The 144,179-nt window shown below is 43.9% G+C and overlaps 1 protein-coding gene across 3 annotated transcripts; it reads left to right on the top strand.

The window, feature by feature from the left end:
* The first annotated feature begins 3,440 nt into the window (after positions 1 to 3,440).
* On the top strand, positions 3,441 to 69,523 carry ZC3H6 (zinc finger CCCH-type containing 6). Of its 3 annotated transcripts, XM_077467377.1 has the most exons (13): positions 3,441 to 3,735; positions 21,442 to 21,625; positions 22,681 to 22,782; positions 23,226 to 23,433; positions 27,167 to 27,297; positions 34,827 to 34,943; positions 48,753 to 48,864; positions 51,085 to 51,194; positions 52,388 to 52,461; positions 58,803 to 59,152; positions 61,022 to 61,120; positions 63,536 to 64,932; positions 65,984 to 69,523. In XM_077467377.1, exons 1-13 carry the CDS (start codon positions 3,647 to 3,649, stop codon positions 66,002 to 66,004), a joined length of 2,994 nt encoding a protein of 997 aa, XP_077323503.1. In that variant the 5' UTR covers positions 3,441 to 3,646; the 3' UTR covers positions 66,005 to 69,523. The 3 variants fall into 3 exon arrangements, with proteins under 3 accessions (XP_077323503.1, XP_077323502.1, XP_077323501.1); XM_077467376.1 differs by having other exon boundaries at positions 34,830 to 34,943; positions 63,536 to 69,523; XM_077467375.1 differs by having other exon boundaries at positions 3,442 to 3,735; positions 63,536 to 69,523.
* The last annotated feature ends 74,656 nt before the right edge of the window (positions 69,524 to 144,179 follow it).

Here is a 144,179-nt window from a genome sequence, read left to right on the forward strand (position 1 = left end):
TAGTAAAAAAAAAAATAAGTAAAAATTACATTAAAATATACCATAGTTTGTGGACGCTATAACTTTTGCACAAACCAATCAATATATGCTTATTGGGATTTTTTTTTACCAAAAACGTGTACCGGAATACACATTGGCCTAAACTGAAGAAGAAAATTTGTTTACAGTGCAAAATATAAAACATTTTCTTGTTTACAACGTCACATGAACGTGCAATTTTCAGTTAAAGTAACGCAGTGTCGTATCGCAAAAAATTGCCTGGTTGGGGGGGGGAACGGGACGGGTGAACCTTCTGGGGCTGAAGTGATTAAGTGCCGGTTCACACTAGTGCGATGCGAGAACCCTGCGAATCAACTGCGGGTTCCCGCATCGCACTCGACGCGCACGGCAGTTCACACTGCCATATGCAAACTGCTGGGGAGTGTCATTATATGTTAACGACACCCCCATTTCAGCTCGCATATCGCACTGCGAACTGACAGTTCGAACAACTTTGTCCGACCGTGTGTATGCAACACCAGTTTCGGACAAAATCCGTTGGAAAAAATCTGACGGATTTTGTGGTCGGAATGTCACCTCTGAGCATTTCCAGGTTCGCAGCTTCCAAACGCCTTGCTGAAAGCTGGGCACACAAGGAGTCAAGAAATGGATCAAGTCTGTGCTTGATAGGCTGGCACAAAAAGGTAGGAGAGACATTATAAAGAGAACCTCACCTGCCCAATGCTATCCCATAGGACAATGGCTCTCAATCTTAGGGAAACCAGGGTCTGGTAAATTGGGAGGAGAGCGGCAGGTGGTCAGGTGAGGGGAGGGGCAGGCATTGACCGGCGGTCGCTATGACTGCCGGCCACAAGCGATTTTGTGGGCAAGAGAGGAAGAACAGGGATGTGTGTGTGTGTGTGTGTGTGTGTGTGTAAATACACACGTCCCAGATCTGTGAGGAGATGAGAGAGAGATTGTGAGTTCCTACAAGCTGGGAACCACGATCTCTCATCTCCTATAGTCAGTCCCACCTCCCGCAGTTAGAACGCACACACAGGGAACATGGTTAACCCCTCGATCGTCCCCTAGTATTAACCCCTTCCCTGCCAGGGACATTTACACAGTAATCAGTGCGTTCTATAGCACTGATTGCTGTATAATTGCCAATCGTGTCAAACGTGTCCGATGTATCCGCCATAATGTTGCAGTCTCAATAAAAATCGCAGATCGCCACCATTACCAGTAAAAGCAAAATAATAATAAAAATGCCATATATCTATCCCCTATATTGTGGACACTATAACTTTTGTGCAAACCAATCAATATACGCGTTTTGCGATTTTTTATTACCAAAAATATGTAGAAGAATACAAATCAGCTCAAACTGAGGAAACAATGTTGTTTTAAAAAAAAAAAAAAAATTGGGGCTATTTATTACAGCAAAAAGTACAAAATATTGTATTTTTTTTCAAAATTGTCGCTCTTCTTTTGTTTATAGAGCAAAAAATAAAAACCGCAGAGATGATCAAATACCACCAAAACAAAGCTCTATTTGTGGGATAAAAAGGATGTCAATTTTGTTTGGGTACAGCGTTGCATGACCGCGCAATTGTCAGTTAAAGCGACGCAATGGCCTGGTCATTGATCAGCCAAATCTTTGGGGGATGAAGTGGTTAAAAAAAAAAAGTACAGCATGCTGCATTTTTCTGTACTGCGAATCCAGGTAATGGGCTACAAATGTGTTTCAAACGCACTGCGCCCCTTTAAGCCTAGAAAGCCCAAAAACATATAATAGATGCACTGCATAAGCAGTGCTAAACATTAAATGCATGCAAAACTCACTTATGTCGTGTACACACGACCAGACTTTTCGACAGCAAAGGTCTGACGGAACGAATCGGCCAGACAATTCTATCGTGTGTGGGCTTAATCGGACGGTTGCTGTCTAGAAATCAGATGGGCTTTAGAAATAGAACATGTTTCAAATTTTTCCTCCAGAACTCCGCAGGAACAAGTTCCTATTGAGAAATCTCTTAGTGGGTATGCTAATCCGACGGACAAAAACCGACGCTAGGGCAGCTATTGACTACTGGCTATGAACTTCCTTATTCTAGTCCGGTCGTACGTCATCGCGTTTGAATCCGTCAGACTTTGGTGTGATTGTGTGTGGCTGTTTGTTCAGAAAGTCTGTCAGAACTCCACTGGTCGGGAAGACCATCGGACCTAGTCTGCCGGAAAGTCCGGTCGTGTGTACGCGGCATAAGTGTATGTTAAACATGCTTCTAATGCATATACACATTATTATTATTTGAGGTACTTATATAGCGCCTTCATTTTACGCAGTGCTTTACATATACATTGTACATTCACATCGGTCTCTACCCTCAAGGAGCTTACAATCTAACGTCCCTAACTCACATTCATATAAACATGCAGACAAAAACACGCAGTTATGTGCAGTTTTTGGCGTGAATGTGCCTTTAGCACGCTAAAATAGAGTCGCTTTACTGCCAACGCCACTCCCGCGAGTGGCATTGGTGGTAAAGTGGCTCTATTTTAGCGCTACTTTAATTTCATTTTAGTGGCGGTATGCAGCCACTAGCGGGGCAAATTTAACCCCCGTTAATGGCCGAAAAAGGGTTAAAACCGCCCGCAAAGTGCCTCTGCGGCGGCGCTTTGCCAGCGGTATAGCCGCACTGCCCCATTGATCTCATCTTTGGAGCGGTGAAGGAGCGGTGTATTCGCCGCTCCAAAGATGCTGCTAGCAGGACTTTTTTCACCGTCCTGCAAGCGCATCATTCCAATGTGAAAGCCCTCCGGCCCACACTGGAGTGAAAGGGGCCGGTATTTTTCAGGCGCTATTTTTAGCGCTGTAGTGCCTGAAACCCGCCTCAGTGGGAAAGGGGCCTTACTTAATGTAATTTTGTCCGAGAAAATATAGATATATATATGTTTTATTTTTAACGTGTAAACAAAAATGTCTGTGGAGCTGAAGTGGTTAATGGGCCATGTATTATCACTTTGTTATTTTTTCTGGGAGTTTTACTTTTATATTTGTTACTTTTCTTAGAGCTCTGCTTTAATATAAACAAAGTGCAGGTTCCCTAGAAGTGTCATCCTTGTGGGGAATGCATTTTGCCCAATACAGACGCACTTCGCGCCCTTATTCTATTTTCCTCAGCACCGAAATGGAAATAAAAAAAACTACAACTCCCAGAGCTCTCTACGGCGAGGCGCGGCATAGCTAAAGAACCCAGCCAATCATCGCTCTCGTCACATCCTCCCCACGAGCCTCTAAAATTAGATCCGGTACAGAGGGAGGGACTGGTTCCTTTCGGAGTCACGCGGCTCTCCTAGCAACCACTCACGGCGCGTCTTTTCTCCACCCCGCGCTTATCAGAAAAGCCGCGCCGCTATTGGCCCATCGCTCACCTGTGCCTCGCCCGGAAGTAGTTGCTACGCTTCTCCCATACTGCTTCCGGGTCACCGTATTCACTCGTTTACTCGGTGGCGTTAGACGCTGCTCTCTCGGCTCCGGCCGCGCAGCTAGGATGTCTGCTGTACACGGTTCCCTCCTGGTTTCGGTGTAAAAAAAAAAAAAAAAAGAGAATAAGCTAAAACAGTCTAATAATAGAGAAACTGAGAGAGTGTGTGTAGTGCAGACATGGCCTTTGAGAGCCTGTTCTCCAGACCCCCCAACTCTGCCCTACTAGACACCCACATGACAGAGTGTCAGCATGCAGGGGACGAAAGGTCGAGTAATATTACCTTCTCTTCTCATTCTTCTGATTTCTGATGAATTGATGCTCATTCTGTGCTCATCATGTATTTATATGGGGGTGGGGGAGGGGGGAGAGAGGGCCTCATCCTGGGCCATTGTGATCCCACTGTCTTCTCATCTGTCTGATCACCAACTGGATGTATATATCTTATATATACATCGTATACACTGACCATTGCATTCTGTGTATTGCTGGGGCCTAGTCGCTGTGCCTGGTGATCGCATTCTGCTTTTCTACAGCAGAATATCGCAATATTTGCATGATATGGGCTGGACAATCGCTGGCATTGCCTGGAAATATATATATATTTTTTTTTACGACATACATTTTTAAATATCCACATTGCCGTATATAGGGAGGTGCTGGCGTTGTTTTATTATGATAACGAAATATACCAGCACTAGTTATATCAAAGTACCGGCACTATTTTATAATTCTATAGAAAAATACTGGAACCGTTTTAAATTCTTTTTTTTTTTTTGTATTATATTGTTTTTATATGAGCCCATGTACATACACGTAAACCTATAAATATACATATTTTTAAAAATATACATGCTCAGTAGAATGAGAATCTACAACAGTGATGGTGTAACTCCATTTGTTTTCTTATCTCGGCGTCATCCCGTTTCTCTTATCAGCGCTGTGATTGGTGGTGCAAATTTTGTTTTAATTTTTACATTATGCAAATATTTTCATGATTATATGGACTTTAATGTCGCTGGGATAGTTACAAGATTGTCTGAAAATATTTTTATTACCAATATCTTTTAATATCCACATTGGCAGTTATAGAAAGTTATTGGCACTATTTTTATATAAAAGTATCGGCATTGTTTTTAAATATATGTACCAGAACTATTTATAACTCAGTTAAAAAAAAAAACATATTGCATATTTTTGCATGCGCACATATGCACTTCGTAGAATGAGAATCTAACAGTATTAAAAGATTGTCTAAAAATAATTTTATTTCGTAATCATTTAAAATCCACATTGCCATTTATAGAAAGGTGCAGGCACTATTTTTTAATTTTATATAAAAGTACCTGCATATAATAAATATATATATATATATATATATATATATATATATATATATATATATATATATATATATATACACACGCACGAACACAGTGTAAGCGCTGTGAATAGTGGTGCAATTTTTGTTATATTTCTAGAGAACCATTATGCAATATTTGCATGATTATAGTCACATCACTGGGATAGTTACAAGATTGTCTGAAAATATTTTTATTACCGAAATCTTTTAATATCCACATTGGCAGTTATAGAAAGTTATTGGCACTATTTCTATATAAAAGTATCTGCATTGTTTTTAAATATAAGTACCAAAACTATTTATAAATAAGAAAAAAAATTACATATTTTTGCATGCGCACGTATGCACTTGGTAGAACGAGAATCTAACAGTATTAAAAGATTGTCTAAAAATAATTTTATTTCATAATCATTTATTATCCACATATCCATTTATAGAAAGGTGCAGGCACTATTTTTTTAATTTTCTATAAAAGTACCTGCATATATAATAAATAAAATAAATAAATATATATATATATATATATATACACATATACATATACACGAACACCGTGTATAAGCGCTGTGAATAGTGGTGGGATTTTTGTTATATTTCGAGAGAACCATTATGCAATATTTGCATGATTATATTCACATCACTGGGATAGTTACAAGATTGTCTGAAAATATTTTTTATTACCAAAATCTTTTAATATCCACATTGGCAGTTATAGAAAGGTGTTGGCATTATTTTTATATAAAAGTATTGGCACTGTTTTTTTTATATATATTTACCAAAACTATTTTTTGAATAAGTAAAAAAAAAAAAATTACATATTTTTGCATGCGTGCGTATATGCTTGGTAGAAGGAGAATCTACAACAGTATTAAAAGATTGTCTAAAAATAATTTATTTAGTAATAATTTAATATTCACATTGCCATTTATAGAAAGGCGCAGGCACTATTTTTAAATTTTATATAAATGTACAGACTATATAAATATATATATATATATATATATATATATATATATATATATATATATATATGCATGCACAGTGTATAAGTACCGGTACTATTTTTTAAAACTTTTTTTAAAATTAATATATTTTTGCGTGTGCACATAGATATATACACTCGGTAGCATGAGAATCAACTACAGCATTACAATATTGTTTTCTTATCTCGGCGTCATCCTGTTTCTCTTATCAGCGCTGTGAATAGTGGTGGAATCTTTGTTATATTTGTAGGGCACCATTATGCAATATTTGCATGATTATATTGACTTTGATATCACGGGGATAGTTACAAGATTGTCTGAAATATTTTTTATTGCTGATACCTTTTAAAAATCCACATTGGCAGCTATAGAAAATTATTGGCATTATTTTTATATAAAAATACCTGCATTGTTATATATAAAACGGTACCAATATTTTTTTTCTATTATTTTTACACACACACACACACACTAGATTAAAAGATTGTCTAAATCTTTTTTTTTTTTCCATAATTATTTAATATCCACTTGGCCATTTATAGGAAGGTGCTGGCACTATTTTATAATTTGATATAAAAGTGCCATTGTTTTTATATGTGTATATATATATATAATCCAATGGTTGCCACTGCACACCAATCAGAGATAAAGAAAATGGGCCCAGGTGCACAGCAAAGACTGAAAGTTTTATTTCAATGTTTCGACAAGGCACAAGCTCGTCTTCTTCAGGAAACATCAAAATAAAACTTTCATTCTGCGTTATGCTTTCACCTTTTAAGACACGTGAGTGCTGCTGTCTATTTTGGTATATATATATATATATATATATATATATATATATATATATATATATATATATACTATTTTTTAAAAATTATGTATTTTTTGTATGAGCACATGCTACATGCTCATTAGGTTGAGACTCTATAGCAGTGATTGCCCAATGCCATTTGTTTTTCCTTTGACATTTATAAAAAGGCTTTTTTTTACATTTATAGAACAATACAGGCATTATTTTATAATTTATATAGACAAATATTAGTACTGTTTTTTTTTATTACTTTGGCCACATAAATATACATGCTCGGTATGGTGAAAATCTACAACAGTGATGACGTAGTTCCATGTGTTTTCTTATCTCTGCGTCATCTCATTCCTCTTTACAGCACTGTGCCTAGTGATAGAATTTGTCTCTAGCTCTATTTTATATGGAAAAGTGCTGACACTATTTTTAAATTTTATATAAAGGTACCGGCATTGTTTTCTAATTATATAGAAACAATTTTTCAATACTTTTTTTTAAACATTATTTTTGCATGCTCCGTAGGATGATAATCTACAACAGAAATACCATCCCTATTTTTTTAAATAATTTTTATTATATATAGTCATTTTTTTTTTTTAACTGGTGCTAGTTTATGTATTGTTTATGTGGAAGTAGCATCACTTTTTTTTTTTTTTTTAAATACATTTTTCAATATGTTCTTCTGTGCACATAAATATACATGCTCAGTAGAATGCTATAGATACAATTTCTGTCTGTAATCAACAGTAACAGTAATACCATTAACTTTTTTAGGGCACGGTCTTGAAATATTTGCATGATTATTTGGACTTAAAATATTACTAGAAGCATTCAAGGGTTGTCTAAAAAATATTTTTATTTCTAAAATATTTTGACACCTACATTGCTTTTTATAGAAAATATTTTATAAATATATATAAAAGTGCCAGCACTATTTTTTTTTTCCCTAAAACACACCTGTATTATATTTGTGTGTACACATAAATATAAATACTTGGTATGATGCTCTAAATAGCAGCTATTTTAGTTTGAGAATCAACCATTTTTTATTTTTCCTCAGCATTTTTTTTTCTCTTTGCCGATTATAACCAATACTAAGAGATAGAAAATCCTACACTTGGAGTTGTCATTAGACCAGGAATAGCAATCTTCAATAGTTACACTTGGTAACTGGTGACAACTGTTTTTAAGAGCACATTGACCTGAGGGCCGGTTCACACCAGAATGCGGTCCTGGAAAGGCGCATTCCAAGCAGGTTTTATGCACTGTGTTCAAAACGGACTGCCTGTGCAGTCTGCTGCAGTGTCAATATATTCTTAACAACACTGCAAACACTGAAAACACAATCTATTTGCCTGCACCAGGTTGCATGGTACCATAGTACCATGTGATTTGGTGTGGTGCGATCCAGTGTGATTTCAGCCCATTAAAATGGATGGGTTGAAAATCGCACCGTGTTGAATAGCACAGGAACATGGATCACATACCTGTGCAGTTCAGGTGTAAACTGGCCCTTATGTTGGGATACAGTCGCCCCCCCCCCCCCCCCGAAAAAAAAATTACCGGAAGGGTTTTAACCCTTTGCTACTCTTTAAAAAATAGAAGAATACATTTTAACTTTCAATATATATATATATATATAATATTATATAGTCAAATATATTTATAAGTTGTGTTCATAATACATTGTTAATGTAGTAGAAATTAAATGAATTTAATAAAACTGTATTTTTAATATATTTTATACTTTATATTAGAGCTGCATGATCATTAAAAAAAATCCGCAATCTCGATTCAGCCCCCCTCACAATCTTAATCTGACATTTCCATGATTCATGTAACAAGTGAAGAGCAGTTTTCTGCTCACAGCTGTCAAAAAAAAAAAAAAAGAAGAGCAGCTTTCAAAGTTCGTGACAACATTGCTCAGATAAAAAGAAACATTGTATCATTTGGTTCTTTTAGATCAAAGGTATGAACTTTTCTCAGTAGATGAGGGCAGTTTAACCACTTAAAGACTAAGCCTTTTTCTGACGCTTGTTGCTTACAAGTTAAGATCAGTATTTTTGCTAGAAAATTTGTTGGAACCCCCAAACATTCTGTATATATTTTTTAGCAGAGACCCTGGAGAATAAAATGGCGGTCATTGCAATATTTTATGTTACACTGTATTTGTGCAATGGTCCTTCAAATACAATTTTTTGTGAAGAAATGCTCTTCAATTAATTAAAAACAAACAAAAAAAAGTTTAGTTAGCCCATTTTTATTGTATAATGTAAAGGATGTCACACCGAGAATCGTGATCTTTAGTCTAAGAAAAAAAAAATTGTGATTCTCATTTTATCCAAAATCATGCAGCTCTACTGTATATTGTAAAATAAAAAAAACTGTTTTATGATATATCATTCTATATTTCATAAAGTTAGAAGGCAAACCATTCTACATATTGAATAATAGAATTACAATTATATACTCGCAAGCCAATATTTACATTTGGTGTGATGTTGGAGTAGATGTGCCAGTATTTACAGGAAGCTGTACTTGCATCATTAGTAAATCTACTTAACGTTTAGCTGAAAAAGCAATTTACCTTTGAAAGCAAATGTAATGGCTGTGATTTCATGAATGTTAATTGTAATATTGGGTTAGAGGCCCATTTTTTTATTTATTTTTTTACACGGGCGGTCTGTCTGTCTCTGTTTTTCATCCATCTATTGATAGATCATCTGTTCACATTCACATCTGTCCAGGTTTTCTGTACGGAACATCCGACGTCCAGTTCCATTGAAAAGGAATGGAGGTAAACAGGACGTTTGTGTACGTCTGTTCTGTTTATGTCCGGTTTTGAGCAAGAAACATTTGTTTATGCAATTGTCATCTCTGCAACAATTAAATAAGAGATGCAAACAAGGATGACGATGGATGTAAACTGAATCCATTATTTTCTTGGTAAAAATGTGACTTAACAGATGACTCCCATGTGAAAAGGATTTTATATTTTGACTTATTGGAAGCTTGTTCATCATCAATTCATTTTCTGATTAGTGAAGCCAGGGCCAGGGTGTCATATTGACGAAGACTCTTTTAAAGGATAAGTTCACCTTTAAAAAAAAAAAGTAATGCACATTTTTTTTTCTGGCAAAAAAATTTGCATTTATTATTTTTATCAGCAGATCATTGATGCCACGCAGGTCTCCTGCAGACTGTGTGTAAGCTGTCTGCCCCCTATATTGTACCTCGTACGAGTAGGTAGTTTCACAATAACAGGAAGAATCACTGACCTACCACAGCGTTCAACAGCGCCATGGTAGTTTATTGAGATCTACAAGCCGACAGCCGCAAAGGATGTTGGTACTTGTAGTTCAGAACTCTGTGAGTGAATGATGTGGGCAGAGCCGCGCTCTTTTTAAAAAGTGACCACTGGTAGAGGGAACTTCTCCCCGTACTGCTGTCGCACAGAAACAGCGGATCGCTGAGTGGCTGCAGGAGCTGGAATATCTTATTCATTCCTCCTCAAAAATGGGTGGAACATGTAACATTTTCCTGAAGGTGAACTTATTCTTTAAAGCAAGTCGGTAATGGCAACTCCCATTTTTTTTTTCCTAACATATAACCCTGATATAGTTAGTTATGGACTGTAGTTTACTGACTTGTGGCAGATTCATGTGATTCTTAATAGCTCTACATTTACAAAGTGGTGGTGTTATAGCACCAAATTAAATAATTATCTTCACTTTGTAGATAAGGAAACGGGAGGTAATTAGGGCCTGCTGTAAGTTGGTTTATAAACACAGGCAGAGTGCCTTTCTCTGTACGCAGTGTACCAGAGCAGAATGTTTGCGACCGTTACCGTCTCCCTGTAGCTGGTTGTTAAAGGGTAAGTTCACTTTTACAGAAAAATTTGTAAGGTGAAGTTACACAGAACCCCCTCCTCAGCCTCCCCCCCGTCCCACCGACCTGGAACGCGGCGTCCTCCCGCTCTGAGCCGCCTTGTGGCCCTAGGGCTTAGAAATCCCCGAAGCGTAATCTCCTTAATGTACCCCTTCAGGAGGTATGTTTAGGAGCATTCTAATTAGGGATGCACCGATACCATTTTTTTTTTTTACAATGAGTATATTTTATTTAGTCCTCACCGATACCAATTACCGATACCTACCGCAACTGTTTTGTTTTCACTTACGCTGTCAGCAATGGTGCAAAGCATTGAAAAGTTATTTACGAATTAAGTGAATTGATTTTTTTTTTTAATTTAGCGCTTTTTCAATGTGAAATGTGTAAATATATGTTAATATATATGTGTAAAAATATTCACTAACAAAGTAAACAAAAAAAAAAGTTTTAACTGTTTATCGTTTCTAAAATAGATGTAAACAAAAGAAAAAAGCAGGAAAATAATAAAGTGGTGGAGAATAGGGAGTTAAGGCTGATTAGAGTAAATTAAGGGTTAATAAGGGGTTAAAAAGAGGAACATTTGTTCATCCCTTTTGATTTGAAGATGAAGAAACAGAAATATACAAAAAGAAACAATGTTTCTTTTTATTTTAATGTTTGGTGGCTGAGCAATGTTGGTAATAAACTTTGCCGGTTCCCCTTTTTTTTTTTGACAGCTCCAATTATCGGACTTCTTTCACACAGGGGAGACCCGCTGACAGCTCAAAGAGCCGAGCCTGAAAGTATCAGTGCGTTTATGCGAGTACCGATACTCGTGCAAATACTCGGTAACGGCAACCCTAATTCAAATTGGTCCGTGCCGTCACATGGTTTGCACCGACCAATCAGAACCTGTGTAGCCTATCCTCTCAGCAGGGAAGAGAGAAAACTGAGGGTAATTGTAAGCATCGAGGTGGTTATACCGGGGCTCAGAACGGGAGATCTGAGGGGGTCTTGTGTAAGTTCATCTCACAGATTTTTCTGTAAAGGTGAACTTACACTTTAAAGACGCTAGCCTGATGGGGAAGTGAAGACACTAGTTCCTCATTGACAGAAGGCAGTGTTGGGATTCTATAGCCAATAGCAGGCTGTCTTCTAAGTAACGATCCCCCCACTGCTTATCATCAGTCACAAGGGGAGTGGACTTGACGGGGCTCCGGTGTCTGTGAATCCCCATCAGGCTCTGCACCCCCTCCCCCACCCCAGTACAAATCTCCCCACCGCAGTGCTGTCTGTCAGGTGCAGCAGCAGGGAGGAAGTACAATTGTACTGAGGGAGACACTGTACTGTATGGACACTCCAGCCTCAGTGCGCCTCCTCATTCAGGGTGTACCCCATGAAACTTGCCTATGCCAACGTTTCTGGAGGCACGCTGGAATTCAAAAGCGTTTCTTAGACTCTCTTTATGAATTCCCCTGATAGAATTCAGTTTTCTCCAAACTCTGTTAACTAGCCGTACATAAATACGGAGTATAATTGTCACCATTGAAAAAGCATTATCTGCTTTATATGCATTTGGAAGTCCTATAAACGCAGGTTTGACACTGCAAGTGTGAGGCTGAAGTCTATAGGACTGCTTCTTTATAAAGACTAATGGAAGTTGTCAGATACATGCTGACATGTTGCGGCTCTTGTCTAAAGTGAATTGTAGGAAGTGTCTTTGGAGGCATAGCTCAGGTGCAGTGCAGATAAGGCCTTCTCCAGCAGCTTCTTCTAATTTCTTGGGACTCCTCAAGCGGAGCACGAGACCTCATTGTGATGGATGTGGCAGATGAATGCCACCTTCATTCCCCCCCCCTTCCATTAGACTGAGTGTAGCAGAAGTGATATAGGACTCCTTGATGGCAACTTTAGAATGAAGATCGATTGTAAGCTCTAACAATCAGTGCCCTCTGATTCCGCCTATATTGAATTGTATTGTAACTGTACTGTCTGCTGCACAAACTGTAGGTGCAATAGAAATCCTGTATAACGATAATCTCTATTGGAGAGATGTTACTACTGTCATTCCTGGGAGAGGCAAGAAGCCAGTGGAAAGTTCAGCCTGCCAGTGTTTGCTCCTAGTTCACTGAACCTATAAAATATTTGTTAGCTGTGTGTAAAGTGTGTACTCCATGAAAAGGTGTTGTATGTAACCTGCTCTGCGTTATCTGATTTTCCTGGTTTGATCAGGCAGGGAATTCATATCTGTAGCTATTAAAATCGCTGTGAGGATATGTCTTTTGTTCTGATGTGTAAAATATGCAGATTTGAGCAAATATGGGATAAATCATTATGATGTCAGCATTTTCAATTTCTAGAAGGCAGTGCATCTGAAAAATTACATTTGCAGTGAAAGCCTGTGTTCTCTGTTGAATTACGAAAGCAAGCTTTTAGTTATAATTGGATTTTCCTGTAATTTATGCATCTGTTTTAAATACAGTGTATTCCGTCTCGCTCATTCACACGGGACTTCAAGGTTTGCTTTATTTAAAATGCAGAAAAAAGTTGATTTAACCACTTCAATACAGGGCACTTTCACCCCCTTCCTTCCCAGCCCAATTTTCAGCTTTCATCGCTCTAGCGCTTTCAGTGACAATTGTGCGGTCATGCTACACTGTACCCAAATGAAATTTTTATCATTTTGTTCGCACAAATAGAGCTTTATTTTGGTGGTATTTATTCACAACTCAGTTTTTTAATTTTTTTGCGATATAAGCGCAAAAAAAGCGGAAATTTGAAAAAACAATATTTTCTTTTTTCTATTTTAAAAGAAAATCTAATTTTGTCATAAATTGAAGCCAAAATGTATTCTGCTACATGTTTTTGGTAAAAAATTCAGTTAAGTGTATAATAATTGGTTTGTGTGATCACGGACATATGTACGCAAATGATCATGTACATATGTGTGCAGGTGATCACGTATATATGTGTGCAGATAATCATTGGGACATGTGATTTTAGTGGGACATATGTGGGGGACATGTTTTTATTATTAGGGACATGTGTTTTTATTATTTGGGGACATTGTGTTTATACTGTGTGGTGTGTTGTGTGTCTACACTAGACTGGTGATCAGTGAGTAAAAAGCTGTAAAAAAGGCTCATACTCACTGATTATCAGCCGGCTGCAGCGATCTGCTCTCCTCTCAGCGATGACTTCTGTGTGAGGAGAGGAGGAGCCGATTGCCTAGCAACCGGCTGTTTGTTTACATCACATGACGGCCGTGATTGGACACGGCCATCATGTGATCAGGAGGGCCAATCACAGAGCCCTGCCGATCTGAGATGCGCCGTGTTAGGGTGACACGAGCACATCGGGATCGCGCCCCTGCGCGGACACGCGCGCACGCGATCCCGCTCCTTCTGAAGGACGTTCCTCAGAAGTAGATGGCTCCCGCCTGGCCGTATATGTGCATTGGCCGGGTGGGAAGTGGTTAAGAATTATAAAAAAAACTTAGAGGAGCTCCAGTCTCCCCCCAAAAAATACAGTAGCTGCTGACTTTTCATATAAGGGCACGCCCCTGCCCTGGATCCAGAGCTGTCCTCACCCAACCTGATTCTTCAATTGGCTTTGGGTCCAGGCGCCGGCATCTTGACTAAGGGAAACTGGCAGAGAAGCCTTGCAGCTTCACAACCGGCTTCCAACTGAACTTGTGCGTTGTGATTGGTCCCACAGTCTTCTGTGGTCTGTGATCCGACCGGATGTGGGGAAGCGGGTACCTGTCAAAATCAGGTCCTTGCTCCCACCCCCCCCCCCCCCCCCCCCCCCCCAAAAAAGTGGCAAATGTAAATGGGGGGGAGGAAGAGCCGAACTTCCCCTTTTATGTGAAGTTCCGCTTTAAACATCCCAGATCATGTTCTTCTCTTTTTAAGGCCTAATTTACGTGGGCATTATAGCAGAACTACTCTGCATCTGAGCACCACAAACCAAAAATACTATTTAAAGTGTAAGTTCACCTCTACAGAAAACCTGCAAGGTGACTTTACACTGTACCCCCTCCCCCCTCTCCCACTGTACTGTAGTCCCGCGATCCTGCTCTGTCAGGGACCAGAATGTCGCTTCACTGGCCTGGGGATTTGAAATCCTCCTGGCTTTCTCTCATCTCTTCTCTCCTTGCAATGCTAACAGGATGGGCTAGACAGATTCTGATTGGTCAGCGTTGTCCATGTGACAGTACTGACCACGTAGGGATGCCTCTTGTCTGTACACGCTGAGAGGTATGGAAAATTAAGCCGCAGGAATCTCAATTTCCCGGACCGGTAAAGCAGCATTCTGGTCCCTGGCAGAGCAGGATAAAGGTAAGCTTACACTTTAATACATTTTTAATATTCAGTGCAAACTCATCCATCCATGTCTCCATGCTTTATTTTGCTGAGAAATCACTTTGAAAAATGCCCCCCTTGCATTTCTAGCCATGATTTGTGTAGCATTTTCTTTCTGGAATCCATCTGCCCTTAGCTCAGGCGTGCATGTAGGAGGGTGTGCTTAGACCTACCAGCTCCAACCACATAAACAAATGGCCTATTCATGGTGTACGGGCCTCAGTGCCCATGTGAATGAGGCCTAAATGCATATACATTCACATGTGTATTGATGTGTTCACAGCATATAATCTGCCCCCTGGACACACAGATGTCTGTGTTTTCTAAATGCAGGTGAATGGAATGCACCTTAACATACATGCGCAGATTGATTTTGACCATTTAAAATCATTATATGCATTTAGAAATGTTCGATAAATGCATGTAAGTCATTGTCCGTGTGAATAAAGCCTTGAACTGTATTTTTATGTGGCCGTTTATAAACAAATAGTTGATGGGTAATGTTTTGGAAAAGGGTGTGTGAATCGGCATATAAAGAAGTAGTGCAACAGTAGCATTGCCAAGGAATGGTTTTAGTGTTTGTTAGCTAAGAACTTTTCTTTTCTTCCTCCTGCACTATTGGCTGCTCTCCACAAGGCTCCAGCACTATCTGTAGCCTCTTGTTATTATTCCAGCTGTCTCGGCTACCTGACTAGTGGAACCACTATAGCAGGAAATGATTTTGGTGATTGATAGGCACTGAGACCTTTGTCTGATTTTATGGACACTACTGGGGACCTTTTTCTTTTTCTTTTTTTACCAAGCTCAGTGAACAATCACATTGCTACAGTCTGTTCTCCTTTAGGAAATCAACCCCATTGCAAAGGGGTTTTTCATAGTCCTCACTATCAACCAGACCCCAGCCGTGATGAGCCGGAGCTCGTTCATGTACAGTCCTGGCCAAAATGTTTTGAGAATGAAACAAATATTCTTTTCAGAAAAATCTGCTGCTTCAGTTTTTATGATGGCAATTTGCATATCCTCCAGAATTGTATGAAGAGTGATCAGATTAATTGCCAAGTCTCTCTTTGCCATAAAAATCAAATTATCCCCCCCCCCCCCCCAAAAAAAAAAACACTGTATTTCAGCCCTACCACAAAAGGACTAGCTGACATGTCAGTGATTCTCTCGTTAAGACAGGTGTCAGTGTTGAGGAGGACAAGGCTGGAAATCACTCTGTAATGCTGATTGAGCTAGAATAACAGACTGGAAGATTTAAAGGGAGAGTGGTGCTTGAAATCATTCTTCTTCATCTGTTAACCATGGTTACCTGCAAGGAAACGTGAAGTCATCATTGCTTTGCACAAAAAGGGATTCACAGGCAAGGATATTGCTGCTACTAAGATTTCACCTAAATCAACTGTTAATCGGATCATCAAGAAGTTCAAGGAAAGAACTTCAATTATTGTGAAGAAGGCTTCAGGGTGCCCAAGAAAGTCCAGCAAGCAACAGGACCGTCTCCCACAGTTGATTCTGCTGTGGGAATGGGGCACCACCAGTGCAGAGCTTTCTCAGGAATGAAAGCAGGCGGTGTGAGTACATCGGCACGCACAGTGAGGAGAAGACTTTTGGCGGATGGTCTGGTGTCAAGACGGGCAGCAAAGAAGCCACTTCTCTCCAGGAAAAACATCAAGGACAGACGGATATTCTGCAAAAGGTACAGGAATTGGACTGCTGAGGATTGGGGTAAAGTCATTTTCTCTGATAAATCCCTTTTCCGATTGTTTGGGGCATCCGGCAAAAACATTGTCTGGAGAAGAAAAAGTGAGCTCTACCATCAGTCCTGTGTCATGCCAACAAAAAAGCATGACACAGGAGACCATTCATGTATGGGGTTGCTTCTCAGCCATGGGAGTGGGCTCACAGCCATGAATAAAGAATGATACAAAAACATCCCCTGAGAGCAACTTCTCCCAACCATTCAAGAGCAGTTTGGTGAGAATCAATGCCTTTTCCAGCATGATGGAGCACCTTGCCATAAGGAAAAAGTGATGGCTAAATGGTTTGGGGAAAAAAGCATTGAAATATTGGGTCCATGGCCAGGAAACTCCCCAGACCTTAATCCCATTGAGAACTTCAGGTCAATCCTCAAGAGGTGGGTGAACAAAAAAGACCCCACAAAGTCTGACAAGAATGGGGAGCCATAATTTAGGATGTGGCCCAGAAGTTGACTGACACCATGCCAGGGTGAATTGCCAAAGGTCTTGAAAAAGAACGGTCAACACCAGAAATATTGACTCGCTGCATAAACTTCATGTAATTATCAAAAGCCTTTATAATTATAAATGCTTGTAATTATACTTCAGTATACCATAGTAACATCTGACAAAAGATCTAAAAACACTGAAGCAGCAGACTTTGTGAAAATTAATATTTGTGTCATTCTCAATTTTTTGGCCATTGAATGACCGAAAAAGACTGGGAGAGATTTCATCAGCACTGAAGTTTAAAAAAAAAAGCATTTAATGAAAGAAAATCATTTGCTACACCGTGCTTTAGCAAACTATCATCTAGTTCAGCCTAGATCTCAGGTAACCCTACTACAAATGATTATAGCCACAGCTCACAGCATATTCACATGGATCTTGAATCTCTGTGTTGACTTCCCTCCTCTATAGCAATAGGGCAGTGTTTGTTTTTTTACTTTTTTTTTTTAAACAAATTGTGCCACCCTGTGTATATTGCTTGCTGGGCCACCTGGGATATGCTCATCACATATCCCAGGAGGCCTTTAGTCTTTCAGCTGGGGGGGGGGAGGGGGGACCTAGCAGCGTATCAATGCCCTGCCAACTGAACCTGGAAGGGCCGACGGGACTCTAAATTACTAAAAGTAAAATGTAAGTAGACTAAAAGTGCAAGTAAGATGACGGCACGTAGCAGAGCGATGTCTGTTAAGAGAATGATGTCAATAGGACAACGCTGGATCCGGTGGCTGGGTGAGAATCCAAATTGTGCAGAGATCGCCTCCCGGTAAGCTGGGTATAGAAAAAAAAAAGGGGGGGGGGTGGGGGCTGAGGCTGAAGGACCTCTTTAAGTTGTAGTATTTAAGAGAATAAAGAATGTTGTGTATCTAGAGCATTTTACACCCAGAGCAGATACGTTTTTAACACCTCCTGCCAGGGGAGGACTGACCATTCAGCCACTCGGGCACTGCCGGGGGCCCCATCAGGGTTGCCAGCCTCAGTAAAACCAGGGACAGTATGTAAAAATCTGTGTTTTTCTTTTTTTTTTTTTAACATCTGTCTCTGAAATGTCCCTTACTGATATCCTTTTCATCTAAAAATCCCAAGACTATAGCTGCCCCACCACTTCAGTACCTTCTCAGTGAATAGAAACATGTCTGTGCATACTGTGTGTACATGTATGTGTATACTGTGTGTGTGTTTTTGTATACTGTTTGGCCCCATATTCTCTATTTGCTTGGGGGCCCCATAATCTATTGCCCAGGAGCCCCATGAGTTGTCAGTCCGCCCCTGCCTCCTGCTATATATGACAACGTTATTTTCAGAAACAATCTTGGAATGAAACAAATGATAAAGTAATGCAGTGAAAACTGTTGTCCCCTAACATTAGTGGTCAGTGGAGATCAGTCCACCATAGCACATTGCCACAGCAACCTCAGAGGGAACCCTGGTTAAGAAAGGCAGCTTTAGGGTTTGTTTAAAGTGTAAGTAAACCCTCATATCGTTTTCAGCCAAGGAAGCTGCCATCTTTGCCTCTACAACTGCCATGATGCTGCACATGTGATCAGTTATGACACCAGCCATTGGATGGTTTCTCAGTTTGGTTGAGAGCACAACCAATGGGAGTGTTACAGTTTTTGAAACTGGTAAATGGATGGGGTTTACTTCTGCTTTAAGGGAAAATGCCTTGTCTCCTGTGTGCCCAGTTCACACCACCCGTTTATGGTGAAAAAAGAGGTACGGCAGGCAGTACTTTTTTCACTACAGCATTATGCAAAGCAGACCACCGGCTCACACTTCATGAATTGTTACTGTTTGACATTTCAAAAAAGTTGGTTAAAAATAAAATAAAGTGAACAATGCGATACACTGCGATCGGCACATCAACATTGCAGTGATCCTACTGTACAGCCCCACACACAAGCCCCTGTGTTGTAACTCAGTGGCTGGTGTGAATTATCCCTAAGTTAGATTAGAACTGCTTTAATTAGAATTTAATATTCTGGTTTGGCTTTTGAAGCATACATTTTCTGCCATTTTCTGTTGCAGCAAAGACAGAAAACAAGTGTGTTTTTTTTTTTTTTTGTTTAACTGAATGATAAAATGTGAGGGGACATGGAGAGATTTCCTTGATTGTTTAATTCAAATTTGAAATTTAGTGCTTTGTATGTTGGCACCAGATTTTGCTTTCCGTGAAAGAAATGTTTGGTGTCCGTGTATTACTGACAATTAGTTTTTCTGTGACAATGTATTCTGGAAAGTACTTTTTCTGTGAACATCAAAATGAACATATAATTACCATAGTATTATAGTTGGGGTTGGTACTCTAGCTGTGTTTTGTAGCTGATGGGTGTTTCTGGTAATGTTGAGGTTTTGCTTTAGCTCTATTCATAACTGTTTATGTAAACCGATCACTTAAAGTGGTTCTAAAGGCAGGATTTTTTTTATTTTTTTTATCATTATGCATTAAGATAAAAAAAAACTTTTGTGTGCAGCAGCCCCCCTAATACTTACCTGAGCCCATCTCGATCCAACAATGTTTCACAAGAGTCTCTCCCTCTTTATTGGCTGAGACAGCAGTGGGGTGCCATTGGCTCCCGCTGCTGTTAATGAAAGTCAGTGAGCCAGTGGGGGGCGGGGCCGAACTGTGGCTCCATGTCTGAATGGATACACCGAGCAGCAGATCGGCTTGGGTGCCCTAATAGCAAGCTGCTTGCTGTGGAGGTATTTGGCAGAAGGGCGGGGCCAGGAGTGCTGGCGAAGGATCCGAGAAAAAGAGGATCGGTGCTGCTCTGTGCTAATTCACTGCACAGAGCAGGTAATTATAACATGTTTGTTATTTTTCATTAAAAAATAAAATGAGACTTCAGTATCACTTTAACCACTTTCAGACTGGACCATTTTGCTGGTCAAAGACCAGACCACTTTTTGCGATTCGGCACTGCGGCCCTTTAACTGACAATTGCGCAGTCGTGCGACGTGGCTCCCAAACAAAATTGACGTCCTTTTTTTCCCACAAATAGAGCTTTCTTTTGGTGGTATTTGATCACCCCTGCGGTTTTTATTTTTTGCGCTATAAACAAAAATAGAGCGACAATTTTGAAAGAAACTCATTATTTTTTACTTTTTGTTATAATAAATATTCCCCAAAAATATATAAAAAAACATTTTTTTCCCTCAGTTTAGGCCGATACGTATTATTCTACATATTTTTTGTAAAAAAATTTGCAATAAGCGATTGATTGGTTTGCGCAAAAGTTATAGCGTTTACAAAATAGGGATAGTTTTATAGCATTTTTATTCATAATTTTTTATTATTTTTTTGTTTTTTACTAGTAATGGTGGCGATTAGCGATTTTTATTGTGACTGCGACATTGTGGGGGACCCATCGGACCTTTTTGACACATTTTTGGGACCATTGTCATTTATACAGTAATCACTGCTATACAAATGCAGTGATTCCTGTGTAAATGACACTGGCAGTGAAAGGGTTAACCAGTGGGTGGCAGTGTAGGGGTTAAGTGTTCCTAGGGGTGTGTTACTAACTGTGGGGGGGGTTGGGCTTTCATTTAGTGAACACTGATCTCTGCTCCAATCACATGGAGCAGAGATCAGCGTCACTAGTTGCTAGGCAGAATGGAGAAATGCTGTTTACACGGCATTTCCTCCATTCAGCCGTCCCGTGAGCCGATCGCGGGTATACCCGCGGCGATCGAGTCCGCGGGTCCCGTGACCGGACTCACGGGGGTCCTGACCAGCGCGGGAGCACGCCGGCGGCGGCGCGCTCCTGATGGCAGGGCAGCATTGAAGATTGGACGTACATGTACGCCAATATGCCTGCCCGTGCCCTTCTGTCGACATACATCGTCATGCGCTGGTCGGGAAGTGGTTAAAGTGGAACTAAACCCTCCTATCCTTTTCAGCCAAGAAAGCTGCTCTCTAAGCATCTGTTTGATCTGCAACTGCCATGGTGCTGCGTGTGTGATCAGTTATGATACCCTCTCTCTCTCTCTCCCTCCCTCCCTCTCCCCCCCCCCTCTCTCTCTCTCTCTCTCTCTCTCTCTCTCTCTCCCTCTCTCCCTCTCTCCCTCTCTCCCTCTCTCCCCTCACTGGACAGAGAGGCAGCAGTGGGAGCCATTGATATAACTGGACAAGTTATTTAAAGATGGCCTAAATAGATCAAAAAACCTCCACTAAACCACATTTGCATGGGTCCTACTATCCTAACAGGAGGGAGTCATCCCTTATTTTTTGAATTCGTGATATTTGAAATCTCTCATCACAAAAAAATAAAATTAATCTGTCATCACCAAAAAATATTTGTCTTGATGGGCTTTCTCCTAATGTGAAATTATTTTTCTTCCTACAGAAAGGAGGGAGAGCTGGAGGACGGTGAAATAGAAGATGGTGGATTTGAAGAGGAGCCTGAGCCAGAAGAAGTAAAGGAAGAACCCAAAGAAGAAGAAGAAAAGCCCCCTAGTGAGAAGACACACAAGAAGTCAAGAAAACGTAAGAGGGAGAAGAAGAAACGCAGGCGTAGAGAGAAGCACAAGGTGACCATGTTGTGTACTATTTAAAAATGAAAGGGTGATGGGAATCTATGCTAATACACTTGGTTATGTAAAATATATAGTAACTTGTATGCAGCAGCTTACACACCTATGTGGTTACACACCCATGCTAGGACATTCTAAGTACTCATTCAGTTGGGTGCTGTTACCCGCCCTCCATGCATGAGCCATATTTTTCATGTCTGCATCTGCCCTGAGCTGCGTTCAGGCAGCCTATAGAAGTGGATGCAGATGCAGTGGCTGTATGTCAAAATCTAGAACGTATCCTGGAGTGGGTGCATGAACCTGAATGCAGACCATGTGCACACAGGTCGGGTGCCAGCACCCATCTGAATAAGAACAGTTTTTGACACTTTCTGTTTGTGATAAAGATTGCCTGCTCTCTCCCACCCTTCGCTTATTTCTACTGGCCCATCACTATCATTGGCTACCTCAGCAGCCATCAGGAATATCCATTTCATACCTGAAAACAGTTTTATTTATTTCTTATGCCGTGTACACACGAGCGGAATGTCCGACAGAAAAAGTCAGACGGAAGCTTTTCATCGTGTATTCCGATCGTGTGTATGCCCCATCAGACTTTTTATGTCGAAATTCTGACTGCCCTAGAAATAGAACATGTTCTAAATATTTCTGATGGAACCAATTCCTATCAGGAAAACCGCTCGTCTGTATGCTGTTTTGACAGACCAAAAATGACGCATGCTCTGAAGCAAGTACGAGACGGAGGCTATTGGCTACTGGCTATTGAACGTCCGTTTTCTAGTCCCGTCGTACATGTTGTAAGTTAGCGCGTTCTTGACGGTTGGACCTTGGCCCTTCAGAGTTTATCCCAACGGGAAAACCAGTAGTGTGTACAGGGCATTAGATTTTATATAGGGTAGATTTTTTTTTATTGTTATGAGAAGACAAGATCTAAGCTGAGGTACCAAAGCCGATGCAAAATAGTTTGTGTTGATAAAATGTTGTTTACACTTTCTCAGCTATTTTGCCACTATTGCATTATGGTCTTTGATTTTTATGTTTTTGTGTTGCAGCATAGTGACAACAGTTCAGATTACAGCTATGATTCAGATGAACATTCAGAGAGGCCCCACAAACCTCCCATGTACAGAGACTATGATTCCCATTATTCGCAGGTAAGGCTTACGTTTAAACAACATGTCAAAGCAAAATATGTTTTGGATTTTCTTAGCACCCCAGAGAACACAACATATTAAAACCAGAAAAGTTTTTATTAATAAAATGAAGATCATGTCGATGCTAAAAGAGTAAAATTGACAAAACTTCTTTATGGTTTCCCTTTAATCCTTAATTGTCCATATAGAGTTTAGAAGAGTTCATATCTCAGCTTTTTATTGCTGCTTGTGTCCTCATTTGGAAGATATTCCTTCCAGTCTATTTGTTGGGTTTCAGGCAGAACAGGAAGCAAAGAGAAATCCTACCCTACAGAGGCGCAGGCTGCAATAACAAATGTCCTAATTTAAAACCTGACAGAGGTTCTAACTACTTATTATGTTGGGTATTTTAATTGGAAGAAACACAGATTTTATTAACATTGGTAATGTAAACTATCTTACAGCGCGGCCATGGACCCGGGAGTTACATAGGACCCCACAAGAAAAGTACCCCCAGTTATGATGACTACAGTAATTACAGTGATGGGAACTACAACGAAGAAGATGAGGAGGACTATGCAGAACAGCTGAAACACTACAGACAAGCAAAGGAAAGTCCGAACATGGGAGAACCCCCTTATAAGAAGATGGGTATGAAAGGGGGAGAACCAGGTAAACATTTTCAAATTATTAAATTAATTCACAAACAGGAACTGGTTACTTTTCTGCGTTACCAGCTCATTGACTTTGACTCTGTTACCTTTCTCTTCACATTCTAGTCTTTATAACTGAGTCATTTGCTGTTGCAGTTGTCTTCATCTAAAGAGGATTAGCCTTATATGGCTTGGGGTTCATTAGAATTCTTGGTGGCTACACACTCACAGCTGTGAATGATACTGCCCTTCCATTCTGCTCTATCTGATTGCTTACTGTCATTACACTGTAGTGTGTGCTTTGCATACAGTTTTCCTATTGAATAGTACAGCCTATCAAGTGGCAGATGATAGATGTTGGATACCTGAGCTGTAAAGCATTGTTTAATTCAGTTCCTCTACAAAACAACCTTTCCTGATTTCTCTATCATCTATAAACAACCAGTGCATTTTGAGGCTTCCAGCTCTAGATACTAGATCAGAATGCTTTGTAGCAATTTATTATCCTCCGTGTGAATGTTGGATTCTTCTTAGTAATACCGCCAGCACAACAGCTTTTATTGACCAGAGTGTTTGACCAGCTGTTAAAATAAATATACAGTGTGTGTGTGTGTGTGTGTGTGTGTGTGTGTATATATATATATATATATATATATATATATATATATAATATACACACACACAGTATCTCACAAAAGTGAGTACACCCCTCACATTTTTGTAAATATATAGCTTTCCATGTGACAACACTGAAGAAATTACACTTTGCTACAATGTTTGCTTGTAATTAGCGTGTTTGTAAAAAAAAAAAAAGGTCAGTGGGTTTCTGGACTCCTGAAAGACCCTTGCATCTTTCATCCAGTGCTGCACTGACGTTTCTGGATTCTGAGTCATGGGAAAGCAAAAGAATTGTCAAAGGATCTGTGGGAAAAGGTAATTGAACTGTATAAAACAGGAAAGGCATATAAAAAGATAGAGAATCAGTTGAGAATGCCAATCAGCAGTGTTCAAACTCTAATCAATAAGTGGAAAATGAGGGGTTCTGTTGAAACCAAACCAAGGTCAGGTAGACCAACTAAAATTTCACCCACAACGGCCAGGAAAATTGTTCAGGATGCAAAAAATAAACCCCACAAATAACTTCAGGTGAAATACATGACTCTCTGAAAACCTGTGGTGTGGCTGTTTCAAGATGCACAATAAGGAGGCACTTGAAGAAACATGGGCTGCATGGTCGAGTCGCCAGAAGAAAGCCATTACTACGCAAATGCCACAAAGTATCCGCTTACAATATGCCAAACAGCACAGAGACAAGCCTCAATCCTTCTGGCACAAAGTCATCTGGAGTGATGAGACCAAAATTTAGCTTTTTGGCCACAACTATAAACACTACATTTGGAGAGGAGTCAACAAAGCCTATGATGAAAGGTACACCATTCCTACTGTGAAACACGGAGGGGGGTCGCTGATGTTTTGGGGATGTGGGAGCTACAAAGGCACAGGAAATTTGTTCAAAACTGATGACAAGATGAATGCAGTATGTTATCAAAAAATACTGAAGGAACATTTGCATTCATCAACCAGGAAGCTGTGCATGGGACTTACTTAGACATTCCAACATGACAATGATCCAAAACTCAAGGCCAAGTCGACCTGTCATTGGCTACAGCAGAATAAAGTGAAGGTTCTGGAGTGGCCATCTCAGTCTCCTTACCTCAGTATCATTGAGCCACTCTGGGGAGATCTCAAACGTGCAGTTCATGCAAAACAGCCCAAAAATTTACAGGCACTGGAGGCTTTTTGCCAAGAGGAATGGGCAGCTTTACCATCTGAGAAGATAAAGAGCCTCATCCACAAATACCACAAAAGACTTCAAGTTGTCATTGATGTTAAAGGAGGCAATACGCGGTATTAAGAAATGGGGTAGGTAAACTTTTGATCAGGGCCATTTGGGTAGTTTCTGTTGTGGTTACGATTTAATAAGTGTAAACACAGTTGATAATAAAAGGCTTCAGCCAAACACTAACCATGAGAGAAAAAAGTTTTTGTGTTATTTATATTCTCTGAATAATGGTCAAGAAATCATAAATGCTGCCAGGGTATGTAAACTTATGAGCACAACTGTATATAATATTCACAAAATGTGAGGAGTCTATTCACTTTTGTGAGATATTGTGTGTGTGTATATATATATGTATATGTATGTATGTATGTGTATGTGTGTATATATATATATATATATATATATAATATAAAAATTTGCATGTATATATAATGTTGAGACAGGTTGTTTTTTAATTGTTTTTATAATTGCACTTATTTGCAGTGGTACAACAATAAAAAATAAAATAACATTAAAAGGACACACAATAAGAGAAGACCAAAAAACAAAAGCGTAAAAATGAGCAATATTTGGCCTATCATGTCCTATAGTCTTGCTGAACTAAATCTAAAGTAAAATAAAATTATAAATCCTCCAAACCCACCCCCTTTGTGTAATGTTATTTATATGAAAGATACCAAAATATGAAGCTGAAACATTTATTTTCCTGAATGAACCCATATGTACCATATCAGTCTGTATCTGCAGTAAAGCATGCTACCGTCCTTCCACTGTCCCCTGATAATTTCCTGATAAGACAGACTCTATGGATTCAGCTGCACATGCTCAGTTTGGTGTGTATTGCCAGAGAGGTTTTATGTTTTCTTGAAAGAGTGCATGTGATCAGCACAGGGCCATTCAGCACTGTCCAGACAGAGGGTCTAGACTAGAGTCTTGCAGTCTCATAGGACAGTCAGAAAACTCCTACAAGCTTTAATCAGTGCTTGGCTGGACACTGATAGAAATCACAAGACTTCTCTAACTGCTGATGGGAAAAGGTATTTAGCAGTTTATATTTAGTATAAAAAATTGCATTTCCATGTTCTGTGTACTGTGGGATACCAGATATGGTGAATGCAGGCTCCTGGGGTTAGTGACACTTCAAGAAAAAGTGCATGCTTATGTAAGAGGACCCAGGGGAGTACAATAGACATCAATGAGACTTCAGGACTTGTTGTTACTTGTCAGAGGTAGACTCTATATATTCAAAATTCTCAGGAGAGGATAAGAGGCCAGTATGCAGAATATTTTGCAGGGAGACCACCTGTTGCCATCTTCTTCTTTTTTTCCACATACATCAATGTCACCTACTGTATATCCATCATGTGTTTCTTAGGAATGGAGACTAAGTATATTTTTAAATAGTGTTGGGGAGACCATCAGGATTGGTGTTGTGGGGGCACCGATAGCTGGTCACTGCCTTTATTATAGAAATTTGTATTTCTCAACTGTTGGTTTGGAGAAGTACATTTTTGGATGGTGTCACCTATGCCACACAGGCGTACATCACAAACTCGCAACAGGCGAGTTCACTACACAAGAGTGACAGATGAGCTCTGCCACCACCATGCAATAATATCATCCAAAAATATGCCATCTTTGAGGCGTGAGCTGAGAAGCAAGAAGTTAATTAAAATAGGGATTTTATGGCAAGAAAAGACTGTATTTAGTAGGGAATAAAAAAATTAAAAGGTACATGCACATGAATTTCCTTATATTGACTTCAATTTATAATGTGTTGGTAGTCAATACAATTTTTTTTAGCTAGGTTCTTATACGTTAAATGTTTTTTGCATCAATATAGGTTTTATAAAACTTTTAAAATGTGCTCACTCTTGTGTATTTACAAATGCCTTTTATTGGTTTGTAGGGGAGCAGCAACAAAAAGGGTATTACTATAGTCGAGGAGGTGGTCCTCATAAGAAGATGATGATGCGTAAGGATAGAGGTCGAGGCCGAGGAGGACACAAAGGATCCTATTATCAAGATGGCTATCAAGAGGTAAGGCCCAGATAAATCTGAAGCTGATGTAACATGTCACTAACTTGTACTGGAGCATTTTAAATATATTATTACTTGGTGAGAACTATTTTTTTGAAAGGCAATCATATCCATGTATCCCCTGCTTCATTTGATAATGCCTAGTATGCAGCTTCTGCAAAATCCAAGGTAAGTAGGATAAAAACTGATCAAATAAAAAGCAAATGCAGGCTATTTTGCATTATGGTAAACAGGTTTTCTAGTTAAAATTGTGTAATTTAGGTAGAAAAAATATTTATGGGAATTGAGTGTATAGACTGCTAACATCCTTAAAACATGAAGAGAGGAAAAATGCAACAAGTGCAGCAGTGAACTTTAAGGGGAAAAATAGGAGTAGGTAAAGTGCAGCAAAGTGCCACTTTTTTTGGGTACACAATATGTAATGCATGTTAGACATTAACCGTGACATTAAAATATAAAAGGTATACCAATGAACCAGTTGATACATACAGTGCCTTGCGAAAGTATTCGGCCCCCTTGAACTTTTCAACCTTTTGCCACATTTCAGGCTTCAAACATAAAGATATCACATTTTTATTTTTTGTGAAGAATCACCAACAAGTGGGACACAATTGTGAAGTGGAATGAAATCTATTGGATTTTTGAAACTTTAACCAATAAAATAATGAAAAGTGGGGCGTGCAAAATTATTCGGCCCCCTTGCGTTAATACTTTGTAGAGCCACCTTTTGCTGCGATTACAGCTGCAAGTCGCTTGGGGTATGTCTCTATCAGTTTTGCACATCGAGAGACTGAAATTCTTGCCCATTCTTCCTTGCAAAACAGCTCAAACTCAGTGAGGTTGGTTGGAGAGCGTTTGTGAACAGCAGTTTTCAGCTCTTTCCACAGATTCTCGATTGGATTCAGGTCTGGACTTTGACTTGGCCATTCTAACACCTGGATATGTTTATTTGTGAACCATTCCTTTGTAGATTTTGCTGTATGTTTGGGATCATTGTCTTGTTGGAAGATAAATCTCCGTCCCAGTTTCAGGTCTTTTGCAGACTCCAACAGGTTTTCATCCAGAATGGTCCTGTATTTGGCTGCATCCATCTTCCCCTCAATTTTAACCATCTTCCCTGTCCCTGCTGAAGAAAAGCAGGCCCAAACCATGATGCTGTCACCACCATGTTTGACAGTGGGGATGGTGTGTTGAGGGTGATGAGCTGTGTTACTTTTATGCCAAACATATAGTTTTGCATTATGGGCAAAAAGTTCGATTTTGGTTTCATCTGACCAGAGCACCTTCTTCCACATGTTTGGTGTGTCTCCCAGGTGGCTTGTGGCAAACTTTAGATTAGACTTTTTATGGATATCTTTGAGAAATGGCTTTCTTCTTGCCACTCTTCCATAAAGGCCAGATTTGTGCAGTGTAAGACTGATTGTTGTCCTATGGACAGACTCTCCCACCTCAGCTGTAGTTCTCTGCAGTTCACCCAGAGTGATCATGGGCCTCTTGGCTGCATCTCTGATCAGTCTTCTCCTTGTCTGAGCTGAAAGTTTAGAGGGATGGCCAGGTCTTGGTAGATTTGCTGTGGTCTGATACTCCTTCCATTTCAAAATGATCACTTGCACAGTGCTCCTTGGGATGTTTAAAGCTTGGGAAATCTTTTTGTATCCAAATCTGGCTTTAAACTTCTCCACAACAGTATTATGGACCTGCCTGGTGTGTTCCTTGGTCTTCATGATGCTCTCTGTGCTTTCAACAGAACCCTGAGACTATCACAGAGCAGGTGCATTTATACAGAGACTTGATTACACACAGGTGGATTCTATTTATCACCATCAGTCATTTAGGACAACATTGGATCATTCAGAGATCCTCGCTGAACTTCTGGAGTGAGTTTGCTGCACTGAAAGTAAAGGGGCTGAATAATTTTGCACGCACCAATTTTCAGTTTTTTATTTGCTAAAAAAGTTTAAATTATCCAATAGATTTTGTTCCACTTCACAATTGTGTCCCACTTGTTGGTGATTCTTCACAAAAAATTAAAATTTTATATCTTTATGTTTGAAGCCTGAAATGTGGCAAAAGGTTGAAAAGTTCAAGGGGGCCGAATACTTTCGCAAGGCACTGTATATCAAAACCAAAGATAATAATCCAGGCACTGCCAGAGTCAAGCTGAGGTCAGTCCATGAAGATTTGTAGCATACATCCCGACATGTTTTGGAAATTTGTTGGTATGTATTTTTTCCTAAGGGGAGGCTTACATTTGTGTGACTTTATCTTTATCTGCAACATAGATACAGCTGCATAGTATTTGTATTGCAGTGCATAAAAAGCAAGTCCTTTTACATAGTGAGCTAAATGGTTTTTAAGGCTTAAAGGTACTTGCATACAGGGTTCATTGAAGGACATAGGGAAATGGTAAAAACAATTGTGAAAATTTCCCACGTTTGGCTAAGAGAGACCGCAAGAACAACATGGGTGGACAGACATGCAACCCTGGGACGGCCACTGATTCACATACTCAGGAGACACTCTGATGGCTACACCAGAAGAGAGGTAATACTGTCTAAAGAACCATAAAAGTGAAAAGAAGTCAATCATGGTTGTAGGAGTAGTACACAGACACAGCCAGTGTGCATGTGGCAGCAAAGCAGGGGCATATATTGCCCAGAATTGCCTGTAATTGAATAGTACATTATTTTTCAATGTAATGGTGAAAGCGTAGACATCAGAGCGGCCGGGCTCAAACCGAGACATGCCAGCTGTGTGTGAGCGCTGACATATAGGAAATCACCTGCTAAGTTTTGCCAATCCTCACAGGGGGTAGTGTTTATTTTCCGGCCTCATTTGCTGTATAATAAACAGCTGAGGCCGGATTCAGAGCATCTCCCTGACGTGGAGACGCGCAGCATAGCCCCGCCCCTCAGGGCCTGATGACGTCACTCGTGGGCTCGTCACCGGTGAAAGGAAGTCTCCGTCAGGTAGGAGCTCCTCCCTGCACATCTGGCCTGTATGGAGACAGGAAAATCCCTGTCATCCACCAGCAATGCACAGGTGGAGCCTACCCGCCGGGTGGTATGAAAGAACAAGGCAGCCCAGAGAGTACCCAATGGACCGAACGGAAAATGACAGGAAAAGTGTTTACAATGCCAAAACATCATGAACACAAAAAAATAAATGAATGAAAATAATAAGATTTGAAAAGGAGGGATGAAAGGACGTGGCAGTTGAATTATCAAATGGACACAATTAGAAAAAATGATCCATCCATATTATATACATGCAATTATGAGGGCAATGGTACGATCACAGAATTGTATTGTGAGAGATGCATCTAAGTATAGGCAAACCATAGTGTCACTAATCACTATGTGTGTAGCCATCAGAGTGTCTCCTGTGGATGTGAATCAGTGGCTGGACCGGAGTTGCATGCCTGTCCACCCATGTTGTCTGTGCCGTCTCTCTCAGCCAACGTGGAATTTTCACAATTGTTTTTACCATTTCCCTATGTCCTTCAATGAAACCTATATGTAAGTACTTTTAAGCCTAAAAAACATTTAGCTCACTATGTAAAATTACTTGCCTTTTAAGCACTGCAGTACAAATACTATGTAACTGTATCTATGTTGTAGATAAAGTCACTCAAATGTAAACCTCCCCTGATGAAGGAAAAAATATATACCAATAAGTTTCAGAAACATGTCGGGATGTATGCTACAAATCTTCATGGACTGACCTCAGCTTGACTCTGGCAGTGCCTGGATTATTAGCTTTGGGTTTGATATATGTATCTATGTATTAACTGGTTCATTGGTATACCTTGTATATTTTAATGTCACTGTTAATGTCTATAAAATGTATTACATATTGTGTACCCAATAAAAGTGGCACTTTGCTGCCTTTTACCTACTCCATTTCTCCTATTTCTGCCTTAAAAGTCCAAGGGGCGGCCCCTGCTGCACCTGCTTGCATGTTTCCTCTCTCTTGTGTAATTTAGGTAATCCATCTGTATAGGGCTGCAACTAACGATTATTTTCATAATCGATTAATCGGCCAATTATTTTTTCGATTAATCAGATTTAAAAAAAAAGGGGGGGGGAGGGGGAGAAATATATATACGCGCGCACACACACATTCCTCCCCTCTCACATGGTGTCACTGCCCCACCTCCTCTCAGTGCTCCCCCCCCCCCCCTCCAGTGTCTCGGGTTTTCTCACCCCTTCATGGTGACAGCGGCTCCTCCTCGGTGTGCCGGGGTGGTGTGGGGCGGAGTCTCAGTCTGGACCCGCCACACGTGACTCGGCTGACTCCTCCAAATGGAGCGAAGGGCACCCCGAAGCCGGGAGATGGATGCACGCATGTGCAGAGCCCAACCTCCAATCACAGCAACGCTGGAAAGCGGGGATGTGCGGGGACAGAGGAAGAGGACAGGGGATGTGCGGGGACAGAGGAAGAGGATGGGGGATGTGCGGGGACAGAGGAAGAGGATGGGGGATGTGCGGGGACAGAGGAAGAGGACGGGGGATGTGCGGGGACAGAGGAAGAGGGGGATGTGCGGGGGCAGAGGAAGAGGACGGGGGATATGCGGGGACAGAAGAAGAGGACGGGGGATGTGCGGGGACAGAAGAAGAGGACGGGGGATGTGCGGGGACAGAAGAAGAGGACGGGGGATGTGCGGGGACAGAAGAAGAGGACGGGGGATGTGCGGGGACAGAAGAAGAGGACGGGGGATGTGCGGGGACAGAAGAAGAGGACGGGGGATGTGCGGGGACAGAAGAAGAGGACGGGGGATGTGCGGGGACAGAAGAAGAGGACGGGGGATGTGCGGGGGCAGAGGAAGAGGACGGGGGATGTGCGGGGACAGAAGAAGAGGACGGGGGATGTGCGGGGGCAGAGGAAGAGGACAGGGGATGTGCGGGGGCAGAGGAAGAGGACGGGGGATGTGCGGGGGCAGAGGAAGAGGACAGGGGATGTGCGGGGGCAGAGGAAGAGGACGGGGGATGTGCGGGGGCAGAGGAAGAGGACGGGGGATGTGCGGGGACAGAAGAAGAGGACGGGGGATGTGCGGGGACAGAAGAAGAGGACGGGGGATGTGCGGGGACAGAAGAAGAGGACGGGGGATGTGCGGGGACAGAAGAAGAGGACGGGGGATGTGCGGGGGCAGAGGAAGAGGACGGGGGATGTGCGGGGACAGAAGAAGAGGACGGGGGATGTGCGGGGGCAGAGGAAGAGGACAGGGGATGTGCGGGGGCAGAGGAAGAGGACGGGGGATGTGCGGGGGCAGAGGAAGAGGACGGGGGATGTGCGGGGGCAGAGGAAGAGGACGGGGGATGTGCGGGGGCAGAGGAAGAGGACGGGGGATGTGCGGGGACAGAAGAAGAGGACGGGGGATGTGCGGGGACAGAGGAAGAGGACGGGGGATGTGCGGGGACAGAGGAAGAGGACGGGGGATGTGCGGGGACAGAGGAAGAGGACGGGGGATGTGCGGGGGCAGAGGAAGAGGACAGGGGATGTGCGGGGGCAGAGGAAGAGGACGGGGGATGTGCGGGGACAGAATAAGAGGACGGGGGATGTGCGGGGACAGAATAAGAGGACGGGGGATGTGCGGGGACAGAAGAAGAGGACGGGGGATGTACGGGGACAAAAGAAGTCAGGACTTTTTAGGAAAGTTGGAGGGAAGATGTGAAGTCTCTGAGGGCTGAACTTTATTCAATCTGCTACTTGACAAGGCAGGCTGTATGGAAAGGGTTAATGTTAGAGTAATCAGCCTCCCCCCATACACAGACCCCAGCAATGTGAGGACTGAGGAACTCATCCTGCACTGTACAACAACACTGACAGACAGCAGGGAGAACTGACCGGTAGTCCAGCCACGGGGATGTGCAGGGACAGAAGAACTCCGTGACTCCTCCAGAATTCATTCACTTGGGCTGACAGGCTGAACGTCGGGCTGGGGGTGACGTCAGCACACAGCTCGCCGCCGCCGGGTGTACCAAGATGGCCGCCAGCTCCGAAGCTAGGCCGAAGCCGCGGTCTTTCCTAAGGCCGCGGCCCGCTCCGCGGGTCACATGGTGCGGACCAACTAATCGATAATGAAAATCGTTGACAACGATTTTCATTATCGAATATTATCGATAATATCGATTAATCGTTTCAGCCCTACATCTGTAGCCTTGTAATAAATCTGTTGAATAATCTGTCTCACTGCTCCTTTTTCATTTTAAATCATTAAAACTGGGTGACAAACAGGTTTTTGTTTTAAATCGGGCTGGCCAGTATGCATTCTGCTGCTTGATGGCCTAGCATCCTTTTTAGCGGAGACAGATCAAGGTATGCATGAGTTTGGTCCTTTTGGTTTGTTTGACCTTCAAAACGCATTTGCTAGTGTTGTGGGAGGCAGAGGGGAGTAGACCACATGCCAACTAATTAAACTGATAAGACCAATGTTCACTTCTTGCCAGAGCAAAACTCTGCTGTGCTTGTTGAGGGAGCAGGTGTTGTGACAAAATGACCAACCTGGCAGAATGTGCCAACCGCATCACGTGGAATCAGCTGTAGCTGCAAGCTGTGCACACACAACACGTTATACATCCCTTCACTAGCTGACATCGGTGCACAAAGGAATTTGCCTGACAAAATGCTCGACCGACTACTGCGCATGCGCACGTCCATCTTGCTGCACCTTACACTGAACCTCATCACCTACAGTAAGCAGGCAGGGCAGCGGACATGTTGCTACACCAAACGCCGTTTTGAATTAGCAAACTAATTTCAACAATCGAGTGAGCTTATCTACATAGATGTAGATAGGCTCACTCGATTGCTTAAATTAGCTTGCTATCTACATCTATGTAGATAAGCTCACTCCATTGCTGAAATTAGTTTGCTAATTCAAAACTGCGTTTGGTGTAACATGTCCGCTGCCCTGCCTGCTTACTGTAGATGTGATGAGGTTGAGTGTAAGGTGCAGCAAGATGGCCGTGCGCATTCGCAGTAGTTGGTCAAGCATTTTGTCAGGCAAATTCCTCCGTCCACTGACGTCAGCCAGTCAAGGGATGTATGACGCGTTGCGCCTGCGCAGTGAGCACGGTTTGGAGCTCCAGCTGATTCCACGTCAACAGGATGTGACGCGGGTTGTATATTCTGCCAGGTTGCTCATTGTGTCAGAACACAGGCCACCTTTTATCTGATTGTCAGGTTGCATAGGCTTTACCAGCCAGCCCAACTTCAGAAAGCATCATTTCCATCAGCGGATAAAACAGCCTTGCTGCAGCAAGGTATCATGATGGAGACACTCATACATGTGCACGTTTCTCTTGCCCCATATATAATACTTATAAGGGGAGAACTGCTTTAAATATTTCCTCTATATGTTATACACTGAATAAACTGTATACCATAACAAAATAAATTAAAAAGCATATAACCCTCTCTGTGAGAAAATAGAAAATGTGCATTTTGTTTTTTAATCAAATTGATTATGGGTCATTCCGAGGGTACTTTATCAGTTAACTGAAATTTGTGATGTACTCTTTCTCTAGCAGGAACATAAACCTAAGAAATGGGTGACCATGAGTCAGGAGTTCATTAATCAGCACACAGTGGAACGCAATGGAAAACAGATCTGCAAATATTTCCTAGAACGGCGATGTGTTAAGGTAAATGGGCATCATTTAAAAAAAAAAGGAAAGCAGGGGACACTTGGCAATCAGTCAGGTTCTATTAGCAATGCTTATAAACTTCTATGCTATTTTTTTAACAATAAATCAGCTGTAAAGTTCACCTTTCATAGCATGTTATATAAATTATGATATAGCGCTTTTAAAAAATGAATATAAAGTTCAAATTATTGATTTACGGATTCCAGGAAAGTGATCTGGTCGAAATGGTTGTCTTTGAATTCATATGAGGAACAAAAGGAACCACCACCAACACCCAAAATTACTGACTCTTAACGTCAGTCTGCAAACGCTTGTAGGATTGTATCAAAGAAGATCATATCTCCCGACCTCTCCTTAACACCACGTAATTGATCCACTTTAAAGGAAACCGTCCAAGGGCCAAAAGGGAAAATCCTCTTCCTGCTCGTTTTGAAACTCCGCTTCTCAAGAGTTCCTTAAAAAGCGTTTCTTTAGAAAGAATAATTCTCCCAATGGCCATATAAAAAATATAAAAAGGATGGTCTCATTGTGCAGACTTCATGATAAGTCAATACCTCTTTAATAGATAAAATTTTAAACTCACATTTCAGATGAGATAAAAACAGCATCAAATAGTATTTAGCAGCATACAGCAATGAGGATAGAAACCACTCCCGTGCTCCTTCTAGTGTCACAAGTCTCTCATTCGCCCGACGTTTCGTCACAAACGTGCGTCTTCAGGGGCATGACCGTGACAATAGAGAGAGAGCTATATATAAGAAACTTAGAGGCAAATAATCAATTACGGAAAATTAACCTTTTGCAGGTGTAGTCATCAAACTGTGAAGGAGACCGCCATTTCAAAGTATATATTCCCGCCATGTTTAGCGTGCGTTCCAACACATAAAGAATGAATAAAACAAGCCAAGTGCAAGACTTCCGGTCCGCCATGCGTTCCAACATCCGGAACTTCCGGTTTGCCATGCGTTTCAGCGGCCGGAAGTCACTTAAAATACGGAGAGCCATAAATTGTAATTCACCCTGATATTCAAATATCTAAATATCATCCACCGGAATACAAGCACTATCTCTGGATAAGGGGTCCATTCAGAAAGGCTTAGATCCTGAGACATCCACCGGAAATATCGGTACAGTCTCACCGGAAGTGACGTGTATTCACCTTGTGTGGGCCTTCCGGTTTCATCCTGCGTTCCAACGACCGGAACTCCCGTCCAGACCGTCAGCCGAGAACTTCTGGTCGGTCATGGACCTCCAATCCAGGGCAAAGTACAAGCCCCAAATCAGCCAATCCATCTACAGACATTCCCTAGATCCCTCCCCCCCAGGAAACAACACAAACAAAAGGGGAAGGTCTGGAACATCACACACACCGAATCCTCAGCAGTGCGGACTTCTCCCTATGAACATCACTCACAAAATGAATACCAGCTTCAATGCGTATAGGGAATCAAACCCAACGGTTCTCACCCCATCGCATAAGATAAGCAGTTGTGGGAAAAATATATATATTAATGATGGAACGAACCTGCGTTCCCACATCCACTAAAATAGCCCACATTGATTTTATCTCAAATAAAAAAATGTTTAACCCCAATTCAAAAGATCGGTGTAAAGCCTGAAAAATGCTGATAATCATGGTGAAGGGAGGTGGTGAAGGTGAAACACCCATTTTTTTTTTTCTTATTATATTATATAAAGATCACAAGAAAAAATTGAAAAAGAGACAATAGAAATAATGCGAAGGAAAAAAATGAGAAGGAAAAAATGAGGATAAATATAGAAATATAAATATTTTATACATCAAATGTGTGTTTAAAAAACTCTATAGATAAAATAGCCTTATAAGTCTATATACCAATTTCTTGATCAATACATTCGTCCACCCAAGGACCAAGTGTATTTAGATGGGAGGGAAGACCGTAATCACTAGTTGGAGTCGAGAGTGGCATCCATGAACAACAAACAACAATACTAATAAAAAATAAATAAAACAAAATAATAACTATCAAAAAAAATATAAAAATATATAAATGAACACCTTAATTGTTACTGATAAACGCGTTAACATCCCACTCGATGTTCATACCAAACGGTGCATAGCTTTGGGCCTGGTAGATCCATTTGGTTTCCAGACGTGAAATCTCACGTACCATATTGCTGCCCCTCCAATGTCCTTGAAATCTATCAATACCCATAAAGATAGTACCTTGAGGGTTTTTATCGTGCTTAAGGGTATAATGCTTTGATAAGCTGTGTTTCGGAAACCCCTTCCTAATATTGGCTATATGTTCCTCCAACCTAACATGTAACTGCCGTTTTGTCCTCCCAATATATTGTTTTGAACACGGACATTGTTTCAAATAAACTACATATTTCGAGGATATATTCAAGCCGTAACATGTTACTATTGCACTACACCCGCTCCGACCCCTTTCCACCTCCCTCGATGTTCCATTGTGACAGCAAGCACGGGATCTTCTCCCCTCATTCACTGTCGCAATTTAAACAAAACATTGTCGTGCAGGGCTCCGTCCACCCAGCCGTGTCAATCATTCAGAGTTCTGTGAATGTGAGAACTACAAGTACTGACAGCCATTACGGCTGTAGGCTTGTAGTTCTTAATGAACTAGCATTCGATATCTGCTGATCATGGGCGCAGTGCTTTGCAAGCTCCTAGTAAAAGAAATAATAAATGCACATTTCTCTTTCGTTAATTGACAAACACAGCATCTTCAATCTTGACCTTAGGGTTATATCGCCACCTTCAGGAGAGGACTAGGCAGGACATGTCAAAAACAGCAAAACTGCACAGTACCACCCAGGGGGCGGCCCTGCTGGCTATAACCCCTCACTTTGCTTCCAGCAGCTCAGTTTTTTTCTGCCTAGTGTAGGAGAAGAATCTGGCTCCCGGTGGGGACCATTGGTCCTGGGAATTTTTTCTTTTTTCTGTATTTTTGATTCCTGTGATCAATCAACAGCCAGGCTGGGTGACAGGCTGGATAATATAGATCCTGGTAGTCTCCCCAGCCTGGCCATCGAGCGTGAGCAGACCTTAGCTACGCGCTGGGTCGGCCACGTCATGCCCCGTCTGATCCAGGGGCAGCCGGTGAGCTATATGCTTCGGGGGAAACATATGACGGGCTACTGCTGTTCGTGTCACAGTGTGCCGACAGCCACCCAGTACTGCTCGGGTGATGGGTCTATCCGTGGAATGTGTCCAGCAGTCCCTGCAGGAGGGGTAAGTATGGTTCTACCAGTCTCGGCAGGATGGAGCAGCTGGGCATTCCCTTGGAGGTCGACTAGGGGGTCTCTCTCCCTCTCCCTTTCTTCTATCCCTGTCCTCCCCATGCTATGGGCTGCTGTGTGACTGGGCATAGGGGGTGCGGTGCACGTACCTGGCCAAGGGGCCCTGGGGGGGGGGGGGACTCTGAGTCCTGCAGGGGGCTGCACTGGGTGTTGGTGGTCCGTGCGTACTTTTCCCTGTTTTTTAGGCCATGTGGGATATTTAGTGTGTACGCCATGTAGGGAGGCTGCCGCGTGGACCGTGGACATTTTTCTGTAGCCACAGGCAGTTTTTTCTTCTTTGGCCATTTTCTAGTAGCCTCAGCTTGTTTTACTTCTAGCGCTGGGTGGCTGATTCTTTCTGGAACAGCACAAAACTTACACAGAACACCTTGTGGCTGACACAAGGGAGAGCGGATGGCAGCAGCACAGCGCAGTACCTGGGTCAGGGCGGTGAGTCCTGCGGGGGGCCTCCCTCAGTCTTTGGCAGGTAGGAGGGTGGGCTTTTTGTGTGACTTTCCTTAGGTCCCTAAATGGTGACAGGCGAGTGTGGGTCAGCATGGCTTCAGAAGTTGGCGCTTCTTCCCCAGACATCCCTGTTATTGCAACTGGTTCCCCTGCACCTGCGGTGCCTATGGACACTCTGTCGGCGGTCCTGGAGTCCTTTGTTGCCAGGGTGGAAGCGGCGTGCGGGCGCAAGGGGGTAAAAAACGTCCCCTCCCTCCACTATCTTTTGGGGAAAGCTCTTATTTAGACTCGGGTCCCACTGTGGCAGGCGACCCCTGTTTTGAAGTTTCAGAGGATGCGGACCAGGACCGTTCGGAGAGTGAGAATGACTCCGTGTCCAGGTCAGCGCAGGAAACACCACTTGTAGGATCATTTATCACAGCGGAGCGGGATGCCCTAAAGATGAAGGATACGGCAGGGGCATCTACAGAGGTGTCGTCCCTTTTGGGTCCCACAAGTCGGCCCACACGGCTAAGTGTTTCCCTATCTTACTTATTTTGATAAGTTTATTTACAGGGCGTGGAAAAGCCTGCAGCGGGCCTTTTCGGTCCCGAGACAGATGGCGGTCCGTTACCCCTTTGTGGAGAGTTTCCTGAGGAAATGGACATCTCCGATTGTTGACCCCCCGGTATCCAGGTTAAAAAAAGTAACCACAATTCCGGTGGAAGGAACTCCTGCTTTCAAGGACCCTGCCGACAGGAGGGCCGAGGTGGTTGCCCGGTCCATATTTACAGTGGTAGGGTCAGGATTGCGGCCAGTGTTAGCCACGGCCCTGGTGTCACAGAGGCTTAGTGAATGGTCTAAATTGTTGTACTGTGAGTTGGAGAAGCAACAGGCTTCTCCGGTCTGCGTGGAGCTGGTAGACCAGTTGGTGCAGTATCAGCTGTGGTGCTTCGTCGCCTGATTTGGCTAAAATGCTGGTCTGCGGACCAGGCATCTAAGAAAGCACTAGCGGATTTGCCCTTCCAGGGAGAGAGGCTATTTGGACCTTTGCTGGATGACATTGTTGAGAATGTTACTTGGGGAAAGAGTACATTGCTCCCACAGTCCAGGAAGGGTAAGGAGCCACGCTGTAGGCACGGACCCTCCAGACGCAGATTTTTCATCCGCCCGGGTCGGTGGTTAAGCATTCCCAGTCCGACAAGGTGCCCGCTGAGGGACAAAAACATCCCTGGTTTCGCAAGCCAAACAAACCTGTGAGCAAATCTGTTGCCGCATGAAGGTTTGCCCTCTACCCGAATATCGCGTGGGGGGTTCGCCTTCGGGAGTTTACAGCTCGGTGGACCTCCCTACTTTCCGACCAGTGGGTCTGTGAACTGGTTTCATCAGCATACAAGATCGAGTTTCTTCTTGTCCGCCAAACTGATTTTTTTCCCTCCAACCTTCATCTTCTTCCGGCTCTTCGGGAAGCCCTGTTCGGGAAAGTACAGGACCTGCTGCTGCGCGGGGTGATAGTACCTGTGCCGACGCCGGAAAGGTTTCAGGGATTCTACTCCAATCTGTTTGTAGTTCCAAAGAAAAAAGGGGTCTGTCCAGTTATGGAACTCAAGGCCCTCAACAGCTTTGTGAAAGTACAGAGGTTCAGGATGGAATCAGTTTGCTCCGTGGTCGCTGCACTCCATTTTGGGGATTTCCTGGCGTCCTTGGACATCAAGGACGCATAATTGCATGTCCCCATATGTGTCAGGCATCAGAGGTTTCTGCCATTTGCAGTCGGGGACAAGCACTATCAATTTGTAGCTCTCCCTTTTGGCCTAACGTTGACACCAAGGGTCTTCACCAAGGTGCTAGCCCCAATTCTGGCATTGCTAAGGCAACAAGGGATCGCAGTCGTGGGTTACCTGGAAGACCTCCTTCTGAGAGCAGCTTCCGCCTCAGAATTAAGGGTGGATGTGGCGATCACCATGCAGACCCTTCAGGAGTTTGGTTGGGTACTGAACCTCCAGAGGTCGGTGTTGGTGCCGACTCAACGCCTGGAGTACCTGGGCTTGCTTCTGGACTCCTCAGAGGTGAGAGTCTTTCTCCCTTCGGACAAGCTGCAGACTCTTCAAGCTGCGGTGAAGTTGTTGGTGTCCCACAGGTGGTCGTCGCGTTTTTGCATGTGAGTTCTGGGTCTCATGGTAGCCACTTTTGAGGTGGTACCGTATGTTCAATTCCACACTCGAGTCTTGCAGAAAGAGTTCCTGTCCAAATGGGACAAATCTCTGTTATTGTCAAATTCGGGTGAGCCAGCTAGTTAGGGGTTCCCTGTTCTGGTGGGTGAGGTCTCCAGCCCTTCGGTCTGGGAAGTCGTTCCTTCCTCTTCATTGGACGGTGATCACAACGGACGCCAGCCTGACCGGTTGGGGGGGAGTTTGGGGCGTACAGTCGGCCCAAGGTCACTGGATGCAAGAAGAATCCCACCTGCCAATCAGTGTGCTGGAGCTTCGGGGATCAGGTGGTGCCTCTCCTCATGGTCACAGAGGCTGCAGGTGCGTCCGGTCAGGATCCAGTCTGACAACGCCACGGTGGTGGCGTATGTCAACCAACAAGGAGGAACAAGGAGCTCGGCTGCAGCACTAGAGGTCGCTCACATCCTGCAGTGGGCAGAGTGGAGCGTGCCAGTTCTGTCAGCCGTGTACATTCCAGGTGTAGAAAACTGACAGGCGGACTACCTATGTCGCCAGATGCTGGACCAAGGGGAATGGTCGCTACATCCGGATGTATTCCTTTGCCTAAGGCGGGGCACACCAGATGTGGATCTCTTGGCTTCTCGACTCAATCGGAAGGTACAGAGGTTTGTGGCCAGGTCAAAAGATCCCTGGGCGGATGCAGCAGATGCGTTGGTGGCTCCATGGGGGCATTATCAGCCGATTTATGCCTTCCCCCCCACTCAAACTTCTACCATGTCTGCTTTGCAGAATGGAGGCCTGACTCTGATTACCCCAGATTGGCCTCGGCGTCCTTAGTACGCCGACATAGTATGAATGGTGGTGGATGTTCCTTGGCGGCTGCCAATGCGAGAAGACCTTCTGTCGCAAGGTCCGGTACTTTATCCTGCTTTACCATCGTTGGTTTTAACGGCATGGCTGTTGAAAGTCATGTGCTAAGGGACCGAGGTCTGTCTGATTCTGTAATCTCCACTATGCTGAGGGCACGGAAGTCATCTTCTCTGAAGTTTTATCATCGTACATGGAAGGCCTACATCTCCATGTGAGGAGATGGGGTGGCGTCTGCATACATATTCAGTTTCCAGGATCCTGCTGTTTTTGCAACGAGGAGTGGATCAGAAACTTGCATTAAGCACCATTAAGGGGCAGGTATCTGCTTTGGCTGTCTTTTTTCAGTGACCTTTGGCGACTCTTTCATTGGTGAGTACGTTTGCGCAGGGGGTTCGACATGTGGCCCCTCCGGTTCCACCATGGATGCCTCGTGGGATTTGAATCTGGTGCTTCAGAAACCACCGTTTGAAAACATTAGGGAGATCCTCTTATTGACACTCCCTCAGAAAATAGTCTTTCTGGTGGCTATTACATCTGCCAGGAGGGTTTCTGAGTTGGCAGCCTTGTCATGCAAGTCTCCCTACTTGGTCCTCCACAAGGATAAGGCAGTGCTGCGCCCGCAGCCTTCATTTCTTCCAAAGGTTGTTTCGGCCTTTTATCTAAATTAGGGCATTATGCTTCCGTCTTTATGTCCTCGGCCGCCACATCACAAAGAGGTTGCTTTGCATTCCTTGGACGTGGTCCAGGCTCTGCGGGTGTATCTGTCTGCTACGGCTCCTTTTCAGAGGTCGGACTCGCTGTTTGTATCAGTGGCTTGTCCGAAGAAGGGCCTGGCGGTCTCGTCAGGCACCATTCCTCAGTGGATCAGACAGATTGTGGTTCAGGCTTATGCCTTAAAGCGGGAGTCCACGGGGGTTTTTTTTTTTTTTTTTTTAAAAGCCAGCAGCTACAAATACTGCAGCTGCTGACTTTTAAAATAGTGACACTTACCTGTCCAGCGCGCCCGCGATGTCGGCACCCGAAGCCGATCTGTAGATCGTATCTCGGGTGCTGCCGCCGCCATCTTGGGTATGGGAATCAGGAAATGGAGCCTTTCGGCTTCATTTTCCGGTTCCCTACTGCGCATGCGCGAGCCGCGCTGCGCAATAAGGACGGTCCCCGCTGCCTCTGGGATCTGTGTGTTTTCCCAGCAGGCAGCGGGGCACTTGCGGGAAGGGGCGGGCACTTGCGGAAAGGGGCGTAATATACGCCCCTTTCCGCAGAGAGCTATCCCGGAAGTGAGTACAGATACCTGTACTGTACAGGTATCTGCACCCCCCTCCCCCCTGAAAGGTGCCAATTGTGGCGCCGGAGGGGGGGAGGGTTCCGATGAGCGGAGGTCCACTTTAGGGTGGACCTCCGCTTTAAGGGGGCGGGCGCCCCCCTTTCCTGTCACGGTGCGTTCGACCAGGGCAGTTGGTGCCTCCTGGGCTTTCCGACTTCAAGCGTCCGTTTCCCAGGTGTGTAAGGCGGCAACTTGGTCGTCCATTCACACTTTCACTAAATTTTACAAGGTTGATGTGAGCGCATCTTCGGATGCTGGCTTCGGCTACAAGGTTTTGCAGGCGGCTGCAAGAGCTCTGGTGGTTATGGGTGGAGTTATTTTCTTGCTGTTCCCACCCCTCGTTTTTTTATACTGTTTGGGGACGTCCCTAAAGTCAGGATTGAAGATGCTGTGTCCGTCAATGAACGAAAGAGAAAAGATTTTTGTACTCACCGTAAAATCCTTTTCTCTGAAGTTCTGTACTGCTTTTTGACGAGCTAAGCTGCTGAAAGCAGAGTGAGGGGTTATATCCAGTAGGACCGCCCCCTGGGCGGTACTGTGCAGTTTTGCTGTGTTTACATGTTCTGCCTAGTCCTTTCCTGAAGGAAGTGATATAACTAGGGATGCACCGAAATTTCGGCCGCCGAAACATATCGGCCGAAAATGCCCTTTTCGGCAATTTGCCGAAAGGAAAAAACGGCCGATAATTGAGCCGAAAATGGGGCGGAACTCCGCCCCCGCCCCTCCCCTGGTGCCTCCCATGATGGGGGTGAATAGCGCAGGACTGATGCAGCCAGCGATGCCCCTCTGCAGTGAAGAGAGCCGTCTGGTTGAACAGAGCGCCGGGAACATCACAGCTTTAATTTCAATAGCTGTGTGTTCCCCGTCGCGCGCCGCCACACACAGCCCCTCCCCCTTGTCCAGGGTTACTTTGATAGACAGATCACCTGTCCAGATTGGACGGGTGATCTGTCTATCAAAGTGCCTGGACAAGGGGGAGGGGCTGTGTGTGACACCGCGCAACGGGGAACACACAGCTATTGAAATTAAAGCTGTGATGTTCCCGGTGCTCTGTTCAACCAGACGGCTCTCTTCACTGCAGAGGGGCATAGCTGTCTGCATCACAGGGGGCAACACTGTCTGCATCACAGGGGGCAACACTGTCTGCATCACAGGGGGCAACACTGTCTGCATCACAGGGGGCAACACTGTCTGCATCACAGGGGGCAACACTGGCTGCATCACAGGGGGCAACACTGGCTGCATCACAGGGGGCAACACTGGCTGCATCACAGGGGGCAACACTGGCTGCATCACAGGGGGCAACACTGGCTGCATCACAGGGGGCAACACTGGCTGCATCACTGGGGGCAACACTGGCTGCATCACTGGGGGCAACACTGGCTACATCACTGGGGGCAACACTGGCTACACTTATCTCTTTTATCAGGTTGCCAGTCTCTGACCACCTCCTGTACCGTGTCGCCAGTCTCTGACCACCTCCTGTACCGTGTCGCCAGTCTCTGACCACCTCCTGTACCGTGTCGCCAGTCTCTGACCACCTCCTGTACCGTGTCGCCAGTCTCTGACCACCTCCTGTACCGTGTCGCCAGTCTCTGACCACCTCCTGTACCGTGTCGCCAGTCTCTGACCACCTCCTGTACCGTGTCGCCAGTCTCTGACCACCTCCTGTACCGTGTCGCCAGTCTCTGACCACCTCCTGTACCGTGTCCCCAGTCTCTGACCACCTCCTGTACCGTGTCCCCAGCCTCTGATCACCTCCTGTACCGTGTCCCCAGCCTCTGACCACCTCCTGTACCGTGTCCCCAGCCTCTGACCACCTCCTGTACCGTGTCCCCAGCCTCTGACCACCTCCTGTACCGTGTCCCCAGCCTCTGACCACCTCCTGTACCGTGTCCCCAGCCTCTGACCACCTCCTGTACCGTGTCCCCAGCCTCTGACCACCTCCTGTACCGTGTCCCCAGCCTCTGACCACCTCCTGTACCGTGTCCCCAGCCTCTGACCACCTCCTGTACCGTGTCCCCAGCCTCTGACCACCTCCTGTACCATGTCCCCAGCCTCTGACCACCTCCTGTACCATGTCCCCAGCCTCTGACCACCTCCTGTACCATGTCCCCAGCCTCTGACCACCTCCTGTACCATGTCCCCAGCCTCTGACCACCTCCTGTACCATGTCCCCAGCCTCTGACCACCTCCTGTACCATGTCCCCAGCCTCTGACCACCACCTGTACCAAGTCCCCAGCCTCTGACCACCTCCTGTACCATGTCCCCAGCCTCTGACCACCTCCTGTACCATGTCCCCAGCCTCTGACCACCTCCTGTACCATGTCCCCAGCCTCTGACCACCTCCTGTACCATGTCCCCAGCCTCTGACCACCTCTTGTACCATGTCCCCAGCCTCTGACCACCTCCTGTACCATGTCCCCAGCCTCTGACCACCTCCTGTACCATGTCCCCAGCCTCTGACCACCTCCTGTACCATGTCCCCAGCCTCTGACCACCGCCTGTATAAAAATATTTTTTGAAAACAGTCATTTTCGGTATTGGTGCTGTTTCGGTATCGGTTTCGGTTTTCGGCCTAGTGTATTTTTCATTTTCGGTATCGGTTTCGGCACCAAAAAACCCATTCGGTGCATCCCTAGATATAACCCTAAGGTCAAGATTCAAGATGCTGTGTCATCTAGTGAGCTCACCCCCCCTACAGTTAGATCATTCTGAGGGATGATCGTCCCCTGTTGTTTAACCCATTCCCTGCCAGTGACATTTACACAGTAATCCCTGCATTTTTATAGCACTGATCGCTGTATAAATGTCAGTGGTCGTAAAATAGTGTCAAGTGTCCGATCTGTCTGCTGAAATGTCGCAGTCACGATAAAAATCGCAGATCGCCGCCATTACTAATAATAAAATTATTAATAAAAATGCCATAAATCTATCCCCTTATTGTAGAAGCAATAACTTTTGCACAAACCAATCAATATATGCTTTTTGCGATTTTCTTTTACCAAAAATATGTAGAAGATTACATATTTTTTTATTTGTTTTTTTGGGGATATTTATTGTAGCAAAAAATAAATATTGCTTTTTTTCAAAATTGTTGCTCTTGTTTGTTTATAGCGCAAAAAATAAAAACCACAGTGGTGATCAAATACTTTGTTTGGGTACAGCGTTGCACGACTGCGCAATTGTGAGTTAAAGCGATGCAGTGTTGTATCGTAAAAAAGGCTTGGTCAGGAAGGGGGTAAATCCTTCTGGGGCTGAAGTGGTTAATGCTGGACAATTGGTAGTTGCTAAATATTGCAGACAGCATTGATGATGTGCTAAATGCAGCAGCTTATATGTCTCATGCAGAATGTGATCAGGAAAATGTAATTATTATGCTTGTTAAGCGTTACTGCATTTTGCACTTGACGATTAGCACATCTTTCCATGTTAATAAAACTTCTCAGTTATTTTATTAATAATGAAATCTTGCGAGCAACTATGTATGTTATATTAATCCTAAAACCAAACTGCAAACACTTTCACATTCCCATAAAATGTGTGCAATACTAAATCAAATCAATGTGCTGCGATAAAAATCTTTAACTGATAAAAAAACACAAAACCTAGTCTTAGTGTTTGCAAAAAATTTTATAAAATGATTAAAGAAAAAAATATAAATGTATGAAAATGTTGTGAAAATTAATAATTGTTCATTAAACGTACACATACATTTAAAGTGATATCCTAACCACAATTCATGCAACATCTGTGTAATCGCACAAAGGGAGAGATTTGCTAAAGCTGTTGCACTTAGAATCTGGTGGTAAACAACCCCCACAGTGTACATCATATATAACAGTGCAGTCCATGTGTTAAATCCAATGATGGTCATCAATATATTGCCATCCACCAAAATCCATATGCTGTTTGCAGTGCTCCAATGGTCTTAATAGTGTATCACCACACTCGTGCCCCCCCCCCCCCCCGCCTTTGTGGGTAAGCTCTTACCTTGCATGTTACCCCACACTTAAGTTTGGTCAAACAACCTTTTTAGCCTCTCCTGGGCTAGAGTAATAACTGCGGCTCTTTAATCCTCCCCCCTTTAGCGCTGCTTCACTCCATATCAATCTCTTCAAATGGCATCTGCAAAGGGGAAACTCCAATAGTGCTTATATCTTAAAAACAATCTGTCTTTATTAAAAGTATAAGGTAAAGTGCTCACATTTTCTAGGTGCTTCTAGCGCACCACTCTATATTCACTGAAAATGTCAAATATATTTGATAAATCCGTGACACTGCACTAGCCGCATGGGTCTCTCATTCCACATCAGATTCCAGGTGCCATACCGTCCTATTGCCCCTCCCCCTACAAGTTACGCCACAGGGTCACGTGACTTCCTTGGGAGGCTTTTTATTGGACTAAACGGCAAACACGCTATATTTTCTCTACGTACCACCACCAGTCTAATTGCTCTATTCACTGAATGAAGCTGGTTGACACCACAGCTTCAATATGGATATACAGAACTATGAGGAAACACTCAACACCCTTTAACTCTATACCGGACATACTTGATTTACATACATATCTCTGAGATGTATTTGGTCATACGGACCCAGAATATATCAGATATTTACAGCAATATTGATCTCATATATCATATAAAACACAATTAAAAATCATATAAATATTTACAACAATAATGACCTCAAAAACCATGAATGCAAAATATGCATGCGGGAGGGGCAGTAGGGCAGTACAGAGCCTTAAATCTGATGTGGAATGAGACCCATGTGGCTAGTGCGGTGTCACGGACTTATCAAATATATTTCAAGTTTTTAGCGTGTATAGAGTGGTGCGCTGGAAGCACCTCTAAAATGTGAGTACTTTACCTTATACTTTTAATAAAGACAGATCGTTTTAAAATATAAGCACTATTGCCGTCTTTCCTTTGCATATGCCATTTGAGGAGATTGATATGGAGTGAAGCAACGCTAAAGGGGAGAGGATTAAAGAGTCACAGTTATTATTCCAGCCCAGGAGAGGCTAAAAAGCTTTGTTTGATCAAACTTAAGTGTGGGGTCACACACAGCAAGGTGTGGTGATACACCATTAAGACCATTGGAGCACTATAAGCAGCTTATGGATTTTGGTGGATGGCAATATAATGATCACCATCATTGGATTTAACACATGGACTGCACTGTTATATATGATGTACGTTTTGTGTGATTGCACGGATGTTGCATGAATTGTGGTTAGGATATCACTTTAATGTATATGTAAATTTGAATGCACAATTATTTTCACAATATTTGCAAACATTTATATTTTTTCTTTAATCATTCTATACCAAACGCGAAGACTAGGTTTTGTGCTTTTTCATCAGTGTAAGCCTTTTAGCACAGCATGTTGATATGATTTCACAGTTATTTTAGTCAGGTTTACATTTTTTTTTTTTTTTTTGCTGGACAGTTTTTAACTGACTAAAGAAATTTAGAATGTGCTGATCATCATGTGCGCAGAGTATGTAAGATGGTCTGACTGCTGATTGTGCACTCTTGAGTTTTGAGAGACTGGCTTCTAGGATAAGCTTTTTTTTTTTTTTTTTTTTTTTTTTTTCCGGATCTGAGGTGATCATACACGCTAGTGGCAGGTAAATGCAGAAGTACTGTGTCTGCCTAACTTTGATCATATTTTTAGGCTTTGTTTTTTTTTCTTTTAGGGGGAGCAGTGTAAGTTTGATCACGATGCAGAGATAGAAAAGAAGAAAGAAATTTGTAAGTTTTATATACAAGGATATTGCACCAGAGGAGAGAACTGCATCTATATGCATGATATCCTTTCAAAACACAACTTCTTTATATTTATTTGCTTATTTTTGTTACATCTCATATTTGTGTGCCATTAGTACTGCACCGCCATGTATAAAAAGAGACAATTTCAGGGTTCACTGATAAAACTGATATATGGGCTCCTACTGATGGTGAAGTTTTGTTAGTGCTGCACCCAGTGTAGATGACGTGTGCCAAGGTTATGTAAACCTGAATGAAACAAGTGCCAGACGTATACTCTCAGTAGAGAGTACAGAAGATTGAAAACCTTCAGTGCTACTGTGGGGGTTGTCTGATACAGTGGGTAAATATAAAAAGAATGAGGATACCATTTAACTGCTTGCAGACCACTGACCCTACATATATTGGTGCGGGCAGTAGCTCTTCGCAGTATCGCATACCTAGTATATGATCCCCACACTGGGGTAGGGAGCACACACGTGTTCCCCCATGCGCTCCAGCTGTGCTGCGATTTGCTGCAGCATAAACCAATCAGCCGGTGCCGGTCACTGACACCCACTGATTGGCTCTGGCAATTATTGAAGAGAGCCATGTGTATGTGAACAAATACTGATCTGAAAAAAGAGCTGATCAAATACCACAAAAAAAGCTGTATTTGTCTATAAAAAGGGACATCAGTTTTATTTTGGTACAGCGTTGCATGACCGCACAATTGTCAGTTCTGTATTGTAAAAAATGGGCCTGGTCATGAAGGTAGTTAATCTTCTGGAGGGCAAGTGGTTAAATTATTGACCATATTATTTCTACACTGATACTTCAAACGGGACCTTCCATGGCAGATAGAAGGTGTGCTGTTTTGCCAGCCTCCTCCCCCAACACGAATGCTTTTATTAGGCTATTTGTATAAATTGCTCAGATTAAAAGAAAATACTTACCTAGGCCTCCAACATTTCAAGGAGAATAGGGTGTCACTGTGCCTCTCGGTAGATAGCATGAGGGTCTACTATGTTTTGTAACGACTGGAATGCATCCTTGAGGGAATTCAAGCTTATACAGTAAGTCTCTACTAGAAAGCATGATAACCTCACCTGTGCCTCTTGGTGTTTGTCTTTAGAGCCGTTTGTGTTTGGAGGGGGAGGAAGTTTTGAGGGGTGTCATGGGGCTTGAAAAAAAAAAAAGACCTAAACTCGTTCTTGTTTGTGCTTTTGAAATGCCTTCACCTGCATGAAATCCATATTTCCAAATGGGACAGAAGAGTGGCAGGGGTATGGAAATATAAGGTACAGTTGAAGCATATAAGAGTTGATTACTGGTGCCTATACCCTAATTACAAGTTGTGCTTGGATAAAATTGGGAAAACACGGGAAGGTTTTTTTTTTTCAACCCAGCAGGCTAAATTAAAAACACCTGACAGATCACTGTACTAAAACGAGCAACGTTAATGTGGCGATCTCCCCCGCTGTGCTATTGCGTTCTGACAGGGGGGACAGCCCCACCTCCCCTCCCACCTGCCAGAACACACTGATCACTGATGGCTATACCGTTCCACATAAGCTAGTCGCCTGACCAGCTTCTGTCAGACAGAGAGCTGGACACATGAGCCGAAAGTTGTCTGGTTCCTGGTGAACTGACCTTTTTCATACGATTTTTGGCCCATGTGTACCCAAGCTTATGGCTGCTTTCACACTGAGTCGCTTTACAGGCGCTACAGCGCTAAAAATAATGCCTGTAATGCGCCTCTCCTGTCTCTCCAGTGTGAAAGCCCCAGTGCTTTCACACTGGAACAGTGCGCTTGCAGGACGGTGTAAAAAGTCCTGCAAGCCACATATTTACAGTGCTGTAGGAGCGGTGTATTTACCACTCCTAAAGTGCCCCTTCCCATTGAAAACAATGGGGCAGAACCGGCGAGCTTTGCCGGCAGTTTTAACCCTTCTACGGTCGCTAGTGGGGTTTAAACCGCCCCACTAGTGGTTGAATAGCGGTGCTAACATGATGGTAAAGCGGCGCTAAAAATTGTGCCGCTTTACCACCGACACTCGCCCCAATGTGAAAGTAGCCTAAGGTTCATGACCAAATAAAGGTTGGTCATCAATATGGTAATATAAACAATTTTTAATAACCTAAAGATTGAAATGACCCTTTAATCCATATGCTGCAGTGGTTGGAAATGTTTAGGGAGATGATTGGTATACTGCGCAAATCGCACTGTAAATTGACAGATTTGTTCCTAAATGTATTTTACTTAACTTTTCTGCCTCGTACATGAATTTCCTTGCAAATTTTACCATACTGGAGCAAAATGCTACCAAGGAGACAACTGCAAATTTTCCCATGAGCCTCTTAATGATGACACCAGAGAGTTACTGAACAAGGTGAGTAAGCAACATATTAAACTATTACTGAGAAGCTGAAAAACTCGCTCATTGTGTGCTACTATAGAGCATGCATGGCAAACTTTTTTTATTTGCGGGGGGGGGGGGGGGGCTATATTGTTGCCCCTCTTGCTTTTGCAATTTTGCATCGGTATACTCATAAAAATCCAGACTTGCCAAACATTAGCTTCCCATAGATTTGTTTGGCAGTGTCAGCTGACATGAGGATTCATTCTGTTTACATAAATGATGATTGCCCACCCGTACCAACAGCTTGAGAGAATTATCAAACAGGAAATAATTTTTGTTTTACAAAAGATTTCAGCAACAATTCATATTCAAGTGTGTAAAAAGCCAAAATGATTTGTTACATCAATAGTAAACTCCACTTTTGAACTTGTGCCATTGCCTTTCAGGGGATTTTATTTATTTTTTTATTTTTATTTTTCTTTCTCTCTGTGTCCCTTGGAGAGATCTCCCTTCACTTCCTTTTCCAGATAGTAAGTAGGAAGTAAGACGAGATTTCTCCAAAACTAGTGGAAAGCTCTTAGATGGTTGTCAGTTGGACATCTGTCATTGGAAAATTTCCTTGCATCTCCTGTTCTTATTGGATGCTACATTTCCAATCACTTTCTGTATGGTGGACAAAGGTCCCCTGGAGGATGAGAATATCACACAGACAGAAATAAAACCTGATCTGTTCTTCTAACCCTTCTACATTGTATACAAAAAAAAGGTTGGCCTTTACATAAACTTTAAGGAATCATTTCAAGTGAGTTTGTTTATACATCCTAATACACCAATATGTTTCAATCACTTGGAAATGTATCAGGCCATGGTGTAGAGTACAGGAATCAACATTTAATTTGTCACATCATGTTTAGTGTATATATCTGCATATGCACTTGCTAAAGTGTCTTGGATGAAGCATAAAATAACCATGGCTGATATAGAGAAGTAACCGCTGCTAGAAACGGAACTAATAATTGAGGAATAATATAAAATAATGATGTAAATAACAGAGTTATTCCAAGAAAAATTAAATAATTCAATTGTTGGCTTTTACCCAGATTACTGTACATTATTTTTTTTGTAGAAACAGTTCAGATGTGTAGGTATATGTTTACTATATGGGGCCATCTAATGACATCTTTCTTAAAAATGTATTACACAAAACTGTGTTCTGGCTGTAGGTATTAAATGCAGAAGAGGAAAAACAGCTACAACTTGAGGAGGAGGAGGAAGAAGAGGAGATGCCACGACATGGGTTGGTATCATCAGCTTACCCTATGCTGTCTGTACATTGTCTACCTTGCTTTAAAGCGGGAGTAAACCCGCTGACTTTTTTTTTACACCTGTAAGGGAAAAGGCATAATGAGCTAGTATGCACCGCATACTAGCTCATTATGAAATACTTACCTTAGAACGAGGCGCCGGCATCTCACTCGGTCCACGCCGAGGGAGCTGACATGTTCCCTCGACGTGCCTTCTGGGTATCACGGCTCTGGTGCTGTGAGTGGCCGGAGCCACAACGTCGTCACTCCTGTGCATGCGGACGGGAGTTTTCTTCCCGGCAGGGTCCGGCGTCTGCCGGACTTTCAGCTGAGAATCCCCGGTGCGCATGCGAAGCTGAAGTCAGAAGCACGAGGGGAATATCTCCTAAACCGTACAGGTCTAGGAGATATTCTTTTTACCTACAGGTAAGCCTTATTATAGGCTTACCTGTAGGTCAAAGTTAAAAATTTGACTATACAACCACTTTAAGCTGCTACATAGGCTCTGACCCGAGGGGTGACACAAGCTCTTATCTAGGTAACCCAATAAGCAGATTAGGGTCCAGGTCAATGTGAGTATGAAAAGTACCATTAATTGTGTTCACCAAAGCACACCAATATCCAACCAATTTGGAGCACTTCCACAGCATATGAAGTAGATCTGCTGGAGATTGTTGGCATCGTGGGCACTCCGGGGTTTCCCACCTGCCACACTTAAATAGTTTTACCGGGGTCCTATTTATAATAAACAATTGGGACAGGCATTGTAAATATAAAGGGTACAGAGGGCACTCTGTCTAAGATAATTTGCCATACATCTGAAAAATCGCCCATGTCGTTCTCCCACCCTCTCCTACCCAGACTACCAGAGGCATCTTGATATTTTGCCATTGAGTAAAGAGGAGATGAGGCCCTTTTTCTCAATAACCGCTGCAAACAAGTCTAAAAGTGATATCTGGTCTAACTATTTTGGCACATTTAGACTGTCTGTAATGCATGCCGCAATAGTAGATACTTAAAGAAGCTACGATGGGCAGTTGGTAAGACTACTGGAAGGACAGCAAAATATTTTGAGAATAAAGCTGGGCAATATATTGGATCACCTGAGAGCGCCAGCGTTCAAACCCTGAAAATTTATAGTTCTCTTTGTATTTCCCCGTAACAATGAATATTCAGAACTCATTCATATTTTATTATATGTCTCATTTCCTGCCAAACTTTATTCATGAGTACCAATGTTGGACCATAATGGGCATGGGCAAAAACTCCAGACTCCAGCTTGGTCAAGAGGTGATCACGGGAATAATGACTCAAAAGCAGGGCCTGTAAAGTTTCTCGCCATTTTAGGCACTTCTGAGTTTGTAGAGGCCAATCTGCTGACCGGCCTAAAGAGGAATTAAACCCTCCTATCCTTTACAGCCAAAGAAGCTGCTTCTCTTTGATCTACAACATTAATAATGCTGAACATGTGATCAGTTATGACACCAGCCATTTGATGGTTTGACATTTTGGTTGAGGACAGAAAATGTGACCGTTATCATTCCCAGTGTTCCGACATATAGAGTCCGGCCATCTAAAAGTGTCCTCCCCGTACTGCACAGGCGCAGTACGGAGCAGAAGGAGATTTGGAAAATCTCCGAAGATGAATGGCGCCTGCACCGTGAGTGGAGGTGCAAGCCCCACTATCCCAGTGGACATAGGGCTGCACATATTGGAGGGCCCCTCGCGGGCTCGCTTCGCTCGCCGCACTTTGGGCACGGCCTCGCTGCGCTCGACTTTTTTTATTCTAACTATATGTCCACTTGGATGGTGGGGCTAGAACCTGGACTCGTGGCGCAGGCGCCGTTCATCTTCGGCTATTTTTGGAATGTGGAATGCGCAGTACACAGCGGGCACTATCCGACGGAGGACACTATCCGACAGGACACCGGCATTCCAGGGATGTACCGTATATACTCGAGTATAGGCCGACCCGAATATAAGCCGAGGCCCCCAATTTACCCCCAAAAAAACTGGCAAACTTATTGACTCGTGTATAAGCCGAGGGTGAGACATGCCTGTCCATCCCTGTGTGTGTGTCCGTCCATCCCTGTGTGTCCGTCCATCCCTGTGTGTCCGTCCATCCCTGTGTGTCCGTCCATCCATCCCTGTGTGTGTGTGTGTCCATCCATCCATCCATCCCTGTGTGTGTGTGTCTCCATCCATCCATCCATCCATCCCTGTGTGTGTGTGTCTCCATCCATCCATCCCTGTGTGTGTGGGTCTCCATCCATCCCTGTGTGTGTGTGTATCCATCCATCCCTGTGTGTGTGTGTGTGTCTCCATGTGTGTGTGTGTGTGTGTGTGTGTCCAGCCTACCTGTGTCCCGAGCCTTTGTCCCGAGCCTCCGTCCCGTGCCTTGCCTCCTTGCCTCCGTCCCGTGCCGTGCCTTGCCGCCGTGCCTTGCCTCCGTCCCGTGTCGTGCCTTGCCTTGCCTTGCCTCCGTCCCGTCCCGTCCCGTGCCGTGCCGTGCCTTGCCTTGCCTTGCCTTGCCTCCGTCCCGTGCCCTCTTCGTCGGCGCCTCGGCGGCCATTGTAAAATTCAAAAGCCTCCGCCTTCGCCTGTGATAGGCGGAACACTGAATTTCCCAGCAGCCTGTGTTCCGCCTATCACGGACATCGTATCATCCTCGTCCGTAGTACGAGGATGATACGATGTCCGTGATAGGCGGAACACAGGCTGCTGGGAAATTCAGTGTTCCGCCTATCACAGGCGAAGGCGGAGCCGGAGGCGCGGCTTTTGAATTATAGAATGGCCGCTGTCTGTCTGCTCGACACGCTGATCGAGCGGGCAGACAGCGATGACTCGAGTATAAGCCGAGGGGGGCACTTTCAGCCTCAAAAAAGAGGCTGAAAATCTCGGCTTATACTCGAGTATATACGGTAACTGTTTTTTTTTTAAACTGTTTAATTGATGGGTTTAGTTCCACTTAATGATTTACTGCTGTTCAGGGACTCTGGGCTTCAGCAAAATGGCAGCCTCCAGCAAAAAAAGTTCTGCTTTAAGTTTATTAGTAGGAAGTTAAATTATTCGGTATTCCTACATGTTTAGTTGGCATAAACTTAGGCTGTACAGAAACCAAATACAAAGATCCCTAACAAATTTTAGTATCAAGTATAGTATAAGGGCTTGTTCACACCATACGTGCGCATGAAAACTGATGAGAAATCTGCGCAGATTTCACTTTCAGTGACATGGGTTTACATCAGGTTTCAGTGAGTTTTAATGCCAGTTGACATCAGTTTTCATGCGGGTCAGTTATGTGCCCTGTTCATACCTATGTTGATGTCACGTCCGTTTTTATTCCCATGCAGAAAACTGCATACACGCTGCAGATTCCTGCACAGTAATAATCTACACATGATACCAGTGTTGTGGTATGAAGAGGGCACATATAGAACAATTGTTTTATGCCGTCTCTGCACCATGGTGTGAACAAGGCTTTATGTTCCCAGGCAACCATATAAATACACAATGAAGTTTTACTTTGATGACAGAATACATTTGTGTTTCGCTGGTTGATCAGAGAGAAATAGAAGAAGATCGTATTAGAAAGTGAAAGGGGGAAGAATAGGGAAAGATAGAATGAAGGGTGTGGAGGTCTGAAAGGGGGTTTCTTTCAGTTTTCTTGGTGGGATAGCAGTTCCTGAAATCATGGTGTAGTAAAGAAAAGCAGCCGGCGATCCCAAACGTCGGGAAATGTGTGTCTGCCGCATAGCTGCGCAGTCAGCTCCTCAACTGTTTTCAGAAAACCAATTCACTTGTGGAAGGTGGTGTAGCAGTTTTCCAATGTCTGGGGATGATTGATGTAGTAGCTATTTTAAAAGAACCAGAGTAAGCCCTTCTTGATGAAAGCTATAGAGCTGGGTAGAATGGAAAGGAGAGTAAGGTGGGGGGGTCTGACATGTCTTGATGACATTTGGTCATAAACATCAAAAATAAAAAGTGTACTTGTCTCTAAAGTCAGACCCACATCATGTCAGCTGTGTGATAAGCTGATTCCACCATGTCCTGAGTCACATGTAACGCTGTTAGTACTGTTGTCAGCTTTTTGACTGAAGGATGCTACAATCACTTGACCAGAAACTGAAAAGCCGTTGTACCCAATCAGTCAGTAGGCATGTATACTCTGACGCAAGGCAATGCACAGAAATGCAATGTACATTCACATCTGGGCATTGTGACGTTATGATGTGCTGTATGGCGGGTGCGTGTGTTTTTTACTGTATGTGTGCTTTGGGTTGCCATTCAGAATGAATGACAACACACACATTGCACATTAGATTACATTGCAATAACACACAATACAAGGCATAGATGTGAATACAGCTATAAAGTAGACCTAAAGTTAGAGTTGGACATCGTGGTCCACAACGACCACAACATACAGGGATATACAATGTAATACTGACATATAATCACACACACAGGTTGGATTTGATGGACTTGTCTTTTTTCAACCTCACCTACTATGTAACTATGTGGTTTGTAAACTTTAATTAGTCCACCCTTAGCTGACAGTCTGATTCATTGGTTTGTCATCTCTGTCATTACATCTATAGAAAGTGTGAAGAGTTTTGGATTGAATTTAGACATATATCTGTGGCAAAGATGCTGAAACAGAGTTAAAGAAGCATGCAAGCCTGTGGAGTGGATAAAATGCTGGTGTAATATGTTGTTTAAAGCCCAGTTGAACTTTCAGTTTAAGGGCTAAGTGCACCTTTTGCACCATGCTACACCAATATTTTTAGGATAATGGAACATGGTGCAAATGCCTGCCCATGACAGCATGCCAAGGGGTTTCCTCCTCCACAACCACTGTCACTTTTTTGTGTTTCTTGCATAAAAATTAGCTCAGGCGTGTTCGCACAGCCCACGTGCAGAGCCCGCCAGGAAGTCTGCACTGCGCTAATCACAGACAGTGAGACATTGTCCCGATGCGCGGCTGCAGAGATTGGGAAATGTCTCACTGCCTGTCATTAGCGCAGTGCAGTGCCAGCTTGCTGGCGGACTGCACATGGGCTGTGCCAACATGCTGGAGCTCATCCTTATTCTTGCATGGCTATGCGAGTCTTTACTCTCGCAGCCGTGTCATTCATTCACAGAGATCTGTGAATTAATGAATTACAAGTCCTATCTGACAACGTGGCAAATGGACTTGTATTTCTCAATGAACTAAGAATGCGGTAATCAGCGTACTCATGGTTAAGGATGAGCTCCGACGTGTTGGCACAGCCCACGTGCAGAGCCCGCCAGGAAGTCTGCGCTGCACTAATCACAGGCAGTTAGACATTGTCCCGATGCGCGGTTGCAGAGATCGGGAAATGTCTCGCTGCCTGTGATTAGCGCAGCGCTGTGCCGACTTCCTGGCGGACTCTGCACGTGGGCTGTGCCAACACGTCGGAGCTCATCCTTACTCGTGGTCCATTGACTCTTCCTGTGTTTTGCAGGAGCCCAACCTTACAGCTGCAATCCACTGATCAGGGCGCATTAATTTGCAGGCTCCTGTAAAGGAAAAAAATAATATATATATATATATATATATATATATATATATATATATATATATATATATATATATATATATATATTTATTATGTTGATTTTATTATCAAAGATTTAGTATTTGCCTTTAAACTAGCTAAATGCATTCCAAATGCATCAAAACAAAAGATGTACAAGGTCTTATAGCTTGTGTTTATATCCATCACAGCTTGAGTAGCAGAACCTGTCCCCTGCCAGCTTGGTGCAGTTTGGACACTTGCTTTCTGTGGGGAAGCAATGGTCTTATTGCAGAGATCACACACATACCCAATCTATCTTTAGCTCTGTAATCACTAGGGAAAAGAAGCTTTGTAGATTGCAGAGCTTTAGGTCTTATTAAGCAGGGGACATCAGACGTTTCTTCGAGAGACCGCTGCTTTCACTCCAAAAACAGGTGTCCTGCTTGGCACTGCTGACAGGGGACAGGCTTTTGTTCTCAGGTTGTGGCTACCTTTGAAAGAAAAGTGAACTGTAAGACATTAAACCCCTTGCTTAGTGATGCACCTTGAATGTATTTAGCCAATTTAAACTGGAGGGTCAATAAGGCTTTATTCATTTATTCATGAATTAACATCAAGTACTCATTGGTGAGGAACCCCTAATTTGAGATTATGCACATTGTACGGGAATTTTTCTTTATGCCTCATATTCTCCTTTTGCAGAAATGCAACTTGAATCTGAATACTAAGGTTTGCACTGGTCACATGACAGTAATGTTACATGACTAAATTGTGCCTTACTTTTACTGTAGAGGGAAGTATTACAACCAGCCATACATGCCATTTGTTGGAAACCACCCATCAATGTACAACTCGGAGCCCCTCCCAGAACCAGGACCTATGATATCACCACCACAGTCCATGCCAATGTATGGCAACCAGGGAATGAACATACCATTCAACCAGTCTTCAGCACAAGGCCACAGCCAAAACCACCAGAGGGATGGCAATGGTGTTCCTTTTCTCCAAACTGTAGAAGAGAAAACACACAGCATGCAACCACAAAACAGCTATCAGCACTCCCAGAGTGCTCCTGGATACTATGATAACTACTACTCCCAGCAGGCTGTTCACCATGTGCAATCTACAAACCTATCAGAATGTGAGTTACATATGTTTCTTGTCTTCTATGAAAGTTTCTTCTAACTTGTCTTGACATTCAGATCTACTTTGCTAAAAGAGGAACAGCGTTTTCGATTTTTAAATGTCTCATCTGCGCTAGAATCCCTTCCTTTTTATCTATGGTTTGGCCAAGAATAGGAGCTAAATTTCCAGATTCCACCCAAAGTGGTCTGCTGTATATCTAAGAATGCTATTCTGTTCTAATAATAAACATATGTTTCTCTTCCCATAAAGCTTTTAAAAATGTAGAACTTCACAGACTATTAATACCCTAAAATAGCAATCACAAATCTGTGAATTTTACTGTAAGGCACCCATGTTGCCCCTTCAAGTATCCACTATTCTTGAAGATGAAGTACAGGCGTTTATCCACTTTATAAAATGTGATGATATACTATTGGTTAAAGGAGAAGTTTGCCTTGTTCTCCCCCCCCCCCCCTTTAACATTTGGCACTTAATTTTTTTTTGGGGGGGGGGGGGGGGGGGAGTGAACACCTGGTTTTGACAGGTACCCGCTCCCACTTCCGCCTGGATTACCACAGCAATCAGAACGGAAGTTCACATCATGGGGAAGACTTCAGGACCATTCACAAAGTGCAGGGTGGGTCTTGCATGCGTAGTGTGAAGCCATAAGGCTTCACAGCCGGATTCCCTTAGTTAAGATGCCAGTGCTGGGGACCTGAAGCCCAGTGAAGAGTGGGCTTGCGTTGCCTGTACTGTATCTACTCCCACTACAGACAACCGTCTGCCCAGTCCTGTTATTCAGAGCGTCCCACATACACTTTTTTTTATAAGGAGCTACAGTATTTTTAGCTGCTCACTTTTTTTTTTTTTTGGGGGGGAGAAACTGGAACTCCTCTTTAGGTCCAGCAAGATGAATGTCACCTTGTAGATTTAACTACTGCCATAAAAATGTCTGATATAAAAGAGTTAAAGTGGAAGTCCTGCGAAAATTCATTTTTTTTAAAGTCAGCAGCTACAAATACTGCAGCTGCTGACTTATAAAATATGGACACTTATCTGTCCAGGGCGCCTATGATGTCGGCACCCGAAGCTGATCTATTGCTCGGATCTCAGGTGCTGCTGCCGCTGCCATCTTCGGTGCGGGAATCAGGAAGTTAAGCCTTGTAGCTTCACAGCCTGGCTCCCTACTGAGCATGCCTGAATGGTCCTTGCTGTCTCTGGGATCCATGTGTTTCCCAGAAGACAGTGGGGGGGGGGGGGGCGGGGGACAGGAAGAGGCGTAGACTCCCATGGGAGTCTATGCCCGGAAGTGGGTGCAAATACCTGTATTAGACAGGTATCTGCACCTCCCTCCCCCCTGAAAGGTGCCAAATGTGGCACCGGAGGGGAGAGGGTTCTGAAAAGCGGAGATTCCATTTTTGTGTGAACCTCCGCTTTAAAAACAGCAGGTCCAGCTTCGGAGTGCCAGAAATATAGCAATAACTGTGTTCCCAATGCTTAGTGAAAATACAAATTGTAAATTAAAGAGATAAGTCCATAAGGTGGCATGCATCTCTTTGGACTCAACCTCTAGCAATCCAGCACATTGTACAAAATGGCTGAAATCCCATGTATAAATAAATTGGTTGTTATTGGAAAAAAAATGATTTTACTTTATTTGCAATTGCACCATATTGGGTTAAACTGGCTTTTGAAACTTGCATGTGTTGTATTGGTGTTTTAATATACAGAAACAAGTCTATACTTTGGTTTGGGAAACGCTTAATTAGTAATGTTTATTTTACATTTTGTAACCTAAAGGGGTTTGACAGGAAATCTTTCATGGTTGTCTGAATACTTTGATGCCTGCTAAGTTGTTAATTGTTTTTTACATATTTATTTTCAGCTGTGTGTAAAGTTTTGTTCTCAAGGATTGGCAAAAATCTAGATGGTGCAGAAACCAGCCAGCCCCCTCCCCCGCAAAGATCAGTGAGCAGAGACGAAGGTATGTACGCAGTGCATTGTATAGGCTCAGACAGCATAATCTCCTGAAATGCCACATACAGAAATTGCAGTATGTCACATACAAAGACGACATTTCTTAAAGTAAATCTGTACTCTATTTTAAATGTTTAAAAAATCCTAAATCAGGCACAGCATGATGCCCACAGTTACATTTATTAGCAAGGAAGCCTTTTTGTGTCATGCTATAGTGTATTATTTTGTTACCTGGTTTTCCCTACTCTGTGGCTAAGTTGAAATCATGAATTCCCTCAACAACGGGTGAGTAATTAACGATTTCATACTTGACAGTGATTATCACTTTACAACAGCAGCTGCCTACAAGATTTCTATGTGATTGCAGCAAGGGTAATTAATGGTATTTAATTTTTTTGTGGCCAAGGCCCCTTTCATGACTTCAAAGTTGCGTGATATTGCTGCGATTCCAGGGCATGTCTGTGTAAACTTGAGGTCTATGAACCTCAATTTGCATCAAAGTGGACCAAAGTAGTACAGGGGCTACTTTGAAGTCGGTGCGACTTGAAGTCACACATATATGAATGGTTATCATTGGGAATCGTGGGGTACAACTTTTCATGCAACTCTGATGTCCAAAGTCGCACACATGTGAAAGGGGTCTAAGAGTCTATAACTATTTGCTTTTCAGTGATTAAAACCAGTTAAGGTCCCTTTCACACTGCTGCGACTTGGATGCGATTTCAGGGAATGCCTGTGTAAACTTGAGGTCCATGGTTCTCAACTCCCATCAAAGTCGGACCAAAGTAGTACTGTGGCTTCTTTTGAAGTCTATGCGACTCCAAGTCGCACAGATAGTAATGGTAGTCGTAGGGTATGACTTGTCATGCAATTCTGATGTCCAAAGTCACAGGAAAAGTCGCACAAGTGTGAAAGGGGCCTAGTCTCAGTGAAGTTATCTGGCTATGTAAGCAAAGTATTTGTTTGATCACCTGTGCCCAGACAGAGGTTGGCAGAGGGCCATGCATTTTCATTAGGTAAATAGGTTACTACCTGCTTTTTGTTTCTGCTCCTAGAACATTACAGGTTCTCTTTAAAGTAAATGTGTGATCAAAAAATATTACTGTGTACCCTTAAATACCAACAATTTTGAAAGATGGAGCAGAGACATGCCCCTAGAGTCCAGTAGCCCACCTAAGTTGGCAATTTAATGTCCCCCCCCCTTAAAAAAAAATACAGTACAGATGCCTCTGTGACCTAAAGAGAGGCACCTGTGTGTAAAAAGAAGAGTAGGCCTTTGCATACAAAATCCCTGGGTTCAGAGGTCATACTGGATTTTGAAAAACATGTTGATAACATAACTTTAAAACCCATTTTTGTAAATAGAAAAATGCATATTTAAACTTCATTGATTACCAACAGACTGCTTGGTTTGCTGAATTGCACTGCAATTGTCAAAAGGCTCCCGCTGGCAACCATAGTTGTGAAATATATCTTTCCTAAAGTGGTTATAAAGCCTAATCATCTTTTCCTTGATTTATTCCTCATAATAAGCCCTTATTCTCTCCAGCACTGTGCACATTTGCAGCTCTTCACCCCCCCCCCCCCCCCCCCCCCCACTTACTGGTCTCTCAAGCTTTGCTGAGGCACCCCGGGAGCCATTGGCTTCTGCTGCTGTCAATCAAAGCCAGTGACAAAAGAGCAAATGATGGGGTGGGGTCCTGCTGTCCATGTCAATAGATTCTGAAGCTCAGGAGCGAGCCTGCATAAGTTCCCCTTGTATGGGGGCACTTGATGGAGGGAGGGAGCCAGCGGTGGGACCCTAGAAGAGGTTTGGGACTGCTCTTTGCAATTCCATTGCAGAGAGCAGGTAAGAATAAACCTATTTTTATTTTTTATATTTTTTTAGAATCGCGTTTAAAAGGGAAAAGACCCCCACTATGTCAACATACAATAACTTTATAGAAAGATTGAGAATGATTCTCTAAGAAAAAGCAGACAAGCAAGCACTGAGGATTTGGTGGATTTTCTCTATAAAGATTAAATTATCTACAAGCATATATTTTAATGAATTTTTCATTAATATATGCAAAGATCTAGCCTTCATGCTTGTTATATTGGGTATCTGTCGACCTTGTTATAATAGTGTTTAAATGTTATTTATGTTTTTATTCATTTTTGTAATAAAGATATAATTTTTTTTTTTTAATACAAACACTGCCTCATGATGTGCCCACAAAGTCCACTTTTTCTTTGAGAATCATTCACCATGCTTCTATACACATTTAAACGGGGTTTTAAGATTTTTTTTTTCTCATATTTACAGTGGGACAAAAATTGAGGATTTTCGTTTCTTGAGCAATCTATTAGATATACTGTGCACATTCTAGTACTATATTCCTGATTATCTTATTACACTTTCCTCTTATTCTTTTATTTTTAGATGAGTTTGCAAACTGGTACAGCAGTGAAGAAGAGGATGGCAGCGGTGTGAGTTCAATCCTGAAAACACTTAGAAACCAAGCAAAGTTGGCACGGGTCAACTCCACAGAACAAAAGTCAGTTCCTCAAATTAATGACCCAAGGCTGACAAGAGACAGGGTGGGGTCAGGGCAGATATTTGATCCTCGAGTAAGACCCTCTCAGGGGCTAAGTCCAGGCCATCAGGGAGAGAATGTGTCTGCTGACCCAAGAGTGGCTCGTGACCCCAGAAAAATGAAACCGAGTGAGACTTCCACTGTCAGTCAACCTGTTCAACCTGTGGGTATTGCTAAGCAGCAGAAAGTGGTGGATGAAGACGATGAAGATGCTGAGAGGGAACTGAGAGAGAAGGCAGCGATTATTCCATTAGAAATGTTACCAGGTGTGACTCTGAGGGACCCCCGACGTAAACTGAGACAGTTCAGTCACATTAAAATGGACATTCTACTAGCCAAACCTCACTTTGCAAAACTAATTGTCTGGGCACCTGAGGATTTACTTCCTGTACCCCCTCCTAAACCTGACCCTGTATCTTCAATAAATTTGCCATTGCCTCCACTTATAGCTGATCAGAGACTTAACAGGTCAAGGAGTCTGACCGAAGTGCTGCATTCTGGCCCTGATCCAAGGTTGGAAAGGTTGGATCCAAGACTAGAATCAAAAGCAAAACAAGCCAATATGGCAGCCAGGAGTACCCTTACAGAACCAGCCGACCCAAATGCAATTAGCAAGCCGAGTGATCCTCGGCTTCAGAAAACCCTTCAATCGAGATTTCACCGGTCTCCGAGCTCCGATACCCAACCTGGAGCAATAAAAGATTTGGTGCCTCAAAAAGTTGACCCCCGCTTGGCAGCCAGGTCAGCTATGGGGTCATCACCAACATCGGTTAAACCGCCTCAAGATGTTCTTTCAACATACACTCCTAAATCATCCCCATCAAGTAGTAGATTGGGATCCCCAGGGTCAATACTGAAGAATATCAGTATGTTCAGTCCTCGTGACAGTGCAGCCACTTCTTCAGAGGCTTTGTCCACTGAGACAGGAGATAATGAAGACCATCAGAAGAAGCCTGCCAATACGAACATCCCATCTGCTGAGCCTGAAGCAATGGATAGTGTGCAGCAACCTGTGAGCTCAACAGAAGGACTGGCATTAGACAAAGATGCTCAGAGCTCTGAGGATATCGAGGACAAACCTGAGAACTCTGATGAGAAACTCGAAACAGAAAATCAACCTCCAGCAGTACAGTCAGCTACTGCACCAGCAGTTCATAACCTGCCAATCCAGGCCTTATCAGGACTTATCAGGCCCCAGTACAACGATCCAAGGCAAACCAAGTCAACAGGACCTGCCAGCCAGGTATCAGATGCTAACACTGAGGCTGAGACAGATGATGACAAGCCCTTGAAAGATGTTTTCAAAACCTTTGACCCCACAGCTTCTCCATTTTGCTAACTGCAACCTATACTGGAGGAGCCATGTTGTACATAGTTGTTCCCCTGCACCGTTTTCTAGCTGGCTTTATTCCACGCCCCTATTTATTTATAAATTATGACCGCATCTCTGATCTACTTCTGATTTATTTCAATGCGGGCATAAGCTACGCCAAGTGCATTTCCCGTGGTGTTGTATTTCAGACTCTCATGTAATGGTAAATTTTGTGATTATTCCTTACAAAATAGGTTTCAGTAACGCACTTTCACTGTACATAGGCCATAATGTGAAAATTACACGTGTACAATCTATTGGCACATTCGTATGACTGTATGGTATAAAGCAATATATTGTAAATTAGCTATATTGACTTTAAGACACAGAGTTAAAGAAATCTATAGGTCAGTACATTAAAACCAAACATGTTCATACAAGAGAGCATAAGAAATCATCACAGCTGTATACCGGAGACTGCCATGAGCCATTTAGTATGACCTACTAGAAATTCTACTGCAAAGGTTCTGTGGCAGACCGCAGGTCCTCAGATCCCCTTTGGTGTATGTACCTCCTGGCTTCAGTAAAATCAAGAGTTTACGACCATCCTTAGCACATCCCACAGTGTGATGATGGGTGTCTCTCCACTGAGAAGCTGGAAAAGTCCAAATACGAATACTGCAGGGCTCCAGGTTTTGAGGGCTCTTGAGGTGTCCTACCTTTCTAGTAGGTCATAAGCGCCTGGTAGTACATAGAATTCAACTCTGTATTTTTAGCTGTCACCTCTACTAATATATGAACTTTATAGTGAATCTTTCATCAGGTAGCTGACAGTATGAGGAAGAGGGTTAAGAAGGTTGATATGCCCTTCCCTTTTGGTGCATTCCATATTTAATCTGAGGTCCTGGATAATGAAATATTTTCTAAATACAAGAGGCATGTGTATTCTTCAGTTTAGATTTTTTTTTTTAATTTCTTCCAGATCTGTGCAGCAATCCATTGAGAAACTTTGCCACTATGCAGGAGCTTTCTGCATTCAGACCAGCCACTACAGCTCTGTCTCCTTGTTCAGGATGATTGGTCTTGTATCTGCCCCGCCTGTAGTTTTTTACAGGCAGCCTGTATTTAATGGTCCTGTTTGGTTCATCTCACAGCTCTGTGCAGCAAAGCAATAATGTCACCGTTATCTTTAGAAGGCGATACATGGATTTGCAAAGCCATTTGGTGCACAGAAAGTAAATTTATTTCCTTTGTGGGTATTGAGGAACATAATTAAAATATTTGTGCCTGCACTTCAGCTTTAAGTGACTTCTAGATTTCTCTGTGGTTTGAACTCCAGTTTCTTAAAAAACAAAACAAAAAAAACTGGTATCTGTTTTGTATGCAGGTTTCATTTAATATGTCAAATTTAATAGGTAAAATTGTGTTGAGTGGAATTCTTTCTAAAATACTGAAGGAAAGACAAAGGGAAAAAAGCAAGAGGATGCATTGAGGGAGATTTACTACAAAATGGTGCACACATAATCTGTTACAGCTGTGCATAGTAACCAATCAGCTCCCAGGTTTTATTGTTGAAACCTAATTAAGCTGAAGCTAAAAGCGGATTGGTTACTATGCACAAGTGCACCAGTTTTATTAAATATCCTCCATTGAGTCAGTTTCACTCAGCAGGTGAAGACTCCAGTGCCAGCAGTGTTGGTAATATGGTATATCAAGAAGATTTTGAGCACCAGTGTCTCCAGTGAGGAAGCACCGATTCCCTGATTTACAGCACACCTTTCATTTTTAGCATATTTAATGATTGTGCACATTCTAAAGAACAGAAAAGCAATTTTTGTGTTTAGTCTACTTTTTGTAAAAAAAAGGAGCGTGCCTTACAATTCTAGGCTTTGGGCAGCTGTGTGTTTCTGTTGATGCATAAGGTGTATGGAAACACAAAGTCCCACCCTGCGTGTAAAAGAAAAGGGTGGCTCCATAGGATGCTGCAAGAGAAAGGAGCCACCCTAAAACAGGTCACCTGGGGCACCAGCTTAAACTGGAACATAGGCAAGACTTAAAACGCACCTGCATACTCACTAATTTATCAAATCAGTTGTTGATGAGCTTAAAAACAGAGGCTTTAGTATCATTTTAAAGCTGAACTCCAGGCAGATAAAATGACAGAATGCAGTTCTGTATTTATTTATACACCTATAAATGTTTTTTTGTTTGTTTTTTTTGTTTTTTAAACATGCAAGCACTGGAAGTACCTGAATTCAGCTTACCCGCCTCTTGCAGTCTTTGTATGGCAGAGCTCAAGCTGAGGGAGGGAAAAGCAGTACAAGGAAACAAACACTTCTGCTACAGGGTTTGTGTGCTAACAAGGAACATACTGATAGGAGAGGAGTGCAGAGAGAAGAGTTTATCAGTCTGCTGTTTCTCTTTTCACTGTCCAGCAATAAGCTGGGAAGGGACAAGACCTGTAAGTGTTACTGAACAGCAGTAGAAAAAAATCATGTATTCTGCGCTGCCAGGTAGAGGTATGTGTTAATCCCATGGTTGGATGTACAGAAATACAAATCAATGCAGTTAATAGAGCACCCATATGTATGTATTTTATATGCGGATTTAGCATTTTGACCTGAGTTCAGCCTTAAGTATTAGGGACATTTATGAAGTACGAAAAACCATGGCACTGAATATGAACACACAATAGTATGATGAAGTATTCACTTTTAAGACCTTAAGGGCCCTTTTACATCAGGTCGGTCTGTCAGTTTTTCAGGCAGACCTCATCTGAAGCTCCATGCAGACCTATGTACGGTTGGATGTAAAGAGACGTAGGTGTCCATGCAGGTCTGGGGAAAAAAAAAACGAAAAGGACTGCGTCCTTTTCCATTTTTGAGAGTCTAAATGTGATGGACATCCATCCTGTTCAGCTTTGATTCATCAGGAGATTCGCTCTGCTTTGTGTGAAGCTGAAGTTTAGCCAATAAAAAAAAGAAACCTCTATAGCTATGGTGAGCTAACTAACTTGATGACTAAAAGCAAAATTATTATTTTTTTGGATAGAGTACAGAGGGATTAGATTGTCAGTTTTTATTGCTGTCTGTGCCCCCCGGTTAAGGAGATTCACCCACTCTATTTATCCTGTTTACCGTTCCAATTAAAAGTGAAAGAAAATCACAAATTTTGGGTTGTCCACAGAAAAGTAATAAAGGGGAAATCTTCCAATGGGAACACTGGTTCTGGTGACCTGAGGGTCCCCAAGGGATTCTCTTCATTTATAAGGATTTCGTCTCACTTCCTGTTTGTCTATTTGACAGGAAGTGAAAGGAAATCTCCCCAATGGGACACAGATGGCAGAATAAATCTGACAGGGTTTACTACCTTCACTTACTGTCTTCAAATGTAATGAAGTATATCTTATATCATGCACGCAGCTGGATCAAGTAGAAATTTGTGCATGGCTGCCCTGTCCTCTTCACGCTGCTGAACTTCCGGCGCTGCAAGAGCTTAATAGGTTTGGTTCCTCTGTGACGCTGCTGTGAACAAGTTCTCGACAAGCACCTGCTCCCTTCCTTCCCTATTAAGAAAGATTATTTCATTGCTTTCACTGCCTGTAACACCATTGGTGAATGAATGGAATGGGAGTCTGAGGAGTCAGTCACAGGATTCTCTCATCCATTCACAGATCATGTAACCGCACTTTTCACAGCAACTTCATAGAAGACCCAAAGCTATGATCCCCTTCAGTGCCAGAAGTTTAGAGACAGGAAGAGGACAGGGTATCCCTGCAGTGAAGATTTCTTCAGCAACCTGCACTGTGTGGGACATACTTCACTACAGGTAAATTAGCTTACTAAAACTAGAGAATTCTTTTAACCTAAACTTCAGCTTTAATACTACAAAAATGCTTTCGAATCTTCATTATAAAGAAACAAGCACGTTGTCTACCTTCTGTGCCCTCCTGCTTTGAAGCTTTGTCTGCTGCTTAATGACAGGTGTGCTTTAGCACAGCACAAAAAAACTTCTGTTGACCGCCGTTCCAACGTATAACACATTTTATTTCTGTTGATGAAATTTGAACTGTACAGTACGTAAAACCATGCTTTGTGTATAACATTACAATAACATATTTTAAACATTTTTATTATTTACTTGTAAAAAATGAAAAGTCTTAGGGCAGTACTGCAAAAATGGAGGATGGACTTTGTCCAAAGATTATTTTATTTTTATTTAGTTTTCACAGACACGGTCTTGTAATTGTACGTATGTAGTTTAGAGAATTGTGTTTATGTATTTTGCATGGAATTCTTTTGTATTTGCATTTTTGTTATTGCCTTTTCATTACTTGTTATTGATTGTTTATACCATTTTAACTAAATATTTAAACTCAAAAAAAAAAAAAATTAGTCCATTTTAGTGTACAGGGTTAAATTGTTATTTTGCTTGTAAAACTATTGGAAGTATATGTTATACTTTTATATTGTATGCGTTTTCGTTCACTTTTCCACAGAATACACCGGGAAAGTATATCAAAGACAGAAGGCTTTAGTTTTTTTTTTTTTCTTTCCTTCATTCAGAATAGTCTGCCCTTTTAACTTTATTACTGTTAGAGGTGCACTGAATGGAAATGTTGGTGCCGAAAACCAAGAGTTTAAAAAAAAAAAATGATATTTTTATACATAATTGTGTTATGTTAGACTTTTTAATAATATGAATTTAAATTAATTTGTCAGCCATTTTTAGTTCAAGAAAAATGCATCCTTTTAAATTCTATGCAGGTCTTCACACAAAATGCAGATAACACCATTTTCGGTCGATATGTTTCGGCCGCCTAAATTTCGATGCATCTCTAATTACTGTGATATATTGAGTACAGCAGCCTTTCTCACCCTTTTCAACACAGAGGAACACTTAAAATAACTTTAGTCTCGGAGAGCCCCTGCTAAAAATTTGTATAATTTAGGGTAATGGTCATTGGAAAGAATTATCTCCTTACAGATGTCTAAAAAGATCCATTGTGTCAGTGGGAAGGAATCTGAGAAGACATTGCTCAAGGAACATCGAGCAACCTCTGGAGGAACCATAATTGAGAAACCCTGGAGTACAGGAACAGAGAGAAGCTGTAGTGTTTTTACCCCTTATCTGTGCCGTCCAGTACTTCTTTAAGTGGCTCTTAATGGCGGAAGGTAGAAATAGGCTCCCAGGTCAGGTGATTGCTGCAGTTAGCTGTCATTGATTGAAAGCTCCTGAACATAAACAATGACCAGGAGCTGTGCATGACAGCTCAGTAAAAACCAGGGACAAAGCAGCACCTTCTAAGTGTAGCAGTTAAAACATTTAATGAATACAAAAAACCATAATGGAAACACTCACAAACAAGTGATTATAAATAGCATGGGCATTGGTATCATCCGCGCCTTCCCGGGAACTGCCTAGTGCCTGATGTCTTTGGCTGGAAAGTTCTTTTATCTGTCTTGTGACCAGTTACACTGGTGCAGCCCAGCGCCTCCCGGAAAGCTAGCATAGGGATCAGCGATGCGCAGGAACACAGCGATGTGTGATCACTTGCGGGTACGGGGTCAGCAGGGAGGTGCGCATGTTCGGAACATGCGTGCTCCTTTCTCGGGCTCTGCTGGGGACCATCTTTGAAGAGGGTCTCTCTCTCTCTCTCTCTCTCTCTCTTTCTCTCTCTCTATCTATCTATCTATATCTATACATACACACACGCACCTAGACTAAGTACTAATTAGCTGGCTAAAAACGGGTAACCATGGCAATATGTAAACACAATTCGATAAGCTGAACATACTACTTAGACACTCCTATGCAATGTCATATAACTAAAATTATATACTTTTTAAAAACAATAAGATTTCATTGCACTTATTTAAAATATTACACTTAAAAAAAAAAAAAAATTGGCTTGAGAATAGTTAACTAAAATACCCAAGGGAAGCGACCAATGAATCTTTAGATCTATAATTATCTATAAAGAAATATTGTCTTATGTATTTAGAATCGTGATATTAAGATTACTATATGAAATATATATTGGATCTATATTATATGCTCAAAAATCAGAGGATAAAAAAGTCATAATCATCTGATTACCAAAAATAGGATGGCCATGCATGAGAGATTCATTATACTATATGAAAATCGGTAGTTATTGATTATGGATACTATATATTATCACTTTTATTTTCTGTTTTTGATTGGTGGATGTACATGCTTATATATATATATATATATATATATATATATATATATATATATATATATGAAACATGCTAAATATAAGGGAATTGGAGAGATACACACATCTGTGCATATGTATGTACATATACACACAATATAGACCAATGAGGACTGATATGGTCATAATAGAATATTAATTTCAATGCCCTCATTAAGGTCTTCAGGGGGTAGACTATCTAAAGTGTAAATACAGTAATTTTCCCTCTCACATAGCCGTTTGTTGTGTTCTACCTTGGGAAAATATTTGGATATGGCCTCTATGACCCAAGCGCGGAGCCCTAAGGATGACTGCTTATGGAACTCTTTAAAGTACTTTGAGACACTATATTTATCCACACCCTTTTCAACAGAGTTACAGTGTTCACCAACCCCTTTGCAGAGAGCACAGATGGTGCAGCTTACATAGAGTAGGCCGCAAGGGCACGTCAAGCAGTATACAATATGCTCAGAGGAACATGAAAAGAAGTCTTGCATGGTCTACTGCTTTCCTTTATCATGTAAAGTGAGAAGCCTGTTTAGTGCCATCTGACCAGAATGAGCAAATCACAAGTTTGCTTTATGAATTGGAAGGTGAGGCTGGATTGCACTGTTTTTAGCATGCATTTGTATAGTCTGCTGCCAACAGATCTTATCTGTGTAGGACTGAACAAGAGATAAGAAAAGAGTCACCATGAGAGAGTGTTGTTTCCCCTACTCAACTCTGTCAGGCTGGTGCACAGGCTCGAAAAAAGTAACTGGAGATGGTACAACTTTAGAAAGGTATCCATAAAGCACCTTTTACCTTTCAATGGACCAAACACAGTTTGAAGCCTAACTACAGTGATGTATAAAAAGGAGTCTCCATGTAAGATTGAAAACCGGCTTCTGGGGCATCCCCTATAAACCTTCTCTCATTCCTAGGTAGCCTGAGTTTTTTGCTAGTGGCTTTAGGAAATTGACCTCGTCTCTATTGAGAGAAGCTTACCTTCTTACATGGAGGTTATTTTTTCTCTCTCTCTCTTTCTGGATGATCTTTTCCAATATGTTTCTTCTATCAATCAGGTGCACCAAAGCCACTGCTGTTCATTATACAGACGCCAGATCAGTTGATTTCTCGGAAGAACCTCAGAGGACCAGATACTGCTAGGTGTAAGTCTTTGGCCCCGCCTGTAATATTACTGACATGCACTGGATCCTGCTGTGGGCACTCCCATTGGCACATAATGCAAAGAGTAGAGTAGCAGCAGGGCCCTTTAGAGGTCCAGGGTCATGGTCTGCCTGGTGTAGAGCCTGGCCCCTAAGGACCTCTGCAGACCCCGCTGTGGAAGAGCAAAGCAAGGAAGAGGTTTACCCAAATTATTTCAACCACATAGATGGCAATAAAAAGCATTCAGTCCCCAGGGTTTCCTTATCCTCAAATTTTTTTAAAGTACGGGAGAGTCACCAACCAGTTGTCGGGTACTTGTGATTGAAACCAGTTTGATTTTTTTTTAAATTGGCAACATTTCTAACTGGTGTGCCTATGTGGTGCAGTGTCTCCTAATGTGCCTGATGGAACTGGTTGCCCAGAGCTCTCACTGCACCTGCCTTGCATAGTTTTCAAGGGATTTACTGCACCTGCCTGCACAGCTCCGCCTCTTCCTCTTTTTTGTGTTGGACCTCGAACTGGCAATATCTCCTAAGCCTTTCTACACTGCAGATACAGGGATTGCGATACCCAGGTGTTTCATGCTGAGGCATTCCCCTCCCTCCATTTCTGCTGCAGAGTTTGTGAATACTCTGCTGGAGGCAAACTCACAAGCAAGGCAGATAATAAAGGCAGGAAAAAATCAGATGGACTTAGCAGCTCAGGATCATCTTTTAGTCCCATTGTGGGTAGTGGTTTCTCTGTTCAGGGCCCAGTACCCTTTGCTCTGACTTTCTGCCTTCCTCTGGTCATTTGTTCACCTTCGGAGGCATCAGATCAAGGTGACACTCCTATTATACCGAGTTGTTTTCAAACTGTGACAGTGAGTGCAGGGAAACGGTCCCCCACCTGCTATCACGGGGATGTGGGGGGTCCATCAGGGTTGCGGGCACATTGTGACACAAGGATAAACTGAGGTAATTGTTCATTCACTCAGTAGATATATATATATATATATATATATATATATATATATATATATATATATATTTTTACAAAAGATTCACTCAGTATATTAAAGCAGAACTTAAAGTGGGGTTCCACCCTAAAGTGGAACTTCCGTTGATCGGAACCCTCCCCCCCTCCGGTGTCACAATTGGCACCTTACAGGGGGGAGGGGGGTGGAGATACCTGTCAAAGACAGGTATTTACACCCACTTCCGGGCATAGACTCCCATGGGAGTCTGTCATTTCCTGTCCTGCTGCGCTGTCTGCTGGGACACACACGGGTCCCAGTGACAGCGCAGATAATTCCTATTGCGCTGCGCAAATCGCGCATGCGCAGTAGGGAACCGGGAAGTGAAGCCGATTCGCTTCACTTCCTGATTCCCTCACCTAGAATGGTGACGGCAGCAGCCGAGAGCCGAGCGATCGATCGGCTGCCGGCATCGCTGGAACCCGGGACAGGTGAGTGTCCATTTATTAAAAGTCAGCAGCTGTAGTATTTATAGCTGCTGGCTTTTAATATTTTTTTTTTAGGTGGAATCCCTCTTTAAGTCCTCAATACTCACTTCTCCCTTTGTGATGCTATGTCCATGAGCTCCCATGCCGGCACTGACGGCATCTCCCGGTCTTCTTCTGGGATCGGCATCTTATGTCTCATCAGCCATAATAAAAAGAACCTGCCTGCAAGCCTTTTTTTTGTTCCACTTGCCGACCAGTCATGTACCTGGTGCATAATCTTCAAGTGGTTGTACTGGGATGATGCCTGCCTTCAGTGGCTTGCTGAGGCTCTCCCGTCCTACTGGGAGACCCAGGCTACCAGCCGGCTTTGATCGACTATCCACTATGGCACCCGGAAGCGATGACCAGACATTACTTCCGGTTTTTCCTAGATGTCGTCAGCTTCATTTTCAAAAAATCTAAAGCATTCAAAAACACTGATCTTGGTGCTTATTTCAGAAAAGGGTTTTAGGGTCTTATTTTCCTCCAAGATCTCTCCATGAAGGGTACCTTTCACGACTATTGCTGTCACAAGGATGTTAACATTCCTTGTGAGAGCAATAAAGGTGATCAAAAATAAAACAAATAGTGCCCCCACCCCCCATATGCTTGCACGCAAAGGCAATCGTATGCGTCGGCCCCACATATGTTGGATATCACTGCAAACATCAGATCATGGGCAGTAATTCCAGCACCAGACCTCTGTAAATCTAAAGTGGTAACCTATAAAGGCTTTTAAAGTGCTGCCTATGGATAGTAAAATTACATAGTTTGTTGCCGCTGTACGTGTGTGCGCAATTTTAAAGCGTGACATGTTTGGTATTTATTTACATGATGTAACATCATCTTTTATATACACCCACAAATGTAATTCTCTAGGGCCTCTGCTTTAAAAAAATATACAATGTTTGGGGGTTCTAAGTTATTTTCTAGCACAGAAAAAAATTGATACGTGTGAACAAACACAGAAAAAGCCTGGCCCTTTAGTGGTTAAAGTGCAACTAAAACTTTTTTTGTTTAGGATAGAATGAATGTCACAGAGACGGGAAGTACAAGATCTACCTGATGGGGTTTCTCTCAGGATTTATAGCCATTTTTGTCTAAACTTGAAGGATCTTTTTTTTTTTTCTGCCTTGTCGCTGTACATCAGGACTGTGACTGGAAACAAGAGAGCAGTGCTAGGAGCCAATCAAGTGTACTACAGTAGATGTGCCGACAATGAAAAAGCCCCTCAGTCTGCTGTGGCTTCTTTTTTTAATCATAGACCGGAGACAGGGAGGTGAAGTGAGAAAGGTCAGGACACCCACCTGGTCCCATTGCATGGCTGAGCTGCAGGGCTAAGCTGGGATGTAGACAGAAATGGTGGTCGCCTTGGGCACTTCAGGAGGGGGCACAAAGGGCAGTTACTGCGGGAAACAGTTCAGTTTATGAATTATGGTCTTGGACATTTCCAGCTTTCTGTACCATGCCATGAATTCCATGAAACAGTCATACTTGTGATGAACTTAGTTTTTGAGTCAGTAGATCTTACTTAAATTGTGCTCTTTGGTAATTTTTTGGCGCTCCCCAGTCAAACCATCTTCTTGTTGAGGACTCTGTTTTTGTTTGTGCCTGTTAAAAATCTGCCTCCAAAAACAGAAATCATATTTTTTTCTTTTTTTTGCAGTGAGGAAATTTGGAATTGGCTATTGCTAGCCACTATGGACGAAGTACAGGTTCACTATAAACTGGGTTAAAAATGTATCCTGTATACCCTACAACAACACATTGGCACTCAAGTGGACACAGAATTGAGACCAGACAATAAATATGGGGTGCTGCTCAAGGCTCCAGCCGGGTTCTCCCCTGTAGTACCCCGCTCGGAGTGCTGACAAGGACAGAGCTCACCCCAGCTCCAATGATACAACAGACACAAAAATCCCCATGATTAAGCTCTGGGGCAGAGGTAAACGTGTTGGGGGCGTGGCTTGGCTGGAGCCTGAGCTGAAGCTGCCTTCTCACATTTCCACAGGGTCTTGCCATGATGTGCGGCACATAGGACCTTTTTTGTCTGTTGGATACAAAATTGAGCCATAAGAGGAAATCAGATGGTTTTGTAGCTGTGTTGTTATGATTGTTTCGCATTTTCACCTCCATTGCTTACAATAACCACTTGCCCTCCAGAAGATTCGTAACCAGGCCATTTTTTGCAATACGGCACTGTGTTACTTTAACTGACAATTGCATGTATGTCCTTTTCTTTCCCACAAATTGAGCTTTCTTTTGGTGAAATTTTATTACCACTGCTCTATTGTGGAAGTGCAGAATCACGTATATATACATGATTCTGCTTAGAACGGCAGCCCTGTAGTGGACCTGTATTCCAATAATAACCCTTTCATGACTAAGCCTATTTTTGGAATTTGGTGTTTACAAGTTAAAATCCATATTTTTTGCTAGAAAATTACTTGGAACCCCCAAACATTATATATATATATTTTTTAGCAGAGGCTCTAGAGAATAAAACGGCGATTGTTGCAATATTTTATGTCACACGGTATTTGCGCAGTGGTGTTTTAAACGCAACTTTTTGGGAAAAGGGACACTTTCATGAATAAAAAAAAAACAAAACAGTAAAATTAGCCCAATTTTTTTGCGTAATGTGAAAGATAATGTTACGCCGAGTAAATAGATACCAAACATGTCACACTTTATAATTGCGCGCACTTGTAGATTGACGACAAAGTACGGTACCTAAAAATCTCAATAGGCGACGCTTTAAAATTTTTTTACGGTTACCAGGTTAGCGTTACAGAGGAGGTCTACTGCTAGAATTATTGCTCTCGCTCTGACGATCGCAGCGATACCTCACATGTGTGATTTGAACACCGTTTACATACGCGGGCGCGACTTCCGTATGCGTTTTCTTTGCTTCGCGAGCTCGCGGGGACGGCGGGCGCTTTGAAAAAATTTTTTTTATTTTTTTATTTATTTTATTTATTTTAAAATGACTAAATTGTTTTAAAAAAATAAATAAAAATTGATCACTTTTATTGCTGTCACAAGGAATGTAAACATCCCTTGTGACAGTAATAGGTGGTGACAGGTACTCTTTATGGAGGGATCGGGGGTCTAAAAGACCCCCCACCCCTCCTTTACACTTCAATGTATTCAGATCGTCGAAAACGGCGATTCTGAATACCGGATATTTTTTTAAAACCGGCGCCATTGGCAGCCGAGTAAACGGGAAGTGACGTCATGACGTCGCTTCCGTGTTTATGATGAGGAGACTGGAACGAAGCCGATTACGGCTTCGTTCCAGTTCCTCCCCAGCAGCCAGAGCCGACGGATCGCTAATCGGTGCTCCCGATCGAGCGGGAGCACCGGTAACAGCGGCGAGAGGCGGCGGGAGGGGGGGACGTCCCCTCCCGCTCCTCCGGCATAACAGCCGAGCGGCTTTTAGCCGCATCGGTTGTTATGGCTGGAAAGCCAATCGCCCGCTGTAAAAAACGGTACCGGGATGATGCCTGCAGGTGCGGGCATCATCCCGGTATACCCCCCGGAAGCCGAGTACGCAGATCTGCGTACGCTCGGCGGGAAGGGGAATAACATAACACTGTGATAACATGCCTGCTATAACGGATAAAGAAAAACAGGATGAATTTCACACCCGTCAGCCCTGTCTTTGCTTGACTGGACACAAACTTTGGCTTTATGTTGCCCACCAACCTGTCTAAAGTCCTTTATTCCACTTTAGCATGTCTAGCTGCCAGTGAGAGCAACCCTGGGAATGCCTACTGTTCCTATGGTGAAGATTAGGTACTTCCAGTACATGCATCCTTGGTCCTTACACTGAACAACAGAGTTCAATGTAGACACAAACCGCAAACAGAAACTCTACCTCTTCTCCACTCTATTACTACAACATTTGAATGCTGTACAGCAGCCATTCTAAGGGTTTCTTGGGGGGGGGGTGACTGATTGACTTCCCAATTGGTGGTGCCTGCATTGTTCCAGGGTCAACTGTTTGCCAAAGCCGGCAGCATGCAATTTTGTTTAATTGTCTGTAAGGCTGGCATTCTGACCACCACTGTAGGGTTCCAGTCTTCCTATTGACCACTAATTTAACCACTTCAGTGTTGGACACTTTCACTTTCTTACTGCCCAGGCCAATTTTCAGCTTTCAGCCCTGTTGAACTTTGACAATTGCTTGGTCATGTAATACTGTGCCCATATGAAATTGTTATCACTTTTTTGATATAGAGCTTTCTTTTGGTGGTATTTAATCACCACTGGGTTTTTTGTTTTTTTTTGCTTAACTACCAGAAAAAAAAAAATAATTCTTAGTTTCTGTAAAAAAAATTCAAATAAGTGACTTTTCTTCTTCACTTATGTGCACTGATGAGGCTGCACCGATCATCGGAGCACTCATCATCGGTTCGGTTCGCAGCAGAACATGCGAACAGGCAAAAAATTTGTTCAAACACGCGAACGCCATTAAAGTCTTTGGGACACGAACATGAAACATCAAAAGTGATCATTTTAAAGTCTTACATGCTAGTTATTGTCATAAAACATGTTTGGGGACCTGGGTCCTGCCCCAGGGTACATCTATCGATGCAAAAGAAGTTTTAAAAAGGACCGTTTTTTCAGGAGCAGTGATTTTAATAATGCTTAAAGTGAAAAAATAAAAGTGAAATATTCCTTTAAATTTCGTACCTGCGGGGTGTCTATAGTATGCCTGTAAAATGGCGCATGTTTCCTGTGTTTAGAACAGTCTGAGAACAAAATGGCATTGCTAAAGGAAAAAAAAGTAATTAAAAACTACTAGTGGCTATAATGAATTGTCGGTCCCGGCAATACACATAAAAGTCATTGAAAAAAAACGGCAAGGGATTCCCCCACAGGGGAACCCCGAACAAAAAAAAAAATGCATTAGGGTCCCCCCAAATTCTATATTAGACCCTTCAGGTCTGGTATGGATATTAAGGTGAACCCTGCGTAAGTTGAGCTATGGTATGTTCTGTCTTTGTTTTTCATGTGTCTACCCTTCCATGTGCTCCTTGCTGTGAAGGCCAGTTATAGGTGGGGGCAGGGACCTTTTGGTTGTTACTGGTGTATAATATGGTCCGGGAACGCACTGTACACCTTGACTGCCACTGTGCTCTTGCTGGGTGTGCAGTGTGCTCCTGGTCCTTTAAGGGGGATTGGGCTACTTCCATGATCCACCTGCCCCTCATCTATCCATTAATGCATGTGCTTCCATTGTGAAGATGCTTATAAACATAATTCATTAGCGTTAGGACTGCAAGCATACACAGGGTGCCGTGAAGAGGCCTTGCAGCTTATGCATGCGTTTGCAAATGTGTGCTAACTAAACCCCTGTTTTTAATGCAGAATGTTACACAGGTTAATTTGGTCAGTTAGCAGACTGGTTGGTAAGTTGAGCTATGGTATGTTCTGTATTTGTTTTTCATGTGTCTGCCCTTCCATGTGCTCATGGCTGTGAAAGGCCAGTTATAGGTGGGGGCAGGGACCTTTTGGTTGTTACTAGTCCTTCACATCACATAAACAAAGGTCCTGCCATACACGGAACAAATTTTTCTCTCGATTTCCCCATTAACACAGACAGTGATAATCGCAGGTAAAACCCAGCATGCTGGTTGTTCCCAAGTTGATCGATCAACTTGGTACATTCAGCCTGCCCATACATGGTTCAAATCTAGGGAGGTTCAGCAGGAAGTGGCTGAGATTTGAACTGTGTATGGCATGCCTAAGATTAACCCCACCCCGGCTTGCTGTAATCTCCAAGTAGATACAAACATTCTCTAACTAAACACCCTTTGATCGGTGCAAAGTTTTTAATTACCAAACACGGTAAAACCTTGAATGTACCCTCAATAAACCCCTTTGAGCAGATGTCAATGCCCAAGCACAATTTTGCACCTTTACATATCCTCACAACTACTTTGAGCATCCAGGTGCATTATACCTTGTTTTTTTTTTTTTCACGATAAATTTGACTTTCATTTAGAGTTAAATGGTAATGTATATCTCCTGATTTTTTTTCTTTATATTATCAAAGGAAAACTGCCCCAAAACAGTAAAAATGTATGTATATATATATATATATATATATATATATATGTGTGTGTGTGTGTGTGTATATATATATATATATTTTTTTTTTTTTAATTTAGCAGTATATTTTGCATTGTCGCAACAGTTTTCCTCTGCTTCCAAGATCGAGTTGGTTCCTGCTCCTGTGATACCTCCCGATTGTATTCTGGCCACTGTTCGTACTAGTTTTACTTCACCTTTGGGTGACAGAATTCTTTCCACTCGGATCCATTCTCCTCCGGAGAAACCTGGTGAGTGCTGCTTTGCTCCAGACATACCATTCTCCTAAGGCAGCTGGTCACCCAGGGAAGAATCAACTAATTTCTCAAATTTTTTCGCAACAATTCTGGTGGCCTAGTCTCTGCACTGATGTACCCGCCTTTGTAGCCGCTTTTTCTGTGTGCGCTCAGATTAAGTCACCACGACACCTTTCAGAGGGCATCCTACAGCCCATACCCAATGGAGAGAGGCCTTGGACCCACCCATAAATGGATTTTATTGTGGAGCTACCCAACTCCTAGGGCAACACAGTTAATCATATGGTAGTTGACCGGTTCTCAAAAATGTCACATTGTATTCCACTGAAGAAGTTGTCCACATCCAAAGAACTGGCATCCATTTTAGCTCGAGAGATCTTTTGGTTACATGGGTTACCCAAGGTAATCATCTGGGACAGGGGTAGTCAGCTTGTCTCCAGATTCTGGCGAGCCTTTTGTGCACATATAGGAATTCAGCTTTCCTTCTCTGCATATCACCTGCAGTCCAATGGTGCCGCAGAACGAGCTAACAAAGCCTTGGAACAGTTTCTGCTTGCTATATTTCTGACCACCATAACAACTAGTCAGACCTTTTACCTTGGGTGGAGTTTGCTCACAATAGTGCCGTCAATACCGTTTCCCAATTGTCTCTGTTTATGACGAATTAGGGTTTCCAACCATACATGTTGCATGTCTCATTTGTTCCTCAAAGAATATCTGCATTAAAGGAGCATCTCCATGATCTTCGTTCCACTTGGGTGCAGGTCCAAGACTCCTTGCTACATGCCAGTGATAGTTACACACTTAATGCTGACCGCAGATGCCTACCTGTGCCTTCCTACCAGGGTGGGAAGAGGGTCTGGCTGTCATCTTGTAATCTCTGACTCTGTGTTCCCTCACTCTAACTGGCACCACGGTTTATTGGGTCTTTCCAGGGGCTTACACATTAGACCTTCCTTCTAACGTGTATTTCGAATGTATTCAATGTCTCCTTATTAAAACTTTTGGTGTGCAATCACTTCACCACCTCGGTACCACGTTCCTCGGCCGGTTCAGGTAGAGAACCATGAAGAGTATGAGATTCACCTTTTTTACATTTTTGTGTATATTTTTTTTTCCCCGCCCTCTTTTCCGACTTGATAGAAAACAGCAGTGGTAAAAAGCCTATTTTATAACAAGTCAAAATACAGTTAAATAAAGATGTATTGTGTACATTCTGAAATGTTAAACTACTATGTACTTCTCATAAGTATGACTTTTTCAATTTTGTGGAGGTTACCTGGAAATATAATCTGGATAAAGCAGGAAGCCTAAAACCCCCCATGTCAGATTTACATTATGGAAATGTAGGAAACAGTTGTGGGTCGGAAACAATGGTGATCAAGTCCAAAGTGATATTTTATTGAATTATCAATGGAATAAAAGAACCAATGCATTTCTGGGGTCAAGCCCTGATGCTGCACTACCCACAGATATTAATAGTTGATGGGAGATCTATATCCATGTTTTTATTTTATTACAGGTACTTATATAGCGCCATCAACTATACACAGCTCTTTACATATATTTATACATCCACTTCATCTCCTGTCCTCAAGGAGTTTATGATCTAAGGTCCCTAACTCACATACTAGGGACTATTTAGAAAGGATCCAGTTGACCTACCAGCATGTCTTTGGAGGAAACTCACACTGACACAGGGATAACATGCAAACTCTACGCAGATAGTGTCATGGTTGGGATTTGAACCAATGACCCTAGTGCTACAAGGTGGAAGTGCTAACCACTTAGCCACTGTGCTGCCCTAACACTACCAAATCTCTATAGGCTAAAGCCTGGAAAAGTTATGAGTCAAGCCTTGGTGAAGGGAGAGTGTGTGAACCTAAAATGTGTTGGCTCTGCTTTCTATTATCATTGCTTTGTTACCTATACTGTCTTTCAGGACCCCATCTTATGAATTGGGTGCCATGGAGAACCTCACCACAGTGAATTAGCTCGATGGATAAGATCAATGCTAGCAATGGACATTCATCATTTCACATTTTGAGATTTGTTGCTTCTAATTCATGCACCCCAGGTTAGGTGTCAGGACCTAAACTTGAACCCGGGATCTCAGCTATATCTGGCAATGAATCTTTTCTCTGAGCTATCTGAGATGCTGGACAGTGCCTTGTCAGATCCTTTAGACAACCCTGCCTTGTACCTTGATTTCAGCTGAACCTTGAACTCTTTGCTCCTCCCATGAACTTCCTGATATAAGCCATGTCTCAGCCCAAAATTCTGGCAAGGAGGAAGTGCAATCTCCAGCCTGTATCTCGCTCCTGTCTTCCCTGCTGCTGTTTATAGTTTCTACTGCTCGTTATTGACCCTTGGCTTGTTCCACGACTATGCTTCTGCCTGATCCCAACCTGCAACAACTACGACCTTTTGGCTTGCTTACTGACCACACTTCAGTTTGATCCTTACCTGCTCATCCGCTACTGAACCCCGGCTTGCTCACCTCCTGGTGGGGCGATCCTGAGGACCGCGACCTGGTACTAACACGCAGCTAAATCCATCTCCACCATCTGTAGCTCTGGTGAAAACCTGTTAGTACTTAGACTCCGCACCTCGGGCGAGCCTGTGTCATCTGCCAGGGTGACTGCCTGTGTTCCTATCCTGCTGGTTAGTGGTAGTCCTGCAACTGCTATAGCAATTGTTCTTCGAGCCTGACCCTTGATCGTGACAGAATTTTCTGGCCCAAAACATGGAGGCCGCTATAGAAAATGCTGTGGCTCTGTTCAGGCAGCAAATTGCAGAGCTGCAGGAGTTCGGTGTCACTTACCAAGAAAAATTCTCTGTACTGGAAGGTTTGGTGAAGGAGCAGTATGAAGAGATCCGTGCTCTGACAAAACAATTGCTGGATCTACGTTCGCGAGATGATACTAACACACATATGCCTCACCCACCCAAGTTTAATGGCGACCGCCACCATTACAGAGGTTTTCTTAACCAGTGTCGCATCTATTTCCAAATGCGACCCACTGCATTCATTTCTGAAAGACAGAAGGTAATGTTTGTTATCAACCTCCTGACTGGGGAAGCTCTAGCCTGGGCCTCCCCCTATATCGAACAAGACAGTGCCATGCTGAATAATTTCCAGACTTTCGAGGATGCAATGAATCAAGTTTTTGATGATCCCAACCGCTGCGCTACGGCTGAAGCATACGTCAGGGTAAACGCTCTGTTGCTGAATTCAGGCGTTGAATGGCAGATACCACTTGGAACCCAGCAGCGCAAAAAAGTCAGTTCCGCCAAGGGCTTTCTGAACAGGTAAAATATGAGCTTGCCAGAGTAGAGACTCCTAATGATCTTGAAGCCTTCATCCAACTGTATCCGAGTTGATCAGAGGCTTACAGAAAGGAGGAAGGAGAGGCTGGAAATGTTTGGAAGTAATGGTGGCATGCGTTTCCCTGCTTGTCAATTTGTTCAGAAGGATCCAAGCATTTCTCCAGATTCTGACACAGCTGAACCTATGCAGGTTGATGCAATTAAGAGATCCATTTCTTTTCAGGAGAAAGAAAGAAGATGTTCGGAGAACCTCTGTCTATATTGTGGAGACTCTGGGCATTACGCAGTTAACTGTCCTAACAAGGTTAGAAGAACAATTGCGGCGACTGATGTGATCCTGCCTGAACAAATCAACTCTATTACCCAGTCTATCTCCCCATTGATTCTCGAAGAAAATAAAGTAAATTCTCCACTGTCTCATTTTGTCATCCCTATTACGCTCATTTCTGAGGGCCATGAAATCCCCTGCTCTGCTATGCTGGACTCTGGGGCTGGAGGAAACTTTATGGACATAGTTTGCCCACCGCAATAACATTCAAGCCAGAAATACATCTGCTCCTATTGAGATGGAGACGGTTGATGGTTCACCCTTATCCTCAGGACCTGTTACCCATAAAACAGTTCCTCTGGTAACCCAGTTTGAGGCTGACCATCGTGAGACCATCAGCTTTCAGTTGATCACACCACCCAAATTTCCCGTCTTTTTGGGCATTCCTTGGTTCTCCACTCACAATCCCTCTATCAACTGGGGAACATGGACCATAGATTTCACATCTTCCCACTGCAAGAAACACTGTAGGGAATCTTACCAAACAAGTTCTCCGCTGGTCAAGGAATTGCAAGTTGGTGTGGTAACTACCCAGTCATATCACAACTTGCCTCCCCAATACCATGCATTCTGGGATGTCTGTTATAAGAAAAATGCAGATAAATTACCTACTCATCGCCCATACGATTGCCCCATTGAGCTGCTCTCAGGGGCTCAAATACCTTTTGGCCGCCTTTTTAATCTGTTAGAACCTGAATTAAAAGTGCTCAGGGAGTGGCTTGATGAAAATTTAGAGAAGGTTTTTATTAGACACTCAACATCTCTTGCAGGAGCAGCCCTTTTCTTTGTTGAAAAGAAAGACTCCACCTTTCGTCCATGCATTGATTATAGGCACATAAATAAGGTCACTATTAAAAACCATCCACTCCCCTTGATCTCGGAAATGTTGGAAATACTTTGATCTGCCAAAGTGTTTACAAAACTTGACCTACGGGGGGGGGGGGGGCATATAACCTGGTCCGTATTCGTCCAGGAGACGAATGGAAAACCGCCTTTAGAACCAGATATGGACATTTTGAGTCCTTGGTCATGCCTTTTGGTCTCTGCAATGCCCCTGCGACCTTTCAACACTTCATAAATTATGTTTTTCGAGATCTGTTGGACCAATTTTTCATTGCTTATCTGGATGACATCCTTATCTTTTCCGATAACCTGGAAGAGCACCGCAGGCATGTTTGCACTGTCTTTGAAAGATTAAGGCAAAATCGACTTTACATCAAACTGGAGAAGTGTGAGTTTGAACAAGCCCAGATCCAGTTCTTAGGGTATATTATTTCTCCAGATGGCGTTAGCATGGATCCTGAGAAGATTAAAGCAGTGGTAGATTGGCCTGCCCCTGGAAACATTAAGGAAATCCAGCGATTTGTCGGGTTTGCCAACTTTTACAGAAAATTCATAAGGAACTTCTCTAAGGTGATAGCTCCATTTACCCAACTAACAAAGAAAGGGGTGCCCTTTGTGTGGTCATCTGAGGCACAGGCTGCTTTTGGAAAATTAAAAACTCTTTTTACTTCTTCACCAGTATTGGTACATCCCAATCCTGAATTACCTTTTATAGTGGAAGTGGATGCTTCGGACTCTGCCGTGGGAGCTATCCTCTCTCAACGATGTGGTGAAAAGATGCTGCTTCATCCTTGCGCTCACTTCTCTCGTTTAATGTCTTCAGCCGAAAGAAATTATGATATTGGGAATAAGGAGTTACTGGCAATTAAGGAAGCATTTTCTGAATGGAGGCATTTGCTGGAAGGCGCTAAGCATCCTGTGACCGTTCTTAAAGATCATAAGAATCTGGAATTCATTCGTTCTGCCAAGAGATTGTCTTCTAGACAAGCACGTTGGTCATTGTTCTTTTCCAGGTTCAATTTTATTATCTCATATCGACCTGGGTCAAGGAATGGTAAGGCTGATGCCTTATCACGAATGTTGTCTGGACCTCTCCAGGAAGACAACTCTGGATACACAATCCTGCCTCAAAAGAACTTTCTAGGTGCCACAAGTTCTAAAGCACTCTTGAGTCTCCTCAAGGAAGGGTATGAGAATGACCCACTCCTCAAAAATCCTCCTTGAGTACAAAAATGGCTTCTGGACTCAAGCACATCGCCTCTATGTACCTGAAGTTGCTCGGGTTGAAGTCCTCAAGTTGGTTCATGACTCCAAACTTGCTGCACATTTTGGAGTTTCTAAGACAGAGGAACATTTATCCCATTCCTTTTGGTGACCGGTGTACAAAAGAGATGTCAAAGGTTATGTAGCCTCGTGCCTGGTCTGTGCTCTCAATAAGACACCCCAAGCTTCTCCTTTGGGGTTGCTCCAGCCACTCCCTGTCCCATCAAGACCATGGGGATCAATCTCTATGGACTTTGAAGTCGATTTACCCCCCCTCTAAAGAAATTACCACCATCTTGGTTGTTATTGACCGCTTCACGAAGATGGCTCACTTTATACCAGTCAAGGGGGTACCCTCTGCAGAAAAAACTGCGGAGCTGATGGTTCGAGAAATCTTTAGACTACATGGAATTCCAAAAGATGTAGTTTCTGACAGAGGAGTACAGTTCACTTCTAAATTTTGGAAAAGCTTTTGCTCAGCTCTAGGAGTAACGATTAATCTATCTTCTGCTTTTCATCCTCAGTCTAATGGTCAGACCGAGCGGACCAATCAAACGTTAGAGCAGTACCTTCAATGTTTTGTTAATTATCTTCAGGATGACTGGGTGGACTATCTTCCTACAGCGGAGTTTGCTTATAACAATTCTAAACATAGCTCCACCTCTCAGACCCCTTTTTCCTAAATACCGGGCATCATCCAGCTTTTAACCCTGATCTCCCTATCTCAACTCCGATTCCTGCTGTTACTAACAGATTAACTGCTTTACAGGAGATCCAGGATAAATTGATCGAGACTTTGAGGGAAGCTCAGGAAAGTTACAAGAAGGCTGCAGATAGACATTGCAGAGCACTTCCTACCTTTCATGTGGGTGATCAAGTTTGGTTATCTACTAAAAATCTGAAGGTTCATGTTCCATTGGCAAAGTTGGGACAAAAGTTTGTGGGACCTTTCCAGATCTCGGCCCAGATCAACCCAGTCGCCTTTCGCCTAAAACTTCCAGCCAGTATGAAGATTCACCCTGTGTTTCACATATCGCTACTCAAACCTTTTCACGAAAATACTTTATCGGGAAGAATTCTTCCACCTCCTCCACCTGTTAAGGTACAGGGTGAAGAAGAATATGTGGTGGAGAAAATTCTTGATTCCAGGATCTATAGGAACAAATTGCAATATCTGGTTCAATGGGAAGGCTATGGTCCAGAAGAAAATTCTTGGGAGCCTGAGCAGAATGTTCATGCTCCTAGATTAACAAGAGAATTCCACCAGAGGTTCCCTCACAAACTGGGCCCTAAGAGGTCCAGTGGACGTCCTGGGAAGAGGGGAGTACTGTCAGGACCTAGACTTGAACCCGGGACCTCAGCTGTGTCTGGCAATAAATCTTCTCTCTGAGCCATCTGAGATGATGGTCAGTGCCCTGGCAGATCCTTTAGACAACCCTGCCTTGTATCTTGATTTCAGCTGAACCTTGAACTCTTTGCTCCTCTCATGAACTTCCTGATATAAGCCATGTCTCAGCACAATATTCTGGCAAGGAGAAAGTACAATCTCCAGCCTGTATCTCGCTCCTGTCTTCCATGCTGCTGTTTATATTTGCTACTGCTCGTTATCAACCCTTGGCTTGTTCCACGACTATGCTTCTACCTGATCCCAACCTGCAACAACTCGTTACCGACCTTTTGGCTTGCTTACTGACCATGCTTCTGTTTGATCTTTACCTGCTCATCCACTACTGAACCCCGGCTTGCTCACCTCCTGGTGGGGCGATCCTGAGGACCGCGACCTGGTACTAACACGCAGCTAAATTCATCTCCACCATCTGGAGCTCTGGTGAAAACCGGTTAGTACTTAGACTCCGCACCTCGGGTGAGCCTGTGTCATCTGCCAGGGTGACTGCCTGTGTTCCTATACTGCTGGTTAGTGGTAGTCCTGCAACTGCTATAGCAATTGGTCTTCAAGCCTGACCCTTGATCATGACATTAGGTTTATATTGCTGTCTGTGTCCCCAATGGGGTGATTTTGCCTGTATTTCTCCTGAGGACAATTGTCACCAAGAAAGAATGGAAAGGAAGATCCAAAACACTACAGGTGTCACCGGAACAGCCATAGAGAGGAAATGTTTTGTCTCTGGGACAGGAAGCAAAGGAAAATCTTTCTGACAAAAGACACAGCTAACAACGGGCTTTATCCTTCCCTATTCCATCCAAAACTGAAAGGAGAGGTTTTGGCTATACAGTATATACCAGCCATCTTCAACTTTTTCAACACAGAGGAATCCTTAAAATAACTTTCCAGTCTCAGGGAACCCCTGCTGAAAATGACAATATCTATAACTCATGATAAATTAGTGTGATGGTCTGTGGGCAGAATTCTCCTTACACCTTTGGTCATTTGGAATAATTTCTCCCTTGCAGATAGCTAAAGGATCAATGGTCTCAGTGGGAACTTATCCGAGAGGCACAAATTACTCATTGCTCAAGGAACCCCTAGTAACCTCTGTAGGAAGCCTTTTCTTCCATGGAACCCTGGTTGAGAAACCCTGATACCTGTGTATATACAGCTAAGAACATACTTGGTTGTGTGGCAACTTTCATGGCATCTAGTAAAACAATGTTGCCTTATTAAATTGAGCCTTATCCATACTACACAAGAGCATTCAAAGCCCTTTAACCAGTTACTGACAACCCCATAGCAGATTTACTGTCACAGGGCTCTCCTGTGCAGAATCACATATACATATGTGATTCTGCACTTCTGCCTGTGGGGGGCGCTGCTGTTATTATTCACGGCAGAAGCTGATCTCTGGGTGTCGGGCACTAGGTGTCCACCTGCACCCACCGATCACCGGGCAGAGACAGAGATCAGGGCTCTGCTTATGTAAACATGGGGGAGCTTGGCTCTGATGAGGTAAGGGATGGATTTTACAGTATGTCTCTGCAAAGCAGGGAATAAAATCCATCTCTTCCCCTAGTAACAGCACCACACTCGCACTGCACACAAAAACACTGGCTAGGCACACAGTTATCCCTTTGATCGCTCTACACTGCATCTAGAAAGTATTCACAGCGTTTCACTTTTTTCACATTTTGTTATTGTCATGGTTTTGCAATAGTTTGTCTGCTTACCTGTTTCCATGTGTTCATCTCTAGAGACCAGCCGACCCTCACCTGCCTGCTTTTGTATTCCATCCTCTGGCATGACTCCACCCTAGCTCCTATCAGAGAACTCTTGTGCACTGCAGGCTAACCCGGCTGATCAACCTTTGTGTGTTAGCTTCCTCTTATCTGCCGTGTGCTCTTCTGTTGTTCCGTTACAGACTTTGGCGTGTCCTTGACTATCCCTGTTTGCCTGTGATCCTGACCTTTTGGCGTGTCCCTGACTAGTCCTGTCTGCTTGTGGCCCCGACCTTGGCTTTGTCCCTCACCATCCCTGTCGTCCTGTTGCCTACTGTGGGTGTGAGCTGGGGGTCGCGACCTGGAGCCAGTTGCAGCCAAGTCCATCCTCACCACTAGAGGCTCTGGTGAACCCCTGCTGGCTCTTAGGTTCCGCGCCCCAGGGAATCTTACGCTCTAACCACGGTGGGATCCATCTCCCGTCCGCAGCAGTCAGCCGTAGGGTCCACAACCTTGCGGTGCACTCCTGATCCCTACGCTGTACATCTGTCACCTCGCCTCAAGGTGACCTGACAGTTATGTTACAGCAGTGGTTCTCAACTCCTGTCCTCAGGACCCACTTTGGGACTGACACTATGGTACTTAACCAATCAATGTGGGACTCCTCTATCACTCCCAACTCTAACATTTTCTTTAATTCATTTGAAACTGCTTCCCACCGAGCTTTGGGTATTCTATAGCAGTGGTCACCAACCCTGTCCTCAGGGCCCACTAACAGGCCAGATTCGCAAGAGAACTGAAATACATCACAGGTGATATAATTTGCTGCTCAATAATTGCAGTATTCTAGCCTGCATCTCCCCAAGGTAATACTTAAAATCCTAAATGGATTAAATTCATTATTTTCCTCAAAATTCTACAAGCAATACCCCATAATGACAAGGTAAAAGGTGTTTGAAATATTTGCTAATTTATTAAAAATTAAAAAGTAGTCACAGCCTTTTCTCAATACTTTGTTGAAGCCTCAAATCTTTTTGAGTATGATGCTACAAGCTTGGCACACCTATTTATGGGCAGTTTCTCCCATTCTTCTTTGCAGGATGTCTCAAGATCCATCAGGTTGGATGAGGGGCGTCAGTACACAGCCATTTTCAGATCTCGCCAGAGATGTTTAATCAGGTTAAAATCTGGGCTCTGGCTGGGCCACTCAAGGACATCCCCATCCCGGCCTTTATCTTGGCTGTGTGTTTAGGGTCTTTGTTCTGTTGGAAGACAAACCTTCACCCAAGTGTAATTTCCAGAGTGCTCTGGAGCAGGTTTTTATCAAGGATGTCTCTGTACATTGCTGCATTCATCTTTCTCTGCATCCTGACTATTCTCCCAGTTCTCCCAGTTCCTGCTGGTGAAAATATCCCTACAGCATGATGCTGCCACCACCAATCTTCACTGTAGGGATGGTATTGGCCAGGTGATGAGCGGTCCGTCCCTGGTTTCCTTCAGACATGATGCTTGTCATTCAGGCCAAAGAGGTCAATCTTTGTTTCATCAGACCAGAGAATTTTGTTTCTCATGGTCTGAGAGTCCTTCAGGTGTCTTTTGGCAAACTCCAGACGGGTTGCCTTGTGGCTTTTACTGAGGAGTGGCTTCCGTCTGGCCACTCTACCACACAGTGCTGCAGAGATGGCTGTTCTTCTGGAAGGTTCTCCTCTCTTCACACAGAAATGTAGCTCTGTCAGAGTGACCATTGTGTTCTTGGTCACCTTCCTGACTAAGGCCCCCCAATCGCTCAGTTTGGCCCGGTGGTGGGCGCTAGGAAGAGTTCTGGTGGTTCCAAACTAATTCAATTTATGAATGATAGAGCCAATGTGCTCATTGGAACCTTCAATGCTGCAGAAATTGTTATGTACCCTTTGTCAGAGAACTACTTACCGAGGTTGAGATGCTGAGAGGGGTTCACCCTTGCGACTAAGCGCAGTTCGCCCCCCTGGAGGTGGTACAGGGAGCAAATGGCACAAAGAGCCACAGGCTAGCCAGATGGCAGGAGGAGCCTTGCGTGAAAGTCCAGTAGAGGTGAGCACCTTGTGCAAAGACTGGCAGGGTGGTAGACATAGCAGACAGGAAACTAGGCTGGGGGTCAAGCACTGACAGTCTATGATGCAATCACAGGCAGAGGTGTAGTGTCTTTGAGAGATACAAACAAGTCCGGATCACAGCCTGAGGGTCAGGGCAGGAGACAAGAGGCAGGTCCAGGTCACAAGCAGAGGGTCAAACACTGGAGAGATGCAGAGTCCATATAACAAAGCCAAGGGTCAAGGTCCAGGAGATAAGCAGCAGCGTCAAGAACAATCCGGGTCACAATGGGTAATCAGATCCAAGGAACAGGTTTCAAGTAGCAGGAGCTGAAGACAAACCAGCAATAGATCTGTGCACCAGAGCAGCTTTTATAGGCCGCCAGGGGGACGCTAAACGTGCGCCAATGCACACAGATTGTGCCAGTGCGCATGTGCGTGCACCGGACCGCGAATGTGCATGCGCCATTCCGCCGCGCATGCGCGCAGGAACATGGCTGAAGCACCTGGACAGTCTAATCCCATGTCACCCTTCCCCAGATCTGTGCTCCGATACAATCCTGGCGAACTGGGAACTCACACAGAAATCGGATCGAATAGGTGAGAACACCCATGCGATACGATTCCAGTGCGGGACAAAAAAAGTCCCTGCGTTTTTTTCGTGCAAATCCAATGCATGTTTAGCCATACAACTGTATGGCTGAACTCGCATTGCACAGACATCGCATGAGATCAGCACCGTAGTGCGGGTGCGAATCACATGGGATGTCTGTGTTCGCACAAGTGTGAACCTGGGCTCAGTGTCTTTTCTTTAGATTAGCTGTGATTGGTCAAAGCTAATCATATGTTATAGATGGGTTGTGATTGGCCTGTCTGTACCATGTGTTCATTGTGACCAATCACGGTTAGCAACACAATTGTATACAATGGATGGAATGAAAGGAAGCCATCCATTGTTTACAACTGTTATATAAGCGGCTGTGACAGCGATCACATGACACTGGCAGGAGGCTGGTGCGGTGATCAGTCATCGGCTGTGTTCGGTGGACACAGCCAGTGACAGATCGAGCTTCTGTGTGGCACGTTCTCAGGAAGACATCATATGACGTCCTCCCAGAACTACAGGTGTTAAAGGCATAATTCACCTTTACCAAAAAACTGCCTTTGCAGGTGAAGGGGCCCCTGTAGATAAAAAACAATATTGCAGCTTTGACCAAAGTTGAATATTGCCATTGCTATAGGTGTAGTCTATTTATGTATCCCCTGAAGCCTGACTGAAAAAAAAAAAAGAGATGCCATCATCCTGTCCTGTCTTGTTGCTAGGTCATTGCTAGGAGAATCCAAACCCTTATGCCGCGTACACACGACCAGACTTTTCAACATCAAAAGTCTGACGGAACAATTCCGGCAGACCATTCGATCGTGTGTGGGCTGCAGCGGACTTTTGATTTGCAAAAGTCTGACAGACTTTAGAAATGGAACATGTTTCAAATTTTTCCGACAGAACTCTGCCGGACCCAGTTCCTACCGAGAAATCCGCTCGTGTGTATGCTAGTCCGACGGACAAAAACCGACGCGAGGGCAGCTATTGGCTACTGGCTATGAACTTCCTTATTCTAGTCCAGTCATACGTCATCACGTTCAAATCCGTTGGACTTTGGTGTGATTGTGTGTGGACAAGTCCGTTCATTCGGAAAGTCCGTCAGAACTCCGTCGAAAGTCTGTCGGACCTTGTCCCTCGAAAAGTCCGGTCGTGTGTACGTGGCATTAGCCCTTGTACACACGGTCGGACATTCTGAAGGCAAAATGTCCGGTCGGACCGTGTTGTCGGATAATCCGACCGTGTGTGGGCTACATCGGACTGTTTCCGTTGGAATATCCGACCGACAAAGTTTTAGAGCTGGGCTATAAAATTTTCCGACAACATGATCCGATCGGACTTTGTCTCCAGAAAAGGATGAACGTGAAGGAAATAGGCCTTGTTTTCACCTTTCTATAAGGAAGAAAGTCAGATCCCCATATCATTGTTCTGATAGGTTGATGGGGACACCTTAATAAAGCACAATAAATCCTTGAATTTTATTTTATTTAGGACTCTCTTGTCAACCCCATGTTTTTCCGTGCTTTTTAAATGCTATTTAGCACATCTTTATTATCTCCATATTTTGCCAAAGAGCATTATGCAATGCCGCAATAAACGTATATTGAAATTTATTTTATTTTTACCAACATTTACATAACAAATATTCAGATTAACAAAATCTTGAGTCTCGTTTCATGCTGGGGCAGCTTCAAAGTCACCCGACTCTGAAACTGCCCCATACAGCGCGGGTTGCAAACAACTTCTGTAATAGAAGTCAATGCAAGTCGCTCTGGAGTCACCCCCAAAATGTACAGGAACCTTTTTCTAAGAATAGCACAGTTCCATTGCACTGAATGGAGCGTGACTTGTCAGGTCACCTCAGTGTGAACCAAGCCTGACTCAATTTTATTTGGTCATTTTTAGTTTTCAATTATTGGTATGACTACTACTGGAAATTATTTTGACATATAGAGAAATTTGGGGTGTTAAAAAATAATCTATATGTCACCTATACTAGGTATGCCTCAGGGTCAGATTTGGGTGACTCCTGGAGACAAACAGAAAATTTTACATTTCTGTACCCAGTGCTGAACATTCGTCTAAATCTTACATTCAACCAAACTGACTCCACTTTACATTTTGGAGAGAATCAATTACAGAAATGCAGAGAAAAACTAATTTCTAAATCATTAATGAAAATTTCCTCCCACGGTCTTTAGGCTCCAAAGCAAAACATGGGTTCAGAAGATAACTACCTCCTTGGATCTGATTTCTTCAGAGTAGTTGTATGTCTTACCTGGTTTCCGCCACTAGAGGGAGTAAAGAGCAACCTGCTGTTTACTCACATGCCTTTCCAGGATACACACTCAGTGAAGCCAGTCTCCAGACCGCTTACTTCCTCCGCTGCAGGCTCTGCCACAGGTGATAATTATAAGGGGGTCCCACGTAAAACTGAGGGTCCAGTGGGCGCTCTAAGACGGTCCCCTTCCCCCCCTCGTCCTTGGCTGCTGCCATGACGATCCTACGTGCGTGTGCGCAGGGGTGTGCTATTACAGCCTCAGGCAGAGAATAGAATAGAAGGGGGTGTGGCTGCGGCACCTTGCACATGCGGCACCTTGCACATGCGGCATGCACAGTGCTCTAGTGCGCAGGCGCCAGGCGGCTAATTTGAAAAGCCCAGAGTGTCAGAGCTCTGTAAACAGGTGGACACAGAGTTGTGGGCAGTGAGCATCCTAAGTGGTTGGATCCAGGCTAACCTAAGACACCTACTCGGCATCAGGTTGTGCAGTATTAAGCATATTTGCATATTGTGAGACTTTTAGCACAACAGTGAGTGCATATGTACTAGTACCTCTGCTTTGTAGCTTGGGACTATGTCTCCTCGTAAGAGGGTCTCAGGGGGAAGTAACAAAGGCACAAAGAAATCACCGCCTAGGTCTAGGGATCTTAAAGATGCCTGTAGATTACCATCCCCTCCTGCAAGACTGAAGCCAGCCTGACGGGATGAGTCAGTGCCCCTATTAGGTTTTGCAGCCTCTCCCAATGTTGTAGCCCCAGCGTATGTCACAGAGGATTCCCCTAAGATTTTTGAGGGAAGCATTATAAATTTTATTTCAGCTTCCTTAAAAGATAGCAGGAAAAGGGGTAGATTCCCTCCCTCTGCTGCACTTTCTCTTTCAGATGATTCTTCTGACAATCAGGAGAGATCCCTATCCAGGGATAGGGATCAAGAGCAGTCGGATGTATCAGAGGAAGAGGAGAGAGTTTCCTCCTCTCGGGCACTCAAGAGGCAGGTCCAGTATTACACTGAGTTGGTGCGTACTACATTCAGGATGCCCTCTGCTGAGGCCGCCACCTCCTCTGTTTCTTCCTAGGGGGTCAGAAAGATCCTACAGACTGCCTTTTCCTTTGCAATTCATCTTTTAATTGATAAATTGTTGTATGAGGACTGGGGACATCCCAATAAACTTTTTTCTCCTCCTAAAAGGTTTTCTATGCTTTATCCTCTGGGGGAAAGCTTCACCGAGAAGTGGGAGATCCCATCTGTGGATGCAGCTGTCTCTTGTGTGAACAAAAACCTGACCTGTCCTCTGGACAATGCTCAGGTGTTTAAGGATCCAACTGATAAGAAGCTGGAAACTTTATTAAAAGCCTCCTTTTCCATGGCTGGCGCTGTAGTCCAACCTACAGTTGCAGCTGTTGGTTTGTGTCAATTCCTCAAGGAACAAGTTAAGCAGATGCTTAATCTCCTTCCCAGTGAGGAAGTGGAGAACTATGCAGACCTTCCTCAGATGATATGTTTTATGATTGATGCCATTCTGGATTCTGTCCAGCAGGCATCTCATTTGTCTCTCCCTTTGGGACACATGTGCAGGTCTCTTTGGCTCCAGCATTGGGCAGCGGAGCTTTCATGCAAGAAATGCTTAGTTGGATTCCCATTCAAAGGGGAGCGCTTATTTGGGGATGACCTAGATAAATTCACCCAAAGAATTACTGGTGGTAAATCGACACTACTACCAATCAAAAAGACTACTACCATCATTCAAACGTTCTATTTCTCCATCCCCTGGAGCATCAGGCTCTAAGCAGTGGCGACGGCCTTCCCAATCTACTTTCAGAGGAAAGTCCCAAGGTCATGCCCAAGGGCAGAAAAAGAATTGGGGGTGAAAGTCTGCCAAGCAGAGCCCCAAAGCATCCCTTGAGGGGGTGCCCCCACTCAGCCGAGTGGGGGGAAGGCTCATGCAGTTTGCAGGAGCCTGGCGGGAAGAGGTTCAAGACAGATGGGTAGTCTCCTCAGTATCTCTGGGCTATAAGCTAGAGTTCCAGGAGCTTCCACCAGCTTGTTTCCTAATGTCAAGGGTCTCCAAAGATCCAGTAAAGCGAAATCCACTACTTCTGGCCTTAAATCGCTTACTATCCCAGGGGGTGATAGTAGAAGTGGACTCAAAAGATCAGGGTTCTATTCGAATCTCTCCACCGTTCCAAAACCAAATGGGGATGTCAGACCCATTCTAGATCTAAAAGATCTGAATCAGTTTCTGCACATTCAATCCTTTCCGAGTGCAGTCAATCTGTTCTGTGGTCTCCACCCTCCAAGAGGGAGAATTTATGGCATCAATAGATATCAATGATGCATATCTTCATGTGCCGACATTTCTCACTCATCAAAAATATCTAAGGCTCGCGGTAGATCAGCGCCATTTTCAATTTGTGGCCCTTCCTTTCGGTCTCACTAAAGCTCCTTGAGTTTTTACAAAGATTTTTACAAAGATTCTAGACCTTCTCTAAGCGAATCTAAGAGCTTAGGGCATAACCGTGGTAGCTTATATAGACAATTTGCTACTCTTAGAGCAATCAGTAGCACACCTGAACCTGTTTTCAAGACAGTAAAACATCTGGAAAGCCTAGGTTGGATTATCAACCTAGAAAAGTCTTCCTGGCAACCTTCAAAAAGGTTGGAATATCTGGGCATGATCATAGGCACCGCTCAAGGCAGAGTATTTCTACCAGAGCCAAATGCCAAGGCCATAAAAGCTCTAGTCTGCCTAGTGTTAAGCAAAAGGAGTCCCTCCATTCAGCTATGTATGAGACTGTTAGGAAAGATGGTCGCCTCTTTCGAGGCTGTTCCATTTTCCCAGTTTCACTCAAGGCCTTTACAGAGAAGCATCCTCGCGGCTTGGAAGAAGCAGCCTCATGCCTAGGATCTTCCTATGTGCCTATTCCCAAGGATACGCAAAAGCCTCAATTGGTGGTTGAGAACCAAAAATCTTTTGAAAGGCAAGGCCTTTCTTCCACTACCATGGAAAACCGTAACCATGGATGCCAGCCTGACAGGTTGGGGAGCAGTTCTGGAAGAAGCATGCACGCAAGGAAGATCGTCCGTGACCGAAAGGCTCTTGCCCATCAATGCCCTGGAAATTCGGGCAATTTACTTGGCCCTCATAGACTGGTCTTACAGACTATAAGGTCATCCTATTCGGATACAGTCCGACAATGCCATGGCAGTGGCTTACATCAATCACCAAGGTGGCACCAGAAGTCTGGATGCCCAAAAGGAGGTGAATCACATTCTTGTATGTTCCCTGCCTATCTGCGGTCTTCATCCCAGAGGTGGAAAATTGGCAAGCGGATTTTTTAAGCCGCCAGCAACTGTGCTCAGGAGAATGGTCTCTACACCCTGACATATTTTAGATCATATATCAGTGGGGTACCCCGGATATAGATCTGTTTGTGTCCAGATTCAACAAGAAACTGGACAAATTTGTGTCAAGAACAAAGGATGTACTTGCTCAGGGGTCAGATGCTCTGACTATTCCATGGGATCAGTACAATCTAATCTATGCCTTCCCTCCAAATCTGCTTCTTCCTGGGGAGAGTCAAAAGGGAAGCAAAGTCGGTCCTTTTAGTAGCCCCGGCTTGGCTCAGATGACCTTGGTATGCAGAGATCGTAAAGATGGTGGTGGGCAGGCCTTGGATCCTCTGACTCCGGCCAGATCTACTCTCACAGGGTCAAATTTAACATCCTGCTTTATGAAGTCTAAATTTGACGGTTTGGCTGCTGAGACCCACATTCTAAAAGGCCGTGGGCTCTCGGATTCAGTCCTTTCCACTCTGGTCAATGCCAGAAAGCCGATGTCCAGGCTTATTTACTACAGAATCTGGAAGGCATATGTTTCCTGGTGTGAACCCAGGGGATGGCATCCTAGAAAGTATGTCATTAGCAGGATCTTGGCCTTTCTTCAGTCAGGCCTAGAGATGAAATTGGCATTGAGCACTATCAAAGTCCAAATTTCGGCTTTGTCAGTATTTTTTCATAAGCCACTTGCTTCACATTCCCTTGTCCAGGCCTTTGTTCAGGGGGTACTGCGTTTAAATCTGCCAGTCAAACCTCCAGTATGCCCATGGGATCTGAATTTGGTGTTGTCTGCATTACAAGGACAACCCTTTGAACCATTGCTCCATGCTCCCTTAGCGCTTTTGACTAAGAAATTCGTCTTCTTGCTAGCCATATCCTCTGCTAGGAGCAGGCCCAGACTGGCCATAGGGCAGACCGGGACCGCCGTTCCCCTACCGCCATGCGGCCATGCCTGTGTCATGCAGAACTGGCGGCTGCATGGGCTGAGCTGTGTGTCTCTCTCACACACAGCTCAGCCTCAGAGCCGCGCTGACAGTTCCGCTCTCCTCCTCCAGCCGTGGGCATCGGCACGGTGGGGAGAGCTGCAGGCTGCTGTCATGATATTCCCCCCTCGCTCCCCCTCCCCTTCTCATGTCGGCAGCAGGGGAAGAGAAGGCTTTCCTGTCTGTTCGTTTTCCCTCTGGCCAAAACAGAGGGCCAATCAGAAGCAACTAGAGGGGCATCATGGGAAATGTAGTCCCAGAGATAGGTGGCACCATTGGTCTCAGCAGGGAGCAGACTACAGTCCCCAGCATGCACTCTGCTGGGTGAAAGAGAAAACCCAGAAACAAGCTGAGGAGTGCTTGTAGCAGCTACTAATGGGGACATGGAAAACGAAAGAGAGGACTGTGCTGGGGGAACTAATAGCCCCAGCACCACCAGAGATAGAGCTACGCTGTACCCACACCACCAGAGATAGAGCTACGCTGTACCCGCACCACCAGAGAGAGAGCCACGCTGTACCCGCACCACCAGAGGGAGAACCCGCAACACCAGAGAGAGAGCCACGCTGTACCCACACCATTAAGAGAGCCACGCTGTACCCGCACCACTAGAGAGAGCCACGCTGTACCCGCACCACTAGAGAGAGCCATGCTGTACCCGCACCACCAGAGAGAGCCACGCTGTACCCGCACCACCAGAGAGAGCCACGCTGTACCCGCATCACCAGAGAGAGCCACGCTGTACCCGCATCACCAGAGAGAGCCACACTGTACCCGCACCACCAGAGAGAGCCACGCTGTACCCCCACCACCAGAGAGAGCCACGCTGAACCCCCACCACTAGAGAGAGCCACGCTGTACCCGTGCCACCAGAGAGAGCCACGCTGAACCCCCACCACTAGAGAGAGCCACGCTGTACCCGTGCCACCAGAGAGAGCCACGCTGAACCCCCACCACTAGAGAGAGCCACGCTGTACCCGTGCCACCAGAGAGAGCCACGCTGTTCCCGCACCACTAGAGAGAGCCACACTTACCCGCACCACTAGAGAGAGCCACGCTGTAACCGCACCACCAGAGAGAGCCACGCTGTACCCGCACCACCAGAGAGAGCCACGCTGTACCCGCACCACCAGAGAGAGCCACGCTGTACCCGCACCACTAGAGAGAGCCACGCTGTACCCGTGTCACCAGAGAGAGCCACGCTGTACCCTCACCACCAGAGAGAGAGCAACGTTGTACCCGCACCACCAGAGAGAGCTATGCTGTACCCGCACCACCAGAGAGAGCCATGCTGTACCCGCACAACCAGAGGGAGCCACCCTGTACCCACGCCACCAGAGGGAGCCACACTGTACCCACATCCCCAGAGAGAGAGCCACGCTGTACCCACACCACTAGAGAGAGAGCCACGCTGTACCCTCACCACCAGAGAGAGAGCCACGTTGTACCCGCACTACCAGAGAGAGCCATGCTGTACCCGCACCACCAGAGGGAGCCACCCTGTACCCATGCCACCAGAGGGAGCCACACTGTACCACATCACCAGAGAGAGAGCCACGCTGTAACTGCACAACCAGAGAGAGAGCCATGCTCTACCGCACCGCCAGAAAGAGAGCAGGTCAGTGTCACTGGGCCGGAGGCACAATAGGAGACAGACAATACTGGCATTGTATGGCCACAATAGGACTGGGACACTGTAATATAAATGGGACTGCCCTGTAAAGTGCCCCTTTTTAGTGCAGTTCCCTTTATATCACAGTGTCCCTGCACATTACAGTGTGGAGGACTGATACAAGCAACCCCTGCTAATGTCTACCTCCCCCCCTCCCCCCCGGTCCCTGGAAAGGTTGGCTGCTCAGTCTAAAATGCCCAGGCCTACTTTTTGTCCCAGTCCGGGCCTGCCTAGGAGAGTATCAGAGTTGGCAGCTCTTTATTGCAAAGAGCCGTATTTAATTATTCCCAAGGACAGAGTAGTAATGCATCCTCATCGATCCTTCCTACCTAAGGTGGTTTCAGGATTCCATTTGAATCAAGATGTGATCCTATCATCCTTTTTTCCACATCCACAGTCTGCGGAAGAAGAATCTTTGCACACTCTTGATGTGGTAAGAGCAATGAGTATCTATCTGCAGGCAACCGCTCAGATACGGAAAACTGATTGTTTATTCATCCTGCCAGAAGGCCCTAAGAATGGCCAGGCAGCGTCAAAATCTACTCTTTCTAGATGGATTAGACAGGTTATTTTTCAGGCTTATGGTATAAAGAGGAAGACTCCTCCTTTTCAAGTGAAAGCGCACTCAACTAGAGCTCTTAGTGCTTTTTGGGCAGTGCATCACCAGGCCTCCATGGCTCAGATCTGCAAGGCTGCGACTTGGTCTTCAGTCCATACCTTCATCAGATTCTATCAGGTGGATGTAAGAGGGCAAGAGGATGCCGCCTTCGGGCGCAGTGTACTGCAGGCTGCAGTTTAGTTTGTCTGGTTCGTTTGCGGTCTATAATTCTGATCTGTGTCTCCCTCCCCTCAAATTGAGCATTGCTTTGGGACATCCCACTATGTAATGAAGGCTCTGCGTCCCGTGATGTATGATCAAGAAAATAGGATTTTTGAATACAGCTTACCTGTAAAATCCCTTTCTTGAGAGTACATCATGGGACACAGAGCTCCCGCCCTTCTATGGGTTTTACGGGGTTACCTAATGCTTTGCTACAAAACTGAGGTGCTCCCCATATGGGAGAGGTTATATAGGGGAGGAATTCTCCTTAATTGGGTTTAACCAGTGTCCAATCACCGAAGGTGTCTATCTAGCCCTCTATGTAATGAAGGCTCTGTGTCCCGTGATGTATTCTAAAGAAAAGGATTTTATAGGTAAGCTGTATTCAAAAATCCTATTATATATATTTATATATATAGATATAGATATATAGATCTATATCTCTATCTATATCTATACACATACATGCATGTGTGTTTGTGCACACTCATGATGTGAATAAAAGTCCCAGGTGATACAGGTCCTAAAATCTAGGGAAACTAGAACTGTCATTATTAGTCTGCACAATTATTAAAGCCAACTCATTGATCAGATTGTGCCAGTAATGCCGCATACAAACGATCGGACTATCCGACGGACTTAGCCCGTCAGACAAACCGCCGGACTTTGAAGTGGAGGTCCACCGGACTTTCCGAATGAGCGAACCTGCCCACACACGACCAGACTTTTCCGGCGGACTAGGTGCGGCGGACAAACCGCCGGACTACGGCGGGAGTCCGCCGTAAGGACTTGCCCACACATGGAGGAAAGTCTGTTAATTTTGAACGTGGCTCCAAGTAGACGGGACTACTGAAGGTAGTCAATGTCACCGCCTTCGGCGGTGAGATTGACACCTCGCTAGCCCTGTCAACTGGTATGGACTTAAAGGGGAAGCCCTACGCCAAAAAAAACGCGTGGGGGCCCCCCCAAAGCCCATATCAGACCCTTATCCGAGCACGCAGCCCGGCCGGTCAGGAAACGGGTTGCGGATGAGAACGCGCCCCCCCCCCCCCCCCCTCCTGAGCCATACCAGGCCACGTGGCCCCACCCAAAAGCACCTTGTCCCCATGTTGATGAGGACAAGGGCCTCTTTCCGACAACCCTGGCCGTTGCTTGTAGGGGTCTGTGGGTGGGGGCTTATCGGAATAATAATGAGAAAATCACCAGATCGCAGAAATCGAGTAAATCTCTGAATCACACTATAGACAATATGAATAATCACAGAGAAGAAACAGAGATGTTTAAGCCTCAAACTCCAACTCCTCACTCCCACACTGAGCCTCCTCCCCCTTTTATAGATTCAGCTGAAAGCTGCCACTATTATACGTTTACATCTATACAGTTTGCTTTTGATTCATTTCTGCGGTGCTTTTTGTGGTGTGTTTTGTGTTTTTGCACATAAAATTTTACCACGATTTGCGTTTTGCATTTTTTTTTGTGCTTTTTTTGGCCAATCTGTTGTTGGGCAGGTAAAAAAAAATGCAAATTGCAGTAAAATCGCATGCGCAAAAACACACTACGTGTTTTTCTGCAGTTTTTCCATTGAAGTCTATTGAACCACAAAAAGCACTGTTTTTAATTTTAACCACTTAAGCCCCAGACCATTTTGCTGGCCAAAGACCAGACCACTTTTTGCGGTTTAGCACTGCATCGCTTTAACTGACAATTGCGCGGTCGTGCGACGTGGCTCCAAAACCAAACTGACGTCCTTTTTTTTTCCCACAAATAGAGCTTTCTTTTGGTGGTTTTACTTTTTACATTTTGCTATAATAATTATCTCCCAAAAATATATAAAACATTTTTTTTCCTCCATTTAGGCCGATACGTATTTTTCTACATATTTTTGGTAAAAAATAAATAATAAATCGCAATAAGCGTTTATTGAGTGGTTTGTGCAAAAGTTATAGCATTTACAAAAAAGTAAAAAAAAAAAAATAGTTTTATGGCATTTTTATTAATAATTTTTTTCTTTACTAGTAATGGCAGAGATCAGTGATTTTTATCGTGACTGCGACATTATGGCGTACATTTTTGACACATTTTTTGGACCATTGTCATTCATACATCAATCAGTGAAAAAATATATAATATATGTCGTGCTATCCCTTTAAGTTAACCACTTTAGCCGCGGACCAATTGTCAGCCTAAGGACCAGAGGGCTTTTTACAATTTCGCACTGCACTGCTTTAACTGGTAATTGCGCGGTCATGCAATGTTGTACCCAAACAAAATTTGCGTCCTTTTCTTCCCACAAATAGAGCTTTCTTTTGATGGTATTTGATTGCCTCTGCGATTTTTATTTTTTACGATATAAAAGGAAAAAGATATTTTCTACTTTTTGTTATAAGAAAAATCGAATAAACTAAATTTTAGTCATACATTTAGGCCAAAATGTATTCAGCCACATGTCTTTAGTAAAAAAAATGTCAATAAGTGTATATTTTCTGGAATTTACACAGCTTTTAATTTATGACTGCCTATCATTTCTTGAGGTGCTAAAATGGCAGGGCAGTACAAACCCCCCCAAATGACCCCATTTTGGAAAGTAGACACCCCAAGGAAGTTGTGGAGAGGCATGTTGAACCCATTGAATATTTTTTTTTGTCCCAAGTGATTGAATAATGACAAAAAAAAAAAAAGAAAGTTTACAAAAAGTTGTCACTAAATGATATATTGCTCACACATGCCATAGTTATATGTGGAATTGCACCCCAAAATATATTCTGCTGCTTCTCCTGAGTACGGGGATACCACATATGTGGGACTTTTTGGGAGTCTAGCCGCGTACGGCACCCCGAAAACCAATCACTGCCTTCAGGATTTCTAAGGGTACAAATTTTTTATTTCACTCCTCACTACCTATCACAGTTTCGAAGGCCATAAAATGCCAAAATAGCACAACCCCCCCCCCCCCAAATGACCCCATTTTGGAAAGTAGACACCCCAAGCTATTTACTGAGACGCATGTTGAGTCCATTAAGTATTTTATATTTTGCCACAAGTTGCGGGAATATTACAAACTTTTTTTTTTTTTGCACAAAGATGTCACTAAATGATATATTGCTCACACATGCTATGGGCATATGTGAAATTACACCCCAAAATACATTTTGCTGCTTCTCCCGAGTATGAGGATACCACATGTGGGGGACTTTTTTGGAGCCTAGCCGCATACAGGACCCTGAAAACCAAGCACCGCCTTCAGGATTTAAATATAAAACGCTACAAAAAAAACTGTTAGCGATCGCAGGGATCAGGCCTGACTCTGCGATCGCTGCAGTTATGCGTTTAGTGTTTTGTAAGTGACAGTGATCGATTGATACTGCACTTGGGTGGGCTGGACAGAGGGGCAAAAACGCAGGTGCTAGCAGGTATCTGGGCTGATCCCGCTAACAATGCGTTTTTTGGAACCCTAAACTGCTGGGGACGCTAGTATAGATCTGATTAGATCAGATATTGATCTGCTCAGATTCTATACCACTACGGGAGGTGTATGCTTTGCACGTGGGGCGACGCAGACCCTGACCCTAAAACCTAATTGATATCACCCACCAGGTGATCAGTGGGTTAAACCTTTATTAGGTAATAAATGGTGGGTGCCCCGATGCTATAAAAAGCAAACTAACTAACCAGAGTCACCCGTAACACTTATACGGTGATCACTGGTGAAAAGGTTAACATAAAATATAACTAGCTACCTAGCGGCACCAGTGACACTAATGCAGCGATCAGAAAAATGATTGCTTAGTGACACTGGCAAAAGGGGGTGAAAGGGTTACCTGGGGGCAATCAGGGGGTTAAAACCTTTATTAGGTAGTATATGGGGGTCCCGGACGCTATATAAAAACCTTACGGGGAACCTAAATAACTAACTGGCTATCCAGCGTCACCAGGGACACTTCTGCGGTGATTGCTGGTGAAAGGGTTAACTCTGGGGGCAATCAGGGGGTTAAAACCTTTATTAGGTTGTATATGGGGGTACCTAACGCTATAAAAACCTGGCGGTGAACCTAAAAAAATAACTAGCTACCTAGCGGCACCAGTGACACTAATGCAGCGATCAGAAATACGATCGCTTAGTGACACTGGCAAAAGGGGGTGAAAGGGTTAACTCTAGGGGCAATCAGGGGGGTTAAACCTTTATTGGGGGGTAGAGGGCTACCCTGGACCTAACACTAACTGCCCTGACACTTTTTACTGTCACAACTGACACTAAATGCAGTGATCAGTAAATAAATGATCACTGCAATAAGTGACACTGTGACTGGGAGGGGGGGGGGGTGATATGTGTGCCTATGTGTACCTACGTGCCAGTGTAGTGATTGGTGCACTTACTATGTGTTCTCCTCGCAGTCCGGCCATCCCCTCATCCTGGATCGCTCCTGAAGCGAAACGGACCACCGCAGCCAGTGGGAGGGGGTCCGATCGGACCCCCCACCCGCTGGAAGGCAAGCACGTACCGGTACGTGCCTGTGCCCATACATGCCATTCTGCCGACGTATATCTACATGCGGCGGTCCTTAAGTGGTTAAACACAAGCAGCCAGCACAGCAGAGAATCAATATTGCAAAATATAACATAAAGTGAAAAAGTGCAGCTCTCACATGAGAAATCTCAGACATTACTGAGAATGATTGGAATATACACAAGTTGCTAAGTGCAAAATCAATGACACAAAAAACAGTGCTAAATGAGCATAATATAGTGAAACAATTTGTTTGATGTAGATCCACTCTATATAAATCGTCCTTAGTAATAGGAGAAATATCAATCCCAAACCTATTAATAAATGTCCAAAAGATTGGTGATGGTGATCCAAACGGTGAAACAATATATGCAGTCTATTGTGTGACTTTTAGTGAAAAGAAATGATAAACGATCCGCCACCATAGGTTCTTAAAGGCTTACCAGAACAAATAGACCCAGATGGGTATACACCCACTGAGTCAATCAAGCTTGAATGGTAATAGACACCAAAAGAGACTATCTCCACAGCCACGAACTCCGAGGAACTGATAAATGAACCTCCAATGTTGTTATATGGGTTAAAGAGGAAGTAAACCCTGATGGGTTTACTTCCTCTTTGATTCCCTGCAAAGGTAAAGCATAATGGACTACTATGCATCACTTACCTGACACAGGAGCCAGCGAAGTCACTCGCGGCATATCGCCCTTAACAGCGGCGCACTCAGTGCGCCTGCGCACCGCTGTCTACGATGCATGCGCCGTAGACATCGGTGCCTGTGTTTTGGCAAATATCTCCTAAACCATGTCGTTTTAAGAGATATTTCTTGGACCTACAGGTAAGCCTTAATCTAGGCTTACTTGTAGGTCAAAGTGGTTTGTAAGGGTTTACAACCACTTTAATAAGCCCAAACAGATAATTATCGAAAAAGGAAGAAGAAAACAGGAGGGCTCCCAATCACCAACAAAACAAAAGTTATCATACCTCCCAACCTTTTGAGGTGGAAACAACGGACGCCTATTAGCAAAAGTATGTAGACATAGGACACACCCCCTGCCACACCCCCTTGTTAGAGATTTATACATTCTAAATCAGGGACAGTTGTAAACTATGCGCAACTCTCTTAGGTTTTGGCTTCCGGAGTCCCAGGTCAAGAGCAACTTCCGGCTCCAGTCCTTCCTTATTTATACCGCTTGCTGCTGGTCACCATTGAAAGAAAACTACAGTTCAGGCAGCTATCCAGCACATTTACATTTCTTCCTACATGTCTGTCCCCTTGTGTAGATTCCTAACAGATTGCAGTCACTGTGATTTGACAACGGAAGGTAATAAATGTTTGTTTCATTACTTCTTGAGGATAAAGCCAAATTTGTGACATCAGGTAGGCTGATCTGCTGAGCACGTAATGTTCCTTGAGGTTCAGCTCTAGATTTTGTTCTCAGTGCAGGCCCATTACTGGAGTCGGCGAATGTTGAAATACACAATTACAACTCCAAAATAAATAAATAAGTAAATATATGATTAATTAACAATTTTGTATATTATATCTCAATTAGTGCTCACATAAAATATCATGTGGCGAATGGCCCGTGAAAGGATAAAAAATAAAAATAAATATTAAAATTAAAATTAAAGAGGTGAGCAGCCTGGAAAATTATAAAAATAGTAATGACTAGCCCATATAAAAGTGAAAAATTAAAAGTTAGATATTGGAAAAACAAACAAAAATAGTTTTTTTTTAAAATAATAATAATAATAAACAGTGAAAAAACAGTGAAAAAATTGTGAAAAAATCTGTTATGAGTGTCTTTAAAAGGAGAGGGAGGAGGGTGACTACAATTGCTGCTCGCTGTGCTCGGTGACTGCTAATGTGATTGCTCTCACCAGAGGTAGAACCCCGTTCGGGGTGGATCAGCCTTCACAGTGTAAGCCACTGTGTTGCTCTCTGGCTTGTCTCTGCTGTGGTCCTGGGGGTCCCTCGTTCCTCCGTTCGTATAGCGTGCCTCGTTATATGCAACAAGTAAGAGGCATATCCATTGTGCAGTACGTTTGTAAAATGAATTTTATTAATATAAAGTTAAACTACTCACAAACATTCGATTTAAACAATCGTTTTCTTGAAATGCTCTATTTGAAAGTCCCGCCCGGCTGTGCCGCCGTCTAAGCAAGAGGTGTACGCTTCCTGGCCACGCCCTACGCGTTTCGTCATTCAGACGTCATCCGCCAGATGACGTCTGAATGACGAAATGCATAGGGCGTGGCCAGGCAGCGTACACCTCTTGCTTAGACGGCGGCACAGCCGTCATTTGACAACAGAAGGGACTGAAATTTTTATTACTTCTTGAGCACACTTCTTATGTCTTTGGGATTTCTTGTCTCCGAATTTAGGCAGCTAACTGGCACACTAACCTTTTTTCCTACATCTGAAGCAGGAACACGTGTCTGTCCCCTTGTGTCGGTTCCTGACAGATTACAGTCACTGTCATTTGAAAATGGAAGGGAATTTGTCTTTGTGCTCAAGAAGTAATGGAACAACGAAAAATTCTCTTATATTTTCAAATGACATTGACTGTAATTTTTCAGGAACCAACACGAAAGGACAGAAATGTGCACTCAGAAATGGGCCTGTTGGAAAGAATTTGAGACCACAACGGTATATAAGTCCATTTTTTCTAACCCTGATTGAAGGCTGATATCAATCCCCTGTACTCCACTTGTGAGGAAACCATGTGTTTGTTTTATTATATATTTCTAAGTTTGACATGAAATTTTTGAAAATTTGTTGGCAAGGAACTTTATGGTATTTTAAATGATTATTGTCGGATGGTTCTGGGTGTTCATGTCTGGATCCCTCTTTCGATCCACACATGACACACAGGCATTTGTTATTTTAGGAGAACTATGTTACACAATTTAAATTATCTTTTATGGTGGCCGCTTGTATCCCCCCCCTCTCGCTCCTTTCTCCCCCTCCCCCTCCCTCCCCTTCCCCTCCTCATTGTCTTGCTACCCTCCCCCTTCCCCTCTTTTCCCCTTCTTACTTCCCTTTCCTATTCACATCATTTCTATTCCCCATTCTCTTTTCCCCTCTATTTACCCGTCCTCACCCGAAGGGTACATCTTGCTATAATCTGTTACGATAAGATTCACTAATATAACCAAAGAGTTTACCAGCGTATATAGGACGTAGCTCCAATAGAGATGTCCGATAGATTGTTTTGCCCCTCATTTCACTGGCCCGGTCTAAGTAAAAGGGATTCTTGAAATCTCAGATTGATCTTGGTCTGGTTACCCATCCCCTACACTGATCTCTAATGAGATTCATTTTGACCAACATAGAAGGCTTCTTTTTCCTTTATAGGCTGTTTCAACACTCCATATACTGAATCCTCTCTGAACTCCTCAGCCTCTGAATCATATTCACATTGGTCCTTACACCACGGCCTCGCCTCTTTATCTTACTATTGAATTGCATAGATACCAGATACTCTTGATATGGACACTAAGATATTACTATACACTGGACTATGTCGTTGGTCTCTCTCTTTTTTCTTTCCTACAATGTTAATATTACATGTGATTCTGTATGCATGTAACCCTGTTTCTTTTCTTTACAATAAAATGTTTTTGAAAAAAAAAAAAAGAAATGTGGGTTCCTAACTCACAGGTGAATGGTTTCTTCCAATCACCAACAAAACAAACCTTATGCAAACCTTTTCCTTACTATTACAGAGCAATCTCCATATCCAGAGCTCTCTCAGGTTTGGCTTTCTGAGTCCCAGGCCAAGAGCAACCTCTTGGTAGGCAAACATTCCTTCACGAAAATGGCTTTGTTTTTCTCATGTCTATTACGTTTTCTGCTAAGGTAGACTACTGGGTACTCCTCCCCATCTCTGATTTGGGACAGTACAGCACTCAGTTCCACATCAGAGGCATCTGTCTGTACCATAAACTCTTTTGTGAAATCTGGAGTCCCTAAGCACAGGCTATGCACAAAGAGCTTGCTTCAATATATGAAATGTTTTCTCTGCCTTAGGATTCCACTTAATCATGACCTTTTGTCAGATCTGTCAGTGGGGCTGCAATGGTGGCAAATTTGGGTATAAAACGCCTATAGTATCCTGTGATTCCAAGAAATGCACAACTTGCTTTTTATTTATAAGTTGGGGCCACTTTTGAATCACCTCAATCGTATTAATCTGAGGTCTAACCAGCCATCGACCAATAACATAGCCGAGGTATTTGGCCTCCTCCAAGCCTATGGCTCACTTTCTGGGGTTGGCAGTAAGTCCTGCTTTCCTAAGGGAATCTACTACTGCTTGTACCCAGGGCAAATGAGACTCCCGATCTGGGCTTTGGATGACTACATCGTCCAAATAGGTGGCTGTATATTGGGGATATGGTCTTAATGGTCTTGTCTGTCATTCTCTGGAATGAGGCAGGAGCACCAGGCAAACCAAAAGACATCCACTTATACTGGAACGACCCCTTTAGGGTATAGAATTCCGTATTTTCGTTCACAGATTCTGTTAGAGGTATCTGCCAATAACCTTTAGCCAGATCTAAAGTAGTTATATACCGGGCAGTTCCCAATCTGTTAAAAAAGCTTATTCATCTGATGCATCAGGTACACATCGAATTTGCATGCGATATTCAACTTTCTGAAATCATTACAAATGGCTGGCTTTGGGACTGACACTATGGTACTTAACCAATCAATGTGGGACTCCTCTATCACTCCCAACTCTAACATTTTCTTTAATTCATTTGAAACTGCTTCCCACCGAGCTTTGGGTATTCTATAGCAGTGGTCACCAACCCTGTCCTCAGGGCCCACTAACAGGCCAGGTTTGCAAGATAACTGAAATACCTCACAGGTGATATCATTTGCTGCTCAGTGATTGCAGTATTCTAGTCTGCATCTCCCCAAGGTAATACATAAAACCTGGCCTGATAGTGGGTCCCGAGGACAGGGTTGATGGCCACTGTTCTATAGGGCTTTACATTTACGCGGACACCTGGTTCTGTTATTATTAGGCTTGTGCAATTAGTTTCGTAACGAATCTAAATTTGGCCAAATTTTGCATCTTTCGGACATTCGGATGCATCTGAATAAAAAAATAACAAATTACAACGAATGCGAAAGAAATTATAGTGGATATAACGAATGAATTTGACATGATTCGGTAATTCTTTAAAGATCTAATGAAACAAAAGGTCAGCTCAAAGTAAATCTTATAGTCCAATCAGCTGATTCATTTTGTGCCGGAGGTTGGATTACTGGCAAAGTGCATTCCTGAGAACTGAGTTAGAAGAGTGTTGTATTGTATTTGAGCCGAGGAGAAGTGACGTTGTCATTGTGTGTGTTAAAAGATTCAATAAACAAACGACTTTCCAAACCACGAATCATTATCACGAATGTATATACATACATAAATATCGAATTTCAACTAATACGAACGAAATTATAGTGCATATATTACGAATGAATTCGACATGATTCGAGATTCAGTATAACGAATATCGACACTCTACGAATAATAACGAATTATCCGAAAATGTATTAATGTAACATAACGAATATAACAGAACGAAATTATGTATTTTACTAATGACAACGAACCGAAAATAAACAAAATTTTCCATTGTGCACAAGTCTAGTTATTATGTCATGCGGTACAACTGTGGTCAGTCCGGGTAGGTGAGAGGAAAAAAAAAAAAATCGCTATTTTTACTCACAAAATCTTTAGCGTTATCCTGTTGGGCCACTAACAAGGTTTCAGTTATGGGTACCTCAGGTGTCACAGGGTGGCCGTGTCCATACTGTATTTGGGGGTTAGCTCAAATGGGGATCACCTTCCCTGGGAAAAAGGTAGTCAAACGGCAGGTCTTTTCTTAAAATTCTGACTTGTAGTCAGCTTTCTTTACAAGGTTGCATAGAAAACAAACAAAACAGAAAATAAATCCTTGCCATGCAGGCACTATTTAAATATTTTTGGTTCCTAACTCACCGGTGAAAGGCTTCTCCCAATCACCAACAAAACAAGCGCCAAGCAAACTTTTCCCTTACTCTCCCAGAGCAATTTCTATATCCAGAGTAGGGATGAGCTTCGAGTTCGAGTCGAACTCATGTTCGACTCGAACATTGCCTGTTCGCCTGTTCAGCGAACAGTGAACAATTTGGGCTGTTCGCGGCAAATTCGAAAAGCCGGAACACCCTGTACAAGTCTATGGGAGAAATCTAAAGTGCTAATTTTAAAGGCTAATATGCAAGTTATTGTCCTAAAAAGTGTTTGGGGACCTGGGTCCTGCCACAGGGGACATGGATCAATGCAAAAAAAGTTTTAAAACGTCCGTTTTTTCAGGAGCAGGGATTTTAATAATGATTAAAGTGAAACAATAAAAGTGTAATATTCCTTTAAATTTCGTACCTGGGGGGTGTCTATAGTATGCCTGTGAAGGGGCGCATGTTTCCCGTGCTTAGAACTGTCCCTGCACAAAGTGTCATTTCGCAAAGGAAAAAAAGTCTTTTAAAATCACTTTCCATTGTCGGCTCAGTAATACAGAGAACACTCAATGAGTGTTCTCTGTATTAGCCGACAATTTATTCATTGATATAAAAAAAAAAAAAGCGTGGAGGGTTCCCCTAAATTCAGTTACCAGGTCTTCAGGTCTGGTATGGATATTAAAGTGGAGGGCCACCCTGAAAAAAGAAAATACATAAAAAATTTGAAAAAAAAAAAAATGAAAAAAAAAATATTTTTTTTACTTACCAGAAATGCCTGTTGCTAGGCACATCATCCTAATCTGCCTCTTCCTCCTCCGCGGAGATCTTCTTTCTTCTCTCCTCCATGCGGCGTCTTCTGGGTAATGGGTCGCGCTGTGTTCTGGGAACTGTGTGTCCCAGAACACAGCACGTCCCATTCACAAAGCGCTGCGCGACTCGCGCATGCGCAGTAGGAAATGGGGAGTGAAGCTGCAAGGCTCCACTGCCTGTTTCCCTTACCCAAAATGGCGGCGCCGGGACCCGAGACCGAGGGACGGGTCGGCCTCGGGCGGCCGACATCGCGGGCGCCCTGGACAGGTAAGTGTGCTTATTAAAAGTCAGCAGCTACAGTGTTTGCAGCTGCTGACTTTTAATTTTTTTTTTCAAAACCAGCCCTCCTCCTTAAGGGGAACCCTGCATCAAATGTAAAAAAAAAAATTGGCGTGGGGGTCCCATTAAAAATCCATACCAGACCCTTTATCCGAGCAGGCAACCTGGCAGGTGACAGGAAAAGAGGAGGGGTCGAGAGAGCGCCCCCCCCCCCCCCCGAACCGTACCAGGCCACATGCCCTCAACATTGGGAGGATGCTTTGGGGGTCTGTGACCCCTCAAAGCACCATGTCCCCATGTTGATGGTGACAAGGGCCTCATCCCCACAACCCTGAGCAGTGGTTGTGGGGGTCTGCGGGCGGGGGGCTTATCAGAATCTGGAAGCCCTCTTTAACAAGGGGACCCCCAGATCCTGTCCCCCCTGTTTGAAATGGCAAGGGGGTACAAAAGTACCCCTACCATTTCACAAAGAAAGTGTAAAAATGGTTAAATAAGGCAAACACACTTTTGAAAAATTCCTTTATTAAAAAAAAAAAAAAAAAAAAAGATTCCAGCGGTGCTAATCCACTCTTGCTATCCAGCGATGGCTGATTATCTCTCCGGGGTCCAGCGATGGCTGATCTGATCCAGCAACGGGGGATCTCTCAGTCCAGCGCTGTCCATACATGCATCCGTCTTCTGTCTCCACTGCGGAGACACTGCGGGGATCCCAGCGCTGACGTTTCTTATATTAGGAGGGCGGGGCCACCCGTCACCTGACCCCGCCCCCTATGATGCTGGTGAGGGAAGCCATGGGGTTCCTCAGTGACTTATGGGTGACCCCGCCCCCCTCTGATGTAACGCATACGGATTGTGTGTCAAACTTGTCTTGCACACACACGGTCAGACAAAGTTGTCGGAAAATCTGATCGTTCGGAACGAGGGGTGGCGTTCGTTACGTACGACGGGACTACATAGAGGCCAGTAGCCAATAGCTTTGGTCTCGTAATTTAATCTGAGCATGTGTGCCACTTTGTCTGTCGGAATTCTCTACAAACGATCGGAAAAAGTCCGATCAGATTTTGTTGTCGGAAAATTTTAGATCCAGCTCTCAAACTTTTTTCCTGGATTTCTGGCGGAAAAAGTCAGATAGAGCCACACACGATCGGATTTTCCGACAACATAATCCGATCTGACCTTTTCCGTCAGACAATCCGACAGTGTGTACAGGGCATAACTCTGGTACTGACCTAGATCAAACCTTGATCTAGGTATTTTTTTTCTTTTTTTTTTTTTTATTATCCACAGTAGTTTATTTCTCTCTGCAAGGAGAGAGAGAGATACAATGTATCTTTCCTCTCCATTCACAGAGAGAGAAACGCAGGGGTGGGATTCACAGTAACTGATCACTGTGATAGCCAGTCAGAGGCTACCACAGTGATCAGGTGACCCAGAACCGGGAGTTCTGTGTCCTGGTGGTTAGTATGGGAGCCGGGGGCTCCTGCTTAGACCCCAGTCCCTGTGCTGGGAGCACATACCGCACAGTGCCCTCCCAGCACAAAGACAGATACGCATATATGTGGCCCCATGGAAAAAAGGGGTTAAGGAGTTGGTTTGCACCGTAAATAACATTTACCAGATGGAAGAAACACTTGCCATAGCTAAAGAGACAACTGACACATTTCACAAAACTTGGACCGCCTGGTTTCTGTTTAAATATTCTGAAGCTTATGATAGATTGACAGCAGGGTGATTTGGCTCCTGGTCATATGATGGCTTCAGCACGCACCCCCTGGGCGCCCCGTCACCTCCTGTCTCTGTGGAGTTAAAGGGGTTGTAAACCCTCATGTTTTTTCACCGTAATGCATTCTAAGGCCGCGTACACACGGGCAGACTGTCTGACGGACTTGGTCCGCTGAAACGTGTTTCAGCGGACAATCCGCTCGTGTGTGGGCTTCAGCGGACTTTTTCAGCGGACAGTCTGGCGGACTAAGTCTTTCGGAATTTCCGTAATATTGTCCGTCCAAACTTGGTTTCAGCGGACAGTCCGCTCGTGAGTAGGCAAGTTGGACGGACTAAGTATGGCGCATGCTCAGAAAGGATTTACACGGCCGAAGGTTGCATTGCAGTGTATTGGACGTTGTATTTCTAGTCCCGTCGTATGTGCTGTACACGTCATCGCGCAAGCTTTCAGCGGACTGTCTGTTCATCGTGTGTGGTCAAGTCCGTTCATTCAAAAGTAGGACGGACTGTCTGTTGGATTGTCTGACGGACTTAGTTGGACGGATAGTCCGACCGTGTGTACCTAAGTCATTTCTTTAGTGTTTCATTCATATCATGAAAAGATATAATATATTTACAAAAATGTGAGGGGTGTACTTTTGTGAGATACTGTATATGTGTGTGTATGTGTGTATATATATATATATATATATATATATATATATATATATATATATATATATATATATATATATTTCGTCTGTTCCATCTTCTATACACTATGTTTCATTGATAAAATGTATCTTCATCCATATTTCTTGTAAAAGCTACATTTACATTATGTGTTCCAGTACTCTTACTCCCTCTTCTGGTCATTCTTCTGTTTTTTGTCCAATAAATATTTATTGAGGATCGTTGCCTGACAATCTAGAGCTATACAGTAGAATATTTAAGATACAGTAGAACAAAATCAGTAAAATTGAGTATAAAATACATAGGAATAAATAATAACTAAGTAGTATATAGCAGTTTTAATTATGTTGGGGGGGGCATGCTCCTGCGAAGACCGTAATAAAAAAATTAAAAGTAAAAAAATGGGGATGAAGCATATTTAATAACAGATGTGTAGAAAAAAACTGCTCATATTTTAGTAATGCCATTTGTATTGTTTTAAATTACCTTTGCAAAAAAGACCTTGAATACAAAAATTTAGTTAATAATCTAATTTATTACCTTTTGCCATTTTTTACCCCTCTCACAGCTTTTTTTTTTAATGCTGACCTTTTCCGCTTTTCCTGCCATTTAATTTTTAAGGGGTTAGTTCACCTTTTTATAGAGGAGTAGAAAATCTGTAAATGTGACCTTACACTGGCACCCAATACCCACCCCCCAGTCCCCCTTGTACTTTCCATGATCTTGAGATGTCAAGACTCGCACCAGTCGATTCACCAGTCTGGAGATTAAGAGCATCATGTGCTTGGTGCTGAGGATTTCCAAGAGCCTGTGCTGGCATGCACCCAAACTCAAAAGGGCACAGCCACACAGGCATAACACTAGGGAAGCCTGGCATTTGATGCGCCAAGTTTCTGTAAGGGCCATGCCTCAGCATGCACTCTGGGCTGAAAGAGTGCAGCTGCGCAGACCTAACGCTATGGAAGCCCCAGACTTCTGGAAGAGCCCAGCATTTTTACGTGCTCCAGGCTTCTGTTAGGACTGCTCATGAAGTGCCCATTATCAATCGCACCACCCTGCCCAGGCGGTGCATGTGGAATGCAGCGCCCGTCGGGGGAGATCTCTTCCCGTGGACCCATTGCTTTCCATGGGCAGTATGGCTGACCTCTGTTCATGCAAAAAAAAAAAAGAACACAACACCCTCTAAACATCTCCTTATCTATTTTACAGCATATGCCATAAGACTTTTTGGCTATGACTTGATACAGGAACTTTGTACTTTACGTTTGATGTCATATTCCCACTTGGACTTTATTTCTCTCTACACCAGTTCACTTTTTTAGCACTACAGTTTTATTTTTTTTGGTTTAATGTGCACAGCTTTGGCCATTTTTTCTAGCCTCTGGATTTTTACAGTAGGGTGAGTCCTATAGATATCCACCTGGCCCCAGTCACCTGCCTAGGTTGCCTTGTGGATGTTCTGGGTTGTATGGGGTATGCTATGTTCTGTGATCTTTGCTGTATTTTTGTTTGTGACTTGCTAAGTTTCATTGGCCTGCCACCATTCTTTTTCCTGGAAATCATGCCAAAATGTTGACTAGTATTTAGGACATTTGCTCGCTAGCTTCTCAGGGACTCCACTAAGTTACCCAGTACACCTGATACAACCATAAGTAGGGGTCCAGGTCTCCCTGTTGAATTTTATATTGTATTCTCTAATGTTATGTAGAGAGAGCAAGTAAAACACAATAAGGTGGATGAGAACACGGAGCACCGAAAGGTGGGTGGAAACAAAGAAGAGAATTATGGCAGGGGGATGTTGCCATCAGACCTCTTAGCCCTTGTACACACGGTCGGACATTCTGACAACCAAATCCGACGGATTTTGTCCGAAACTGTTGCATACACATGGTCGGACAAAGTTGTCAGAAAATCTGATCGTTCAGAACGTGGTGACGTTATTTCGTTACGATGGGACTACGTTCAGGCTAGTAGCCAATAGCTTTGGTCTAGGAATTTGATCTGAGCATGCGTGGCATTTTGTCCGATCGGAATTCTCTACACACAATCGGACAAAGTCCGATCGGATCATGTTGTTGGAAAATTTTATAGCCCTGCTCTTAGCCCTTGTACACATGGTCGGATATTCCGATGGACAATGTCCGATAGGACTGTGTTGTCGGATAATCTGACCGTGTGTGGGCCCCATCGAACTGTTTCCGTTGGAGTATCCAACTTACCAAGTTTTCCAGCTGGGCTATAAACTTTTCCGACAACATGATCCGATCAGACTTTGTCCGATTGTGTGTAGAGAATTTCGATCGGATAAAGTGCCACGCATGCTCAGATCAAATTCCTAGACCAAAGCTATTGGCTACTAGCCTGAACGTAGTTCCATCGTAACGAAATTACGTCATCACGTTCTGAACGATCGGATTTTCAAACAACTTTGTCCGACCGTGTGTATGCAACAGTTTCGGACAAAATCCGTCGGACAAAATCCGTTGGACAAAATCCGTTGGACACAATTCAACAGATTTGGTTGTCAGAATGTCCGACCGTGTGTACAAGGGATAAAACTTTGTTGGTCGGATATTCAGATGGAAACAGTCCGATGGAGCCCACACAGGGTCGGATTATCTGACAACACAGTCCGATCGGACATTGTCCATCGGAATATCTGACCGTGTGTACAAGGGCTAAGGCCTGGTTCACATGTGTGTGTGTGTGTACGTCATGGGTACAGAACCGATTAGCGCATGCAAAAATGCATCGTGGGTGCCAAAACATAGGGGTTTTATTAAGAATTAATATTACCCTTTTGTGTCTGCTGAAGTGCAGTCTGTTTGTGTCTTTACAGGTTGGAAACATGCATATATTTGCATGCGATTCCCAGCTGCAGAGATTTTATTTTGGTTTTGAACCTGCGGTGGTGAGCAAAAACGAATCACCTAAACGTACAAAAAAAGTACATGTGAAAAAACACACACACAAAAGTGCACTTAAGTGTGCTGATCTAGTCCACCTCCTGAAGAAGTAGGACTCTACCCTGACCCTCCAGCACAAAAGGCTCCTGACGGGGGTAAGGCTCAACATGGTCCACCTAGCCAAAAGGCCTGGTGGATCCCTCTCCTCATTGGCAGCTGAGGCCGACCACCACGTATTAGGTACCAGGTTCAGGGGAGAAAGCAACCTATTGGCCACACATCCTCCCCTTCAGGGTAGGCCCAAGAACCCACACCATCCATCTTAGTGAGAAAAAACAACCCAGACAAAAGTACAAAGTGACAAAACAGTGACAAAAATAAATTATATAAATTGTGCCAGTGCGGGTGCTAGTAGCAAAAAAATTGCCCCGGGCTTAGCAAAAAGGCCTAGGTCATAGAGGGCCTGTGCAGAACAAGGCTTAGGTGACGTGGCCATGTGCTTTTTTTCACAGTTGGTCTCCCACAACCAAGTGATACTATTAACACCTCTGGGGCGCTCAACTCCCACTGACACTGTGGGCCCTCTGCCTTCCCAGCCAATGGCCAGACCAGATAGATCCATTCAAATCAGAAGCATTGGGGCCCCTCAAGTCTTCTCGTGGCAAATTCTCCCATGCTCACATCCCGTGGATGCCCCAGTTTCTGTTCCAGCTGGTCGAACCCTTAGAGCCCCTGTCATACCAGCAGAGGTATTGTAGAGTCATTCCTACCAAAAGGCCAGAATAGTGGTATGTGAACCAGCCTTAAAGTCGTTGAAAACCCTCTCCTATACACAGTGAAGTGAACAGCCTCAAATGATACAGAGATGAATCTCCTTACATAAATTTTACATGTATATCTGCTGGCTTTCCCTTTCTACATTCTTTGGAAAGTGCAGATCAAGTTAGAAATCTTGTTTCCTCTTTCAGAAGTGGGTGTGGAGTCTGGGTTTACACTGTGTGAGAGCTGATTGGAAGAAAGGGACACACCTTCACTCCACATAGGCAGAGGAATGAAGGAACGTGCAGAGCTGTAGTCTGAACAGACAAGCTCCATGCTAATCTCCCTGTAAGCTCCCTCCCTGACACAAATTTTCAGCTACTGTTATCTCATTTGTCAGAGAACATGTCAGAAGTGACTCTGCTGATAACATAGGAACAAAGCAGAAGAAAGAAACTGCACTTAGAGCAGGGGTGCCCAATCTTTTTAAGAGCGAGGGGCACTTAAGCAACTTGGTAACCAGTCGCGGACCACAATGAGCGGAGCGGGTGGATGACAGGTCACGGCTACTCTATAGGCCCTCCGATCCGATCCACCCAGATGGAAGGGGATGAATTCCCTTCTATTTTTATCGGATTTTTAGGATCAGATTGGAGGCAGGCGGGAGTAAACAGACAAAAGTTTGTTTACATCTGCCGCTCTGTAGAGGTGAATTGATCCGATTGGGTAGGGCCTAAACTGCTTTCACACTGATGTTCTGCGGTTTACCCACACCGCGGGTACTGCGTATGTGAACCTGTTTCTATCCTGCGGGTTAACTGAATTTTGCCATAGACTCTGCCTGTGGCAAAAGCCGACGCTGTACAGGAAGCATCAGCTTATGGAGCTATGCTCTGCAGCCGCTTTCAGGGGTGGCCAACCAGTGGCCAGGGGTGGCCACTGGTTGGCCACCCCTGACTTAGAGCATTGGAGGGAGATAAGTAAACACTACAGATAGATGTGCTTAGGTCAAATTTAATGAATGGGGTTTACAACCACTTTAAGAGATGTATTAAAAAAATCACTGTGTGACTAGCCTCTCTCCACAACTGAAAAATCATCTTTGGATGGACTAACCTTTTACACGTACACTTATGGTTTACACCATATCATGTCTCTGCTGTGTTGTCAAAAACAAATACATTTCCATTTTTCTAGACAAATGAATGGTCCGGTCCTCCTGCCCTCCTCATGATATTGTCACACTGCTTCAGTCTTCTGGGGTCTGGTAGGACCTCGTCAATGGACAGCCAATGGAAAATGACCATGTCACCCAGGCAGATAGAGACATATATACATGAAGAAAAACCTTCCCACTCTGTTGTGAGTAATAGTGGAGCGCTGGGTCCCAGACTGTACATAGGCTCTCAACTAGGGATGAGCCGAACACCCCCCGGTTCGGTTCGCACCAGAACTTGCGAACGACCCCCGCGTTCGGTACGAACGTTAGAACCCCATTGAAGTCTATGGGACTCGAACGTTCGAATTGGAAAGTGCTAATTTTAACGGCTAATATGCAAGATAGTGTGCTAAAAAGGGTTTGGCGACCTGCCTCCTGCCTCAGGGGACATGGGTCACTGCAAAAAAAAGTTTTAAAAACTACCGTTTTGGCGGGAGCACTGATTTTAATGACGATTAAAGTGAAAAAAAAAAGTGAAATATTCCTTTAAATATGGTGCCTGGGGGGTGTCTATAGTATGCCTGTGAAGTGCCACGTGTTTCCCGTGTTTAGAACAGTCCCTGCACAAAATGACATTAAACGGAAATAACACCATTTAAAACTGCTTGCGGTTTTAATGTTATATCTGGTTCCTGCAATATGGTTGAAAATCATTCAGAAAAATGGCATGGGTAGCCCTCCCTGCCCATTACCAGCCTATTTGGGTCTTGTACACATATTAAGGGGAACCCCGTACCCATATTAAAAAAAGGAAATGCGTGTGGCCCCCAGACCCTATATACTCAGAACAGCAGTATACAGGCGGTGCAAACAAGACAGGGACTGTGTAGGTTTGTTGTGTTAAGTTGAATCTGTTTGTCATTTTCAACCGGTACATTTTTAAAGTGTAGCTCCAGTCAAAAAAAATATCTTTAAGCTTTTTGGAAAACATAGGGAAGGGTTATCACCCCTGTATAATTTGTTTTGTCGTCCATCTTTTTTCATCTCACTTGCTGCTGTCTCCTTGCGTTTGCAAGTAGGAGATGTTTGTAAGTTGGATGTTTGAAAGTAGGGGCCTGCCCTATATTATAGCGGTATGTACTGGGTACAGAGCACGCAGACAGCACGCACTATCTCCTAACACTACTGACTGCAAGCTCTATTATTAACCACTTGTTAGCCCAATGTTTGCATAAAGTGAAAGATGAAGTTATGCTGAGTAAATAGATATCAAACATGTCACTCTTCAAAATTGCACATGCCCGTGGAATGGCGCCAAACGTCGCTACTTAAAAAATCCCCATAGGCGACGCTTTAAATTTTTTTTTACTGGTTACATGTTTTGAGTTGCAGAGGAGGTCTAGGACTAGAATTATTGCTCTCGCTCTAACATTCTCGGCGATACCTCACATGTGTGGCACATGCGAGCACATGGGGACATGGGCGCTTTCATTTTTATTTTATTTTTTTATTGTTCATTTACTATTTATTTTAGTTTGACATTTTTTTTCCCAAAAATATATTTTTGATCACCTTTATTCCTATTACAAGAAATGTAAACATCCCTTGTAATAGAAATATGGGGTGACAGGTCCTCTTTACAGTGAAATCTGGGGGGTCAATATGACCCCACATCTCACCTCTAGGCTGGGAAGCCTGAAATAAAAAATAAAAAAAAAGATTCTGGCTTTGATCGTACTGGCGAGTTGGTAGAAGCACCGGAGGGCGGTGAGGGGTGGGAGGCGTCTATGGCTGGGTACTTCAGGGTATCACCGAGTATGGCTGGGTATCTCTGAGTATGGCTGGGTATGGCAATTTATGGCAGGGTATTACAGAGTATTGGCGGGGTATTGGCGGGGTACTACAGAGTAATAGCAGGGTACTGCAGAGTATTGGCGGGTACTGCAGAGTATTGGGGGGTACTGCAGAGTAATGGGGGTTACTGCAGAGTAATGGGGGGTACTGCAGAGTAATGGCGGGGTACTGCAGAGTAATGGCAGGGTACTGCAGAGTAATGGCAGGGTACTGCACTGCAGAGTAATGGCAGGGTACTGCACTGCAGAGTAATGGCAGGGTACTGCACTGCAGAGTAATGACGGGGTACTGCACTGCAGAGTAATGGCGGGGTACTGCACTGCAGAGTAATGGCGGGGTACTGCAGAGTAATGGCGGGGTAGTGCAGAGTAATGGCAGGGTACTGCACTGCAGAGTAATGGCGGGGTACTGCACTGCAGAGTAATGGCGGGGTACACTGCAGAGTAATGGCGGGGTACTGCAGAGTAATGGCAGGGTACTGCAGAGTATGCACTGGTATTGCAGAGTATTGGCAGGGAATTGAGGGGTTAAATTCGGTGAGCAGCGATGTGGGCACTGCAGATGCAGCCCACATCGCTGCTGACACCGATCTCTTTCCCCTCCGCTGTACCGATCGGTACAGAAAGGGGAGGGAGGAACAGGCGTCATAACATGACGCCGGTTTGTTTCCAAGTGATCACTCCGTCATTTGACGGAGCAATCACGTGGTAAACGGCCGCTATGAGCGGCCGTTTACCGTAATGCGCCGGGTCCTATGGACCCGGCGGTCACGGATGCTCTCGAGTGCGCACACCTCGGGGCACGCGAGAGCAGAATTCTGGGAGGCCGTTAATTAACGGCCTCTCTGAGTTAAACAACCGCCCTGAAGCCGTTAATCGGCAATGGGCAGTTGTTAAGTGGTTAAAGCTAGATCACTAGCTATATAGGTGAGGTGAATATAGTGGTGTATACTGCAGTCAGGGCACAGACAACAACCACTACACAGCAGCAAGATAGGAAATCAGCCAAAAACGATTGGTGTGTACTGTGTTGAAGGTACACAGAACACCCACTGCTTCAGATGCAAAGTGACACACTACAGGAGGCCGCCTTAAAGGCGGCCTTATATAGTGTGGGGCGTGCACTACACAGTCTGAGCTATGATTGGCCACAGGCATCCTGCCTGTGGCCAATCATGGCTCTCCTCGCTGCCGGCGCTGCGATTGGCCAAGCATGCGGGGTCACAGTGCATGCTTGGCCAATCATCGGACAGCAATGCACTGCGCCAACGCAGTGCATTGTGGTCCGCGCGCGCGTCACTCGAATTTTGACGCGAACGGCCAAAACGTTCGGAATTCGCCGAACGCACGAACAGCCAATGTTCGAGTCGAACGTACGTTCGACTCGAACACGAAGCTCATCCCTACTCTCAACATCTATATGAGTTGGCACAAAGCCCTTCTTCCTGGAATTCAACCAGCAAAATGGCAAAGCCTCTGTGACCAGCAGGGTCTCGGGAATTAAATAATATATTAAAGTTCTGAGATGAGCACCATTGTGGGATTTTGTGTTGAATACGGTTATGGGTATGTTATCAGCAGTAGAAGCAATTGTCAGACCATGAATGTCAGACCTCAGGGGACCACTTACCCATAGCCATAGCCTTTAGCCCTTGTACACACGGTCGGACATTCCGACAACAAAATCAGTTTGGATTTTTTCAGATGGATTTTGTCTGAAACTGGTGTTGCATACACATGGTCGGACAAAGTTGACGGAAAATCTGATCGTAACGTGATGACGTTATTTAGTTACGATGGGACTATGTTCAGGCTAGTAACCAATAACTTTGGTCTAGGAATTTGATCTGAGCAGGCGTGGCACTTTGTCCGATCGGAATTCTCTACAATCGATCGGACAAAGTCCGATCAGATCATGTTGTCGGAAAATTGTTATATCCAGCTCTCAAACTTTGTTGGTCAGACATTCCGACGGAAAAAGTCAGATGAAGCCCACACACAATCGGATTATCCGACAACATGGTCCGATCGGACATTTTCCGTCGGAATGTCCGACCGTGTGTACAAGGGCTTAGAGTTGTGTACATTTAACATGAGCCTGTACACATACTGGACAAATTAACAGGCTTTCAATGCAGGAAGAAGTATCAGTTTTTTAATCTTTTACATTATCCTTCAATGTCTTTTTCCAGCTCCATAGCCCGGAGCAATATTTGGTACCCCCTAAAAAAATCTCCAGGTCAGGAAAACAGTAGAACAATGTTAGCACTTGTCATTGTTTTATCTGTTTCTGTTCTCTGGATTTAGGGAACAAATTATAGCTGGCTACAGAATGAAATGAAAAGGTCATTTTAAAATATGGCTTGGCTAGGAATTATAAATGTTAAATCAAGAAAGAAAGACAAATTCTAATGCCCTGTACACACTGTCGGACATTCCGACCACAAAATCTGATCATTTGGAACGTGGTGACGTTTGTTGCGTACGACCGGACTACGTAGAGGCTAGTAGCCAATAGCTTTGGTCTCGTAATTTGATCTGAGCATGCGTTGCACTTTGTCTGTCGGGAATTCTCTACCAACGATCGGAAAAAGTCAGATCGGATTTTTTTGTGGGAAAATTTTAGATCCTGCTCTCAAATCTTTTCCATCGGAATTTCCGACAGAAAAAGACCGATAGAGCCAACACAGGATCGGTTTTTCTGACAATATAATCTGATCAGACCTTTTCCGTCGGAATTTCCGACCGTGTGTATAGGGCATTATAGTTCTGTGGGAAACCGATTATTTTCCTGGTAACAAATAAAGATAGTCAGTGAGCTAATAATGGTATTCGGTAAACTCAGCAAATCATAACGTTTAGTTAATTGTATTGGAGCTCTGTGTAGTATCCTAAAAAATAAGCACAGATAGGTAGTGATGGACGAACTTCCGACGAGACGTTTCGCGAACGGCCAATAGTTCGCGAACCATAATGTTCGAGGCGGGCCCCATTGACTTCAATGGGAGGCGACCTTTGCAAACCTACAGGTCAAATTTGCAGCCACAAAATAATTACTAGCTGTGCAAACATAGTCCCACCACATGGCCAATGACATAACACATGTATGAGGTGAATCTGGGATCGACAACTACAAGCATTCTTTTTCTATATGTGAAATTGTGACAATTCAGGACTGTGGAGCACATGAAGGCAATGGAGGAGAGGGAAGGTCAGGGTAGGCAAAGAAGAGGGTGCAGGAGATGATCACCAGCAGCGTGACATACAGCAATGACACCTGCACTGTGATAGAGTGATCTGACACCAGCACCGTGATAGAGAGCACTGACATCAGCAGCGTGACATAAAGCACTTACACCAGCACCGTGATATACAGCACTGACACCAGCACCATGATAGAGAGCACTGACATCAGCAGCGTGACATACAGCAATGACACCTGCACCGTGATAGAGTGATCTGACAACAGCACTGTGATATACAGCACTGACACCAGCACCATGATAGAGAGCACTGACATCAGCAGCGTGACATACAGCAATGACACCTGCACCGTGATAGAGAGCACTGACATCAGCAGCGTGATAGAGAGCACTGACATCAGCAGCGTGACATAAAGCACTGACACCAGCACCGTGATATACAGCACTGACACCAGCACCGTGATAGAGAGCACTGACATCAGCAGCGTGACATAAAGCACTGACACCAGCACCGTGATATACAGCACTGACACCAGCACTGTGATAGAAGCACTGACATCAGCAGCGTGACATACAGCAATGACACCTGCACCTTGATAGAGTCTTCTGACACCAGCACCGTGATATACAGCACTGACATCAGCAGCGCGACATAAAGCACTGACACCAGCACCGTGATATACAGCACTGACACCAGCCCGTGATAGAGAGCACTGACATCAGCAGCGTGACATACAGCAATGACACCTGCACCGTGATAGAGTGATCTGACACTAGCACCGTGATAGAGAGCACTGACATCAGCAGCGGGACATAAAGCACTGACACCAGCACCGTGATATACAGCACTGACACCAGCACCGTGATATACAGCACTGACACCTGCACCGTAAGCAGCCCCAGGAGGAAGTCACCATAGCACAGGGATGGTGGGAGCCCCTCATAATGAGCATAGCACAGGAATGGTGGGAGCCCCTCATAATATGCACAGCAGAGGTACAGCCCCAGGAGGAAGTCAGCACAGGGATGGTGGGAGCCCCTCATAATAAGCAGCCCCAGGAGGATGTCAGCATAGCACAGGGATGGTGGGAGCCCCTCATAATGAGCATAGCACAGGGATGGTGGGAGCCCCTCATAATGAGCATAGCACAGGGATGGTGGGAGCCCCTCATAATATGCACAGCAGAGGTACAGCTCCAGGAGGAAGTCAGCACAGCACAGGGATGGTGGGAGCCCCTCATAATAAGCAGCCCCAGGAGGATGTCAGCATAGCACAGGGATGGTGGGAGCCCCTCATAATAAGCAGCCCCAGGAGGAAGTCAGCACAGCACAGGGATGGTGGGAGCCCCTCATAATGAGCATAGCACAGGGATGGTGGGAGCCCCTCATAATATGCACAGCAGAGGTACAGCCCCAGGAGGAAGTCAGCACAGCACAGGGATGGTGGGAGCCCCTCATAATAAGCATCCCCAGGAGGAAGTCAAGTATGTGCAAGTATTTTATACGTGTATTACACAACTATATACTGCACACCAAATAGTACACCTATACCAGTCCTTAAGGACCTTTGTGGAACTAGTAGGTTGTGATTAGCAGACTGTACCTCAGTCCCTATACTGATAAAGGACTGCTGCAGAATAGGGCAGCAGTCAGCAGTAGTGCACCTCAACCCTATATATTGTGGACCTATACCAGTCCTTAAGGATTAGCAGACTGCACCTCACTCAACCCTATATACTTTAGTACGCTATACCTTACCAGTCCTTAGAAGGACCTTTGTGGAACTAGTAGGTTGTGATAAGCAGACTGTACCTCACTCAACCCTATATACTGTAGTACACTATACCTTACCAGTCCTTATAAGGACCTTTGTGGAACTAGTAGGTTGTGATTAGCAGACTGTACCTCAGTCCCTATACTGATAAAGGACTGCTGCAGAATAGGGCAGCAGTCAGCAGTAGTGCACCTCAACCCTATATATTGTGGACCTATACCAGTCCTTAAGGAATAGCAGACTGTACCTCACTCAACCCTATGTACTGTAGTACACTATACCTTACCAGTCCTTATAAGGACTTTTGTGGAACTAGTAGGTTGTGATTAGCAGACTGTACCTCAGTCCCTATACTGATAAAGGACTGCTGCAGAATAGGGCAGCAGTCAGCAGTAGTGCACCTCAACCCTATATATTGTGGACCTATACCAGTCCTTAAGGAATAGCAGACTGTACCTCACTCAACTCTATGTACTGTAGTACACTATACCTTACCAGTCCTTATAAAGACCTTTGTGGAACTAGTAGGTTGTGATTTGCAGACTGTACCTCAGTCCCTATACTCATAAAGGACTACTGCAGCAGAAGGGCAGCAGTCAATTATAATATAAACAGAAGAAAAAACAGCGCCAATCTAAGTGCAGTATTGTTGAATCAAAGACATTTAATTTGTGAAGTTATGCACTCACACTCTACCAGAAGGTTTCAGGCACATCATGTATCTAGAGGGCATCGCAGGGCTCTCGAGGAGAAGCGGTAACTCGTTCGGCTGTATCTCTCGTCCGGTGGTGCCGGTGGTTCCCAGCATCGCACGGCTTGGTGTAACAGCGTCAGGGAGGTCCGTTCGTCCGTTCTATATTTGGAAGAAAGAATATTATACGTGTACAAGCCTATTACCATACCAGTCTTGAAAAGAACCTTTGTGGACCTAATAGTAACAGCTACTGATTAAACTGACTGTCCCTCACTGCCACACACAGCTTCCTGCCTGTCCCTATTTAAACTGACAAAACACAGGCTGCTGCAACAATAACTTGAATAGCACTCAAAACTCTATCCTGTACTACTTTACCATACCAGTCCTGAAAAGGACTTTTGTGGACCTAATAGTAACAGCTAATGATTAAACTGACTGTCCCTGCTGCACACAGCGTCCTGTCCCTCTCTCTACACTGACAAAAGACAGGCTGCTGCAACAATGACTTGAATAGCAGTGCCTCAAACCTATATCCTGAACTATACCTAACACCTATACCATACCAGTCCTTAAAAGAACTTTTGTGGACCTAATAGCTAGGGATTTGGGTCACTGCAGTCTCTCCCTGCTCCACACAGCAACCTCTCCCTATAGTGACATACGAAAGAATGTAAAATGGCCGCCGGATCGGGTGTATTTATAAGTTAGGGGGAATGTCCAAGTGTCCATGTGCTGTAATGTCTCAATTGGCTGTCCTGTACCACATGATGGATGTGTCATCATAGGTCAAAGTTCTTTTACACAGTAAACACGGAAGTCCGCCGGGCGAACAGCGGCAACAGCCGAAATTCGCAGCGAAAAGACCACCGGGCGAACCGTTCGGCCATCCCTACAGAGAGGTCTACAGAAGTTCGGTAGGAGGGCAGTAGGAATGTTCGGTAGGTTGGCAGTAGTTCTGTAGCCTGTGCTGTAGAACTTTTTGTTTCTCTGAACCCATGATTGGTTATATAGGAACAGACTTCCAAGGCATGTTTAAGACCCCTTTCACACTGGGGCCGCCCACGTGTAGGCGGTAAAGTGCCACTCATTTTAGCAGCACTGTGGAGAAGTGAGACGGGATTGAAAATGCCCGGGTTGTGGTGCTTCCAAATAGCTTTTCAGGCGATTCGGACGCGCTGACCATTCATTGCAATGGGCAGGGGCGTTTTGGAAGCGCTGTATACAGTGCTCCTAAACCTCCCCAAAGATGCTGTTCGCAGGACTTCTTTAAAGTCCAGCAAGCCCACCTCCCCAGTGTGAAAGCACTCATTCTTTCACACTTGGGCGGCATGGGAGGCAGTTTACAGGTGATTTGCAGGCGCTATTTCTAGTGCTAAAATGCCTGAACTGGACCTGTGCAGAACAAGGCTTAGGTGACGTGGCAATGTGCTTTTTTTCACAGTTGGTCTCCCACACCCAAGGGATACTATGAACACCTCTGGGGCTCCCAACCCCCAGGGGGCACTGACACCGTGGGCCCTCTGCCTTCCCAGCCCATGGCCAGACCAGACAGATCCATTCAAATCAGAAGCAATGGGGCCCAGCAATACTAAAACGCCTGAATCTGAGCCTGGACTGGCTCTGACGTCAGCCGCTGCTGAAAATGGGTCACCGGAGTGCAGAACGAACTGCATTCCGGTGATCCATAGGAGAAGTACAGCCAAATGAGCTTTGGCTGTACTCTTTTAATGTTAATTAAACATGACAAAAGACATCCAATGTGTTTGGGGAGCCAACCATTCCCCTTCAAAAACGAACAAAACAAAAGTCATTTGGACTGAACACATAAGCGCCTGGAAATAACTCTCAGACATGGGAGGGAATTGAACTTCAACTGTGCTTGCCTGTACAACCAATTGATGGGCTAGCAGGAACCTTTGTGCTAAATACAATTGACCTTTTTTTTTTGCTACATTGTTCAAGCCCTGATGAAGGGGGATTGTTGTCCCATTAAAGTGATTATAAACCCCCAATGCGGAATTTCTACCTATAGGTAAGCCTAAAATAAGGCCAATCTATAGGTACAGTAAATATCTCCTAAATGTGTGCCGTTTAGGAGATACTTGCCTTTTAGTGCGCCAATGATGTCATCAGCGCATGTGTTGCGAAGAAACGGCCTTCCATGACATTTCTTCACTAGCGAGTGCCATGAATGGTGGCAAGTGCCATGAGTGACATCCCGCGACTCTGGCCAGTCACAGAGCCAGAGTCCATGGCCCCAGGAGGAAGAGGGGCAAAGATGGATGTGGCCTCCAGTGGGGACATTGTGGTCTAGTCTAACGGGTCTATATTAGCCCATTATGCTTTTAATTTTCAGGGAACTAAAAAGGAAGTAAAACCCATCAGGGTTTACTTCCTCTTCATACATGTTGGTTATTTTTTGCAGTCCTGTTGTCACATGTAACTGAAGGGTATTGGATTCTCCAGATGACTGTTCGGTGGTCTCCTTTTTTCACATGAACTTCTAAATTTGGGTGGACTTTGTTTTTCGCAAGTAGAAAAAACAAGCAATTTAGCAGTTTATATTTACCAAAATAATTGCATTTCCATGTTCTGTGTACTGTGGAAGACCAGATATAGTGAATGCAGGTTCTGGGTTTAGTAACAACGGAATATAATAGAATATAATAGACTAGAATATAATAGAAACAAATAGAATAGAATAACATAGAAAGAATTAAGCAAAAGTGTGTATTACTCTTGTGCCACCACTATGTGTAAGTGGAAAAAAAAGTAAAATAAATGTGTAAACGACAGCTGCTCACACTAAATGGCATATCCATGGCTAAAGAATGTCATAGTGTTTTCTATTCTATTCTTTTCTTATATTTTCAAATTCTAATTTATTCTATTTGAAATTTGAATTTCAGAATATGGTTATATTCTTTCTATGTTTAAGAGTAGTGTTGCGCTGTCAAACAATAAATCAAATAATATCTGTGTCAAAAAATATATATAACCATAAGTCTCAAAGATGGGTATTCTAATGTTCACACACAAAGATAAACCTAATGGTCATGTAGAAAATGTGTAAATATTCAAGCAATAAATATCCTATTACAATGGCAATAAAGTGATTCCAGTGCTAGAAAAAGAAATATTCATTATCACGTGTCTCAGGGATGGATGACTAGTAGTATACTTGGAGAGTGTATAACTCCAGTGATATTATAGCCTTATCAACAATTAAAGTGATCAAGTGCATAAATAAACAAACTTGTGTCTCAAGGATGGACACCAAATATTCCACCCATAGACAAAATAATGACCATAACGAATATGCATTTCTACAATAATAGCCTTTAAATTAATCCAAATGACTGCGTGTATCCCTTCACCGTTGTTTGTGAAAGTCCAAATTACGGGGTGACTTAATCTCTTTCTGGTCTCTAGTTACCGTATTTATCGGCGTATAACATGCGCCAGTGTATAACACACACCCCAAGTTTAGGAGGGAATTTTAAGGAAAAAAAACGAATGCCGCGTACAGACGACCGAACTTTTCGAGGGACTAGGTCCAACGGACTTTCGGCGGAGTTCTGACGGAGTTCTGACGGACTTTCCGAATGAACGGACTTGGCCACACACAATCACACCAAAGTCCGACGGTTTCGAACGTGATGACGTACGACCGGACTAGAATAAGGAAGTTCATAGCCAGTAGCCAATAGCTGCCCTCGCGTCGGTTTTTGTCCGTCGGACTATCATACACACGAGCGGATTTCTCGATAGGAACTGGGTCCGCGGAGTTCCAGCGGAAAAATTTGAAATTCTAAAGTCTGTCGGATTTTTGCAAATCAAAATTCCGCTGCAGCCCACACACAACAGAATGGTCCGCCGGAATCGTTCCGTCTGACTTTTGATGTCGAAAAGTCCGGTCGTGTGTACGCGGCATTACATTTAAATGCACTTCAAGGCAGCCTTATCAGTGTCCATCTGCAGCCTTGTCCATCATTGCACCCTTATCAGTGTCCATCTGCAGCCTTATCCATCATTGCACCCTTGTCAGTGTCCATCTTCAGCCTTGTCATGCAGCCTTGTCAGTGTCCATCTGCAGCCTTGTCCATCATTGCACCCTTGTCAGTGTCCATCTGCAGCCTTGTCATGCAGCCTTGTCAGTGTCCATCTGCAGCCTTGTCCATCATTGCACTCTTGTCAGTGTCCATCTGCAGCCTTGTCATTGCAGCCTTGTCAGTGTCCATCTGCAGCCTTGTCCATCATTGCACCCTTGTCAGTGTCCATCTACAGCCTTGTCATGCAGCCTTGTCACTGCAGCCTTGTCATTGCAGCCTTGTCAGTGTCATTTGCAGCCTTGCTGTTTAACAATGGCACCGCTGAGATACAGAGCCGGATGTCCTGTGCATCTTGGTAGCTCTTGGCCGTTCTCGGCGGATTTCGGGCGCTCTCGGCCATTCTAGGAGGCTCTCGGACGCTCTCAGCTGTTCTCAGCACCTAAGCCAAAAGCCGCCGAGAATGGCCGAGAGTGGCTGAAAGCCGACGAGGACGGCCAAAAGCTGCCGAGAGGCTCACAATCAGCAGGGGATCAGCGTGTAACACGCACCCAGGTTTTTCCCCTGATTTTAAGGGGAAAAAAGTGCATGTTATACACTGATGAATACGGTATATGAAGCTGGATCTTTGTAATTCATAGGGGGTCCGTGATGAGGGGATGACCGTTGGTTTCTGGCCACTCCCTCTGGATCGCTCCTGGCCAATGAGAAGCTTCCTCCCACTGTGTATTGTTTACACAGGAAGGAGGAAGTGATGTCATTCGCCTCTGGGCGGTCTTTTTGACCGTACTACGAGGAGAAGACTAAAAGTAAGTGTGCACCAACACTACACTGACATGTAGGTACACACAGGCACACAAACCCCCCCCGATCCCCCCCTGATCGCCCCCCCCCGATCCCCCCCCGCCCACCCTCCCCCCCCAGTCACAGTGTCACTGATTGCATTGATCATTTCTTTACTGATCACTGCATTCAGTGTCAGTTGTAACAGTAAAAACTGTCAGGGCAGTTAGTGTTAGGTCCAGGGTAGCCCCCTATCACCCCCCAATAAAGATTTAACCCCCTGATTGCCCCTAGAGTTAACCCTTTCACCCCCTTTTGCCAGTGTCACTAAGCGATCATTTTTCTGATCGCTGCATTAGTGTCGCTACTGTCGCTAGGTAGATAGTTATTTTTTTAGGTTCACCGCCAGGTTTTTATATCGCTAGGTACCCCGATATACTACCCAATAATGGTTTTAACCCCCTGATTGCCCCTAGTTAACCCTTTCACCCCCTTTTGCCAGTGTCACTAAGCGATAATTTTTCTGATCGCTGCATTAGTGTCGCTACTGTCGCTAGGTAGCTAGTTATTTTTTTAGGTTCACCGCCTGGTTTTTATAGCGCTAGGTACCCCGATATACTACCCAATAATGGTTTTAACCCCCTGATTGCCCCTAGTTAACCCTTTCACCCCCTTTTGCCAGTGTCACTAAGCGATCATTTTTCTGATCGCTGCATTAGTGTCGCTACTGTCGCTAGGTAGCTAGTTATTTTTTTTAGGTTCACCGCCAGGTTTTTATAGCGCTAGGTACCCCGATATACTACCCAATAATGGTTTTAACCCCCTGATTGCCCCTAGTTAACCCTTTCACCCCCTTTTGCCAGTGTCACTAAGCGATCATTTTTCTGGTCGCTGCATTAGTGTCGCTACTGTCGCTAGGTAGCTAGTTATTTTTTTAGGTTCACCGCCTGGTTTTTATAGCGCTAGGTACCCGGATATGCTACCAAATAATGGTTTTAACCCCCTGATTGCCCCTAGTTAACCCTTTCACCCCCTTTTGACAGTGTCACTAAGCGATCATTTTTCTGATCGCTGCATTAGTGTCGCTACTGTCGCTAGGTAGCTAGTTATTTTTTTAGGTTCACCGCCTGGTTTTTATAGCGCTAGGTACCCCGATATACTACCCAATAATGGTTTTAACCCCCTGATTGCCCCTAGTTAACCCTTTCACCCCCTTTTGCCAGTGTCACTAAGCGATCATTTTTCTGATCGCTGCATTAGTGTCGCTAGGTAGCTCGTTTTTTTTTTAGGTTTACCGCCAGGTTTTTATAGCGCTAGGTACCCCGATATACTACCCAATAATGGTTTTAACCCCCTGATTGCCCCTAGTTAACCCTTTCACCCCCTTTTGCCAGTGTCACTAAGCGATCGTTTTTCTGATCGCTGCATTAGTGTCACTAGTGCCGCTAGGTAGCTAGTTATTTTTTTAGGTTCACCGCCAGGTTTTTATAGCGCTAGGTACCCCGATATACTACCCAATAATGGTTTTAACCCCCTGATTGCCCCTAGTTAACCCTTTCACCCCCTTTTGCCAGTGTCACTAAGCGATCATTTTTCTGATCGCTGCATTAGTGTCGCTACTGTCGCTAGGTAGCTAGTTATTTTTTTAGGTTCACCGCCTGGTTTTTATAGCGCTAGGTACCCGGATATGCTACCAAATAATGGTTTTAACCCCCTGATTGCCCCTAGTTAACCCTTTCACCCCCTTTTGCCAGTGTCACTAAGCGATCATTTTTCTGATCGCTGCATTAGTGTCGCTAGGTAGCTCGTTTTTTTTTTAGGTTTACCGCCAGGTTTTTATAGCGCTAGGTACCCCGATATACTACCCAATAATGGTTTTAACCCCCTGATTGCCCCTAGTTAACCCTTTCACCCCCTTTTGCCAGTGTCACTAAGCGATCGTTTTTCTGATCGCTGCATTAGTGTCACTAGTGCCGCTAGTTAGCTAGTTATTTTTTTAGGTTCACCGCCAGGTTTTTATAGCGCTAGGTACCCCGATATACTACCCAATAATGGTTTTAACCCCCTGATTGCCCCTAGTTAACCTTTTCACCCCCTTTTACCAGTGTCACTAAGCGATCGTTTTTCTGATCGCTGCATTAGTGTCACTAGTGTCGTTAGGTAGCTAGTTATTTTTTTAGGTTCACCGCCAGGTTTTTATAGCGTTAGGTACCCCCATATACTACCCAATAATGGTTTTAACCCCCTGATTGCCCCTAGTTAACCCTTTCACCAGCAATCACAGTATAAGTGTCACTGGTGACGCTGGTTAGCCAGTTAGTTATTTAGGTTCCCCGTCAGGTTTTTATATAGCGACAGGGACCCCCATATCCTACCTAATAAAAATTTGAACCCCCTGATTGCCCCTAGTTAACCCTTTCACCACTGATCACCGTATAAGTGTTACGGGTGACTCTGGTTAGTTTGCTTTTTATAGCATCAGGGCACCCACCATTTATTACCCAATAAAGGCTTAACCCCTGATCACCCGGCGGGTGATATCAATTAGGTTTTAGGGTCAGGGTCTGCGTCGCCCCAGGCAGCGCTAGGTTAGTGCCAGTACCGCTAACACCCACACGCAAAGCATAAACCTCCCGTAGTGGTATAGAATCTGAACAGATCAATACTAGCATCCCCAGCAGTTTAGGGTTCCAAAAAAACGCATTGTTAGCGGGATCAGCCCAGATACCTGCTAGCACCTGCGTTTTGCCCCGCTGCCCAGCCCACCCAAGTGCAGTATCGATCGATCACTGTCACTTACAAAACACTAAACACATAACTGCAGCGATCGCAGAGTCAGGCCTGATCCCTGCGATCGCTAAAAGTTTTTTTGGTAGCATTTTATATTTAAATCCGGAAGGCAGTGCTTGGTTTTCGGGGTCCCGTACGTGGCTAGGCTCCCAAAATGTCCCCCACATGTGGTATCCCCGTACTCTGGAGAAGCAGCAGAATTTATTTTGGGGTGTAATTTGACTTATGCCCATAGCATGTGTGAGCAATATATAATTTAGTGACAACTTTGTGCAAAAAAAAAAAAGTTTGTAATATTCCCGCAACTTGTGGCAAAATATAAAATATTCCATGGACTCAACATGCCTCTCAGTAAATAGCTTGGGGTGTCTACTTTCCAAAATGGGGTCATTTTGGGGGGTTTTGTGCTATTTTGGCATTTTATGGCCTTCGAAACTGTAATAGGTAGTGAGGAGTGAAATCAAAAATTTGCACCCTTAGAAATCCTGAAGGTGGTGATTGGTTTTCGGGGTGCCGTGCGCGACTAGACTCCCAAAAAGTCCCACACATGTGGTATCCCCATACTCGGGAGAAGTAGCGGAATGTATTTTGGGGTGCAATTCCACATATAACCATGGCAAGTGTGAGCAATATATCCTTTAGTTTTTTTTTTTTTTTTTTGTCATTATTCAATCCCTTAGGACAAAAAAAATAAATATTCAATGGGCTCAACATACCCAACAGCAATTTCCAAAATGGGCTCATTTGGGGGGGGGGGGGGGGTTGTACTGTCCTGCCATTTTAGCACCTCAAGAAATGAGATAGGCAGTCATAAATTAAAAGCTGTGTAAATTCCAGAAAATGTACTCTAGTTTGTAGACGCTATAACTTTTGCGCAAACCAAAAAATATACGCTTATTGACATTTTTTTTACTAAAGACATGTGGCTGAATAAATTTTGCCCTCAATGTATGACTAAAATTTAGTTTATTCGATTTTTCTTATAACAAAAAGAAGAAAATATCTTTTTTTTTCAAAATTTTCGCTCTTTTTCCATTTATATCGCAAAAAATAAAAATCGCAGAGGCAATCAAATACCATCAAAAGAAAGCTCTATTTGTGGGAAGAAAAGGACGCAAATTTCGTTTGGGTGCAATATTGCGTGACCGCGCAATTACCAGTTAAAGCAGCGCAGTGCGAAATTGGAAAAAGACCTCTGGTCCTTAAGGTGTTTATTGGTCCGGGGCTGAAGTGGTTAAAATAACAGCATAAAACTCACATTTTAAAAGCCGAAAACTGGTGAAAATCCATGAGTGCCGAACGCGTTCCCTTACAGCGTTACTTCCGATATGCCTCCACTCGCGCCCTATGCATTACGGCGCGGTCACATGACTTCTTCAGGGATTCAGATGAAGGCCCTGTAATATATCTGTTAACCACTACACTTAGAGGCGCCTTTATCTTTCCTTTATGACCCTCCAGAGCTGCTTCTTCCCTACAAAGTGCTGCCTTCAGTACCATTTCTTCAACTGCTACTAAGGACTGGACACCCAGCCTCACCAGAGAGTCCTCATCTCTCAATCCTCAGTGCCCCAGTGAGTGTGCGGTGGGGGGGGGGGGGGGGGGCGAGGCAGATAGCCAGTGACTGGCAGTCACCAGCTCTCTGCTCATGGAGCACTGAGAACTGTTGATCAGTGGTCTTTGATCACTCAGTTCTTGGTCTTAGAGTCAACAAGGGATCATTGCTGCATCCACCTAGATAAGTATGATTTCTTGAAAAGAAAAAAAAACTCATACGATCCTAAATTGCAATCATAAGTTATTGATTGTGTTTCTGTTCGTAGTATGACTTTCAAGTAGAAAGGAGGCGGTGCTAAGTAACTGACTCTTCATAAAAAAGTCAAATTTGCTATCAAGTTATATGGCACATTAACAGTGATTACAGATAACTGATTGAAAGGAAAAAACACTGCAAGCAAATTAAGCCTTTAAAATACTTGAGTGCTCACTTTTTTTAAGTTGGTGACAGGGTCAAAACCTAATAAAATTTATATTCAAAACCAACTGTTTCCTCACCTGCTTCCCTTTATTCCATTTTAACACTTCTGACCCCTGCTGTACTCAGTGGTTTGATCCACTGACCCCTATGTCACTGCTGCTTCCTGTAGTGACATAACTGGCAGGAGGATCCACAGAAAGCTACAGGGACCATGAAATCCACACTTCCGGAAGTCTCAGATTTTGCAAAGTCTTCAGCTGGTGGTTTCGTGCTAGTTATCTAGAGCTCCTGGCACTGCGAAAGAGCTAAGTATTCAATTAAATCTTTGCATGCCAACATTTATTTATTTTTTTTATATTTTTTTTTTCGGTGACAATTTTTTTTAAAGCACTCTATTGGAATAATCAGTATCCCTACTAGACATTGGGGGTTATTTAAGAAAGGCAAATACACTTTGCACTACAAGTGAACTGCAAATGCACATGGAACAGTCACTGTAAATCTAAGGGGAAGATCTGAAATGAGGGGAAGCTCTGCTGATTTTATCATCCAATCATGTGCAAGCTAAAATGCTGTTTTTATTTTCCTTGCATGTCCCCCTCAGATTGGGCTGCATGGGCAAAGTGACAATGGGGGTTATTTACAAAAGGAAAATCCACTTTGCACTGCAAGTGCACTTGGGAGTAAAGTCACTGTAGATCCGAGGGGGACATGCAAGGAAAATAAAAAAACAGCATTTTAGCTTGCACTTGATTGGATGATAAAATCAGCAGAGCTTCCACTCATTTCAGATCTACCCCTTAGATTTAGAGTGACTGTACTTCCAAGTGCACTTGCAGTGCAAAGTGGATTTGCCTTTCGTAAATAACCCCCAATGTCTATTTAAATAAGGTTTATCAAAGCATTGCTGTAAATAAGGGCAGCACAGTGGCTTAGTGCTTTATCTTTCAGTACTGGGGTCCTCAGTTTGAATCTTGGTCAGGACCCTCACACATCTGCATGAAGTGTGCATATTCCTATTCTCCCTGTGCTTGCGTGGGTTTCTCCTACAAATTCCAAAGACGTGCTATTAGTTTAATCGGCTACATTGGCCCTACTATGTGTAGTATGCATGTGAGGAATGGGCCTTAGATTGTATGCTCCTGGAAGCAGGGACTGATGCAAATTTATAGCATATTATAATACATTATTTATTTAGTGCCAACAGTTTAAACAGCGCTTTACAGGGGCAGACAGTACCATTAAAATGCAGTTCAAAACAGTAGGAATCAGAGGGCCCTGCTCATTAGAGCTTACAATCTATGAGGAAGAATCAAAAAGGAAATAACTGTGGGGGGTGAGCTGATGGAGAAGATAAATGTACAGTTGTTAGGTGGGGGCCTAGGTAGGCCTCTCTGAAGAGATGAGTTTTCAGGGATTGTCTGAAAAGTGGACTGAGTAGGAGACAGTAGGAAAGATTGGGGTAGGGAGTTCCAGAGGATTGGAGAGACTCTGGGGAAGTCCTGGAGGCAAGCATAGGATGAGGTGACAAGGGAACTAGAGAACAGGATGTCTTGGAATAAATTAAGAGAAGATTCTGGTTGGTATTTTGAGACTAGGATAGTGATGTAGCTGGGGGCAGAGTTGTGCATGACTTTGTAATCTGTTGTTAGTATCTTGAATTCAATTTGTTGGGTGAGCGGAAGCCAGTGGTGGGATTTGCAGAGAGGAGTAGCGGACACTGATCAGATGGTAAGGTGGATGAGTCTGGCAGCAGCATGATGGACTGAAGAGGGGATATCCTATGTAGCGCCCTGGGGTTTAGTCAGGGAGCTCCTCAACAAGATTACTTGCCAGGAGTAGCTACCATAGTTAATTGTTAGAGATCCATTGATTTCTCCTTAAGTTTGGCCTTGTTGTACTTTTCTCTTCTACCACTAGGTGGCCGGGCACTTGGTGGTACTAGATATGAGAAGGAAAACTCAAGGTCAGGTTATGGGTATATGGGGTATCTCGGTCAATGGGCAGGGGTTTTCGTGAATCCCTTGGCCTGCTGGGAGAACCTATATATTCGGGTGGAGTCAAGTGATCTATGTTCTGTGCCCCCTGGACAGGTGTCTGGGTGGACGTGTGTCATATGCCCAAGGCTGCTAGGCCAGAGATTGGGCCTGTCCGGGGGTGTCTGGCTGCCAGGCTGTGTAAGGCCTATCCAGAAGTAAGAGGGCAGCGCAGTGTTGGGACTGCAACTTGCAGTCCAACCAGAAGTGACGGTTCTGCCAGCCAGAGAACCTGTCGTGGTCGGAGGTAGAAAGGAAGCTATCGCCACTAAGGGACCAACCACCTTTACCAGGGACCACAGTGAGTAACTGAAGCAAGTACCAGAGCAACATTTTCATGGAACGAGCGCGGTGGAGAATCTGGAAACTTCAGGAAGTGATCAAGTAAGGGACCCAACTAGCGGAGTTGACACTTGCAGAGCTGCCTTGTGAGTCAAGCCGGGGCCTGAATAAGAGGTGACACTTGAGGAATATCTAGAGTGCTAAACTAGAGACCCAGCAGGGAAGCGTGGATGACACTTAAGGGAGCTCAATAGGCTAAAGACCTACAAGTATAAGTTTTAGTAAAGCTGAGAGAACTGTTATGTTTGAATTAGGAACTGTTAAATACTGTTGCCATAGTGGTGCCTTGCTGGGGCCTTTCCCTGTACGACTGTCCTGCTATTGAAGTCTCGGAGTCTGCCATATGAAATTGTAACTGTTCAAGGGTGTCCTGGCCCTAACCCTCTTTCCCCTTCAAAATATAAAAAGAACTGTTAAAAGAAATAAAACCTCTTTTGCATCCAAGAAGTGTCTGGCACCCAATGATTTTCACCATCTTTACACCCACTTTGCCTCACAACCCACTACATATTGAAGGATGTCAGCTATTTTTGGCCTTGGAGGTTCTCATTATACTGGAAGAGGTTAAAGACTTTGCTACATAAGGGTAAGCCAATGAGGAGGGAGTTGGAGTAGTCAAGGCGGGAGATGACCAGAAAGTGAATTAGGAGCTTTGTGGTTTTATTGGTTAGAAGGGACGTATCTTGGAGATGTTGAGGAGGTTGAGGCAACAAACTTTGGACAGTGAATGTATGTGGGGCCGAAAAGAGAGTTCAGAATCCAGGATTACACCTAGAACCTTGGCATGGGGGGGATGGGTTGATGGTTGTGCCAACAATTCTGACTGAGAAATCAGGTGTAGCGGATGACATTTGGGATCAAATATCACATGCCGGTAAATTTAGTTTTCTGGCCTCAGAACAGTAAAGGTTCTGAGGGTTAATTGTGTAGGTGGGCCTTAACACCAGTCTGGCCAGGCTGTGTTTGGCAGTTCTGCCTGGTCATGTGAACGGTGAGGTGCACATGACAGTCTAGAACCAAGTCTGGTTGGATGTTTGGGTATCGGCCTTCTCAGAGCCAATGAGTGGGAGTGCCGGGCCTGCTGAGGAGTCTTGGAAGGGGTATTTAAAGGGGTGTGGGTCACGCGTTCAGGGTTCAGGAGTTGTTTGAGAAACCCGTGTGGTCTAGTCTGGTTCCAGGAGCGGGGTAGCCCCGTGAGGGGTCCCGGTCACAGGGTGTTTGACACCTCGCAACATGTTCCTGTCAGTGGCCCCTGATAGACCTGCTTGGTCTGGGGTAGGGATCCGTCCGTTCCCGAGTCTCGGAATCTGCTGGTCCGAGGTGCAGTAACTGAGGGAGGATTCAAAGTGTCCGGGTGTGCTCTCAGCTTGGAGGGACAACGAAGCTTGAGGAAGTGACCGGGGGAGGACTCTTCGGAGGAGGGCCGGCAAGTGGCATCCTGAGAAGTGCCTGGTTACTGAGTTGAGAAGGACATTGAAGAATTCACACTTTTACAGTACCATAAAGGAGACGGGAAACATTCCAGGTACAGAGGAAAAAGGTTCCTGTTTGCCCTTAGTTGTTTGTTCAAGTTTGAGTCAACGTGCTGACTGCCATGATCTCTGGCTAGAGATTTGTTCAGCCTTGAAGTACCCAGCTGCGAGTGGCTACTCTGAGTGGAAATAGAGACTTTGCTAGACCTGCAGTTCAAGGTACCTAAGTTCTTCACCCATGCCCTCTGTTCCCTAAGAGACTAAGTTCTACTGCAGAATAAAACCTTTTTGAAAGGACTTCATCTGTGTCAGTGGAAGAGGAAGAGCAGGCCGAGAGAAGGTAACCGGTAAGCCCATTATGTCAAGGCCGCCCTGCAACAGGATATGGCCGCTACAAGGGGGAAGGGGCATATGGGGGAGGAAATAATATGAGCTCGATTTTAGATTGATTGAGTTTGAGGAAGTGGTGAGACATCCAGGCTGATATGCCTGTTATTAAATTAGTGATGCGCGAGGAGACATAGAGGGAGCTGAGAGATAGAAAGATTTGTGTGTCTTAGGTGTATAAATGGTATTGAAAGTCATGGGAGGCAATCAACTGACCCAGGGAGAACGTGTAGATTGAGAATAGGAGAGATGCAAGAACAGAACCTTGGGGGACCCTGATGGAGGAAGCATGAGAAGAGGGAGTAGAATTGTAAGTGACACTGAAGGTGCAGTGGCATAGGTAGGATGATAACCAGCAAAGAGTACAGTCACAGAGATCAAAGAGAGAAGGAGAGGATGATCCACTGTGTCTAAGGCAGCAGAGAGGTCCAGGAGTAGGGGTACAGAATAGTGCCGTAGCGGTTAGTAGATCGTTTTTGAGTTTAAGGAGAGCAGTTCCATGGAGTGTTGAGGGCAAAATCCAGACTGAAGAGAAGGAAATCAAGAAGTTTGTTCTCGGTCAGATGGTCCACAGTCAAATGTAGACTAGACGTTCAAGGCGCATGGAGGAAAAAGGAAGTAAGAAGATAGGGCATAGATTGTTAAGATTGGTGGGGTCCAGTGAGGGCTTTTTATGGTTTTGCGTGACTAGTGCATGTTTAAGCCCTTGTACACACGGTCGGAGAATCCGTCGGAATGTGTCCTATCGGACCGTGTTGTCGGATAATCCGACTGTGTATGGTATGCATCGGACTGATTCCGTCGGAATATCCGTTGGACCAAATTTTCCAACATGTTGGAAATATTTTCCGACCAACTGGTCCGATAGGACATACTCCGATCATGTGTAGAGAATTCCGATCGGACAAAGTGTCACGCATGCTTAGATCAAATTCCTACATCAAAGCTATTGGCTACTAGCCTGAACGTAGTCCCATCGTAACAAAATTACGTCATCACGTTACGATCAGATTTTCCGTCAACTTTGTCCAACCATGTGTATGCAACACCAGTTTCAGACAAAATCCGTCTGAAAAAATCCGAACGGATTTTGTTGTCGGAATGTCCGACCGTGTGTACAAGGGCTAAAGGCTATGGCTATGGGTACTTTGTCCGACCGTGTGTATGCAGCAGTTTCGGACAAGATCCGACGGACAAAATCTGACGGATTTGGTTGTCGAAATGTCCGACCGTGAGTACAAGGGCTTAGAGAGATTGGGAAGATGCCAGAAGAGAGGGAGAAATTTAAGATATGAGTTAGAGAGTGTAGAATAGAGCCAGAGGGTGACAGCGGCATTTGTGAGGGAGCAGGATCCAGAGGGCAAGTGGTTAGGTGGGCATTAGAAAAACATTTAACAACCTTGTCTATAGTAGCAGGGTTGAATGAGGGATGTAATGATTGTACCTGTAGACATGGGGTGTTAAGTGGGGGAGGTATCTGGGTATTGGAGATCTCCTCACAAGTTGTATCAATTATTGGCAATTAAAATAATCACCTAAAAAAAATCAGCTCATTATAAAATCATCCAATATTTATTCGTGTTCAAGCCTGAGATGTTTAAAGGACTTATGCTTTTTAAATATAATGAATCCAAAATTCTGATCGCTGTGCGGTATCTCTGTCTCTGCAGACATCAAAAAGGACATCAATAAAAACATTTTTTTTTATCTTAGAAATGCATGACATTTATTTTGATATCTTTTTTTCCATATAGAGAAGTAACAACATGCATTATATATGATGTCTTCCCAAGTGCTTGGTAATATCAATGGGTTTATAGAAAATAATTGGACATATGCAGAGACTGATTTGTTTGTACAAATTACAGCACAGTAAACAGGTTTCCATCACTGTAGGGCTCTGATTCAAATTATTAGTCACAGGTACAGATGCTTTTACACTTTGAAAAGAGAATTGCTATATATCAGCCACGTTTTGACGCCAAGTTCTGGACAAAAAAAGGTGTTTTATTAAAGTCTGACACAAGCTACGGTAAATTATTACAGGATCAGCAGATGGAAAAAGAGATTAATGAGTGGTTATTGACTTCTCCAAAGTAGTGGTAATTGTTATTAAAGGAGAACCCAAGGCCACTAAAAACGGATGGATAACCTGCATCTGTGGTTCACTGCAGCTTCATGGCAATCCTTGCTACTTTAGTCACCTATAGAAGGAAGGTGACATACCTAGTACTTCTGGGAACAATTGAGCATGGGGCTTAATACCATGTAACAGCACGGTTCTTCGTGATTGGCTGCTCAGATACCCTTTACTGTCACATGGGGTTATGGAGAGAGACCACAGCCCTGTTTAAACCCTAATGCCGCGTACGCACGATCAAACTATCCGGCAGACTTGGTCCGGCAGACTTGGTCCGGTGGACTACGAGTCCGGCAGACAATCCGCCCGTGTGTGGGCTAGTCCGCCGGACTTTTGAAATGTACAGACTTTACCGCACACGGAGGAAAGTCCGTTCATTTTGAACGTGGCTCCAGGTAGCCGGGACTAGCGAAGGAAGTAAATGTCGCCACCTTCGGGTGCCCCCCAAGGTCCATATAAGACCCTTATCCGAGCGCGCAGCCCGGCTTGTCAGGAAAGGGGGTGGGGAAGAGCGAGCGCCCCTCCTGAGCCATACCAGGCCGCATGCCCTCGACATGGGGGGGTGCTTTGGGGAAGAGGGGCCGCGCGCCCCCCCACCCCAAAGCACCCCCCCCCATGTCGAGGTGCCCTGGCCCGATACTTCGAGTCCTGTCCAGGAAACTCTGACTAAGCCTCTCTCTTCCCTCTACCTTGGGCTACTTAGTCTTGAATCTCCTAAAATGGAGAGGTTGTGGGATGCTTGGAAAGAGGATATCCCTCTTTGGACAGGGAGGATTAGGAGGACTGTGTCGAAGATAGTTCTACACTGGTTTTCTCTTCCAGGGACAAACTGATACAAACTAAATTCCTGTATAGGGTCTATTATACTCCAAGAGATTGCACAGAAAAAAAAGAATTGCAGTGCTGTTTTTAATTGGTGTGTAGGACACTATACGATTACAGCAGAAGCAATTGGAATCCATATGGTAGCACAACATGAGGTTGTTTCATTGGTTTGAAATGTATAAAT

This window comes from Lithobates pipiens, unplaced genomic scaffold, assembly GCF_037356315.1.
Source record: "Lithobates pipiens isolate NorthernLeopardFrog02 unplaced genomic scaffold, aLitPip1_a1.2 Scaffold_54, whole genome shotgun sequence".
Classification (NCBI taxonomy): Eukaryota; Metazoa; Chordata; class Amphibia; order Anura; family Ranidae; genus Lithobates; species Lithobates pipiens.

Coding starts and splice junctions, on each gene's coding strand:
- ZC3H6 (XM_077467375.1), top strand. CDS start 3,647: ATGGCCTTTGAGAGCCTGTTCTCCAGACCCCCCAACTCTGCCCTACTA. Junction 27,298..34,826: donor ATCAAGATGGCTATCAAGAG/GTAAGGCCCAGA, acceptor CTCTTTCTCTAG/CAGGAACATAAACCTAAGAA. Junction 48,865..51,084: donor GAACTGCATCTATATGCATG/ATATCCTTTCAA, acceptor TCTGCCTCGTAC/ATGAATTTCCTTGCAAATTT.